The sequence below is a fragment of the Diceros bicornis genome, chromosome 27 (genome assembly GCF_020826845.1).
Source record: "Diceros bicornis minor isolate mBicDic1 chromosome 27, mDicBic1.mat.cur, whole genome shotgun sequence".
Lineage (NCBI taxonomy): Eukaryota > Metazoa > Chordata > Mammalia > Perissodactyla > Rhinocerotidae > Diceros > Diceros bicornis.
Genome location: NC_080766.1, coordinates 2,301,084 through 2,445,262, shown reverse-complemented (window position 1 = coordinate 2,445,262; position 144,179 = coordinate 2,301,084). Strand labels below are relative to the sequence as shown.

Sequence of the window (144,179 nt, the reverse complement as noted above, 5' to 3'; positions counted from 1 at the left end):
CTGATAATCAGACCTGTTTTACCAGAAGACAATTGTAAGTACAGTCTGTTATAACTGATCTATGTTAGCTTTTAAATAGCACAAGTTTTCTTTGACTGTTAAATTTTACTGCCTCCACTAGGAGACTCTATGAAGGGAAAGACATTGTATCATTTGCCACATGATCTCCAGAACATTCTTCAGTTTGGGCTGTATAACTTCTATAAATATTTGTTAATTGTTGGTTTCATGAATGCTATGGACTGAATGTCTATGTAATCCAATTTCATATGTTAAAATCCTAATCTCCGATGTGATGGTATTTGGAAGTGCGGCCTTTGGGAGTTAATTAGCTTAGATGAGGCCATGAGTGTGATGCCCCCATGATGGGATTAGTGCCCTTATAAGGAGATGGAGGGCCAGAGCTCTCTCTGCCAGATAAGGGTAGAGCAAGAAGCTGTCCTTCTGCAAAACAGGAAGAGAGCTCTCACCAAAAGCAAATCAGCTTGAACCTAGATCTTGAACATCCCAGTCTTCAGAACTGTGAAGAATGCACTTCTGTTGTTAAGAGTGCCCAGTCTAGGTATGTCCCAGTGGTGCAGTGGCTAAGTGTGGGTGTTCTGCTTCGTGCCCCCAGGGTTCATAGGTTCAGATCCCGGGCATGCACCAATGCACTGTTTCTCAAACCATGATGTGGCAGCGTCCCATATAAAAAGTAGAGGAAGATGGGCAAAGACGTTAGCCCAGGGCCAATCTTCCTCAGCAAAAAAGAGGAGGATTGGCATCAGATGTTAGCTCAGGGCTGATCTTCCTCACACACACACACACAAAACCCAAAGATGCCCAGTCTAGGGGTCTGCCCCATGGCGTAGTGTTTAAGTTCAATGGGCTCCTCTTCGGTGGCCTGAGTTCGGTTCCTGGACACAGACCTCTACCACTCATCAGCAGCCATGCTGTAGGCGTGACCCACATACAAAATAGAGGAAGACTGGCATGGATGTTAGCTCATGGTGAATCTTCCTCAGAAAAATGTAAATAAATAAAGTGCTCAGTCTATGATTTTTGTTACAGCATCCCATACTGACTAGGACACTGGGTGTGTGAATAAGTTCATTTAGATTGACGATCCTTCTTCTACATGACACGTTATTGTCAATGATTCCTAAATTGGTGTGAGTCAAATTTCCCTTAAGGATCATAAAGATGTTAAGGCCTTTCTCCCTAGTTATGCACATATTGATACACATGACAACATGTTGCACCAAGTCCTTTATTGACACCTTAGTCTCACACTAGATCCTATTGGCCTTCAGCGAACCTCAGTGTTACAGTCAGTGTATTCCCCAAAAGGCAATAAAGGAAAGACCCTGGACTGAAGAGGGGCCGGTATCCATCGTGCAGCTCCTGCCGTCTGCCCAGCCAGCTCCAGGGCAGGGTCAGTTTACAAGATAGGCTTTTGTCCAGGCAGCTCTGTGTTTCTCCCAGCCTGTTCTCATTTAGGATGATCTCACCAGGAGGAATGAGTGGAAATTGGGAGGGAAGAGCTACAGCAGGCATCTCCCAGGGGAAATTCTTTGTGGTTACATGACCTAGAATATGGACACGTGACTGCTCTAAGGTGTCCTGAAAATGGAACCCTTCTCGTGTCTGCAATATCCTTCCATGTCCTCTTTCCCTTCCATCTCTCTGTTCTTGGTGGAAAAATTCCCTTGGCAACGACAATAAAAAAATGAAAGTAGGGAATGGCCCATTTCCAGTCTCAGAATTCTGTGAAATTTTACTGCCTATTGCCAGTCTCCCAGGACTGATACTCTTTTTATTCTTTTAAGATTAGATTACATTTTAATCTCCTTTAATCAGAGTTTTCTCTCATCCTTGTTATGTATATACAGGTTCTAATACATAATATTGAAAACATTATTTTTGGCCCTACAATTCCCAGATTCACTCATAGTTGTTTTCTGATGGATGCATGCCTTTGTACTTATGTTTATAACTCCATTAACTATAGAAATTGACTGAATGATGAGTAGTAATGTACTAATACAGGAAAATGGCCCATTTTTATTCAACATAAAGTTTCATGTTTTCATCAAGACAAATGCATGAATACTTAATTGTTCAGCAAAAACTCTTACTGTGTACAAGTAAGCAATTATAAATCTATTGGAGTTGGTTTACCTTGTCGATTATTCCTTGTTTCCGAATTGTGCATTCAGCATTTCCATGAACCCATTAGAAAGAATCCTGCATCTTTATCCTACCATTTTATTTTTTTGTTATAATTTTTATTTATTTTTTCCCCCAAAGCCCCAGTATATAGTTGTATGTCATAGCTGCACATCCTTCTAGTTGCTGTATGTGGGACTTGGCCTCAGCATAGTCGGAGAAGCGGTGTGTCGGTGCGCGCCTAGGATCCGAACCCGGGCCGTCAGCAACGTAGCTCACGCACTTAACCACTCAGCCACTGGGCCAGCCCTATCCTACCATTTTAAATACTAGGTCATGGACAAAAGTCCACATTACTCATTCAGTTGTGTGCTAGTGGATCCTTTGTAGGGTGTCTTCCCTGTTACGTTTTCAAATGGTCATCGACAAAAGTCCACATTACTTGTTCAGTTGTGTGCTAATGGGTCCTTCGTAGGGTGTTTTCCCGGGTACGTTTTCCAATGTGAACTCCAGCTGATGGCCTTGTGACACTGATATAAATACTGGTGTCTCCACAGATCATGGCGTCAATGATGTGTTTTCCTTTACATAGTCATATATAACCTAATACTTTTCATCCTATTAGTGTAAGGAATGCTATGGAAAGTAGATTGGTGACAACTAATGAAAGATGATTGACTATGAACATGCTGTTAGGGAGAAAAATTGAACCTCTGGGTATAAAAGTTTACTTTTTATGCAATTAATCAGCCACCCTAACAAACCCCCTTTATAGGCAGGTCTATATACATATATATATTAGATTAAGATTATATCATCTATTAGTTTGAATGTGCTTTTGTAAAGTATGCCTTGTTTCTCTTGCCCTTTCGTACTGGGAGAAATATGGAATAGATAGAAACTGACTGGATTACTCTGGTCTGAACTCAGATCACGTAGGGCTTGAATCGCTCAACAAATGAGCGATTAATGGCGGCTACACCACTGGGATCTCTTGATCCAACATCGCAGTCATACACCCTATTGTGGATATGGACTGTAGAATAGGACTGTGCTGTTATCACGAGGGTAACTTGTTCTGTTGATCAATATTTTGGATCGATAAGTGATAAAATATTTTGACTAGCTGGTCTAGATTTTAATCACTCAAAGTTTATTTTATTCTCTGAGGTCACCCCAACCAAAATTGTTAGTCCCTTTAAGTTTTGTTATCCCTTGATTTGGCTGACCTTTGATTTTTTTTTAATTAATTGAAGCTCCATAGGGTCTTCTCGTCTTACTTTGTCATTCCCGCCTCTTCAGGGAAAGGTTAATTTCACTGATTAAAAGTAAGAGAGAGTAAAACTCTCGAGTGGCCATTCATACAAATCCTCATTTAGACAACAAATGATGATGCTGCCTTTGCAGGGTCCAGTCACTGTGGCCTTTACACCGTGTCACTGGGCAAGCAGTGCCTGTAACACCAGAAATGCCAGAGGAGATGCTTTTGGTAAACAGGTGTGGGCTGTGTTTGCCGAGTTTCTCTTACTTTTTTAAATCTTTCCTTGAATGCCTATCTGTGTTCGGTTAACAGTTAATGTAATAAATAATTGTTGGGTTGAATTTATTTTATTGTTAACTTTCGGTGATTATCTGTTCTAAGATTATACAAGGAGAAATAATTCTTGTTCCTCATAATAACTGTAGTACTTTTATGAATTAATAGATTAATGCACTATTAGATTAGGAGTTAGTTTCTGTGATTAAAATTAAGATAAGTATATTGTTGAACCTGAAGGCTTTCTTAATTGGTGGCTGAATTTAGGCCAACTAGGGTATTGTTTGTACTCCCTCTCTAAGGAAGGTTGTATCCTGTATCTAAAAGGCTGTACCTCTTTAGGGCTGGGTCTGGGGGAGGCAGGAGGCTGGACAAGTGTGGAGCTGGCTCTGGCCCAGAGGGATGAGCAAGAGACACAGGGCACCTGCTGCTACACACAGCCACAGCAGACATCACCAATCAGTCACGACATGCTTGGCTGCAGAGCCCAGAGAGCCCCCCAGTCCTCAACAAGTTGCACACGGAAGCCACTCCTGGGCAGAGCAGGGGACTGTGATGAACCCATTTGCCGACCCAGCTCCCCTAAGACGTGCTCCAGACCTCCTCTCCCCACTTACTCCGCCAGCTCCTCACTGTCCTCGGGACTCAGGCCTTCAAGGCCCGCCAGCAGGCTGCTCCAGCACTTCTCCTTCCTTACCATCGCCTCCCCTCTCTGCTCCCACTCTAGTTCCAGGGCAAGTTACCTGTGGCCCCTGAGTGCTGCTCCTTGGCCTGGAAGGTCCTTCATTCACGCCATCCACCCTGTGCACTCCTACTTACCCTTCAAGACTCGACTCCAGTGATGACTCCTCGGGAAGCCCTCCCTGATGCTCCATCTCCCCAGGCCTGCTCTGGGCCACCACTCTGCCTTCTGTCCACATCCGTCACTGCCTGGAACCTTGCTGGGCTCCGTTCTCTGGTCTTCACGTGTACCCCAGCCCCTCAGGTGGGAAGGAAATTCTTAGGCTCAGGGCAATGGAGCAGATTCCTGGACTGTGGTGACACTGCCCACCCCAGGAGAGGTCATTCTTTAGGCCTCTTCCAGCTTTGGCCCATTGCAGCTCAGCTGGAGCCAGGACACAGGGAGGCTGGCTCTGGGCTCAGTAGATCACAGGGTCGGCCTAGGGAAAAGGCACCGGGGGCCACACACAGGGGATCGGGACAAAACTCCAAGTCGACGATACCCTTGCTAAGGGCATCAGGGGCCAAAGGCAGCGGCACAGGCCGCAGGAAGTGCTGGTGAGCCTTTCATCTGCTCAGAGAGTCCCAGGGCCGGATAGAAGGAACTCAGGAGGCCCATCTGAGGTGGAGGTCACCTCGGGGGCATGCAAGCAGAAGCTGAGGGTCCCACAGCAAGTGGAATCTGAAGAGATGACCCTCAAACTCCTTGCGCCTCTAATGTCTCTGAGTTGGAAGTCAGTCCCCTCAGTCACAGCCTCTAGCTGCCCCCTCACAGGGCTGTGCCTCTCAAACACTGCTCCCAAGGAGAGTGGAGGCTGAGGGTGAAGGCAAACTCCTACCCATGAGAACCGCTGTGATCACAGCCTCCCGCAAGGGGCTAAGGATGATGAGCAAGGGACAGAGGGACTGACCCACATGACTTCCCCTCGGATGCTGAACATGCTTGTGATTCACCAGGCCAATCAGTATCTGTCCTTCTCCTCCAATCCTGTCTCCCCAAAAGGACATGTCAGTGTTTACTGTGACATCCACAGACACATCAAGGGCATCTGGGAAGAATCATGTGTACATCTGGAGAGAAGGGAACTGTGAAAACCAGTAATAGCTGCATCCACGTGTGCAGATATCGACATTTACATACAACTGTCACCTTCCTCCAGCAGCCCTGGAATACTCCACAATCTTGCTGGCGGGTTTTGGCACATGGTAGCCAAACCAACTGGTGGTGTCCCCAAGTGCCACCACTGCTGGGGCCTACCTTGAGATTGGGCGGAGGCAGGGTGCCATGCCCCATCTCACAAAAGTCTGGCTGGTGTCCAGGAGGGTCTCACAGCCTTCAACAATCATGCCCTCCATGGCTATGTTTTCCTGGATGCTCTTTGTCTTGTTTACTTCATTGTATGTTATCCTGTAGGGACAGAAAATGTCAGAGACAGGCTGCCCCCACCTCTCAGGGAGAAGGGAATGCCGAACCTCTGGCCAGACCTAGGAAGAAGGCCTGGCACCCAGGATTCTTAGGTGGAGCCTGTGGTCACAAAGGGGAAGAAAGCATGCATATTGAATGACCACTCTGCTGGGCACTCTATGGGCATGATCTCACATCATCCTTCTGATAGCCCAAGGAGACAGGTGTTGGAAATGGAAATGGAGATTAATAGCTAGAAAGCACGTCTGATTTAAAAGTCTGAACCACGTGGAACAGAGATGGCAAAACTGGGAGTACAGGAAACAACCTTTCTTCATTACTCTGCCCCCCACACCACTACTGGCCTTATCTCCATCCATAGAACTCCACCCACCCATCCTTCCTCAGGGCCTTTGCACTTACTTTCTCCACCCCTCCCCCAATGCACGTTATACAGTTGCTTCCTTAATGTTCAGGTCCTGGAATGGCTTAGTTTTGGAGCACCTGGCAATCCAGCTGGCTCACAGAAAGTCTGACTCCAGCAGGCTCCAGCATGTCTGGGGGGAGCAAAACACACCTTGCCCCTTAATCTGAGAATAAGGACAACTCTCCTATTTGTCCTATTATGACTGCCGCAACACCCCTCCTCCAGGAAGTGGCGCCGTTTAACTGCTTTTTAAAAATAGCATTGGTGGTGGGGTCGGCCCCGTGTCTTAGCGGTTAAGTGTGCACGCTCCGCTACTGGTGGCCCTGGTTCGGATCCCGGGCGCGCACCGACACGCTGCTTCTCTGGCCATGCTGAGGCCACGTCCCACATACAGCAACTAGAAGGATGTGCAACTATGACATACAACTATCTACTGGGGCTTTGGGGAAAAAAAGGAGGAGGATTGGCAATAGATGTTAGCTCAGAGCCGGTCTTCCTCAGCAAAAACAAAAAAAAGGATTAGCGTGGATCTTAGCTCAGGGCTGATCTTCCTCACCAAAAAAAAAATAGCATTGGTGGGAAAAGAGGCCTGTGAGTTGCCAATTTTGCTAAGTGCCTTGGTGGGTTTTCAGGAGTCTTAGGAAGATAGTAATTTTGTGGGGAGGAGCATCTGGAGAAAGTACCCCACTTACTCCAAGAAAAGCACAAACCTCTTATTTGTCTGCTGATGCCTCACATTCTACAACCACGACCAGATCACCAAGAGGGCTGCTTAAGGTTCTCTAGTAGACACTGTCCAATTTAACTCTCCCAGCAATGAGAGATGACACTGGTCGAGCTGGATCGGTGATTAATGAACTCAGCGTGATGAGCAAATTACTGGGCCCCTCTGACCATCAGTTTGTTCCCCTGTAGAAGGTCGGAGTGAGGATGGAAGAGAATGCATTTCACGTGCTGACCTCAGCCCCAGCACACGGCAGGTGCTTGAGTAAAGGGCCGTCATCACTGTTGGTAATACCACTGGTTGCAAAGGTGTTATTATCCAACTATTATTACCCGTTGTTTTCTGGTTATCAGACTGTGGTATGGAGACGGGGTCTCTTCCTTAGGATCCTTAGTCCCTCCCTCCCAGCAATGCTCTTCTCAGCAGCCCAGGCCCTAGCCCTCTTCTGGAAGGGATGGGGCACAGGGAGGCACCATTCAAGGATATGCTAGTTCCCTGGATAGGGATTCATTTTTGGAAGTTAACAAAGGTAAGCAGAACCATTTCTTTTGACGAGGGTGGGGATTTTGCTGAGGAGGGCTGTATTTGCTACAAACAAGGGGGCGATCCCAGAGTAGCAACACGAGTTTCACTGTTAGACAAGTGCCAGCTGCAGCTGCTCAGGACTCCTGCCAGCCCCGGCTGGGGTTTGTGCTGAGAGCCACACCGTCCACGCAGCTGGTAAGGAGTTCCCAGGGCCGCAGTCTGCCGGGGAACCTGGGTTACAATGAGCCCAAGAGATGAGGTTCAGGAGAAAAATTGGGACAAAGGCCAGAGGTAGGAGAGAGTCAGCCCCAGGGGAGGAGTGTTTCTGAGCACAGCCAGGGAGGGATTGTTATCTGATGGCTTCCTGCCAGGCTGGGACCTTTCCTCAGTCCCCCAAGGGAGGGAGAGAGGAGGATGAAAGGGCTGCTGTCAGGGCTATAGGAAAACACTCTTCTGTGCCACTAGGGCTGTGTTCAGGCCAGATGCAGGTGATCAGGTGATCAGATGAGTAGGCTTTGGGAAAGGGGATCAGGATCTTAGGATAAATGCCTTGGCACCCATGTGCCTTCCTTGCTACGGCCCACACCGGGACAGGGCATCCCACAGGGATGAGGAGCCTCGTTGGAGTCCAAAGTCTTCTCCTTGGGGAAGGGTGCAGGATTTGGCTCCTTGGGGCATGAGAGGACTGGGGTCTCCACCCCACAATTGTTTTTGTTAGTCTGCAAACACACTCTGATTACATCTGCTCCCTGAATGAACCTCCACTCTGAGGCCTGTGCCCTGCCCTAGTCCAGCCTGGTCCTCCCTCTGCCCAGCTGGGAGATGTGGCCCAACTGCCTGCCTTTTGCTGGACTCAGGAAGCCATTTAGGGCACTGAGTGGTTGGCAGGGCTGGGGACTGGACCTCACCTGCTACAGACTGAGACTCCTTTGCAGCTTCTGGCAGCCCACCATTGAGTATGAGGCTGCTTATCAACTCTTGGCCTCCATAAGGTGCAGACCCCAGGGCTCAGCTCTTGGTACACAACTCGTTCCTGCCTAAACCTACTCCTTTGGTGATCTCACCAGTCTTGTGACTTTAAATACCATCTCTGAGCTGATGGCTCCTGAATGGCTCACTCCCTTACACTTCAGACTCAAACGCCCTCCTCCATCTTGTCCCCTCCACCACTGTTGTCTATCTCAAGCTCAACATGCCCCCAGTCAAGCTCCAGTGAAGCAAGAATGACTCCCCCTCCACACCTGCCCATCCTGCCCGTTTTTCCATCTCGGTTAGCAGCAACTCCAACCTTCTGCTTGCTCAGCCAAAAACTCTTGAATCACTCTTGCCTCCCATCTTCTCTCTCCTCACATCTAATGAATCAGAAACTCCCGTTGGTTCCACCTTCAAAACACACCCCGATTCTGAACCTCCTCCTCACCTCCACTGCCACCACCGGGTTCAGGCCACCGTCAACTGCTGCCTGGGCTGTTGTAGGCCCCTCCTCCCTGGTCCCTCTGCTTCTACCCCGGCAGAGGAAGGATCCCCCTGGGCTTAGGAGACTGAATGAGGGGCAGTGGAGGGGCCTTGACCAGAGGGCTGGGGCCTCTTACACTGGAAAAGTCAGGTGTTTGTCCACCCATGACACTGCCTGTTGTTGACTGCAGCCTTGGGCACATGAAGGCCCATCAGCCAGGACCCCCTCTGGGGCTCCTATACCACAGGTTGTGACACACTGACACTAGAGAAGAGGGGAAGTTGGCAGAGTGCCTGCGAGTCCCTGGGCGGATCCCTGTTCTGGCAGGTGCACCCACGTGAGTGCCCAGGGCCCTTCCTCGAACCCCATCTGTGCCAGGGACAGCACACCACCCACACCATCCCACCAACTGCCCCCTAGCCTTGAGCTGTGATCTCCTCAGATTGCTCCGGTGAACCTGCTTCCAGGTGGGACAGGCTGGGGCACCCCTACACCCACCCCTTATGATCCTAACCTGAACATGAGATTTTAGCATCTGGGGCTCAGGAAATTCCTGCTGGGGAGCATCCTTAGCTCTGGCCTGTCAACTGGTAGGGGCACCCGGGAGCTGGGCTCACTCAGACAGCTCCCCCAGTTTAGCCCTGGCATGGTCCAGTCTGTTGGCTCTATGTGCTCATGAAAAGTGGGCCAGGAGCTCATGAAGTGTCAGAATGTGCCTGGGAATCTGCGGCAGGGAGAGGCAGGGGGATAGGGACAGAGGCAAGGATGGGGAAGGTCAGAGGGACAGGGAGACAGAGGCAAGGAGAGAGACAGTGATGAAGTAAGTCAGAGAGAAAACAGCAATGTAGAGAGGGAGAGAGAGTGATCAAGTGGAGGGAGAATGGTTCTCTCAGCTCCCAGCACTCCCACGAGCAGGGCTGAGGACAGACACCCACAGCACTTCTGATCTCAGACTCTAATGTGGAGGCTCTTCCAGGGTCTTGTCTGGGGCAGGAGCCCAGATCTTGAGGCTCCAAGCCAGCAGGAGAAAGGGCTTAGAGGTGGGCTCAGGACCAGGAGCTCCCCCTCACCTCCCCACACTGCCTGCTCTGTGGAGCTGGACAGCCCTGCGGTCCACTGGGTCAAGGGCTGGCTCTAACCCCATTCTCGAGGCAGCCCAGAGCTGGGTCCTGTTAGGGTCTGGGCTCTCCCGGCTATGGCCCCATGGTGCCCCCAGCTGTGGCTTCCTCCCAGCTGGGGCCCTCACTGCCATGACCCCCCTGAGGGCTCCCAAGGCATGTGCCCTCAAGGACAGGGCTAGATGCCAGCTGGAACATGGGGTCAGTGAGGAAGATCTCCAGAACTCTCTCCTTGCAGTCAGTTTGGCCTCATAGTGCTTCAGCAGCTTGTCCAAGTCACTGTTCTGCTTGCAGTGGGCCAGGATCTGCAGGCTGTACTTGTGGCTGGAGACCAACTCCTGATAGAAATTGACCATGGGCTGCAGGATGTCTAATGGGTCTGCACCAGGAGTGGCTCCACAAGCCCTTGGTCACCCAGTCTCACCCACAGAGGTCAAGACCAAGTTCAGAGCTCCCACCCAGAGACACCTTTGCCTTTGGGGATGACTCTGGCACCACTGCCCTATCCAGGGCCAGATAGGTGGCCCCAGGCATCAGGACAACATCAGAGTCACAGATCTTTATAGAGATGGGGCCCCATCTTGTCTGACACCTGTGTATCGGAAGGTCGGAGAGGGCTGTTGTGGGTGCTGTGGTGTGCCTCGCCACCTGAAGGGTCTGAAGGGCTACCCAGCTCTGGAGTTTTGGGGGTTCAGCTGAGGCCTCTGTGGTCACTGAATTGCAGCTCCACATCCCCCTTGGCCCTGGCTCCCCCAAGAGGCCTCCCACCCAGAGTGCCCCACCAGTGACAGAAGTAACCCATCCGAGGTCATAAGGTGAGTCAGTAGCTGGCCTGGAACCAGGTCTCCTGAGTCCCCCATTCTGGGGCTTCCCTCCACAAGACATGCCCTCCCGAGTCACGTCCCTTCAGCTGTCTGTCCCTTTATCCATGTGTCCCTGTCCTTCCACACCTCCCCAGGTTTAGCAACTTGGGTCTGCTGCTGGCCTGCTCTGTCCCAACTTCTTGGAAACACAATACCCTGACTTCCAGCCCCCGAAAGCCCAGCCAATCTCCCCAAACCTGCCCTTCGGTACTTGATTGGCAGGGATGGGTCCACTGAAACCTCTGCTTATAAACTCCATTAAAGAAAAACATGCCTCCTTTGCGATAAACTCTAAGTGGGAGCTTACACAGGGCATTCCACTACCCAAGGGACGGCACCTTCAACCACGCAACTACAGGAAGTGCAGACCTCGTCTTTCTAGGGCCGCTTCCCATTGTGACCTTGGAGGAAAAGCAGGGCTCTCTGACTTAGAGAAGTGAACAACAAAATGTCACTCAGTGTGGGAGAGGTGTGATGCAGGGGTCCTGCTGTGCAGCCCTCGGGGCCGTCAGGGCGGTGCAGCCCGCTCGGAGAGCAGTGACGCAGGGTGGACGGAGTGGGAGCCTTGACCCTGCTTCTACCCGTTGTTTCAGTCATTCTACTTTTGGAAACCTGTCCCAAGGAGACGTTCTCTCATATGAACATTTCAGATGCAGAGATGAGTGTTTCTAGTAACAAAAATTTGCAACAACTTTAAGAGCCAATGATGGGAGATGGCTGCATGGATGATGGCATGCTCCCAGGTACTGGAGCATCATACAGCCACCAAAAAAGCATACTTTCAGCATGAGAAATCACTTGTGCTATAATGTTAAGTAAAAAAACAAACACATCAAGATTCAAATTCAACATTCATATATGTGACATTACGTAAATAAAGCCGAGGGAAAAAACCCAAGATCTGTGCATAGAAAAAAATTTCAAGAAACTACAACAGTGTTTACAGTGGTTATCTTTGGGAAGCAGAACTATGGTTGATATAGCTTTTAACATTTTCTGCTTCTCTAGATTGTCAAATTTTCTCAAATGGGTTCATATATATAATTTTTAAAAGGGAAAAGTAGATAACGAACTAAAAATATATCGCTTCCTCCTAGAAAAACAGCTTTTGCCGACTTGTCTTTCCTCTTCTGCTCCCTCTGAGGGATTCTGTGTGTTTTTAAGGGGCCGCTGTTACACCTCGGGAGGACGGAAGTGCCGCCAGCCTGGAGGAGTGGGCCCTGGAGAGGGACTTCTCAGGTGGATTTGGGTGCAGGTAGGGCTGAGGACCTCTGCCAGGGCTGCCTGCTCACCCAGATCCCAGAGGGCCAGCTGGAGATGCAGGTCTTCAGGCCTTGGTAAAGATCTGGTGCAAACACACGATGGCCTCACTGACAGAGGAGCCACAGGGTAAGCCCCGGCCACGGAGTTCCTGCCCTTCCAAGGCCTCGCCCAAGTCCAGCAGAGCTGAGGGGACCGGGGAGAGGGCAGGGGCTGCCACCACCGGTGGGACTCGAGCAGCCTTTCTCAAGTGACACCTTATGTGAAAACCCCATCAGCGGGATGGACTATGTAACTTGTGGGGCCCAGTGCAGAGAAAATATGCAGGACTCCTTCTTAAAAAATGACAAAATTTCAAGATGGTGACAGCAGAGCACTAAACCAAACATAGACTTTTCTAAACATGGGTTACATGCCCCAGAAGCTGGCAGAGGATGGGAGCTGCTCTTGCTGCCAGCCTTCCTGGCACCCTCAGTGCCCACCTGCTGCGGTGACCCTAAGGGATCTTAGAGGAACTCAGGGCTCTGGAGAATTCAGAGGAAATGCCACTGATGATGTGAAAAGAGATAGGGCTTGAGACCCACACAAAGCAGGCTCAAATCCACCTTATCCTGCTTCTCAGCTGTGTGACCTCCAGCAAGATGCCTAACATCTCTGATCCTCAGGTTGTTCCTGTAAAATATGAAGGTGAAATGAGGTCACCCTTGTAAGTAATGGGACCATTTGAGTGTCTGGTGCAGAGGAGGTGCTCAGTAAATGCTAGCTCTCCACCACCCCCTTTTGGGGGAGAACTTAGAAAAGCAAAAACACCCAGATTCTCCCAAGCACCTGCCCTGTCACCACCTAGAGAGCCCTGGGGATCATGCCTTCTCACTGGCAGCTTAGCACCAGGTTGGGTAATGGGCCTCTGAGCACCCCTGGCAGCCACATTTTCCGTGGCTCCCCTCCAAGCACCCTCTTTCCAGCCCATGCTCCCCAGCCAGCCAGCTCCAGAACACAGCCCGAGTCTCCTCTCCCAGGATGAGCTGTAAGGATGCCAGAGAGACCTCCTGCAGCCCCCTCCTCTCCCAACTGTTCCTCCTCTGTGCTTCTTCATCACCCTCAGCTCCTACCACCCTGGAGACCTGGGAACCACCCCAATGTGTCTGGGGTTTGAGCTGAACAGCAGAGGGGAAGCCAAAGGGACTCTGTCATGCACCCCATTTGTGGACAGGAAAACAGGCCCAGAGAGAAAGAATGAACCCCCCCAGGAGTCAGGGCAGCCCCAGCCTAGGATCCTGTCCTCATATCCCTGCAGTGGTCTCTGTCTTTCTCTGCCACATCAGATACCCCTCCCTAGTCCCATTCCCGACGTGTGCTCTCTGCTCCCTCCCTCTGTGATGACCCAGCACTTTGGCTGTTGGAGGCCCCTGGTGCTTTCCTCTTCTGTGAGCTGTCACAGGGGGCTGTCTCCTCTCCCAGGAGTTTGTGCCCTGAGGGCAAACCCCCACCCTGGGGTCTCACTCTCTCAGTACAAGAGCAGGGGGTGGAACGTGCTGAGTGGGCACAGAGACACCCTTGAACTGTGTGGCACATGTCCAAAGATAGTAGCTCAGGAAATCACAAACATGCCACAGAGCCAGCTCCTCTCCCTTTCCAGGGCATGTGGCTTTGTCCCTTCAAGGCCACTAGCTGAACCACAGGATGAATGGACTCTGACAATTGAATGAATGGAGCACTTTGAAAGCAAAATGAGACAGTTACCCACTCTCCACTTCCGGGTTGCTAAAACTACCCAAGCCTGTGCTTTAAGAGTGGCTGAAAATATGTAATGGAGAAATATTCAGTGCCAATGCAGACTTTTCTATTTTTTCGATTCTCTGAGAACCTTGGCACATGAAATAATGGCTGTTCTTGGATCTGAACTCTAAAGAGCTAAGGGACTCACACATAGGCTCATGGAGAGCTCAGAGACACGTGGATGCCCAGTCAGCACCCTCACTGCCCTGATGTCATCACCCCCATGCCAGTCTGTTCTCTTTGCCAGTTCTGAGATTTGCACGTGGTATCCTTTTCTCTTTAGGATTGTGTGGTGTGTGGGTGTGTGTGTGTGTGTGGGTAAATGTAGTCTGTATGTAAAATTGATGGTGCTCTTCTCAGCGGCATCTACAGGATATCTACTCCCCAGGGACCAGAGCAAAAACCAGATGCAGTCATGTCAGGCGCTCTACTCCCTGTACAGGCAACGTCGGCAGTCTGGGAGTCTGATTTAAGGATTGGGCTGGGTGGGCACAGCTCTGGAGAGCTGTGAGCCTGGGGACCCTGCAGAAGCCTTAGGCCACAGCCCATCCCTGCTAGGAGCCAATGTCAGGATGGCGGCAGGAGCCCCAGCCCCTCTGAGCTTGCAGAGACAGCCTTTCCCTTATCCTGCAGGTCCCTTCTGAGGATGCATTTGCTTTGGGTCCAGGTTGGCTTGGCTGACGTCCAAGGCCTGCTCAGTTGACCCTTGTCAACGATGATCATGGAGAGTTGGGACTTTGGCTTATTACCACAACTCGCCGGCTAGAGTCCAGCTCTGGCTACCCAACCTGGCTCAATGTCTGGCGTCTCAGCTGAGCCCTCCCCACTTGCCACCCCACAGTCTGGCCTTCTTGGCCCATCAGAGGCAAACCTTCATTTGCCACATTCCTTAGCGGCACTGCTCGTTGGCTCCTGCCCCACCACAGTCCCCTCTCTGGAGACAGTGTCTTTATTCCAGAATGCATTTAGTCAGTGCAGTCATTGATAGAGGAATTAGTCCATGGTTTTCTCTCTTTTGTTAGCAGTCAAGATTTTGCTAAAGATCTCTGTACTTCTTGCTTTTCAAACAGCTGCCACACAACTCAGTTCTCTCTCCTTCCTTCTCCATTCCCTCTGGCCTCTTCCAAGCCTAAGAGATGCCCATCTCTGTCTCCCTTTATGCCAATCTTGTCAGTATGTCCTGATGGAGTCCGTGTGGTGGGCACCATGCTGGGCATGGGTGAGACACCCCCAGAGTTGGATAAGTCAGATCCCTTCACTGGAGGAGCTTCCAGCCTAAGAAGGGGGTCAGAAACCCACAGAGGTAGCTTATACTCCAACAAGGCGAGGCCAGAAGAGAGGGGTGCCCCTACTGCAGTGGGAGGGTCTCATCATGGAATCCACAAGCACTACCCAGAGGTTTTGCAGGACAAAACAGGAGCCCAATTGGGCTGGCCCTGTGGTGTGGCAGTTAAGTGCATGAGCTCCGCTGCTGGCGGCCCAGGATCCGAACTGATGTACCGCTTGTCAGGCCATTCTGTGGTTGTGTCCCATATAAATCTGGAGGAAAATGGGCACAGATATTATCCCAGGGCCAGTCTTCCTCAGCAAAAATTGGAGGATTGGCATGGATGGTAGATCAGGGCTGATCTTCCTCACACACACACAAAAAGGAACCCAACAGGTGTGCTAGAGTATAGAAGGAATTGGAGCAGAGAGGATGATGTGAACAAAGATGCAGAGTACAACAGGGTGTTGAGTGCAGGGCAGCAGGGGTGGGGATGGCAGGAGGAACATGGGAAACAGGACTCAAGGCACAGAGTGGGCCCTGCAGAGGGGCTGCCTGGGGAGGGGTCAAGGTGGCCCTCTCCATGTCAAATTTGGTTTGTAAACCTGATCCCAAGGCTACAGTTTTACCTTAAACCCTGAACTAAAGATCTCTGCAGTTTCTTGCAGAGTCAGCCTTCCAGGATTCTGAGTGCTCCCAAGCCGGGAAAATACCACGACCATCTCTAAACTCCTACCCTGCCCTTTGGGCTGCCTGAGCCGTCCCAACTTACTTCCAATCATAAATGGGAGAAAAATAGCTATTAAAACAATGAAATGGTGCCAAACTGAGGATTCTAGAAGAGGGAAGGATTCTTCTCAGAAGAGGATGTTCCCTTTGTTTTAGATGGTCCTTGGAGCTTTTTAGTTGATGAAGATGAAGCCCAAGAGGGCTGTTTAGATGGGAGAGAAGAGACTGAGCAGAGCTGGACAGTTTTGCTTAATAACTTTGCTTTTGTTTGGGTGTGATCTCCCGTTACCTCTAGGGAGAGATGGCTGCTGGTGGGGGCTCTGAGTGTAGAGGGTATAGAGGGAGTAGAGACAGGGCCAGTGTCCTCGATGTCTGACCTGTGCACAGCCTGCTAAGAAGGGCCTAATGCCTGGTTTAAGGCTTTGCTGTTGTTGCCTTGGAATTCTTAAGAGCCCTGTATTTTCAATTTGCACTGGGCCCAGCAAAGTATTTAGCTGATCCTGAAAAAAGGTGTAGACAAGCGTATATTGGTAAAGGATTAATGACCAGCTCTCTGAAAGAAAAACTCTGACTGGTAGCACTGGCCAATTTCCATGCTGTAAACATTCCTACCTTGGCCCATTTTAAGCTACCAAAGAGTGAATAACAAGCTTGCAAGATTCTTGAAAATTTCACAACCGACTTGCAAGTTGGTGTGAGCCAGCTCCAGCACATCACTGGATGTAAGGCGAGGGTCTTGGCAGATAAAGGGATTATGAACACCCCCACCACCACCAAAATGGCAGCTGGGAGAGTGTGGAGAGAGGCCAGCGTGAGGAGAGGAGGTCAGCAAGAAATCCCTGTAGCAGGAAAGGCTGAGTGACAGAAGGGCAAGGATGTCTTCTATTCAGCTTTCAGCTGTTTTCTGTTTCAGTACTGGAAACCCCCTCGAGTGCATCTAAGCCTTTCAGAAAGTCTGGTCCATACTTGGCTCATGTTGGGGGCTTGGGGAGTGAAGGAAGAGCCAGCTGGGTGTCATTAGGGCTTTCCTGGATACTCTGGTTCTCCTCCTGGGTCAGGGCAGGACTGTACTGCCCAGGGCCCTGAAGTCGGGTGTGGTCATGTGACTCGCTGTGTCCAATAAAACGTGAGCAGAGTTGTCAGGCATCATTTGCCACGTTCCTTCCCCTGCCCTGGGACTGGTGAATTTCCTGATGGTGGGAGCCCCGTCAGCCTGTGTCCCTGACTCTGAGTGTGAATGTTGTGGAGCAGAACACACAATGGACACACAGTGTGAGAGAGAAAGCATTCTTTGTTGTTTTAAGCCTCTGAGACTTGGGGGCTGTTTGTAATTGCAGCAGAATCTAGCTCCACCTGACGGACACATGGAGCCACCACAAGGGGGTAAGGAGCAGTCAAGACTGAGTGGAGACTGGCACTGTGAAAGGTGATACAAGAAGCCAGGAGAGCAGAATTGGAAGCCAGATGTGGCCAGGAAAATGGAAGACCCTGAAAATCCTCAGGAATACGTGGGATGGGGCTTGAGGATGTTTTCTGGCTATCAGGTGGACCATGAGAGCTTGAGGCCATCCAGGTGACACAGTGGTTCCTGAATATGCACATTTTATATGGCCCGTCTCCCCAGCAAGGAAGGAATAACGTGTGTGGCAGGCACAGGCCATGGATCTACAGCCAGGAGACCCAAGGTTAAGCCTGGATTCCAGCACTGGAAGTGACCTTGGAGTGACCTTGGATAAGTCCTTTCCTCTTCTGTGGACCTCTCAGTTCTCAGATCCCTCCCAGCTCTGACGTTCTATGACCCTCTGTCTTTGTCACGGGCGTCACTCATCACTTACTTGGCTCCTCAGCACCTCCTGCCTACCTGATGGCCTACTTCCTGGGAAATGGGCTCTGTTTCACCTTCCTGGAGCCCCTCCAGAACACATAAGTGCCCTCTGCTCTGCAGGGTGTGTGTGTGTGTGTGTGTGTGTGTGTGTGTGAGAGAGAGAGAGAGAGAGTGAGAGTGAGAGAGTGAGGGAGTGAGAGAGAGAGAGACAAAGACTACAGCCAGAAAGGTTTACCAAGCTGATATTGCGAAGTCTTACTTAGGGGCGGCTACATGGCTTAGTGGTTAAGTGCACCCGCTCCGCTACTGGTGGCCCGGGTTCGGATCCCGGGCGCGCACTGACGCACCGTTCGTCCAGCCATGATGAGGCGGCGTCCCACATACGACAACTAGATGGATGTGCAACTGTGATATACACTTATGTACTGGGGCTTTAGGGAGGAAAAGGAGGACTGGCAATATATGTTAGATCATGGCCGGTCTTCCTCAGCAAAAAGAGGAAGATTGGCATGAATGTTAGCTCAGGGCTTATCTTCCTCACACACACACACACAAAAAGTCTTACTTAAAAATATCGTTTTCCCTGGAGAGTAATATACTCAGTTGGAAACGTTGCTCCTAATTCCCACCACAAAGGCCTCTGCTGCCACGCTGACACAAACACACACACACACACTTTCACCAAAACTGACCAGTTTTGTGCTCTCCAGCACCAGAGAGGGCCCTGCCCTTTGCACCCACCCCTTCTCTGGCCTACCAACCCCCGAAAACTTTCAAGGCCATATGCACTATGAACCCATACCTTCTTTGGCCATAAAATGACTCATTTTCTACCTGGGTTCACACTGCAAACTCTATTATGGTTCCAATCACACTCTACCATAATCAGACCTTAAGGCTAGAAGCTTCCATCTCTTTACTGCCTCCCACAGAACCTGATGTCCATTCATTCATCAAGTCCTTACAGAGTACCTACTATGTGCGAGGCAGAAGGGACAGAGTGATAAAGGACACCCCTGCCTTCAAGGAAGTCCCACCAGACCAGGTGAGGGACAGACACCTGAGGAGCTGGGTCTGCCATGGCATTCTGAGGGTGGGAAAGCTGTGGCAGCAGGGGTCATGGAGCACATTCTGGGATGAGAGTCCCCAGGAGGAGACATTTGAGCTTGGTAGGATTCCACCAGGCAGGGAAGCGTGGGGGTGGAAGGGGCACTCCAAACAGAAGCCCCAGCATATGCAAAGGCCAAGGTGTGCACAGCTCATGACCAGGGACACTGGCTGGAGCCCCGAGTGATGGGGTAAGAGGAGCCTGGGGAAGAGGATGAGGCAGTGGTCAGCAGATTTTAGGCAGTTAGTGAACGAGTGAGTGAGTGAATGACACCCTTGATCATGAAGCCACTAACCTGGTACTGGTCCTTAGACCTATTCCTTCGTCCTTAGCAAGGACTCAGCTTGGTTTCAGGGATATGTGTAGGGCTGGGATAGATCTCAGAATGAATTAGATGGTTTAGACACGGGACAAGCCCCGATCCCAGGACCCACAAGTAGAGTGGCAAGACTGGCAAGTAGACACACAGACCTGGGTTCTAGTCCTGGCTCTGCCACCTCCCAGCTGTGTGAGCTTGGTCAGGGGCCTTGAGTTCTCTGAGCCTGCTTCCTCGTTCCAACCTATGAGGATGGTTATGGGGACTGACTAAGAAAGCATCTCTGACAGTGCCTCCTGCAGTGTAGAGGAGGTGTGTGGAATCTGAAACTTTTGTTCAAGCTCAAGTTTCAAGCTGATGTGATCATTAGTTCAGAGCTTGGCAGCGGCACCATAAGGTGGAATTAGCAACTTCAGAGCCTGGAACATTCCAGGCAGAGCTGGCTTCAAGGGCGTGTGATGGGGTCCTGTGCTCAGAAGGCCCCATGCTTGGGGCTTCAAGTTCTGCAGTTGCAACCTTGAAGTTATTATTTCTCTTTGAATTTGTTTTCATGAGAAACATCTGATGGAACAATGGAGCACACCCCAGGGGCTTGGAGCCTCAGCCCTCACGTGTTCCTGCCTCCTGTTGCCTCCCTGGGATGGTTTCTCAGCTGCTTGCTCCCCACATGCCGGCACCCCAGAACCCATGACCTCCTCTATCCTCTGGGAGCAAATGGGTGGAGTCAGCCAGGAAGTCTCACATTCCACAGTGAGTCACCCTCCACCTTCTGCAGGGGCCTTGGGGTAGGTGCAGAAATGGCGGGTGCAGTGAACACCCGATCCTGTCTCAGGACAAGGTAAGGAGACAATGCCAGGGCACTAGGTGGGTGACTCAGCAGGGGCATCTTGGCCACCCCTCATCTAGGTACCAAGTGTATCATGGCACAGAGTTTAGAGGAGGTTGAAGGTTGATATTGGGGGGTCTCCTGTCTGCCATGGGTGGGTTGGTGGGCTGTGAGAAGGGGAGGTCGACTTCCCCGACTCCACCCAGGGCCTTGCATTTTTCCCTTGCATCAGGCCCTAGAAATCATGCAGCCAACCCTGGTTAGAATCTGTTTCCATTTTCCCATCCTCAGCTCAGAGTCCACGGTCCTTATGTGATGTGGCCAAATTGCTCTGAGCATCTGATGCATACTGGTGAGATGAGGGGGGAGAGGCAATCACATCATTTGGCGCTGGGGTAGACAGCTGGTGAGGGGCGTCTAAGAGACAGAGAGCCAAGGCCTCCCAAGCTTTAATGTAAATGGCAATCAACTGGGATGTTGTGAAAGTGCAGATTCTGATTCTGGAGGTCTGGGCAGGGCCTGAGATTCTGCATTTCTAACATGCTCTTGCTTCATGGACCACATTTTGAGTAGTGAAGTTCTAGAAACCTTAACCTAGGAACAGCGTGGCCTCCAGACCGATGCCTGGCGAGCCCCTGTAGGAGCTCTTATGACAGGCAGAGGGAACGACTGCTTAGAACTTAGCCAGCAGCCCACACTATGATGACTCACCAGTAACCCTGTGTCCTCGGACACTTCAGCTGATAATGTGGGAATGCTTAGTCAATGTGGTCATCAGCAGAGTAATTAAAAACTCGCCCATAAATAACCTCCCTCAATCCTCACAACTTTGTAAGGCAAGTATAAAAAGGCTGTTTTATAGATAAAGGAATTGAGGCACAGATGATGGGGGGATGTACTCTAGGTTGCAACCGTCGAGTGGCAGAGGTAGGATCTGAACTCACATCTGGCTAAGGCCCTTCCCACTCTGCCAGCATCACTAAATTTAAGTTTCTAGGCTGGCATAGCTGTGGCTGGAAGCTGGTCCCCGTGCCGGTCATGTGCCCCCCCGATCCTGCAGGAGCCCAGAGTGTGAGTTGTTTGGCCTGTGCCCTGGGCCCCCTGGCCAGCCTCCTCTGCACCCCTAGCCAGCAGTCACCTCTGCCTTCAGCCGCTCGATATTGATCTCCCCATCCTCGATCTGCTGCCGTAGCTGCTTGGCTACTGTCTTCTCGTCTCCACGATCTGCAGCAGGTGCAGGTACTTCTGCATCAGTGCTTCACACTCCCTGGCCAGGGTCTGGTAGATGTGGACAGACAGACGTGGTAAGACACTGCCTTCTTGTCCCCCAAGAGATCCAACCAGAAATGGGGGTCCCCCACTGACTGTGATTAGGAGATGGTCCTGACTCCCAGATATGGTGTGCGGGGCATTGACCTGGCTGCTGTGCTGTTACTGACTGCTCTGGCTCCTTCTCCAAATCCTGTCTCACATTCTGATCTCTGGTCCTCTAACTGATCCTGTTCTCTCCCCTCTCCCTCCGATCCACATCCTAGGGCCTTTGTACAGGCTCACTCTCTTGTTAGACATAATGCATCTGCTGACTTTAAGTTAAAGTCAATGCTCAAATTGAACAACACAGCCTAGATGACAGCACATCTGTTTACAACATGGTTCACTGAATATTTTGAGTTCACTGTTGAGACCTACCACTCAGAGAAAGAGATTCCTTTCAAAATATGACTGCTCACTGGCAAGTGCTGTGGTTCCCATGGAGAGACTGATGCTGGTGTGTGCCCCCCTCCACACATGCACCAAAGTTAGGAAAAGTCTTATGACTCACATAATAGAGGTCTCTGAGGAGAGCAGGGCCAGAATCTGAAGTAGCTCTGAAATGGCTTGAGGGAGCAAGGAAAGGAGCCTGGTCTGGGTTTTTGTTGTGGTTGGAGGTTTTAAAGAAAAATTATTTAATGACACCTGTCAAAGATGGTAAGGCATATTTTATTCAGAACCACTGTGATACGTAGGGACCACCGTGATGGGATTCACAGCAGGGGAGAAATGAGATTGGACTCTACTCTAAATGCAGCATGGGCAAGTGGGAATTCATGGCCAGGCAGCATGGTGGGGGTCACAGGATGGAAAATTACTAAGAGAAAAAACAAGTGTTGGGGTTTCTGGCTAACCTGACCTAACAGGATTCTTACCAAAGAGAGGCCAGAGTGATCAGACACCACCTGAGGGATGGTGGAGGAGGAGGAGGAGCCTGAGCAGATCTCGATGGTGATCAGACATACGGGTGGGTGTTCTGGTTAAACTGACTTAGCAAGGTTCTTGCTAAAACTGGATTTTACAAGGAAGTGCACAGACAGGCCTACAAGAAGGTTCAGGAGCCTGACTAAAGTTTGGTCAAAGCAAGAAATCTTTGCCAGGCGTGAGACCAGGGCAAGAGTTCTGCACACAGACAGGGATTGTGTGGTTGGATCCGAAGCCAGTTCCAGAGAAGGGACTTCTTAATCCTGGCGGGGAAGGAAAAAGCCTCCCAAGAACCATTGCCCCAGCCCCGCCCAGCACGCCCCTCCCCTCCCTGACTCCCTGCTGCCCCTCCTGCCCCAGCAGCCATGGGCTTGTCAGGCCAGCGCCAGAGCACCGAGGGTGGATGGAAAGAGCGTCCAGACCCGCAGGTACCTGGTTCTCAGACGCACCGGTCTCACTATGGGAGCTGCCCCCACCCACTCCACCTGAGGAGCTGCTCCCCCCAACGGCCCCGCCCCAAACCACGCCAGCCAGTCCCAGCGGCTAAGAGTCCAGGCGAGCACAGTCTTCCATGCTGACCGGTGCACGTGCCCCTACCCGCGTCCCTCTCCCCGCTGCCCAGGAGAATGAGCAGAATGTGATGCTCAACCACTGGGGCCAATCCAGGTGAGCAACGTGGGCAGGGCCAGAAGTGTGGGCGGAAGTGCATCGGTCGCCATCTTGGCGTCCGGCGGGGCCCCTCTCGGAGGGCCGGCCACATTGTCCCTCCCCGCTCGGTCTGGGTCATTTGCTATGAACACCACAGCAGTGACCCATCAGGGCAGCGGAACAGACGCGTTTTGGCAGCGCTCCCCCAGGGTGGGTGCATCAGGCGTCAGTTTGCCTAGGCCCACAGATGTGGCCATCTTGCTTTACGGAGGACAGATGGGCACGCGCCGCCATCTTGCCATCCTGCGGGGCGTGGGGACCAGCTCCCACTTGCTGCACATTGTCACTTCGAGCCTTACTCTTGTGGCAGTCCCACTGTGGGGTGGAGAGGAGGGGGCCGGAGCCTGGCAGCATGACAGCCTGAGGCCCGGGATGGTGATCACTGCACTGCCGCAAACTGCTCCCACCACTGGGCAACGAGGAGAAACAGCCATCTCCTTCCACAGGTAACCGGCCATTGCCGCCCAGTCAACCACCCTGGCGGTCCAGCCCGAGGCAGGCAGCACTCTGTGCTTGGGGCCTCGGGGCCGGTCCAGAAGGTGAGTGAGCGCCAGGCGCTATGTGGCCTTGGTCTGTGCCACTGTTTCTACTCTGGGCACCTCGGGCCACTGCGGCCATCCCATGGCCACTGGCACCCACCTTATGGCCTCCACCACACTGTCACCCCCACCCCCCAGCCACTCTGCTCTCCACTGATTCAGGCTGGGGCCAACAATGTCAAGAAACAGGGTATTCTGGAAACGTTCTTTCTTAGGTCACTATCTTCTTGCATTTGCCGTGACTTTTCTGCTCTTTTGATGGCAGGGAGCCTGCCTTGATCTCTGAGATCAGGAATGTGGCTGAGCAAATGCAGCTTCTACCTCCAAATTGACACTCCTCTCAGATGCTCTGTTGCTAGAAGGGTCCTGGCAGTGCAGGGAAAGGTGGCTCTGCACTGGAGGTGAGTCCTGGAGAGGCGTCTGACTCTGCAGACTCTGCATGTGACAGCATCCTGGGTGGAGGAGGTTGCAGCCCACTCCTCACTGGGAGGCTTACCCTGGGGACTCAGGGAAGGGGCTCCTCTCTTCACTTCTTCCTTGGGATCCCACAGCAGGATGAGGGGTTTGCCTTCCCCTTGGCCTGGCTCCCTTCATGAGGGCTTCTGGAATTCATCCAGTTGAGTGAGTCCTTTCTTGCGGACTCTGCAATGGAGGTCCCAGAACAGTGCACTGAAGACATTCTACTTTGAAAACCTCCTGGCAGATCCTTTTGTTTCATGTTGCAGGTTGTTATTGAATTTTTCAAGACCTGAATGCCACTTGTTGTCTTTAGTCTTATTCAAAGTTAACAGTGGTTTGTTTTAAGTCGGGAGTTGTTACAATCTATCCAAAGAACTAGTAATGTGAGCTTGTTTCAGAGATCAGACAACGTGCTTTCTTGACAGTTTCCTTCAGAGCCTGTGTCCCAAAAGTTTTGTTACTGTTTTTGAGAATGATGCAAAACACTGCAGAGAAGGTTGCTCTTGGCATGTGTCATTGTTTAACGTGGTATGGGGGCAAAGGAAGTGGGGGTCCTTTCGTAACTTGTCACAAAGCATTGAGAAATGTTAGAAGGTCATGTTGCTTGGAACTCCCTGAGGACCTAGTATCCACCCGGCCTCATGGGGGTTAGATGAACTCAGGAGGAGAAGAAAGCCTAGAGAGAGACCCCCTTCCTCCCCATGTGCATAGTTTTCTCTAAATAGAGATTTTACCTTAATGAGGAGAAAAGATTATGAAGTGTCTTGGTCAGTACATTTCAGGGGCTGGTTGCTTGGTACAGGAAGCAGCTTTCCTCCTGGTAGTGGAAGGACAGGAGGAACACGGAACTGCAGCTCTTGGGGCTGACCTCCTCTTGGCAGCAGTCCTGCATCCTCAGCTGCTTGAGTAGAGCTGGGGCCAGGCGCCCTGCTGAGTGCCTGGGAGGCTCTGCTGGCCGACACCTGGCCTGGCTTTGAAATAGGGGGACCAACCCTCCCCGTTTTAGCACCCAAAGTCCTGCATCCCAGGGACAGCAGGAGGGTTGGAGAGCCATGAGCTTCTAGGAACTATTTCTGAGGCTTCCTGAAGCCTTTCCTGTTGTCTTGGTGCCATCCTGTGCTCTCTGCCCGAGCATCTTTGTTCCTACAGGGCACTTACCACAGCCTGGGAGGTGGTCTTCACTTTCTTTCCTTCTCTGCCCTACAGATGGTCAGCTCCTTAAGGTAGACAGTGGGTCTTTCATCTTTCTATTCCAGTAATAAGTTGCAAGCAGAAGGTGTTCCTTAAATCTCTACTAAAAGTTTAAATGGGCAAAACTCCTAAGTGTGGGTGTTCCCAAAAACACTTGTTTTGCTTTTATAATTGATTATTTTAGGGGGAGACATTTAATTCTTTTTAATTACTTTTTCATGTATCCTTGCAGGCTCCACATAAAGGACTCAAAAACGTCTTGTCCAGTTGCTAAAAGCTGTTAACAGGGATGACTGGACCCTACTAAGTACTCTTTCGTCTGTAGTGACCATTTCACCAAAAAAAACTCTGGGACAGGCTGGAGAGTCAGTACTATGTGCTCAAGCCCATGGCCTTGCCCTCCATCTTCCACCTGATTGAGAAGGAGGGGCTGAAGGCCGTGGCTGCCCCAGGAGAAATGACACCAAGGTAGCCACCGGGGACAAGAGGAACATGCGAGTAAAGCAGACGGGAAAGGAGCTTCAGGTTCATCCTCATCCTCGAGGGAAAACCTGAGGGCCCAGCCAAGGTCCCACAAGTTGATGCGAGCCCCTCTGCAGGGTGAACCTGCACTCAGTGCCACCCAGGAAGCCACCAGTCAGGAGCGGGCACAGAGTCTCTGGAAGGAACTCCAGGAGACAGTGTGGCCTCCACAGTGTGAGGCAGCCAGGGAGATGCAAACAGGTCTGCTGTAGATGCTGCCGATGAGACCCCCTCTTCCTAGCCAAGGCCTGCTGGATAAGAGTGGCATTTCCGTGGGTGACTTTATCCCTCAGGATCTGAGGCGTGCAGATTTATTGGCTGGCTTCCTTCTTACAGTTTCTCCTCAGCACACACTCAAGAGATGCCATCTGTCCCTCGAGAGGCTGTTGACCGAAAGAGGCTGAAGAGAGATGTGGAGCCCACCTACAGTGGGACCAGCCTTGGGCCTGATGAGAGCTTGGCCCAGAGCCCCCAAGTTCATCATTCACAATGATGCCTCAGAAACCCTCCCAGAGCCCCACACCCTCCAACAGATGTCACCCTGGAGCCAGCCGTGGAAGATGTGCAGGGTGAACACAGCGACACCGGCCCCCGGTCCCTCAGCGGGGTCATCCTGTCAGCACTGGGGCCCAAGAACTCCTCGACTCGCTGCACTCCTACTGCTTCTGCTCCCCGGGGAACAGGAGCACAGGTGCCGCCTGCGGGAGCAGGTGGAGAAGGACAGCAAGCTGAAGAGGGGCAGCTGCCGACAGCCAGGTGCGCACTCTGCAGGAGGAGCTGGACGAGCTGAAGGGAGGGGGCTCCCTGCCTTAGCAGCCTGCTGCCCCCAGCCGAGGTCAGCCCTGGGGCTCGGGGCTCCCCCACTGCCTGCTCCTCATGAGGAGTTTCCTGCTCCACAGCAGAAGGCCTCTGAGCACTTCTGTGTGCAGCATGCCTGCTGCTGTCTTGGGAGAAGGCTCTGCTGGTAGCCGCCCCTCACAGACAGGGAGCCCAGGTTGCAGAGCTCACCCCGTTTGCTCTAGGGCCCTCGAGAGGCAGCGGTAGTTGTCAGAGTTAACCAGGTGGGAAAGGAGGCATTGCAGGTCAGCTGGGAAAGCCAGACCTACCCAATGAATGGTACCTGGATCGTTGGTTTTCCACTTGAACAGGAGAAAATCAGCTTCTGTTGCATCCCTCACACAAATGTAAATTCCAATGAATTTGAATCTAAATGTGAAATAAAATCGACGTAGTAAACTATTGGAAAAGTTATAGGAGACTCTTAAAGTCATGGCGAGGTGTTTTCCATACATGTTTTAATGAATATCCTTGAACTGAAGTCATTTTGAACATTTTAATAATTTCTTTAAAATTTGAAACATCTTTTTGAGTAGAATACATTCTCTTTTGTAAAAATTAAAACATTAGAGAAATACATAAGCTAAGAAGTGGTAAAAACTCCTATTTCTCACCTACCTCCCAACTTTTATTCCTTGTCGGAAGTAAAATTTGGTGTGCAATCTCCTCCACTGTTTCCTGTGCTTTACCTATATATTTCTCCACCTGTGCTAATAGGTTCGATATATTTTTGGTGTGTTTCTTGGCTATGTTTCTGATTTTCCTGCTCTCTTACAGTTTAGTAGTTGTAAACATTGGTTTCTCGATATTCCTTACATATTGAGGGTACCAACTTTTGCCTGTTATACATCCATGGAAAACATTTTCCTACCACATTGTTCATTTAATCTGGATCAGTGCTTGTCTTCCCAGATGTCAGTAACACTTCAAGAGGGAAACGGGTCTATGTGACAGGATGTTCAGGATCTCCGGGACCCCAGGGGCAACAACCAGTAGAACAACCCAAAACAAGAAACAAAACCCATCCCGCGTGTTTCCAGATGCATCCTAGGGGAAGGACAGCTCCAGTTGAGTACCACTGATGTCCTGGTCAGAGTTATCCACTATGTTCTCCTATCACGTTAAAGCTGTTTCTGTAGTTTCTCGTACCTGATGGTACAATTTGGTGCCTTTGTCTGTTCCTCTTGGTGCCTTTGTCTGTTCTTCTTGGTCAGACTGCCCAAGGTTTCTCACTGTTACAGGTCTTTCCAGACAGCCAGCCCTTGACTCCATTGTTCAGGTCTATGTTGTTATTCCTGCCTGGTGAATTCTCCCTTCATTCTGCTGTCATTGGTTTTATTGTGGTGTTGTTCTGGCTTTGGAGGGAAGTGCTCAGCTTCTTCGTGTAGAGTTGATATTCCCTGATACCTGCAGTGGAGGCTGTGTCCCTTCTTCTGTCCCCTTGTCCCCACGCCATGGATTTGCCTCATGCTGCTCTCATTGCTGTTCATTTCTAAAGAGTCTCTCCTGTCTGTCTGGATTCCCTCTTTAACCTGAGAGATTTAGAAGGGTGTGGACAGATTTTCAAGTGGATAGGTTGGGGGAGGGGAGCCAATATTTTGTGATTATTTTTTACTTTTATTGCTTTAAGTTCCAGTAATATGGTCACTTATAGATTTCTGCTTTTTGGACTCTTTAGAGATTTCATTGTGGCGACTGTTTCATTGTGGTTTGAGGAGAATGTTTGCTCTCCACTAGATGCTTACGTTGTCCCTGGGGCTGAGGCTAGATTTAGCTTTTTTGTGTTTGTCAGCAGATCTGTTTCCTAACTTACTGTATCACTTGACCTGTGGCTTTTTAAGAGAGGTAAGGTAGGTTTCCCTGTGGAAAGGGAAGTCACCTCCCTTGGGGTGCCTGTGTCTTCTTGTTTGTCCAGTTTTGCTTTATGTTTCAAGACCATATTGTTAGGTGCATAAGTGTCCCTGACAGTTATCAACACAGAAAACCCCTGTTTGTCCCATTTAAAGTCTTATTTCTTTATCTCCTTATTTTCAACCATATTATATCCTTTTATTTTTTAACAATATTTTAACTCAACTTGAGAGCCTTCATGTTTTTATAGAGCAATTTGATCCATTTACAATTGTGATTATTGATAAATTGGAATGTGAGTCTACCATTTAATTTAATTTTTAATTTGTTAGGTTTTCTCATGATTTTTCTCTTCTTTTAGTGGGTGTCTTTCAGCTTTTAGGAACAACCATTTCTGCCTCTCTTTCTGTAAATGCTTAGAGTTGATCAGTTCCTGTGTTCTACACTCCCAACTCATCACCTTCTGGTCCCCAGCTTGAGAATATCTGATCTTAGTTCTGTGTTCTTATTTTCCCCATCAAGCAACCATGATTGGATGTAAGTATACCTTTTATTGGTTACTTTCTTCACAACTGTTTATTGTATCAAAATTTTTCCTCCTTTGGAAAGATTTGATGCTATTTTGGAACTCATATGACAGTGAAATTTTGAGACGAATCGAGTCTGAGATAGTCCTTAGGTGCTGATGCTGGGGAGCTAGCACCTAACCTCTTAAAGTTGCATCAGTGTGTCAGCAGAGTTGGGATGAGGTCAGAGATATTTAAAACCGTGGAATTGAATGAGGTTTCCTGGAGACACTGTAGCTGTAGAAGGGACCAGGGCCCAGCCTAGGAGCAGGCAGTTTGCAGAGGTGCAGCTGAAGAGGGTCCAGGAAAGGGGCCTGAAATGGTGGAGCATGAAGTTGCAGGAACCATGAGGGGAAAGGGTATTGCAGAAAGGAGGGGTGCTCAGCTGGGTGGGATACAGCTCTGATCAGAATGGAGAGAAGATGGCTGGACTTGGCCACAGGGGATCACTGGTGACCTCAGTCTCCTTGAGAGGGTGGGAATGAAGCTGGGTCTAGATTGAGTGAAGGGGGTCCATGGGAGGGCAGTAGGTATGAGGCACTTTATTTAAGAGGTTTAGCCATGAAGGGGAGTTGGGAAAGTGGACAATAACCAAAAGGGAGCATGGGTCCAAGGGAGAGTTTTGTTTGTAAGGCGGAGATTAGCTAGCAGGTGTCTGTGCTGCAGGTAGGACCAGATGGGGAGGAGGAGTCTGCTGGGCCCTGAGGAGGTGCCGGGCTGGGCTCCTGTTATGAGAGGTTTGGGGATTCGATTGGAGACGTAAAAGAAACTTTCCACTCCAAACAAATGGACTGAAGGTATATTTTATTATAGAGAGGATGGTAAAGGTGATAGTCCGCAAACAGATCTGAATAGGTCAAATAATAAGAGGGAAAAAACACCAGCTCGACTGGAAAGGGAAAACATCCACATCGGCTGAGATAGCAGCACATTTGAATAGGTCATATAATAAGAGGGAAAAACATCAGATCTATCGGATAAGGAAACACCAGATCGACTGAAGTGAAATGACACAAGTCAACCAGAAAGAGAAACACCAGGTTGACTGAAAAGAGAACACATCAGATCAATTACTTCACAATAAATCAATTACTCACAACATCCATGCCCCACTGCTGGGAGAGTCCTGTCAATTGACACTGCTGGGCGGGAATCACACGTCCTGGACAAGGCGTCCCTTCCACAGGTGGAACTCTCACCGGGTCTCAGTCTCCAGCAGTTTATATAAGCAGTTACAGAGTTTACAGAGAAAGCATTCAATGTTCCCCTGCACAAATGGTTATCAGTGGCGTACATGCACTGAGCCCCACCCTCTGGCTATCGTCCCAGCCCAGTAGTTGTGTACGTGCATTGTTTACCCTGCTTATCCTCCCAGCCTAGCTCAGATGGCCAGTGTGCCCCAGGCTGCGGCACCCGAAGGGCCTTGAATTTTTTACACATTGCAACTATCTCCATGGGAGAAGGGCCAGTTCCCACCATGCAGAAAGCAGCTTTTATATTTCTTTTTGTGCTGGTGGCTGTAGGTCAATGGAGCGGCCAAACATGGCTGTACTAATGTCAAGAGAGCTCCGCTGCCTGGCGACGGGCAGAGAGCAAGAGGACAGATGTGTTCGTGGAAAGGGCGCCCTGTGCCTCTGCTCCTGTATTGCTGGAGCGTGAGGTGGGCAGTGGTTGGGAGTGGAGGGGCGATGCAGAAGGTGTTAGGTGAACGGCAGGGGGATGAGGGAGAGGGAGAGAGGACACCGTGGCTTGGTCTTCATGGCTCACATGGAGCTCCCCACTGGGATCTCCGATCACCAACTGTTGACTCTCTTTGATGTTTTCATCAAAATGTCGGCTCTCTTGATTGTTCCCAAGGCTATTATGAATTTGTTGATCAATGAAGGAATCTTTGGGTCATTTTTAAGGGATTCTATGTCAAAGGGGCTCTACATGTGTTTATTCAGTCCATCATCTGTACCCAATCCCTTTGTTTTTGGACAGATTCCACACAACGGAGTAGCCGGGCGAGTGGCCTGCAGGTTCCAGGGTTCGAGAGATTTGCCCTCCAGAAAGCCGATGCTGATTGGCATTCTCACAGGACGTGGTGCTCTGTCCCTGAGCCCGCTCTAATTCTGGGTGTCATGACATTGTAAATCCTGGGGCAGTTCTGTCAGGGCCCATGGTTGGCATTTCTGTGATTAGTGAGGGCAAACATTTTTCTGTGATCATTATCTGTCACTTCCCTGACTGTGCTGTCACCTGCCTTGCTCACTGATCTCTGAACCTTCCTGGTAGAACCAGGACGTTCACTCTCTATCCAGTGTGATTGCATGTTCCCTCAGTGTACTTGCTTCAAAAATATCTGTTTTCTTCACATTCTTTGATTCCTTGTACATATAATCTAGATTTAATCTGGAGCTTTAAAAATGTTTTATTGTGGAAAACCTTGAACATACACAAATTAAATAGAAAAGTGTGATAGCCCCCCATGTCTCTATTACTCAGCTTCAACATTTATTAATATACTGATATTCCTGTTTCGGCCATATTTCTACGCACTCCCTACCTTCCATTGATTATTTTTTAATTAATAGATTGTTTTTTAGGAAAGTTTTAGATGGACAGAGAAATTCAGCAGAGAGTGCAGAGCATTTCTCCCTCCTCCCCCACAGTTTCCCCTACGGTTAACATCTTGCGTGACCACCTGTGTTAGTGCAGTCCATTCCTTACAAGTGAGGAGCTGAGGCTCATACAGCGTTCATAACCAAGTCCGTAGTTTACGTTAAGGTTCATTGTCTTGCTGTCATGTACTTGGATTTTGACAAATGCATAATCTCATGTATCCACCACGACAGTATCCTATGGAAGAGTTGGATTGCCCTAAAATCCCTGTGCTTTACCTCTTCGTCCCTTGCCCCCCAACTCCTGGCAACACTGATCTTTATACTGTTTCTATAGTTTTGCCTTTTCTGGAATGTCGTGTAATTGGAATATATGAAAACTATGGAACAGTGTATATAGCCTTTTCCGGTTGGCTTCTTTCACTTAGCAGTATGTATTTAAGTGTCCACTATGTCTTTTTGTGACTTGATAGCTCATTTCTTTTTTTTTCCTTTTTGTATATTGAGTCAAAATATACATAACAAAAAGTGTTTCATCTTAACCATTTTTAAGTGTATACTTCAATGGCATTAAATACATTTCCACAGTTGTACAGTCATCACCACTATTCATCCCCATAACTCTTGTAAATCTGAAACTCTATACCTATTAAACAATAACTCTCCCTTCTCCCCTTCCCCAGCCCTTGGCAGCCACCATTCTGCTTACTCTCTCTATGATTTGACTACTCTCAGTTCATACAGTATTTGTCTTTTTGTGACTGGCTTATTTCAGTTAGCATAATGTCTCCAAGGTTAATCCATGTATAGCGTATTGGAGAATTTGCTTCCTTTTTAAGACTGAATAATATTCCATTGTATGGATATACTACATTTTGTGTATCCACTCATGTGTCAATAAACACTTGGGTTGCTTCCACGTTTTAGCTATTGTAAATAATACTGCTATGAACATGGGTGTACAAATATCTCTTCAAGGCTCTGCTTTCAAATCTTTTGGGTGTATATGCAGAAGTGGAATTGCTGGATCACATGATAATTCTATGTTCAATTTTTTGGAGGAACATCTACACTGTTTTCCATAGCAGCTGCACCATTTTACGTTCCTATCAACAGTGTACAAGGGTTCCCATTTCACCGCATCTTGGCCAACACTTGCTGTTTTGTCTTTTCGATAGCACTCAACTTAGTGGGTGTGAGGTGGTTTTGTGGTTTTGATGTGCATTTCCCTAATGATTAGTGGTGTTGAGCATCTTTTCATGTGCTTATATGCCATTTCTAAGTCTTCTTTCGCAAAGGAGTCTTCAAATCCATGCCCATTTTTTAATTGGCTTGTTTTTTAGTTGTTTAATTTAGGACTTCTCTGTATAGTCTGGATACCAGTCTCTTGTCAGAAATATGATTTGCGAATAATTTCTCCCACTCTGTGGGTGCCTTTTGATGTACCAACTTATAAAATTTTCATGGAGTCCAATTTTTCCATTGTTTTTCTTTTGTTACCTGTGCCTTTGGTGTCATATCCAAGAAATCATTGCCAAGTCTGGTGTCATGAAGATTTAATCTCATGTTTTCTTCTAAGAATTTTCTTGTTTGAGGTCTTACATTTATGTCCTTGATCCATTTTGAGTTAATTTTTGTATCTAGTGTTGGATGGGGTCCAGCTTCAAGATTTTGCAAGGGGATATCCAGTTTTCCAGCACCATTTGTTGAAAAGAAACCTTTCTCCATTCCATGGTCTTGGCACACTTGTCAAAAATCACTTGACCATATATGTGAGGGTTTGTTTCTGGGCTCGCTATTCTATGCTATTGGTCTCTATGTTTGTCTTTATGACAATACCATACTATTGATTACTGTAGCTTTGTAGTAAGTTTTGAAATCAGGAAGTGTGAGTCCTCCAGTTTTGTTCTTCTTTTGCAAGATTGTTGTTGGCTATTCTGAGTCCCTTGAGATTCCATGTGAATTTTAGGACGGGTTTTTCTATTTCTGCAAAAAATATCATTAGGATTTGGATAGGGAATACATTGAATCTGTAGACTGCTTTGGGTAATACTGACACTTTAACAATAGTAAGCCTTCCAATCCATGAACATGGGATGTGTGTCCATTTATGAATGTCTTCTTTAATTTCTTTCTGAAATGTTTTGTAGTTTTTATGGTGTAAGTCTTTCACCTCCTTGGTTAAGTTAATTCCTAAGCATGTTATTCTTTCTGATACTATTATAAATGAATTGTTTTTGTAATTTCCTTTCCAGAGAGCTCATGGTTCGTGTATGGAAATGCTGCCGATTTTTGTGTGTTGACTTTGTATCCTGCTACTTTTCTGAATTCATTTGTTAGATCAAATGGCTTTTTTGTGGAGTCTTTTGGATTTTCTACATACGACATGATATCATCTTCAAACAGAGACCATTTTACTTATTTCTTTCCAATTTAGATGCCTTTTATTTATTTATTTATTTTTATTGCCTCATGGTTCTGGCTTGAACTTTCAATACTGTGTTGAATAGAAGTGGTGAAAGTGGGCATCCTTGCCTTGTTCCTGATCTTAGAGGAAAAGCTTTCAGTCTTCCATCATTCAGTAATATGTTTGCTGTGTGTTTTTCATATATGGTTTATGTTATGTTGAGGCACTTTCCTTCTATTCCTAGTTTGGTGAGTGTTTTATCATGAAAGGGCGTTGAATTTTGTCAAATGGTTTTTCTGCATCAATTGAGTTGGTCATTTTTTTCCCCTTCATTTTCTGGATGTGGCTTATTACATTGATCGATTTTTGTATATTGAACTCCCCTTGTATACCAGGAATAAATTTCACTTGGTGGTAGTGTATAATTCTTTTAATATGCTATCGAATTCATTTTTAATTTGCTAGTATTTTGTTGAGGATTTTTGCATCTATGTTCATCAGGGATAATGGTCTGTAATTTTATTTTCTTTTAGTGTCCTTGTCTAGTGTTGGTATCAGGGTAATGCTGGCCTCGTAAAGTGAGCTTGGAAGTGTTCCCTCTTTTTCAATATTTGACAGAGTGTAAGAAGTCTTGTTTTTAATACTTCTTTAAATGTTTGGTAGAATTCACCAGTGCAGTCATCTGGTCCTGGGTTTTACTTTGTTGAGAGATTTTTTTTTTAAATTTCTTTAAATATTAGTGACATATAACATATGTAAGTTTTAGGTGTTCAAGATGGTGATTTGTGAAAGGATTACCACAATACCGTGAGTTAACACCTCCATTCCCTCACATAATTAACTTGGTTTTTCTAGTGATCACTTTCAAGATCTACTCTCTTAACAACTTTCAAGTCTATAAGAATATAGTATTGTTAATTATGGTCACCATGCTGTACATTAGATCCCCAAAACTTGTTCATTTTACAGGTAGAAATTTGTGCACTTTGACTCACATCTCCCCATTTACCCTAACCCCGGGACCCTGGGAAACCCATTCTTGTCTCTATTCCTTTGAGTTGGGTTTTTTTCGATTTCACGTATGAGTGAGAATATATAGTATTTGTCTTTCTCCATCTGACTTATATCACTTAGCGCAATGCCTCAAGGTCCATCCATGGTATCTCAAAATGCAGGATTTCATTCTCCTGCATGGCTGAATAATATCCCATTATATATTACATGTATACATAGATCTCACATTTTCTTTATCTATTTATCCATTGATGGACACCTGGATTGTGTCCATGTTCTCTGCGAATAATGTTGAAATGAACATGGGGATGCAGATATCTCTTCAGAATAGTGACTTCATTTCCTTTGGATATACAAGCAGAAGTGGAATTGCTCATTTATATATATTTCTATTTTTATTTTTTTGGAAAAATTCCATATTTTTTCCATAGTGACTGTAGCAATTTACATTCATACCATCAGTGCACAGGGTTCTCTCTTCTATACAGCTTCGCCAATACTTGTTTTCTGTTGTCTCTTTGAGAATAACCATTCTAGCAGGTGTGAGGTGATATCTCATTGTAGTTTTGATTTCATTTCCCTGATGATGAGTGATTACGAGCATCTTTTCATGTACCTGTTGACCATTTTTATGTCTTCTTTGGAAAAGTATCTATTCAGGTCCTTTGACCATTTTCATATTGTTTTGTTGGTTTCTTTGCTGTTGAGTTGTAAGAGTTTCTTATATACTGTGGATATTAACCCCTTTAGTTTGCCGATTGTTTCATTTGCTATGCAGAAGCTTTTTAGATTGATGTCATCCCACTTGTTAAGTTTTGCATTTGTTGCTTGCACTTTTGATATTATATCCAAAAAACTCGTTGTCAAGACCAGTTTCATGGGGCTTTTTTCTCTATATTTTCTTCTAGTTGTTTTATATTTGGTGTCTTACATTTGTCTTTAATTCAATTTGGGATCATTTTTAGAGTGGTGTAAAATAGGGGTCCAATTTCAGTTTTCTGCATGTGGTTATTCAGTTTTCCCAACAGCATTTGTTGTAGAAACTATCCATTCCCCATGGAGTCTTCTTAGCTGACTTGTCAACTGTTAGCAAACTGTATGTGTGTGGTTTTATTTCTGGGTCCTTGATTCTGTTCTATTGGTCTAGGTGTCTCATTTTATACCTGTATCATACTGTTTTTATTACTATAGATTTGTAATAAAGTTTGAAATCAGAAATTGTGATGCCTTCAGCTTTTTCTTTCTCGGGGTTCCTTTGGTTATTGGAGGTCTTTTGTGGATCCACATGAATATTAGGATTATTTGTTCTATTTCTCTGAAAAATGCCATGGGAATTTTAATAGGAATTGCATTGAATCTTGAGATGGCATTGAGTAGCATGAACATTTTAACAATACTAATTCTTCTGATCCATGAGCATAAGATATCTTTTCATTTCTTTGTGTCTTTGATTTCTTTCATCTGTGTCTTATAGTTGTTAGTTTCTAGATCTTTCACCTTCTTGGTTAAATTTATTCATGAGTATTTTACTGTTTTTGATGGCATTGTAAATAGGATTTTTTTCTTTATATCATTTTTTTTTATAATTTTTATTTATTTATTTTTTGCCCCAAAGCCCCAGTAGATAGTTGTATGTCATAGCTCCACGTCCTTCTAGTTGCTGTATGTGGGACTCGGCCTCAGCATGGCCGGAGAAGCGGTGCGTCAGTGCGTGCCCGGGATCCGAACCCCTGCCGCCAGCAGCGGAGCTCGCACACTTAACCGCTAAGCCACGGGGCCGGCCCTTTATATCATTTTTAAATAGTTCATTGTTAGTGTAGAGAAAGGCAAGAGATTTCTATATGTTGATTTTGTCTCCTGCAGCTTGAGTGAATTTGTTTATTAGTCCTAACAGTTTGGGGAGGAGTCTTTAAGTATTTCTCTACATAAAATCATATCTGCAAACAGAGACCACTTTGTTTCTTCATTTCCAATTTAGATGCTTTATATTTCTCTCTCTGGCCAAATGTCTCTGGTTAAGACTTGCAGCAGTATGTTGAAGAGTGGTGTTGAGACTGGGCTCCCTTGTCTTGTTCTTTGTCTTAGCAAGAAAGCTTTCAACCTTTCACTGTTCAATATGATGTTAGCTGTGGGTTTGTCATGTAAACCTTTTATTATGTTCAGGTATGTTCCTTCTGTAACCCTTTCTTGAGAGTTTTTATCAGGAAGGGGCATTGAATTTGTCAAACTGCTTTTTCTGCATTGAGAGATTATTTTAGGATTTTTATCTTTCATTCTATCAATGCAGTGTATCACATTCATTGATTTGCATCATGTTGAACTTGATCATGTTGTTTGATCCTTTTTTTGAGTTTAGATAGTTTTGTTACAATGTCTTGGAGAAGAATGTTTTACTTTGAAATTTTAGGGTGACTGATCAGCTTCAGGACCTTGGATGTCTACATCTCTCCCCAGATTTGGGAAAGTGTCAGCTGCTACTTTTTTAAGTCAACTTTCTTTTTCTTTCTCCCTGTCTTCTCCTCTGGTACTTTAATAATGCTTATCTATTTCTTTTCATGGTATCCCATAATTCACACTGCCTTTCCCCAATCCTATCTGTTCCTTTTTTTCTTTTTGCTCCTTTGACTCGATGATTTCAGATGACACATCTTCTAGTGCACTAATTATTTCTTGTACATGGTTGAATCTGATTTAGAAGGTCTCTATTGAATTCTTCAGTTCAGTCATTGTGTTCTTCAACTCTAGGATTTCTGTTTGTTTTTCCTTAATGATTTCTGTTTCTATGTTGAACTTCTCACTTGTTCATGCACTATTTCCTTATTTCATTTAGTAGTCTATCTGTGTTTCCTTAGAGTTTTATGAATTTCTCAAAGAGCATTGTTCTGAAGTCTTTGTCACATAGTTCCTATATCTCCATTTCTTGGTCGGTCATTGGAGTTTTATTCTTTTTCTTTGGTGGTGTCGTGGATCTTTGATTATTCATGATCCTTGTGACCTTCCATTGGTGTCTGCAAATTTGGGGAAGTAGGCATTTCTTCCACTTATTACAGACTGGCTTTAGTAAACCAAAGCTTTCACATTCAGCCCATCTAGGGGTCCTGGGTAGGCCATCTGGTGGTGTCCAGGGGCAGGCTTGCTGCTGGAGTCCTTGAGCAGCCTGGTACTGGGATGAGTGGAAAGCTTGGGTCCATGGTATTGTGTCTGGCCCTGGGCAAATCTGGGACCCTGAGTTCATGAGTAGCCCCACTGGACCCTGGTTTGGCAGGTCCTCATTGAGAGCCTGTGACCACAGGAGTCATCCAGGGCCATGAGAGTTGGCCAGAGCTGGGATGATCTGAGAGTCTTGGCTCACGGGAGCCTGCCAGAAGCCTGTGCCATGAGACAGTTTGTGCTGTGGTAGGCCAGAAGTCTGGATTCCTGGAAGCCTGGGGCCACAGGAGCTACCTGAGATTGCAGGAGCTAGCAGGCGCTGGGTCAAGATGGAAGACTGGGTTCATGGGAACCTGCCGGTGCCTGGTGCCATGGGAGCTGCCTGGGGCCGCCTGAGTCAGCAAGCACCTGGGTGGGCTGGGGGCTTGGTTCTGTAGAAGCCTGTCGGAAGCCTGGTTCCATGAGAGCTGTCTATGGCTGCTGGAACTGGCAGGTGGTGTGGTGAGTCATGGGCCTGAGTTCCTAGTAGCCCCCGGGGAGCCTGGAGCCATGGAATCTACCTGGGGTAGATCTCTTAGAACTCAATTATAAAAAACAAAGAAGTTTGAAATGAAACTTCATTCAAAGAAATTTGAAATGAAACCATTTTCATTGGTTACCCAATGAAAATGGGTAACTAGCTGCAATGGACATGTCTCCAGGTGAAACACAGATGGCCAATAAGCACTAGATAGATGCTCAGTATCATAAATCATTAGGAAAATGCAAATTCAAAGCATAGTGTGATACTATTTCACACTCAAAATGAAGGCTATACTCCACATAATGGAAAGTATCAAGTGTTAGTAAAGATATGGAGAATGGGAAACCCACATACATTACTGGTGGGAAAGTAATTTGATGCATCCACTGCAGAAAACAGTTTGCCATTTTTAATAATCTTAAACCTAGAATTACCATGGACCAGGAGAGTCACAAGGTTGGTATGTCCAAAAGACCATTGGAAACATATGTTCAAAGAAAAACTTTTCCATGATATTCAAAGCAACATTATTCACAGTGGTCCAAAAGTGGAACAAACCCAAATTTCTATCCAGTTATGACTGCATAAACCAAATGTGCCCTATTCATAATATAGGACATTATGGAGCCATACAAAGGGATAAGCTACTGCTACATGCTCGGCCATGGATGAACCTTGAAACATGTGTGCTCACTGAAGTCGTCCACAAAAGCCACAGATAGCATGATGCCATTTGAATGAACTGTCCAGAATAGGTAAATCAATAGGGGGAGAAAACAAATGAGTTGTTTTCATGGGCTTGGGTTAGGAGAAAATACTCATTGTATGGGTTTGTTCGGGGGTGTTGAAAATGTTCTGGAATTAGTTAGTGGTGATAACCACACGACATAATCATTGTACTAAATGGCACTGAACTGTATACTTCAAATGCTTACAACAGTGTATTCTGTGTTAAGTAGCTTCTCCATAAAAATTTTGAATTTTTTAAATTAATCAGGGTATTGATTAATTTTAATTTAGTTAATTTAAAGTTGGTTGGGATAGTTAATAAGGGTAATTAATAGAGTTATTAGGGATAGGGCACATTGTAGCCAAGAGAGTAAATATCCGATGATGGCTATAGTAACAGATCCTATAATTGTACAAGCAACAGTCTAAAATCCAGTCTGTTTCCATTGTCCCCAACTTGGAAAGACCAACCACGAAAATAGGTCAGTGATCTCGGGGGCCTTGGGTATCTTTTAAAAGATTTAAGTAACATTACGCAATATTTTAACCTCTTGGGCCATCTGGTGGAGGTAGGTTTGAACTTGTGTGTTGATGTACATTCAGCAAGTGGTTCTAAGAAAGGCAAAAACCCCTCCTTCGTTGGTTGGTATAGACAGTCTAGGGCCAGGCCATTCTCTAAAACCATTTAGGCAAGAGACTCATGAGACTGTTCCACAAGGGCTAGGATAGGGTCTTATGGAGTTGTTGTCGATGTTGGGTTAAGGTTTTCGATACTTCTTGGTTGCCTCAGTTACCTGATTTTGCGTGGGTAGGGCCACCGCACCTGTGTCCAGTCCAGTCAGTCAGTCCTAGTAGAACTGAACACCCAGTCCTATAGGACTGACAGTGTCTCTATGGGTTGGTGGTAGCCTGTCAGAGCAGGAATCTCAGGGGACCTGCAACCTGAGGGAAGCAGGCTGAGATAGAGACAATGATGTATTGCAGAATATAGCTTGGAGAAATCTGCTCAGAGGGCTGGGGAAGAGAGAACCTCACTGGGTGAGAGCCTTGTGATATCAGCCTACAGTAAAACCCAAAAGTGGATGTTCCTGGTGTGAAATATTCATTACAGCCTTTGGCAGTAAAACCAGTAATTTGCACCCATTCACTAGTTACCTATGCTATATGATTTCAGGGGGTATGGTTAAAGTGTTTGTGGGCCAAGAGCTGTTTGGGCCTGAGCACAAAATCACCATGGTGGCCTCGAAGGCTACCCCAAAATGACTCCTCAAGGAGCAGTTGGGGCAGAAAGTGGGTGGAGCATTTTGAAGGAAGCCTGGGGCAAAGATGTTGTTGTGCGATTGAGTTGGGTACAACTGAGTGTCTCCGCAGGGTAAGCCCTTCAGCTGGGGTACAATAGGTGATTGGAGGCCAAGTGACAGACCCTGCGACTCCTGATTCCCAGTGCACGGGCCGGCCTCTCAGCCCATTGGACATAAATGGTGGTGGTGTTTGTGAAGCATCTTGATGGCAGTGTGGAATGTATAGGCGACGTGTGGTGGGAGACGTCATGATAGTGTCGGGAGGAGCTGTGTGTGAGATTACGATGTTGAAGGGAAAGGACTGGAGGCAGGTGCAGTGGGTGTGTGACCAACAATGGTCAGTGAAGGGACAGCTGGGGTGTAACTGGGGAAAGCAGGGACCAGCAGAAGTCATGTGTTTAAAACAAGACACCAGGCCCAAATGGAGCCTCTTAGGCTATGCCTCACATAAACAAGTCGAGACTTAATTAGACTTTTGGCCCTCCCAGGAATAGAATCTTAAACCAGTCAATCAGGAATCACCTCATGCGCAGCAGGTAGGTCATCTTCCTGATAGAGCCCTGTCATCCTCTAAAGGAAAGTAACCTTGCAGTAACCAACCCGCTTTTTTATCTAGTGTAACTTCCTTGTTCTTGCTCCCTTCTGCCTATAAAATCCTTCATTTTGTAGAACTCCTTGGAGATCCTTTCTCTCTGCTAGACTGGATGCTGCCTGATTCATGAACTGTTGAATAAAGCCAATAAGATGTTTAAAATTTACTGAATTTTATTTTGTTTTGTACCAGTTTGGTGGCAGCAGTGGGATCCAAAGGAGACGCCTGATGGCTTCGAGGATGAGAAACAGTCATTGGTACCCGCAAAACCTTTGAGTTCTCCATCTTTTTCGCTGTTTCTGAGGGCTGTGGGTAAATTCTTCTTGGATCTGAGATCCACTCTGTTTGCCTTGAGCTCCTGATCTAAGTGGCTTTCCAGTCCAGGGTCAGTGGGTCAGTCTAGACTGACAGGATGCTCTAAGAGAGCATCAGTCTTAGCACTTGGTTAGTCAGCAGTGCCAGGCAAAAGCTTAGTGGTTCAGCTTGAGCTGCCAGATGGTTCTGCCAGGAACCCGAGTCCCTGGCCCTTAGTTAGTCCACAGTCCCCATTTGTTGGGGTCTGCTGAGTGAGTCTGCAGTCTCCATGTGTTAGGGACTGCTGCTTCAGTCCATGGTTCTTGCTAATGGAGAGGAGTGGAAGAAATGTGTGCTCCATGCACATCCAATCTTTGAAAACTTCCTGCGTGCATTTTACATGCATTTTGCCCTCTGTTGACTGTCGATGGGTTCTAAGGAAATGGTGAAGTCTCAGTGAGGAGGAACTGTGGGTTTCTGCACGACTACCTCGAGGAGTGCCGCCCCCTCAACCTGAACAGCCATCCGGCACTATTAGAAATGAAAGACATCCGATCACCGTGGATTGGAAGACTCCTTATTGTGACGGTGTCAACATTATCCTAAGAGATCAACAAATGCAGTGCAGTCCTTATCAAAATCCCAAGGGCGTTTTGTGCTGAAATAGAAAAAAAACCATCCTAAGATTCTTATGGAATCTCAAATAAGCCCAGATACCAAAAATAATCTTGAAAGGAGATACTAAGTTGGAGGACTGATTCTTCCTGATTGAAAACTTACTATAAATCTACAGTATCAAAACAGCATTGTCATGGCATAAAGACAGACATATTGAGCAATGGAAAAAGAATTGAGAGCCCAGAAATTAACCCTCACCCATGTGATCAAATGATGTTTGACAAGGGTGCCAAGATTATTAAATGGGGAAAAGTCTTTTCAACAAGTTGTGCTGGAAATAGTGGATATCTACATGCAAAGGAATCAACTTGGACATTTACCTAACACTGTATACATAACTTGATTCCCAGTGAATCAAATACCTAAGTGTAAGAGCTAATACTATAATACCCTTAGAAGGAAACATAAGGCAAAACTTGACAAGATAGGATTTGGTAATGATTTCATGGTTCTGACACCCAAGAGCAGCCAATAAAATAGGAAAATACATATGCTGGACTTCATGGATATTAAAAAGTTTTGTGCCTCAAAAGTCATTATCAACAGAGTAAAAGCACAACCCATAGGATGGGCGACCATATTTGCAAACCATGTATTTGACAAAGGCTCAATATCCAGAATAGATAGAGAACTCCTAAATTCAACAACAAAAAACAAACAACTCAAATCAAAATTGAACAATGTATATAAGTAGACATTTGCTTAAAGAAGATCTGCAAATAACCAATAAGCATATGAAAAGATGCTCATCATCAGTAATCATTAGGGACATGCAAATCAGAAACACAGTGAGAGACCACTTCACATTCATTAGGATGGCATCTATCAAAAAAAAAAAAAAAAAGAAGAAAAAGAATAGAACAACTGTTGGCCAAGATGTGGAGAAGTTGGAACCCTTGTGTACTGTGGTGGGAATATATTGTTGCTGTATAAATCAGTATAACAATTCTTAAAAAAAATTAAAAATATAATTATATAGGACCCAGCAATTCCTTTTCTGGGTGTATACCCCACCAAGGAGTTGAAAGCATGTTCTCAAAGACATATTTCAACACCCATGTTCATGGCATCATTATTCATAATAGCTAAAACATAGAAGCCACCCAAGTATTGTAATCAAGGAAGGGCTCACAGCCCAATGCACCCATTAGCCAAACAGGATACCCGCTCTTGTAGAAGGGGAAAAAGCTTCATTACGAGCTTGGCCAGCAAAGAGACGAAGGTTAAATCTTTCTCCCCAATGGGCTGTTGAAAAGGGCTTGAAAAGGGCAAAGGAGCGGGTACAGTAAGTTTGGGAACAGTCCTAGGCATTTTGTGCAAGCACAGATTTTCATGTTCTGTCACACATCCCACGTTCAAAAGACGGTGTCTTAACATGATTGGCAGGGGAGTTCTTGGTCCCCCAGTTCATCCTCCAGTCACTTATGCAGTTGCAGTTTGAGTCTTGCAAGCCGTCTTGTTGTCACATTGGTTCAAAGTAGTTGAAACTTGCTTAAGGAAGAGAAATGGAGTTTCTGAAAAGCAACTCTCGGCCCAAGATTAGATCCTTAGTAAATATCATATGGGATATGGCTTAAAAAAGTAGTCTCCAGGGTACTGTTGAGAAAAATCTGGCTGGGGCCCCATTTTATTTTGGGCTTGGTTGTGGGCCTTGCTATGGTATCTGTCCAGGGATGTATGGATGAGCAAAATGTGCTATATACATACAATGGCATATTATTCATCCTTGAAAAAGGAAGGAAAGTCTAATATACGGCACACCATGGATGAACCTTCAAGATATTACTCTAAATGAAATAAGCTAGTCACAAAAATACAACCTTGTGTGATTTCCCTTCTAGAGCTTCCTGAAATCACCAGATTCAGAGAGACAGAAAGTAGAATGGTGTTTGCCAGTGGGTGGGAGGAGGGGGAATGGGGGATTATTCATGAATGGGTATAGAGTTTCAGTTTTGTAAGATGAGAAGTGTTCTGAAGATGGATCGTGGTGATGATTGCACAGCAATATTAATGTCTTCAATACACTTAAAACATACTTAATGTATCTATGGGGCCTGATGACTTGTCCTGGCCGAGCACAAGCTTGTGCTGTTGCACATCTTACCCCTCACTGTACAGTTGGGAAACTGGCCTAGAAAGAGGCAGGTACTGTCCCAGACCACAGGAGGTCGTCAGAGTCCTGAAGACTAGAGAGAGCTCCAGCTTACTTGGCTAAGGCTCCACCGCTTCCCTCAGGTTTCCTTTGGCAATGAGTGGCGTTAAGATCCTAGAGGATTGCTGCCCACCCCTCTCCATATGGGGTCATTTTCCTCTCCTCATCATCACACCTGCACAGGCACACTCCCTCACACTTGACTTCTCATATGGAGAACACTGAGGTGCAGTCAAGAAAGAGCTGACACCGGGGAAGTGACAAGAGGCAGGAGGGAGAGAGGTTGGAGGCAGCTCTCCCACGGGGCAGTAGCATCCGTTCTCCTAGATTCGTGCACAGGGGCCCAGAGATGGGAAGAGGAATCCCTAAGGTTCCTAGGTGTCTACCTGTTCCAGATCCATCCCTGGCCCAGCCTGGGGATCACAGGACTGGGGTCCTGCAGTCCACCTCTGTGGGCACCCAGAACTGTGATGAGCCCATCCTCCCTTTGTGTAGGCATTGGGAACAGGAGAGAAGATCTCAGTGAGGGTCCTCCTGTATAAAGTGGAGTGCATCCAGCGAGTGACTCCAAGTGTTCCATGCACTCACAACATGTCTGTTGGACTAGGTTCTCTGTTGATGACCTACTGTGCTCTGAAACCCTGAGAAAATGATTTCCAGCCCCTGGAGATCCTTTAGAACTGAGGAGGCTAGGGGGCTTGGGTGGATGAGAACTGAGGATAAGGAAGAAGATGGCAGAGCACTGGACACCAAGTCCAGAGTCCAGGGAGAAGACTAATCCTTGTTGGACCCTTGCGGTCCTCATCTGGAAGTAGGGGCAATCATTGTCATGGCTGCAGTTAGGATGCCTTAGGAGTGAAGAGGACACCTGGTGGGGAACAGCAAGAGAGGGGCACGGTAGGCTCCCGAGATTCCTCCCACTCCCTCGAAGCTGACAGGTCCTGCTGCTTTACCCTTGGGACCCTGGAGAGCCTCTGCCTTGAGGACACCTAAAGAAAGATTCCTTTCTGTTTGGAGTTCCTGCCTGGGCAGCAGTGCTAGTTCTGGCCATGAGGGGGCGGGCAGCCTCTTGTGTCAGTGGTGGCCAGTGAGTTTTTGCTTTTATTTTTTTTCAGTTGTATTGAGATATACTTGATATACAGCACTAAGTTAACATTGCTGTGTGGTATATTTGAAACTTGCTAAGAGAGTAGATCCTAAAACGTCTCATCATCAGGAAACAATCTTTTTTTTCTGTTTGGTGATTGATGTTAACTAAACTTATTTTGGTAACCATTACATAATATATATATATCAAGTCATTCTGCTGTAATCCTGGAATTTACTTGGTGTCCACTGAACTTTTCTTGAGCTCCTGGTGCAGCGAAGATTCAACCAGAGGTCTTTCTGGCTGTCCCCCTGCCTCAGAAACAACTTGTACCTCCTATTACTAGTGTTCATCTCCACAATGAAAGTTGGTCAAAAGCAGGGGGCGGGGTGCAAGATCTACCCATGTACTCATTCAGCAGCTGTGCCCTGAGCACTCACCTTGTGCCAGGTGCCCTGGTGGGCTGAAGTGCAGGATGAAAATGACCAAGTGGTTCCTGCCTGCCAGGAGATCACAGTCCAGAGGGGAAATGGACAAAAGCAAAGACATGAGAAAGAAAAGAGCAAGTGCTGTAGAGAAACACATCAGGGGGCTGTGAGGGAGGGCTGAGCGTCACTGGGTAGGAGGGTCTGAAAGAACTCTCTAGGGTGACATTTTCTGGGACCAGAACGACAAGAGGGAGTCAGCCTTGCACAAGTCTGGGAGCAGTGTGTCAGGGAGATGGCACCACTGGTCCTGAGTCTCACAGGCAGAAGTGAGTTTGGCCACAGGAGGTTAGAAAGGTGGCCAATGCAACTGGAGGGAGGCTGGGAGAAGAGAACAGGAGCTAGGGTGGAAGGTAGGGCCAGGGCCTGGTAGGATGTGTTCGTTACCTTTCCCTCTCTGACTTCATTGCCCCTAACCTTGCATTTCAAAACAACAAATGTTGACAATCTCACAATTTTTGTGGATCAGCAATCAGGCATGTTTTAGCTGGGTGCCTCTGTCTCAGTGAGTTTAACAGACTGGGGCTGTGGCTTCAACTGAGGCTCGACTAGGGGAGGACTGGCCCACAAGTTCACTCTCAGCCTTCAGGATTCATTTTGGATTGAGAGCCTGAGTTCCTTTCTGTCTGTTGGCCTAGGCACTCTCTTGCTTCTCTCCTCAATGTGCCTCCACATTGGGCAGCCCCAATACACTGGTATTTGATTCCTCACTTCCAGGGATTTGACAGAGTGAGAGAGAGATGGCACATGAGAGAGGGAGTAAGAGAAAGTGAGAGACCTTTTTAGTTGAAGTTTAGAAAAGACATCCCATCACTTTGGCTCTTATTCTGTTCAGAAGCCAGTTACTAACCACTTTGTGGTTCCACGGGGATGTGTATAACATGGGTGGGGCTTACTGGGTACCACTGTGGAGGCTGCCCACCTCATAGGCCAAGATGAGGCACTTCGGTCTCATTCTCCATAAAACAGGAAACAATTGAATGGTTTTATGCCACAGGATGGCAATATCTGAATTTCCATTAGTTGCAACCCCCTCATGGTGTTGACCTGAAAATGAGGCCAAGTTGGAAGTGACTGTCCCAATATCACATTCTTGGAGCCCAGGCCTGTTTTGAGTGGTGTTCTGTACTACATCCCACCCCTCCTTGTTATTCTTCCATCTCTAAGTTTGTGCCTTAGGTACATGTGACACCAGCCCACAGGGGTAATACATATTATCTCATATACACCGGGTGATGTCCCTAGGAAGTAGATTCTAGCCTGATTCCCATGGTACAGGGTTAGAGACTTTGGAGGACCTGAGAGGCACAGGGACTATCCCAGGGTGAAGAAATAGTAAGGAAAAGGAGGTCTGCATTCATCTCTGTCTCCTCAAAGCTAGGTCCCTAGTTAGGTTTCCAGGGAGCTGTGGGTAGGGCTATGTGGGCTCATTGTGTACAGTTCAAGAGATGACGTGGGGTCATAGACCTCAACAGATCTTAGAACTCTGGTAACCAGGCACCCACAGCCCCCCATCCAGCTCACTTGATTGGAGACAGTCAACAGGCAAAGATGTTTTGTTGTTGTTTCCCAACTTTTGGAGGATCTGGGCTCAAAAAATCCCAGAAAGAGAATCTTTTTGGTAGTTGGCGATGTTGGCTCAGCCTTAATTCTTGACGCCTCTGGGCATCTGGCAGGAGGCAGTGAAAGGTAACACGGGGCAGCCCAGGAGAGGCTAGTGCAGGCCAGGGCACAGCTGTGATCCCACCTGATCAGCCCCACACCCCTTGCCCCTCTTTGTGTGTGTGTGTGTGTGTGTGTGCATGTGTCTGTGAGGAGGGAAGAAGGCAGGACATAAGGGGCGGGTCATTCCTGAGCAGGAGCTGGTTGTTAGGTGTCGGAAACCTAACACCTAGGTCATGTTCATACCTCAGGCCATGCCTGGAAGCATGAGAATGTGAGCTCCTCTACTCATATTGTTACCGAGCACTAGAGGATTCATCTCCTTCCCTCCCTGACCAGAGTTCTTTGCAGGGATGCCCCTCTGTGCCTGAACTGAGGAACAGATATTCTCTTGGCGATTGGCCCCAGTGGCAGTGTGCAGGCAGCCCCTGATTCCTTCTGGCCCAGTTCCCAGGCAGTCTTTGCAGAACTCCACTCAAGAGGTTGTCGAGTAGCTGCCCAATGGTTTCAAATCCACCAACTCACTAGACAAGGGGCAGGTACATGAGGCCATCCACACTTTCCAGTGCTGCTCTGAGATGAGAGCAGGAGCAGAGGGTCTCCACACTCAGGAGCTTGAGATGACGGGGTTGGACTAGAACTAGGGAGAGACCAGACTCGGGCTGTCCCTTTTTTAAGCTAAAGGGGATGTACATGAATGTCACCTTGCCTGGTTAGGAGATGAGCTGCCGTGACCCTCTTACCCTTGTCCGGTGTGAGCTTCTGGAGGCCACTGAGGCAGAGCCAGATGGTAAGGGGGACTGCAGGCTGGGTATTCCTAGAAGGGAGTGGGGTCTTTCCTGTGTTTAGAAGGACACATGGAAAGTCAGCTATGTGGGTGAATCTTTCTTTTTATCCCACTCCAGCGTCAGCTGCAGAGCTCCAGCCAGCGGCAGAAGAAGAGTAGTGGGCAGTGGTGGAGGTAGAGCTGGCTCCAGCTCTGTTGACACCACCCCCTCTAGCACTGGAGCCAGTGTCCCCTCCACCAGCAGTGTTGGAGGTGGAGCAAGGGCCAACATGGGCTCCAGCAGGAGTGGGAGCTGCTTAGCTGGAGTCACCTGGACCATCATTTCTAGTGAGAAGTCCATCTCCACCTGTGGCTCTTAAGGAGCGTGAGAAGCTTAATCTCACGGCCTTCCTTCCTAAGCTGGTGGTGGAGCAGTTGACCATGATGGATGCGGTGAGCAGCTGGGCTTTCAGGGTGGTGTGGGGCAGGCCTTCCCTCTGCTATCGTTGCCCCAGACCTGATCCAGACTCCTATGATCTGGGCCCAAATCCAGGCTCCACCCTTTACCAACCATAAGACCTGGGCAACTTTCTGAACACCCAAGACTTTGCTGTCCACCTGCAGACCGTGGAGGTGGACATTAAGAGGATCTGCTACACAGAGTGACTGTGCCAACTCCATGAGGTAAAAGAGATGGAAAGCTGGGTGGGCCCTGGCCCATCTGTGCAGGGAAGGGCTCACTGTGTACAGCCTGGACCCTGGTGGCCCAACCGTCTGCTCAGGAGGCTCAACAGCCTCAGGACTTATTAGACGCCTGATGTGTACTCCACTACAAGGGAGACAGACAAGTCCTGTGGGTGTAGTTGCCACGCGGGGATTTGCATCAGAATGTGGAGTGGGACCAGACGGGGGATCAGGGTATTGGAAGATGCCCCCTTGGGATGAGCCAAGTTGAGCCACCATCTGGAGCTTGGAGTTAGCCAGGACAGGCTGGGTTCAAATGCCCCTCTCCCTTCCCTGCCAGTATTGGGTCCTGGGTCATCCTGTGCTGGGTGTCCTCGGGGGACAGAGAAGAAAAGCCAGGGACTCTCACAAGGCTCAGGCCACATCCTGAGCTTTCTGAGCTCCAGCTCTAAACTGTGACTCCTGTGTGGGACTTTGGGGGCTGTAGACACAGACCTGGGGTGTGGCAGGGCTCGGTGACACTCCCCCTGTTCTCCAGGAGCTCTTCCAGAAGGTGGTGCCCTCTCCTTGCCTGGGCTCCACCTGGGGCAAGAGGAACAAGCCGGGCAATGAGCACCAGACACCCAACATCCAGGCCACCGTCGACCAAGTCAGAAGGGTGGCCAGCTTCGTCATCACGCCCTGCCTCGGGGACCCGAGCATGACAGCCCAGGACAGGGTGAGGGTGGTGGAGCGCTGGATCCAGGTGGCCCAGGTGTGCTGTGGGAGGCCCAGTGGAGCCCCTCTCTGAAGCCTTGGGAACTGCCTCTCCACCTTTATCAGCTCCCAGGATTGCAGTATGTGGTCTAAGCCCCTGCACAGTCCCTAGGCCCTTCCTGCCAGGGGCCCGCTGACTTTAACTCCAGGTCCCAGTGAGAGGATGCTCACTTCCTACCTGGCTCCTTCCCTGGGTTGAGCTAAAATCCTGCTCCCTGTGAGTGTTACTCTTTGGGTCCTAAATGTGCCCTTCTGCGACTCCCTGAGCATCTGTCTCATCCAGGAGGGGAGATTTAAATAGAAGGGTACTGAAGCTAGAGCAAGCTGGGCTACAGTGCCCCACCTCACAGCTCATTCTCTTCCCTTCCCCAGGAGTGCAAGATCCTGAAGAACTTCTCCTCGCCCTGCACTGTAATCTCTGCTCTGCAGAAAACCTCCACAAGCCACCTGAAGAACACACGGGGGAAGTTTCCCGGTGGGTAGGCCTCTCTCCATAGGAGGACCAGGGTGGATGGGGGATCTCTTGTATGTCTGCCATTGGCCCCTCAGTCAGCTGGGAACTCCTGGGAGGCAGCAAATGCTGGGGACAGGGCCTGGGCCTCGGCAGGGGGTCTCTAAGCCTCCCGGGGTCCTTAGTGCACCAGTTCTGCTTCAGAACTTGGTTTCCTTGAGTGTCAGGTAGTAAGTTGAGCCAAATTGGAGATTTTCAAGTGTTTATAGCAACAGAACTCTATGCCCAGTTGAAACTCAAAGCAGTCAAAACAGAGCTGCTCTGTAGAGCTGGGGAGTGGAGACTCCAGTGACCAACAGGAGAGCCCCCTCCCAGTACCATGAGACCTTAGCGCTCAGAGGAGCCCAGTGAGAACATTCCTTCAGGCCTTTTGAATCTCTTGGGTTTGCAAAGAAAAGGGATTTGCATTCAGACCCCTCACATTATTCCTAAATTTATCCCTCGTTCTTTCCCCTCCCCTGAGAGACAGCCCTGAAAATCTTAAGGAACTCAATAGTCAAGACAAGTCCTTGAGCAGAGACCTGATGATCAAGGTAGAGTGGAGGCTGGGGGTCTGGAAAGAGAGGAGGGGTGCGGAGGAGGGACACTGGGCAGGCTGTGGTTTTGATAGTTTCTCCCTTGAACTTTCTCTGAAACATTCCCGTCTATCTCATCCAGATTAACAAGCAGAGGGATCTGTTCTGCCCATGGGCAGGTGGGGTGCCATTTGTGGGCGGGAGGCCCTGGTCATGGGACACAATGGTGTTGGCTGGCCTGTTCCAGGAGGAGTTGCCGAGCTGGCGCCATCAACAGGTCTCTGGCTTCCATGTATGTCCATCCTGCTGGATGTAGCTTCTTCCAGGTTGTTGGGTGGTTGGGGTGGGTTTAGCCCTCAGCCTAAACCTATCCTCAGGAAGCCAGGACCCTGCTGCTCCTTCTATCTTCACCACATCTCCAAGGGGCTGCACCCTGCCTGCCCCAGGGATGTGCGTGGCAGAGGATTCCGATGGCCCAGGTGGAAAAACAGGCTGCTCATTTTCAGGTGAGAGATGTGTGTGCATTCTGGGACTCCCCACTGGACCCCTAGAGCAGTCACTTCACTTGAGTCAACCACAGGAGTCTAACCTGAGTGCCTGGTTGGCAATGACATATGCCCCCGGTGGCTTATGAGAAGCGTCTAGGCAACTGATGGATTCTTAGTGGATCCTGCTGAAAGGACCTTAGGAGCTTCATGTAAACGGGGAATCAAAATGTCCTGTCATCCCCTTCTCTGTTGATCAGAGGTGGCACCTTGGGGGTCCAGTTCCTGAGTGGATAAAGAAAGAGTTCAGGGGCCGTCCCTGTGGCTCAAGCGGTTAAGTGCGCGCACTCCGCTGCGGCAGCTCAGGGTTTCCCGGTTCGGATCCCGGGTGCGCACCGACGCACCGCTTGTCGACCTATGATGTGGCAACGTCCCATATAAAGTGGAGGAAGATGGGCATGGATGTTAGCCCAGGGTCAGTCTTCCTCAGCAAAAAAAGAGGAGGATTGGCAGATGTTAGCACAAGGCTGATCTCCTCACAAAAAAAAAAAAATTCAGTGCAGGGGAATGTCCTGAGGGGTTCCTTGGGGAGGAGAAGGCTTTGGCATGTTCTCTGGCCCAGCCTGGGAGCCAGACACTCCACATGACTGGGCCAGGCAGGAGGCACTCAACCAGACTCCCAAGACACCCCTTCCTCTCCATCCATGACTCAGCCCAGGACCAAGCTTTGAGAGCTCAGGGGACAGGACTCTTGTCAGTGGTGGGGCTGGGGTTTAGGCGAGGATGTTGGAACAGGGCCTCTGGCTGAGAGGGGCAAGCGGCCTCTCCTCTGTGGGCTCCTGAGCAACACACTGCCCGTGTTTGGGCCTCTGTCTCCTCATCAGGGAAATGGAGGGATGGTGATTGTGTGGAGCAGGCCTCACAGGGTGCTGTAGAGGTAAGAGGGAGGAAAGGAATGTGGGAGATTTCTGCCTACTCCACCTGGAGGGGTGAGGGCCAGAACAATGATGACAGTCTTGTGACACTGAGTCCTCATGAGAACCTGTGTGGTAGCCGGAGTTCTCACACTTTCCAGATGAGGAAACAGGCTCAAGGAGGCCAGGCCACAAGCCCAAGCTCACACCCAGAGTGAGAGTTGGAGCTGGTCTTGTTCTGGAATCACAAGACCTTAGAGGATGGAATGGCATTGGTACCAGTTGACTCAAGTCAGATGTCCAGTGTCGGAGGCCAGTGGTGCTGGAGAGAAATGGGTTGAGGGGAGTATGGCCTCACTGACACTGTCCTCGACCCTGACAAGAGGGGCCCTCCACGTTTGCTCCCCCAGAGAGCAACCCCCAGAGAGTGCAGGAGAAACAGCAGCAGCAGCAGGTAAGTGTGCCTGTGGGGGAGGGTCTCTGTGCTCCCAGCTGGAGGTCTCAAATCAAGAGAGGAGGGCCCTTCCTCTTGGTGCCACAGTGTCTGAATCCCCCAGTAGAAGTGACCAAGAGGAGGGCCTGGAAGAGCTGGTGCAGGATGAGTTTGTTGTGGGGAGGGCAAGGGACTGCACACCCTGTGATTTGCCAGAAGCCGGCCCTGGGAGGTGAGGAGGAGGAGTGTGGTGTTCTTGGGGTGTGAAGGGAATAGGAATTGAGGGGAGGCTGCTGAGGGTCCTAGGCTGCTCCTCGTAGGAACCCTGGGGTGGGCCAGGTAGCTGAGGGTGGGGACTTTTCAGGAGAGGGTCTACATGGGGTCGACTTGAGAGCAAACGTTCATCCCACCCACACCCCGATGTCACAGGGTGTTGTCCCCTATCTTGGCACTCTGCTCAGTGACCTGCTGATGCTGCACCTGGCGATGGGTGACTATTTCGAGGTGGGTACACCTGAGGACTAGGCAGGAAGGACCAGGATTCTGAGCCTTGGGATGCGGGAGCCCCCGAACTGAGCTCTGAGTTCTCAGTACTTGGCACATCTCCTCTCATGAGAGCCTCGCAGCCACCCCTGGGAGCTGGGGCATCAGGCCTATCTTAGTGATGAGTGAACAGAGTTTCTGCCAGAGAAACCCATTCCGGTTCCTCAGGCTGGGGAAGCTCAGAGTTGCCTGATGGCAGAGCTGCGTGAGGTTTTATCTGAGCTGGACTCAGCCTGTAACTCCCATGTTGCCCATGAAGGGAGAAAGAAGTCGGGCCCCCCCAAGTCAGGCAGCACATAAGTGCCTGAGCAGTCCCCTCTGCCTGAGGCCTCAGCCTCCAAGTCTGTCATCAGAGAGAGTTGTGCTGCCAGCTCCCTCAGTTACATCCCCATGTCCTCCTACTCTGGAGCCCAGAGCCAAGCCTAGGTCCAAGTCCTCTTTTCTCTGCATGCCCGGCCCCCTCTGGGGACCTGGCAGTAGTGCAACATGAGAAGGGGTGGGCATAGGGGGCTAGTCAGGCTAGGGGTCTTTGTCTGATGGACTCTGGCTGTCTACCTTCCAGGGGAATGGGATCAACCTTGAGAAGAGGACTGAGGAGCAGCAGTGGCACTCCCTGCAGGGGAGAAGAAAGAGGTGGAAATCAGAGACCTTCTGGGCAGAACAGTCCTTGGCTCCACCCGCTGTATCTTACATTGAATGGAAGAGTTTGATACCAGAGAAGTGGGAGACCCATCCAATTGGCGGGTGGGTTGAGGGGAGGATGGCATCAAGGAAATCTTCCTGGAGGAGGGGCTGATTATTCCCATTCTGAGAACTGGTAGATCCTGGATGGAACTGGAGGGAAAGAGGGTTTCCAGGACTGGTCCCCGGCCCCGCTCCTCACCTCCAACAAGACCCCTGCAGCATCCCCCACCCAGGCCCTGTCTGCATCTTCTCCTTCCCTCTGGTCCCAGGAATACCGAGTCATGAATAAGATCTTGCTGCTCCAGGAGGCTGCAAAGAATTACAACCTAGAGCCCGAGGGAGCGATTTGGGGCCTCGTTCCAGGACATGGAGTTGCTCAACGAGAATGAGAGGTGAGGCTGGGCAGGAGTTGGGTGAGGGCAGGGGTGGACTCTCCCTGTTGGCCAGTCCAGAGAGCCTGTCTCCATGGTCCCCCACTCATCCCCCGGCCTTATTACATGGCGACCTCTGGGACACCCAGACTCCAGCTGCTGGGCAGGCAGTGGGGGGACACCTGAGGTGTGGTTCCTGGTAGGCTCACAGGTGCATCTCTGTCCTGTAGCTACAACCTGTCCTGCCAGCCAGATCCCTAGACCTAGTTGGCCTGCAGAATATGCAAGGCCAAGAAGAACCGGCCATCATCAAGGTCAGGGGTGAGTGAGTATCTGGGCCAGAGTGACTGACTCCTGGGGGTTCAGTAAGGCTTCGGGCTAAGCGTGGCTTTGGCGAGTCGGATAGCTGGCACTGGGATCCCAGCTCCACTATTGACCAGTCCTGCGACTGGAGTGACTCTCTTCAGCTTCCTGAGACTCTGTTTCCTGCTCTGTGAAATAGGTGATACTAAATGATCGCTCACGTGGCAGGGAAAAATGGGGTACTGGTGACTGACAGCACTGAGCACAGGGTCTGAAGCACCCAGTGCAGTGGGGACAGGGTGGGGGGCCATGATTCTGAGGGAGGCCATGCAAGATAACCCGACTCTTCTACTCAGCCCCCAGGCCCCAACCCCAAACCCCGTACCAGTGGCCGATCACAGCGCCATCCTCAGCAGCGGGGACACAGCTGGGATGCTTGCGATGCACAGGGCCAGCTCCTCCCACTTGATGGGAAGGGGAGCATTGTAAGCTGATTCCTGGGGTCCCCTGAAGCCCAAGAGAGAAGGGACGACCCCATCCCAGCTCCCTGACATCTCTACCTCAGCACCTACTCACCCATTGGGGAGGGTCAGTGGTTATTTGTTGTAAATAATAAATGACATATTTGAATATTATATTCAAGTCCTGTTCCCTTTACAGCTTGGGAGTTGTGGTGTGGTTCTGTCGCTTTCTGTAGGCATGTGAGTGAGACACAGAATCTCACATTTCTCCTTGAATCAAGAACTCTTCTGAGTCATCAACTTATTGCATGTTGGAGAAGGGAGAAGGGCCAGCACCTTTTTTGGCTAGTGACGTCACTCTCAATTCCCCCTAACTCCGAGGACAAGTTCATTTCAGTATCATTCAGGTGCTCCAGGGGCGGACACGCTCCCTGGCCCGTTCTCTTGGGATTTAAAAGTTGATGGTGCTTTCACAGGCAAAGCAACAACCACTGAAATGTGGGTGTCTTTAAAACAGCACTACCCAGGACCAGGTCGTGCCATAGGCTGGGGCTGCCTTCCTAATTCTGGAGGAAGAGGGAATGTTTTCTGCTTCTCTTGTTGAGGTTTCTTTTGACCAAATTTTAGGAACTTGTAGTTTTCTAGTTCAATCTCTGGAATTGCATCAGCTTTAAGTGGGGAAAACAATGTAAAAAGATCAAAACATGCAAGTGGAGAGGACAAGGCCCGAAAAGGTGATTTGCAAATGGACTAAAGGCAGACAGGACTTTCCCTCCTGAGACCTCTCTAGTGCCTCCATGTTCACCACTGACCTAGAATTGAATCCTGCTGGGATCCTTGTCCAGGACTCTGAATTCTGTTTCCTGCTGTTTTGTATCCAATGGGAAAGATTTGTGATGCAGCTTTAAGGCTACCACTGGGCCTCATTCCATAAACACGACCGCTCTCTGTGAACCAGGATTTCCAGCACCTCTGCCTTCCTTATGCCATTCACTTTAGGGCAGAAATTCCCTAGAAGGCCCCCAGCCTCCTCCCTGGCTTGGCCTGATGGATCCCGGGTGAGCTCTACTTTCCCAGGAAAAGGGACCATAATCCTGACCAGTGAGTGACCCCACACTGTCCCTTGCTGTCCAAGGTGACTTCTGAGGCGTGTCATTCTGAGGTCCATGGTCTTGGACAGTCCTCCAGTTTACACACTCAGTGTTGATGTTGCCAACTTGTCCAAATGGGGAAATTGGGCCCAAGACATTAAAGTGTGTCACCCCTGGGTGGTTGTGTTTTTTTCCCCAGTCTTGTGCTGTGGTTACATTACAACCACCTGATGGGGTGTGAACCTTGTTTGGAGCTTTGAAAGATGAGGCATGACAGGGGTGTGGGGTCGTCCAGCAGGAAATGCCACGGAACTGATGATCCATGGTCGTGCATGAACACAGCCTTAGCAATTAAAATACTGAAATGCTTCCCATCTGGTGGTGAATAGACACTGCTCTGAGCTCACACCGAGAACCCACCCCACGACCAGGAGCTTTCAAAGGGTTACCAAGTGGCGTTTTGAATCTCATCCCTTGGAAACACCCTGTAAGACAAGGGCCAGATAAATCACTTGGCACTTGTGAGTTATCGCCTTCTATCTGATGGCTGCAAGTGTCACCCAGACACACAGGCTGGACTCTGCCAGGGAAGCCTTCTCAGGACAGCTAGAAAGCTGAGGATGAATCCTGGTTCCCAGCATCCCAGGCCCTTCCTGACATGGCACAGCCACCCAGGAAACTGGTTTGGTAATGGAAAGACTGGGAAGGCGATACTTTGCCTCCAAAGAGAAAGAGAAGTGCCAATAGCGAAAGCTTGATCCTTCAAATACTCAATTAAATCTCAACAAGCAGTGAGTTCTTGTCAGATTACTGATGCCGAAATGGTCTCTTTTGATAGTAGTATGATCCCCCAGCTGCCATGTCCATCTTCATGAATCAAATTTCCAACACATATGGATCTAAAAAACTGAGTGAAATCTGGTATTTCCTTAGATGCAACTCTGAAGTAGCATGCAAGAAGGAACACAAAAATGGAGACCAAAAGTAAATATCTAATTTGAGAACATAGACATCGAGGTGCTTTTGAAATAATACTTTGGAATCTATTGGAATATTACACAAAAAGAATAATCCACTTTAAGTAGGTTTTACTGTGACTGTGAGGGGAATAACTGAATCATCTCGTGACGTTGATAACTCGCTGCTGACTTGAAAGTACAAATAAATAACATACATAGTAAAGGAAAATGAGAGAACAGCATGAAAAAGGAAGATCTTTCACTCCTCACCTGAAACTCAACCTCTCACCTCAGAAAGAAACCACTGTCTATATTTTCTGTCATGCAGCAGAGTTTAATAAAAGAAACGTATTGTTATATTTCAAAGTTTCAAGAGCTCAAAGCACAAAAACATTAGGGACGCTGCCAAGAGACCTCACTGAGGTGCCTGCTCCATTTCATCTGCAGTCAAGACGGCCTTCTTGGCCCCTCACTTTCTCTGCCTCACTAGCAAGTCTGTCCACCATCAGTGCTATCACCAGTCTCTCTCCTGTGCTCTTCACTGCCCTTTCCTCCTTCCTGATACCTTCCTCAGTTGCCAGAAATTGTTGGCAGTGGAACTGTGGAATGCCCAGATCAGCTCCTGGAATCATCTCTGCCAAATCTGAAGACCGGCAGGAGTGGGCATGGGACCTGAAGTGCAGACCACCTGCGAGCACACCTGGCAGGGATTCACCTGTGTGACTAGGTGCAAGTTTTTCCAACGCTTTGGCAAACTTGAAAGGATTTACTAATTGTCCTGCACTGCTGCAGGCCTGGAGTCCTTGTGGTCTCTCGGGCCAGCAGACCTGGTGGGGCTGGTCCAACGTGTCCTCCCAGAGACCCTTCATTGCCAGGATGGGTTGGAATTCTAGTAACCGGCCTCTTGAATATGTCACTAGACATCCTCAAAGGGATGGAGATGTTTAAACCAGGCTTTGGTTTGGACTGGTTCCCCCAGTTATGCTGCTTCCTCTGTGAAGACGTGGCTATCATCCTTCTTTTCCTCTTACCCTACAAAAATAAATTATGAAATTGGGTCAAATGATAAAGGAAGCCTGCCTTTTTAGGACAATTATCCTGGCTGTTTTGTACTTCCACCCTCCCTCTATCCTCTGGGGATCTGACCTGTGTCCTGGGATGTCATCAGGCAAATTTGCATCAAGAACAGAAAGCTCAAGGTCAAAACTCAAGGCTACTCCAGATCATTTCTCCCCCTCCATCCTGTTAACACACCCTCCTTATTTAAGTGTTTTCTATTCTTTTCTTGTCCTTGTCACTCTCAACCTCATAAGTCCTGGCATTCCCTCTCAGGACAGTCGGTCCCCAGTCCTTTACTAGTTCCCAAATCCTAACATTTCTGTGTTTTCTGACTACTCATTTGCTTAGTCCATTGACCACTTGGTGTTCATAGAAGTTAAATCAATAGTGACATTATCAACCACCCCTTTGTTAATGACTTACTCCCATATCCCAGATGTTCACATAATCCAAATGCTTATGTTCAAAAGTAAATAATTCAGAAAACATATTCACCCACGACAAATTCCTGATCTCTAATATCTTTTTTTATTGATGTTTTAATGGTTTATAACATTGTGAAATTTTTGGGTTGTACATTTTTGTTTGTCCATCACCATATATATGACTCCCTTCACCCCTTGTGCCCACTCCCCACCCCCACTGCCCCTGATAACCACAGTCCAGTTTTCTCTGTCCATGTGTTGGTTTATATTCCACATATGAGTGAGATCACACAGTGTTTGTCTTTCTCTTTCTGGTTTATTTCACTTAACATAATGCGCTCCAGGCCCATCCATGTTGTTGCAAATGGGACGATTTTCTCTTTTTTTATGGCTGAGTGGTATTCCATTGTATATATATACCACATTTTCCTAATCCATTCGTCAGTCGAGGGACACTTAGGTTGCTTCCACTTCTTGGCTATGGTGAATAATGCTGCAATGAACATAGGGGTGCATAAGCCTCTTTGGATTGTTGATTTCAGGTTCGTTGGATAGATTCCCAGTAGTGGGATGGCTGGATCATAGGGCATCTCTATTTTTAATTCTTTGAGGAATCTCCATACCGTGTTCCATAGAGGCTGCACCAATTTGCATTCCCACCAGCTGTGTGTGAGGGTTCCTCCACATCCTCTCCAACATTTGTTGTTTTTTGTCTTGGTGATTATAGCCATTCTAACAGGTGTGAGGTGGTATCTTAGTGTTGTTTTGATTTGCATTTCCCTGATGATTAGTGATGTTGAACATCTTTTCATGTGCCTATTGGCCATCTGTATATCTTCCTTGGAGAAGTGTCTCTTCATTTCCTCTGCCCATTTTTTGATCGGGTTGTTTTTTTGTTGTTCAGTTGTGTGAGTTCTTTATATATTATGGAGATCAACCCCTTGTCAGATGTATGTTTTGCAAATATTCTCTCCCAGCTGGTTGGTTGTCTGTTCATCTTGATTCTGGTTTCATTAGTCTTATAAAACCTCTTTAATCTGATAAAGTCCCACTTGTTTATTTTTTCTTTAGTTTCCCTAGTCTGGGTAGGCATGTCATCCGAAAAGATTCCTTTAAAACCAATGTCAAATAGTGTGTTGCCTATATTTTCTTCTATGAGTTTTATAGTTTCAGGTCTCACCTTCAGGTCTTTGATCCATTTTGAGTTAATTTTTGTGAATGGCGATAGCACATGGTCCACTTTCATTCTTTTGCATGTGGCTGTCCAGTTTTCCCAACACCATTTATTGAAGAGACTTTCCTTTCTCCATTGCATGTTCTTAGCACCTTTGTCGAAAATTAGCTGTCCGTACATGTGTGGTTTTATTTCTGGGCTTTCAATTCTGTTCCATTGCTGATCTCTAATATTTTTATTCAAACACTCATACAGTAGATACCTGTGCCTCATGATCAGAAGTAATGCTAGATCACCGATCCTCACCTTAATTTCCTCCTACATCTATCAATCCTGAATTCCATGGACTATGATCTCAATAATTTCCTTGGAATAATAAAAAATTCATTACCACTCATTTATGTTGTAAACCTCCAAACCCAGACGATCCCGATTATCTGCCATGCCGCAGCTACTGCTGGTCTTATAACAAGCTGAAGAAAAAGCATGAAACATGATCTTTTGGTACCACTGTAAATACAAAACCATCTGCATCAACTGGGAAGCATCCATAATGCCTGGAAATTTTGTTCTCTTGTTTTGTGTTGGCTCAATAAAAAGAAGACAAATCAATTTGAAAAATGGGTAAGGGACCAGAGTAGACTTTTTCTAATGAAGACATACAAGTGGCCAACAGGTGTATGAAAAGGTGTTCAGCATCACTAATCATCAGGGAATGCAAATCAAAACCACAATGAGCTATCACTTCACACCTGTTAAGATGGCCATTATCAAAAAAACTAAAGATGGCAAATGTTGGTGAGGATGTGGAGAAAAGGAACCCTTGTGGGAATGTAAACTAGTACAACCATTATGGAAAACAGTATGGAGCTTACTCCAAAAATGAAAACTAGCATATGATCCAGCAATCCCACTTCTGGTATATGCCCACAGGATTGAACTCAGGGTCTCAAAGAAATACCTGCACTCTAATGTTCATTGTAGCTAATTCACGATAGCCAAGATATGGAAGTAACCTAAATGTCACTGATGGATGAATGGATAAAGAAATGCAATATTAGTCAACCTTGAAAAAAGAAGGAGTTCCTGCCATTTTTGACAACATGGATGGACCTAGAAGACATTATGCTAAGCGAAATAAGGCAGACAGAGAAAGGCAAATACTCACTTATATGTGGAATCTTAAATAGTCAAACTCATACAAGCAGAGGTTAGAATGGTGGTTACCAGGGGTTGAGGGGATGGAGAAATGGGGAGCTGATGGTCAAAGGATACAGAGTTTCAGTAATCAAGATAAATAAGTTCTGGAGATCTAGGATATGGCATAGTGCTTACAGCTAACAAGACTGTCTTGCATTCATCACATTTGCTAATAGTGTAGATATTAAGAGTTCTTACCACAGAATAATAGTAATAAAGGAGGTGAGAGAAAACTTTGGGAGGTGATGGATATGTTTGTGGCCTTGATGGTGGTGACAGTCTCAAGGGTGTACGCTTATGTTCAAATTCATCAAGCTGTGTATGGAAAAGTATGACATCATCATTGATTCTTCTGCACCTTGAAATATGCCATGTCCTCATCATAAGAGAAAAAAATTTGTAACTATGTATGGGGACAGATGTTAACTGGACTTATTGTGGTGATCATTTCAACATTTATACAAACATTGAATCATTATGTTGTACCGCTGAAACTAATTTAATGTTGTATGTTAACATTACCTCAATAAAAAGAAAAGCACACAACAGAAAAAACCATTTGAATATTGTAAATGAGTTCAGTGAATCCATGAAACTGCCCCATTCCCATATGAGAGTTACAGGAAGCAGTGAGGATGAAGTAAGATGGAAGAAAGTTGTACAAAACAGTATTCAAATTAAAATCATTTAAGTTGATATCAGCTCCTTGTCGCAAAGTTCTGTGAGCACCGATCTTCTTTCACATTTTTCCTGGAAAAGCATACCTTCAGATCCAACCCATAATAGTTTCCTCATTTGCTCTAATAAGAAAATTTTAACTTAATAAATAAAACCAAAAGCATCCCTTATGTATGAATAAAGTTAGTGAACTTTACAGAGAAAAGAGCATATTTGCACAGTCTCAATAAAGGAAACAGAAGAGCGGAATGATGATGAAGTCTCATTCAAGCTTATCTTTGAAAGCCAGTAAAACCAGGTTATCTTTTCAAGAATGTGTGTAAAGCTGTCAACCTTGGAAAATAGAAATAGTGGCCGCCTCTGCAGCAAAGGGCAGGCTTGCTTACTGCCCAGTATAATAAAAATAACACCCCTCCCCAGGCAAAGGTCAGCAGGCTTCCTGCCTGTTATCAAAGATTTGAGTTCCTTAAGCTCTGAGTTCTTGCAACCCTCTGCATGTCTCCTGGCCCACTGTGTATCATCCTGTAGGAAGTGGGATTTAGTGAACCAGTGCAAATGTTGATACTCTGGCCACTGCCATTGCTGTGTCATTAAGTCCTGTGTCTCTGACCCATGGGTCTCCTGTCTTTTGCCAGCATCTGTAAGACCATTGTAGGCTAACTTATTGGCTTGCAGGTAAGGTAAAATATCAGACCATTCACAGTTCCTGACAAGCCCTTAAAGTAACTAGTAGTCCTAGGAACAGAGAGTTACCCAGAAAAATATGCATGGATGGTCTTCATAGAAGACTTCATGCAACCAAAACTTTAATATGTCTCTCTGACCTCTTTTATTTCTACCTCAATTAGAAGGAGAGGCACCAAGCTTTATAGACCTAGGGTTTGTGCAAGCCACCTGGAGACCCAGTGACCAGAAACTTCCCATGGGGAGCAAAGACAGATGGGTATATTTCCAAAATAGACCCATATGCCTCCCGATCATCCAAAAGACAGTACATTATCTTAATTTATGATGATTTGATTCATTAAAATCTTGTGATGGGCCAAAGATACACTTCTAAGAGAAATGAGGCACATGGCAGTTGTAAGCAGATTAACACATTTGGTGAATATCAAACTCTGAACTAACTTTAGTGTTCTAATCAATCAAAAGGTACAACAAATTTAATTAGGTAGATTAAGTGATATTTAATGGTATGCCTGATTATTACTCTGCAATAATGAACAAGCAGCTTATGTAAATAACTACAATTGGTCTTTAAAATATGATAGTCAAGACTGTTTGAGATAAGCTGGAGAGAAGGAAGGGGAGAAATAGATAAAAGCTAGCTGCTCTGACGCCACTCTCAAGACCCCTGGATCTACATGTAACCCAGGAGATCGAGGCAGATGGCTGTGTGCCTAGATCCTCCTGCACTGTGGTTCTCAGGGATGTCACAGGGCTGAAGCAGCTTCCTGAATCGTGTTTACATGTCCATGTGTACAATACCTTTGACCATGGGGATGAACCACCATTCAATCATCCCTTATACCCCTCTAATTAAAAATTAGATTTCAGAATCATTGTACCATTACATGATAATTTAATCCTCAAACCTGTAGGATGGCGAGCTAAAAGAAAATCAAATTTCAATGGCTTCTTTTCTTTGAAGGACCAAGATGTTCTTTCACACTTAGAATCTGGATTAGAGGATAAATCCATTAAGTCAATAGAAAGAAGAAATGGACAGAGGGATATTTCATTCATATATACACAGTTTGCACTGTGGCAAAAATAGAGTTATATTTTAAAAAATTAGAATTTTTTGAAATTTTATAGATATTACAGACTTTGTTCTGCTTATACTCCCTTTGGTTTACCAAATCAAACTCACTCTTTAATGGGCATTTCTAGCATTGAGTGCTAATAACAGCAGCTTTTTTAAATTCTTATTTTTCCCAGGTCAAAGACCAAGGGAAGAGGTCGTCAAGAGGTCAAATCTAATCTACCTATGGATGTGGCAGCCTTAACTATGGATGTTCAAACCAAACATTGCCAGCAGAACCACATCTCTTCACCCATAGGTGAGTTTTTACTAGTAATCACAGAGACTTGAGGATATCAAAGGAAATTCTTTATTAAGAACCAAAGTTATAGATTCCTATCTTGGGTTCATTACTTTGAATTTTTGACCCAAATCATATGCATTTATTGGACCATGTTCAATTCTATGATCTTTAGAAGATGCAGCCTACAGCTGAAGAGAGACAGATACGACACCAATATCTTACCCTCTCTGAAGACCAACTGAGAGCCCCTGGAGTCAGAAGTTTTCAAGACAAGAAAAAGTCATTCTTCTTCTGAACAGAGAGAGTAGAGGCTATTCAAACATTCAACTTTAAATTGTTAACATGACTTGTTAGATTGTGATGGAGCAAGCCTCATACCTTCTAAGTTTCATGATTTTTCTCCAGAATACTGAGAGGGATGACCTTAAAGTCCAGTTTCCCCATAAACGTCTTTATTCAGTGATAAAATTAAATTCCCTATAAAATAATTCCCATAGGGCTGGCCCCGTGGCTTAGTGGTTAAGTGTTCTGCTACTGGTGGCCCGGGTTCAGATCCGACATGCACTAACACGCCGCTTCTCCGGCCATGCTGAGGCCACATCCCACATACAGCAACTAGAAGGATGTGCACCTATGATGTACAACTATTTACTGGGGCTTTGGGGGAAAAAAAGAAGAAGGATTGGCAACAGATGTTAACTCAGAGCCGGTCTGCCTAGGCAAAAAGAGGAGTATTGGCATGGATGTTATCTCAGGGCTGATCTTCCTCACACACACACAAAAATAATAATAATAATAATAATAATAATAATAATAATACCCATAAAATTGTTAAAAATATAGTCTCTGACCAAGAGGAAACAAGGAAAATTGAGCAGTTGAATAGCAGTGTAATAAACTCCATACAAGGATCTTACTGCAGCATTATGTATAATTGTGAAACTGGACATAATCCCATCTCTATCAAAGAAGAGATAAACAGATCATGGTATTCCTGTTCTTTGGAGTACCTCTAAAACTTCTAAAAAGCTAAGTTAGTGTGGCAAGCACTGATAAGGAGAGACAGCTATGATATATGGTTTGGGAAACAGCAAATTGCAAAATGATGTAGTTATGTCATTTATGTTAAAAAAAACTTTATGTGTATTTATAAATTCATAGGAAATGTCCAGAACAATAAGCTGCAACCTCTTAACTATAGTTCCTTCTGAGTAGGGGAGTGAGTTTGCAGGGAAAGGGATGGATGGGGGAGGTTTCACTTTACTCTACATAGATCTGGGTAATTTGACTTTTTTTATAGTATGTAATTCTTTCATAATTAGAAAAATGAGTGATGTGACCATTTGGTGCAGGACAACAGTATTATGTTCTCCAGTCTCTGTACTGTATGTTACTGCACAGCGCAGAATGCAGAAGAAAGCCCAGAGGAGCAATGAAGACAAAGAAGACATGACACCTGCAAAAAGTCAGTGAAGTATTTCTACATAACCAACCTTCCAGGTGAGTGTCGGTCAGTATTTTCTACTGCTCCAGCTCTCGCAATAAACCTAGAACCTGCCCAGGGTAAGCTGGAGGACCACACCTGACTAGTCCACTCCCTGCATGGGGCCGGTTTGTGCAGGGTGACTGCCATCAAGCAGGAAAATGGACTCAGGATGGGGCATGTGCCTTTGGAGGGGATGGCAGAGAGGCACAAATTGGAACGCCAGCTAAGTGCACACACCTGAGAGGCGGAGTTCCAAGTGGAGACTCAAAATGTACCAAGAAACTGTGTGAAGTGAAGGAAGCTACTCGACCTCTCTGAGCCTCAGTGTCCCCCCCTGTAAAATGGGGATCACAGGCCTACTTCACAGAGCTGTTGAGGAAGATACATAAAAGTGCCTGTGACAGTCAGTGTCACATTATTAACAAAGTCGTCTCCGACTTCAGAAAATCAATGAAAAGAATAATGTTGATGAGACCAAAGACGAGATGCCCAGCTTCGTTAGCAGCCCCAGCAGCATGAGAATGAGAGGAGCTCCGAGTAAGCAGGGTTCTTCACAGCTCCACTGGAGACGATGAACATGGGTTACACCACGATAAGGGGCTGTTGTACAGTGACACGTGTAGTGAGAGTGGGTCCCTAAAGACACTGTGAAATAGAGTTACACACAGTGGCTCCTAGGAAACAACTACAAAGCAATGAACGCAGCAGATAGGAGTGAGAATGGGGCAAGCAGAGGAGGGTCAGAGCTACAAAATCTGACGGAAGACACTGAACCAAGACGAGTGCCCAGCTCTGTCAACAGCTGCTGTGGTTGCACCAGGAGATCAAACATTTGAGACAGCTATTGTGGGGACTGCTGGGAGCACAGTTGTCACTGCGGCCACACTTCAACAGCAGTGCATCGGAGCACACACACCCGGAGACTTTCCTCTCCATTAATCCTTGTTTTAAGATGATGAATATCCTCATGTTACAATGTTTCCTTCCAACACTTGTGGACAAGTGTCATCAGAACCCCCTGAAGAGGGCACAGGCCAGAGTAGGATGGAACACTGGGGGCTGGGGGAGCGGCGCTGCACCTGACTACATGGACTATCACCTGGGCCTATTGAACACAAGAGAAGAACCCGAGGATGTGGTCTAATGAGACTTCCCTGTCTTGCCACATTCAGGGACACTACACACTTTCTCATCCTTTCTTTACAAAAATGTTAAAGAATTCTTGTGTCATTAATTTATACAGAGGCAAATTCTTGACAAAGTGACAGGGTCCAGTTTCCATGACCAGGTTTTTCAGTTGTTTTGATAATATCCCACATTCAGGAATCGGAAATGTAACCTATTGGGACATGTAATATAAACAGGGACTTTTTTTCCTGTAGGTCAACGCCCAGGTTTTTAGGGACGACATAAATCATGAAAGCTGCACAGGTTTTAATAAGACTTTTAAGTTAATTTACCAATCTCAGGAAAAGAGAATTTGGCAATTCAAGTTTTTTGTTTCTGCATTCAAACGTACAGTACAGCCAAGAGAATGAGCAGAAAAAAATTAACAGGAAGGTCTTGCTTGCATTTTATCTTTTGCAAATAAGCAGGATATTTTATGTTCTATTCCTTTCACCACTCTAATCAATTTTTAAAGAATATGGTACCTCTGACTATCCCTAGGCATGTTTATCCGGGAACCTTGTCAGAATCCAAAGCAGAGATGTTAAAGCTGACGGGTTTCAAGTGCTGTCTACCTTGAACGTCCCTCTCCCAAAGCTGGACGACTGGTCTCTTACTGAATGATCAGAGTCACCACCTGTGTCCCTGAGAGACTGGCCACTCATGCCTGAGCTGAGATTAGGTGATCAATCTAAAGGGCAAAATGCTTAAGCTATTCTCGTCTTAAGGTTGCTGTTTTGGAGGCCACTGCACTGGAATGCGTTGGTGAAAACGGCCTACTAGATACTTGCCTGGGAATTGGGTTGTTCTCCTCTGCTCTTAGCGGATCCTGGGGAAACCAATGATTAACCTCACAGATGCCTCAACTTCCACATCTGCAAAAAAAGCAAGCAACAGCCAATGTTACCACTCTGCAAAGCTCTTAAGTTGTACTTGCAAGAGCGGCCACAAGAGCGAATCTCTCTCAAAAGCTGATGAAAGGATGGCACTTTGGCTGGAGAAGGCAGAGGGCATCAGGCAAAGTGGAAAGTTTGTGGGATGTCAAACCAGTTCCCATAAGCAGTTTAGAGAAGCACCTGGCCCTGGACTTGGTAGGAGGCAGTGGAAAGACCCACAGGCACGCAGGTGGGAGGAGGAATCAAGCAATGGAGGGAGGCGGTGTGGAAGAGGCACAAGTCCGACTTCTATTTTGGACAAAACCAGTTGCACGCTGCAGGCCCTGGGCTGCCCATGCAGCTGCCACATCCTCCTAACTCCCTGGTCCCACTCCTCCCGTCACATCCCTCCGGGACTCAGCCTACATGCAGCAGGTGCAGGACCAGAGTCCTGAGTCAAGGGCGGTTTGGCCCTCGGCCAAGCGCACACCGCCCTGCTCCTCCCTCCAGGGTTAGGCACAGCCCCATGCCCACAGCCTCCTGGGATTTGTAGTCCTGCGGTCCTGCAAGCTCCCAGCTGGGAGCGGTTAAGAGACAAAAGTTCCCAGCATACACAGCTAGGGGCCCCAACTCCCACCTTGTCCCCCCGCCCCTGGTCCCCATCCCTCTGCTTCTCCACCCCACCCTCTACCCCGCCTCTTCTCTATACCATGACCACTCTCTATGCCCTGCCCACCCCCCAGAGTATGCGCAGTGTGGTTGGGCTGCATCCCTTGAGGCCGGCACTCAGGTAGGGGTGGGGCTCACCAGCCTGGCTATTGCTGAGGATGCTTGCAGCCCTCGTGGAAGCTCCCTGGCTAGTATTTGAAGGGTAAATTCTATATCTAAAATGGAAATACTGGGTGCCTGGGATTCTGGAATTTGCCTTTTCAAGGCCACCTGTCCTACCATCCCCTCCATCCCTCCAGGTTGCCATGATCCTCCCTCTGGCTCCCGTGGTCAATGTCGCTGCAGAGATCCTTCCCTTGGACCTCGCCCACCTGAAGGGCCCATACCCATCATAAAAACTCAAAGCCATGCCACTTGCCAAATTGAGCCAAAAATGGAAAGATCCAGGGGGCCACGCAAGGGCGAGGGCATTAATAGATACTTGGAAGTATTAAAATCCATCTGATGATGCCATGAGTGAACGTGTTCCACTTTAAAATAAAACACTGCTGTTATTCTGAGATATTGAGTTAGGATCTTTGTGCAAATATGCAGGATTTAAAATGTTTATTGATGTATAACATGCGTACAGAAACATATACAGAAGTCATCCATGTAAACCTCAAAGAATTTTTACAAAGTGAACACACTTGTGTGACCAAGAACTAGCACCAGCTTAAGTCAGGCGCTGACAATCCCTTTCTCCCTCCTTCCTCCCAAAAGGTAACCGATATCTTACCAGCAAACACTGTATATCGAGTTTGTCTTCTTATACGAGCGTTTTATTACAGAACAATTTAAACAATATACAAAATAAACAAAATAGCATAGTAGGCCCATCACCCAGGTTCAACAACTGCTAATTGTCTGCCAATTTTGTTTCATCCACATTCCATCCCATTCCCACCTCACTTTATTATTCTTTTAGTCCTTTGTGTGTGAGGATGTAAGATGTACGCACACTGAAAGGCACAACTCTCAACTGTACAGTTTTGGCAAATAAACATGTCCATATAACCTTCACCCCTTTAAGAATAGAATAGTTCCATCACCCCCAGAAAACTCCTTCCTGTTCCTTCCCAGGCAATTTTTTCTTTCCCCCGAGGCAACCACTGTTCTGGTTTTTTCATCATAGGTTCATCTTGGCTGAAATCATCCCACGTGTTTTGTTTTCTGTCCAGCTTGCCTCCCTCGGCACGAGGTTGATGAGACTCAACCAGCAAGTGTGTGTCAGCGTTTGCTCCTTGGCAGGGCTGAGGGCGTTCTGCTCTGTGGTTGCCCTACAGTGTGCTCGTCTTTCTCCTGGGGACGTGCAGGTCATCTCCTGTGAACATTCTTGTACAAACCCTTTTTTTTGCTGCTTAATTCCTTTATTAGCATTTAAGTGACACACCTTTGCATTTTATAGTGGTTGGTCCAGATTACAATATGCATCTTTAACATATCACAGCCTACCTAGACTTAATAGTGCACCAGTTTAACCAATGTAAAATATGGGAGCCTTGCTACAGAATAGTTCCATTTACCTATGTCTGTCCCTTATGTTATTGTTGTCATAAATTTTACATCTACCCATGTTATAAATCCCACAGTACAGTGTTATAATTTTTGCTTTAAATAGTCATAGGTCTTTTAAAGAAATTAAGAGAAAAAATTTAAGTATTTGGAGGGAGATGCTTTGAGGCTCTGCAAATGTACTGTTTCTTCTTTAAGTTTCACCCACAGTTTTTGTATTCATCAGTCACTCTTGCTCATGGTAATTTTTTTTTTTTTTTTGGTGAGGGAGATCAGCCCTGAGATAACATCCGTGCTAATCCTCCTCTTTTTGCTGAGGAAGACCGGCTCTGAGCTAACATCTATTGCCAATCCTTCTCCTTTATTTTTTGCCCCAAAGCCCCAGTAGATAGATGTATGTCATAGTTGCACATCCTTCTAGTTGCTGTATGTGGGACGAGGCCTCAGCATGGCCAGAGAAGTGGTGCGTCAGTGTGCGCCAGGATCCAAACCCGGGCCGCCAGTAGCGGAGTGCGCGCACTTAACCGCTAAGCTACCAGGCCGGCCCTTGCTCACAGTAATTATTACTGTGGTGTTTTAGTGGCGATTTTCTATTTCATGCTATCCAGCCACGTTTATTATTTGGAATTCTGTAAGGAAGATTCTGCTCCTCCTTCTCCCTTCCTTCTTCCTCTCTTTCTCTCTTTCTCTCATTCTTTTTTTTTCTCTTTCTTTCTTCCTTTCTTATTTAATCTATTTTATATCAGTATAGACTCATGGATATTTATTTTATTCTCTGGGTAATAATCCAATGCTACCATTATTTATTTTGTTGCTCACAATTTTCCAGCTTGAGCCATTGGGAAGTCTTTCAGATTGATTCCTTTTGACACATCATCATTTTCTGTGTTTTGTTAAAGCACTTTCCTACTTTCTGGCACTACAAGATGTTCCAGGTTCATCTTGTATTTTCCATCTCCAGCCCTAGAATTAGCCACTTCTCCAAGAAAACCTGCTTCTTTTAATTGGAGAATGATATAAACCCAGATCTGGGAGCTAGGTGTGCTCATTGATACTAGAGTGTCACTGATTCTAGACCCACTGAGCAGAGCTTGGAAATGTATGTATAAATAGAAACTCAGGTATACACATCTATCTATTGATCTATCAATCTATCTATCAATCTAACTATCTATCTGAATAGATATATTTAAAGAGATATGGATTCATACTGATACTTCCAACTCCAATCCAGCACCACAGAGTTTATTCTAGCATTCTCCTTTTGTTTATATGTAACTTCTTTTACCAACAGTGAGAAACTTAACTCCAGTTATCTACAATATATTTACTAATGTGTCAACTAGTTTCAGAATTGCTAATCCATACCCTTATGAAAAACACATTTATCACCTAGTGTACAGTGTTTGTGTCCAGTACTTTAGTTTTACAGTATCCCATCAAAGCACTGTCTTCCCAAGTTACTTAGGTCAGGACTTTTTATCCCTACCCCTTCTGTGTGGTTATGTCACATGCTTGTAATACAGTGAGATTCATTTGTCACTGCATTCCATCTGAGTTCCCCAGCATCCTGATTGATTTTTAAAATTTGCAGAGTAAAATTCACTCTTTGCGGTGTACACTTCTATGGGTTTTGACAACTTTATGGTCGTGTATCCACCTCCACAGTACCATACAGAGCTGTTTTTCACCCCTAAAATTCTCTCATACTGTCTCTTTGTAGTCAACCACTTCCCCCACTCCATCCCTTGGCAACCACTGATCACTTTCCATCCCTGTAATTCTGCCTTTTCTAGAAAGTCATATAAATGGAATTATATACCATATAGCCTTTTGAATCTGGCTTCCTTCACTTAGAGAAATGCATCCAAGATTCATCCATCTTGTTGTGTGAATCAAGAGTTTATCCTTTTTATTGTCAAGTACTATTCTAATGTCTCGATGCACCACAGTTTCTTTCTCCATTCACCTGATGAAGGACATTCAGTTTATTTCCAGCTTTTGGCAATTATGAATAAAATGGCTATAAAGATTCACACAAAGGTTTTTGTTTAAACATGAGTTTTCAATTTGTGTCAGTAAATCTCTAGGAGTGGGATATCTGAGTCATATAATAAGTGTATGTTTAACTTTATAAGAACCTGCTCAACTGTTTTCCGAATGCAACTATCATGTTGCATTCCCAGTTCTAGTTGCTCCTAGTCCTCACCAGCACTTGGTATTTGCAATTTTATTTTTTATTTTAACCACTAATAGGTGTGTGGTATTTTATTGTGGCTTCTGCTTCCTTTATGAAAGTGAGTTCTGCTAAATATAGAATCCTGTGTTGACTTTTGGGTTTTCTTTCTGCACTTGAAAGATGTTATTTTGTTATTGATTTGTCTCTTTTGTTTTTGATAATGTATCATCCATCATTCACACTATTTCTCCCTGTATGTAATGTCTTCCCCTGTATATATCTATTTCCCTGACTGCTTTCAAGATTTCCCTTTTATCTTTGGATTTTAGCAGCTTGACTATCACGTGCCTAGGTATGGTTTTAACTGTATTTTATTTTGTGTGTTTCCTGACTTTCTTGGATCTAAAATTTAAGATTTTCCACCAAATTTTGGAAATTATGTTATTACTTATTGAGTTGCCTTTCTGCCTCATTTAATTTTTCTGTCTCTCCCCTCTCTGCTGGGGACTCAATCATCTCACAGGTTGTAAGGCTCTCTTCATTTTTCTTCAAAATTTTTACATTCTTTTCTTCAGACTGGATAATTTCTATTGCCCTGTCTTCATGTTTTTTCTACTGTTTCTAATCTAATGGTAAACTCAAAGGTATTTTTTTTATTTCATCTTCCTATTTGGTTCTCTTTTGTAATTTCCATTTCTCTGCTGAGTTTCCACATCTGTTCATTCATTATGAGAATATTTTTGTTTATCACCATGATCATCTTTATAATAGCTACTTTCTTATGCTTGTTTGCTAATTGCAACACCTTGAGGATAGCTTATACTGCCTGCTTTTGCTCATATATGGATTACAATTTCCTATTTCTTGAAATCTCATGATTTTTTAAATTGTGTACTGGAAACCATGAATGATAGTTAAAGAGCCTCTGGAGTCTATTGTATTCCTTTGAAGAGTGTTGTTGTTTTTCTAGCAGGGAGTTAACTTGGCTGGACTGAAACTCCAATCCTATCTCTTTTACAGTGAGCATAGCTGAAATCCTCATTCAGTTCTTTCATCTTCCAACTGTTTTTACACTACACCCTCTAGGGCCTACCCTGCATATGTATTGTTCAAAGATCTACTGATTTGGTGTGTGTAGGGGGGAGACTTTCATACATATTTTGAGATTTTCCTCTTTGTGGGTCCCTCTCTTCCTGAATTTCTCCCCTAACTTTCCAGCTACTCTGCCAGCCCCAAAATACATCCTCTAACGTTACAAGTAAGACTGTAGTTTCTCCCCTGTCTGGGTCATGTACAGATTTTGGAATGCTTTGAGGCAAAAGACACAACCTTGCAAATATCTCCTGGTGCAATTCCCATCATTTAAGGGAAGACTCCCTCTCAGTTCTGCTTGCTTTGGAAGAGATTTATACATACACACATATTCACATCTATTATATGTGTATTACATATATCTATATCATGTATAGAATACATGATTCTCTATAAATATATATAATATTTTATGCAGATTTTATCATTGTTATCTGTGAGAGTGTTAGTTCAACGTGCTACTCCACCATTACTGGAAGCCAGACCTCAGTTTTGTTTCTTTTTTGGATTTTATATATGTGGAATTATAAAATATATGGCCTTTTGAATATAATTTCTTTTATGCCACATTATGGTTTTGATGTTTATCCATGCTAGTGCGTGTAGCTATTGTTTGTTTATTTGTTGAAAATAATTAATTTTTTTAAATGGTCATAAAATATGCATAACATAAAATTGACCATTTTAACCATTTTTAAGTGTACAGTTCAGTGACATTCAGTACATTCACATTATTGTGTAGTTATAACCTCCAACCATCCACAGATCTATTTTCACATTACACTGAAACTTTGTGCCCATTAAGCAACAACTCCCTGTTCTCCCTCCCTCTTGCCCATGGGAACCAACATTCTCCTTTCTATTCCTATGAATTTGACTACTCTAAGTGCCTTATATGAGTGGAATCATACAGTATTTTTCCTTTTGTGGCTGGCTTTATTTCACTTAGCATAAAGTCCTTAAGGTTCACCCATGTCATAGCTTGTGTCAGAATTCCTTCCTTTTTAAGGGTGAATGGTATTCCACTGTCTGTATCCACCACATTTTTTTTGTCAACTCATCCGTTGATGGACACCTGGCTTGCTTCCAGCTTCTGGCTATTTTGAATAACACTGTTAATGACAGGGGTGTATGTATATGTCTGTATACCTCTGCATTGAGATCTTTTGGTTGTATACCTAAAAATGATATTCTGAGATTCATTTTCTCCCATGTGGGAGGGTTCCCCACACCTCCAACAAGCAATTCTTGGGATGTCAGCTGGTCGTCAGATAATTCAACTCAATTTGATGCTGTCAACCCAGAGATACATCCGATTCCACAGGTTGAGTGCTCAGTCCTATAAGACTGCACACCCACCCAACCTCACCTCAACTTCAGATGCCAGTTAGAAGCCCAGGCTGTTACCTGTACTTCTGACTGACTGGCTATAAACCAGAGGTTCCCACAACCTCCTTCTTGGGTTTGATTAATTTTCTAGAGTGGCTCACAATACTCAGAGAAACATTTACTAGATCACTAGTTTATTATAAAAGGATATAACTCAAGAACAGCCTGATAGAAGTGGCTCATAGGGAAAGGTATGTGAGAAAGGGCACAGAGCTTTTATGCCATCTCCAGGTGCACCACTCTCCAGGCACTCCTTGTCATTGGCAACCTGGAAGCTCTCTGAACCTCCTTCTATTGGGATTTTTATGGAGGATCCCACATGTAGGCATGATCAATTATTAACTCAGTGTCCAACCCCTCTCCCCTCTCTGGAGGATAAGGAGTAAAGCTAAATATTCCAAGCTTCTAATCAGGGCTTGGTCTGTCTGGTGACCAGCCCCCATCCAGGAGCCATCCAGGAGCCTACCCATAGTTGCCTCAATAGAACAAAAGATTCTCCTAGTGTTCTTATCACTTAGGAAATTACAAGTGTTTTAGGAGCTCTGTGTCAGAGATGGAGTCAAAGACAAATATTAGAACAAGAGATGCTCCTAGTGTTCTTATCATTTAGGAAATTACAAGGGTTTTAGGAGTTCTGTGCCAGGAACTGGAGGCAGAAACCAATAAATATATTTTCTATTATTTCAGAACCCATAAGTGGAATTGCTAGATCATATGGTAATTCTATTTTTAATTTTTGAAGGAACTACCATACTGTTTTCCACAGTTTTATATTCTCACCATCAGAGTACAAGGGTTCCAATTTCTCAACATTCTTGCCAACATGTTATTTTCTGATTTTGTGATAGTAACTATCCTAATGGGTGTGAAGATGTATCTCATTGTGGTTTTATTTTGCATTTTCCTGATACTTAGTGACGTTGAGCATCTTTTCATGTGTGTACTGGCCATTTTATATCTTCTTTGGAGAAATGTCTTTTCAAGTCCTTTGTGCAATTTTAAATTGGGTTGTTATTTTATTGTTGAGTTTTCGGAGTTCTTTATATATTCTAGATATTAATCCCTTATCAGATATGTGATTTGCAAATATTCTCAACCATTCTGTGGGTGGCCTTTTTACTCTGTTGATAGTATCATGTGATACAGAAAACTTTTGCATTTTGATGAAGTCCAATTTGTTATTTTTTTTGTTGCTTATGTCTTTGGTGTCATATTAAAGAAATCACTGTTGGCAATGGCATTTGGACACAATGACACACAGATTTTACCCTGTGTTCTCTTCTAAGGATTTTATAGCTTCAACTCTAACATTCAAATCTTTGATCTATTTTGACTTAATTTTTGTATATGGTGTAAGGTAAGCATCCAACCTCATTCTTTTGCATGTGGGTATCCAGTTTTCCCAGCACCATTTGTTGAAAAACTTATCCTTTCTCCAATGAATGGTCTTTGTACCCTTGTCAAAAATCATTTGACCATATATGCAAAGGTTTATTTCTGGGCTCTCTATACTATTTCATTAGTATATTGTGTGTATTTATGCCAGTACTACACTGTTTTGATTACTTTGTAGTAAGATTTGAAATCAGGAAGTATGAGTTCTCTAACTTTCTTCTTCTTTTTCTAGATTGTTTTGGCTATTCAGGGTCCCTTGAGAGTCCATAGGCATCTTAGGACAGATTTTTCTATTTTTGCAAAATCATCATTGGAACTTTTACCTTTTTGAATAAGTGGATTCTTAAGTATTTTACTCTTTTTGATGATATTGTAAATAAAATTGTAAAGTTTGTAGATTTTTTTTTCAGGTTACATATTATTAATGTATAGAAGAACAACTAATTTTTGCATGTTGATTTTGTATCCCACTACTCTACAGAATTTATTAGTTCTAACAATTTTTTTGTGTGGAATTTTTAGGGGTTTCAACATATAAGATAATATTTGTAAACAAATATAATATTACTTCTTCCTTTCCAATTTGGATGCTATTTCTTTCTTTTTCTTGCCTAATTGCTTTGTCTGGAACTTCTAATACCATGTTGAATAGAAGTGGTGAATGTGGGCCTTCTTGCCATGTTCCTGATCTTAGAGGAAAAGCTTTCAGTCTTTCACCCTTGAATATGATGTTCTGTGTGAATTTCTATATATGGCTTTTATTATGTTGAAGTAGCTTCCTTTAACCCTGAGGTATTTTTAGTGTTTTAACATGAAAGCATGTTTAGTTTTGTCAAACGCTTTTTCTGCATCCATCGAGATGATCTTTTTACTTTTTCCTTCATTTTGTTAATGTGGTTTATTACATTGATTCATTTTCATATATTGAAACATCCTTGCATTCCAGGAATAAATCTCACCTAAAAATGATGTATAATCCTTTTAATATGCTGCTGAATTTGGTTTGTTACTATTTTATTGAGGATTTTTGTATCAATATTCATCAAAGATATTGTAGTTTTCTACAATAGAAATTGTACTTTTCTCTTCTATTGTATTCTATTGCAGTTTTCCATTTCTGTAGTTTCAAAGATGTGTCATTTTATTTTCTCTTAGCGTCTTTGGCTCTGATATCAGGATAGTGCTAAGCCCACAGGATGACTTTAGAAGTAGTCTCTCCTCTTCAACTTTTTGAAAGAGTTTTAAAAGAATTGGTGTTATTTAATTAAAAAAAAATGCTTTGTGCCCAGGAATAAATTCAGCATAAAATAAATACAAATAAATATTTTTTAAAAATGTGAAAAAGTTGTTTTCCTAAAATAAATTAAAAATTAAGCAAGTACATCATTTACCACTTTATTTCTTAAAAAAATTTTTAACCTAGTAATAGGCATGACCAAATTGTTAGAATTAAAATTACTCAAGTGTTAATTTTCTTCATTGCAAATTTTCTGACAGAAGTATATGATGCCATCATGTATGACATCTTTTATGAAAAAATGGTCATTTTTTGTAGTATTTGAGAACATTATGAATTTTCCCAGTGGCCTCTGATATGCAAAGTTATCTTTTCAACATATATGTCTTATCATCATCCTTACCAAATTAACAAACTCTGTCAGGTGCTAATTAATCAACTACTTTTCATATGATTCAGGTTCTCCACCATTAATTTCCCTAACCATCAGGAAATTCTACAACTTCTCAAGATTAAGAATTTTACCTTACACTGTATTTCTCTCATGTGGTTTAAAACATCCAAAAATCATTGATAAACTGACCCTGCCCAAACTAAAGCATGGTGAATTATAAAAGATGGTCTCCTTTAAGTGGCGAGGGATTTCAGGTTGAACTTAATTTTATGAGTCTTCAATTTATTACAGTGTATTGTTCTCTTATGTATTTCAATTCTTTTTTTAAAAAAGTGATAGTTGAGGGCACTTAGACAATAAAAAGTTGAGAAAATAAGGAACTGATATACTTTGTATTCTTCAAATGTTTTCAAGCATAAGATACAATAAGAACTAAAACTAAGAAATGGCAGAGGAAATAGAGATAAGAGGATTAAATTGCAAAACTGAATCTATAATAATATCTCAATGGCTAGCGTTGTGGTGCCAAGAAGGTGGTGAAGTCAAAGTATTCGTAAAGATGATAATAAACAGACTGCAAAGAAAAAAGATTGAAATTTTTATAGAGAGAATTTTTACAGCGATATTACAGATCGAGAACAGGGAAGAGAAGTTGGAGTGAGAGACTATCTGCTTCTTAAATTACTCCCACTGTAGAGAACAAAAAACCAATTTGCTGAAATCTTTGTTTCCCTCTATGACCATATCTTTATCTGCAAAATGTCAGCTCTGAATCAAAGTTACAATCCAGCTTTTCCATCGCTGAGGAACAGAGCATTTAAGCTCATCTGAAACCTCATCTGCCCAGCCTGTGAAAGAAGGCTGGTCATCCATTCTCACAGAGGAGCCAACTGGAGGTAGGATTTTTGGTTCTGAATTCAGCTAAACATCTTCAAAGAATTGTATCTGGCCTTCCTCATCCAAGGCTATCAGTGAAGGGCTGGCTGGCTTTCAGAGAAGACCAATTCACAGTCAGCTGAGACATTTTCTGTTGAGCTTTCTAGAGAAGGCTGTGGGGCTTGTCAGTAAGAGTTGATTTCTGTACAGGTTATATTTTTTAAATTTTATTCAGAGATTTATAAAGAAATTTATATGGTATTACTTATTATCAAGAAAAAATGTTGTCTATTCTCTGGTCATTTAAGAAAAATCCTCCTCTCAGGGCCCACCCATGGACAAAGCCCAGATTTAATCTCCAAGCATCTGCCAGGCACACTGTGGTCAGTGGGAAGGTCTCAAGTTGGGAATCTGTTCTCTTGTGTCCTGTGCTGGTACTTAATCTTCCATCTCTTCAGTGTACAACTAGACAGAGGCTCAAAGGACTTGATATTGGAGAAATGTAATTTTCATTGTCTTTAGAGTTCCACACTTTTCAAAAAGACTCTCAGCATTTCCAGTAATTGTGTAGCAGTTTACCCAACACTAAGGTTCTTACTTTAAAAATTAAAATAAATAAACTTTGAAAAGGAAAAAAATGATTTCTGCAATTTTGTACAGAATCTATATAATGGGTGTATCCTTATAAATGGAGGAAAGATAAAAAAATTTAACTCTTTTGGTTAGTTAACACAGAATTATATTTTATATATTACCAATTTTGAGATTATTTGTATTTAAAAATACTGCTTCAAACTTCTAAATCATTGTAAGTGGTAGAGTCTGCCATCTGCTTTGGCTGAACAATTATATACAATAAGTCAGCCAAAACTCTTCCATTCCTGTATAATCTTATATGTGGGTGGTAATGGTTGGTTCTTATAGATTGTTTGAACACGTGCATATCACAAAATACAAGTGGTCATTAAAAATTAAAATGTTCACCAAATATAAGATTATCTGATTCCTAGAAAAAGAAAACAATACTGTAACATTAAGGCTAAAACTGTCAAAAAGGAAGCCAAGATACACTCAAGTCAAGCTTTTGCTGAAAAGTTAATTGGCTCATCTTTGAAACTTTGTCATGGTTCTTGTGTAAGCAAGATACTTTCAGAGCCGAGAATATAGAAAGTGCTTATTGGTAAGTTAACATTGTGATCATTTATTTTGTAAATGTTAATATGAGAGATGTAATTCATTTTCTACTATATTCAGATTTTGAAGTTCTGCTACATCTAAGGCCACATTACTGGCAAGTTGGGATACCTCTAGACATCTGAAAAACATGAGTCCTACACAGAAGCATATAAATTCTCTATTCATCAGGTTCTAAATTCTAAAACATTCTAAGGTTTTGGAACAAACCAATGGCATTCCAAATTGACAGTAGGGCTGCATGTGCAATACATGATCCTATAGGAAGAGAAATCCAGATTTTAAATAAAAGAGATTGTGAACAAAAAATAAAGTATATTTTCACGTCTGAAAGGGGATTTCAAGAAAGAAGGGACTCTCAGAACATGTGGTAAGTGGTAAATAAGTTACCAAAGGGTCTCTAAAAGAGAACACATTGTGGAAAAAAGAGCTTAAACGCAGAGAGCTCAAATGGCATCTCTGGAATCCTTATGATGAAACAGACGCTGAACTACTTTTTCCTAAAATTTAAAATGCATCTTATCCTCTAAACAAATACCACCTCCCTGCCAGGCAGCTTACCTGGGCACGGTGACGTGTTGGAATCATTTCTTTAATTCCCTGGCTCTTAAACTTGATGGGCACCAGAAGCACCTGGAGGCCTTGTTGAAACCCAGATTGCCGGGCCCCACTGCAGAGTTTCCAGTTCAGCAGGTCTGTGGCGGCACCGCAGAATTTGCATTTCTACCCAGCTCCCAGGTGATGCTGATGCTGCTGGTCCAGGGACCCCACTTTGAGAACCACAGCCTAACTTGCACCATATATATGGTTACCAAATCCATTATTTCATCCTTTGGCTGCTACTTTTCCTTTATCACATCAGCACCTTAGATCCGAATCTCCTCACCTAACAATGGGAATACTTGGAGAGTTTAACAGCCAGTCCTCCTTTCCAGCTCAGTTCTCCCTCTTCCTCTCAAAACTAAATTTTCTTGCCAGATAATTGTTCCTTAAACATCAGTTCATCATAGATCTTCCTTGCTCAAAAACTCATGGATCTTATGCTGAGCACAAGACATTTTAAATTCTCTACTTGGCTCATAAGGTTTGTAATAGCCTGTAGAATGTGGACACCCTGTTCCCTACCCTGCCTACTATAAAGAAGTACGTGAGGATTACATAAGATACAGTCAGTTCTCGTTATGCACAGTGTGACATTCTATAAAGTCGCTGTGAACACTGAATCGGTGAATATGACCCACTGCTACTACAGGAAATGCAGGGTTAGGTTGCTGCAAGCCTTAGTCACAATTTCTTCAACTGATCAATACATAACCTTGTTCTCTGTGTGTTTCTCTTTAAAGTCACCTTATTTAAGATATATTGTTGATATATTAACATTGAACTCACACCAACAGCACTGTACCTCGTCTGAAAGAAGATTGTCCAACACACATACTTTCTCTGTAAAGGTACGTCACAGCCTCCTGCCCTGAGGAACACCAGGCAGCATTGCAGCACTACACATGGGGGACATATTAAACAGCAAAATCACCAACACAACGCACAAAAAGATAAGAAATGAGGCACTAAATAGACTGCAAGAAGGACACTTGTTTACAGTATGGGCTGAAACGAGGGCAGAACGTCACCTGGTTCCCCCTCAGCTGGGAACATGCACGTCGAGTGAATCAAATTTTTCACCACTTTGTGCTTATCTGCAAATGGACATGAAAGCCCTGTCAGTGTTGATTTGGGGGCTGTCAGTACATTTTAGCTAGTGGGCAAGTGTGCAAACACGGAATCCACAAATAATGAGGATCAACTATATTATGAAAGCATCTTTTCAAAACCAGAGTATTGCTCAGATATAAGAGCAATAAGGATAACTTAAGGTAGCTAACATTTTAGTGCCTACTATGTTCCAGGAGCTCTTCTAAGTACTTTACATAAGTTAATGTATTTAAATCTCACTAAAACACTATGAGATGAGTTATCAGTAGCCGCATTTTGTAGATGAGGAAACTAAGGCTCAGAGAGTAAATACTTTGCACCTGTTCCCCAGTTAAAAGTAGAATAACCGGGATTGGTGCCCAGACAAACTGGTCCAAAGCCCACAGCCTCAACCACTATGGTAGGAATGTGAGCGGATTTTCTACCACTCCCTGAAAAGCCCCTTCTGCTCCAGTCAGTGTGGTCTCCCACATACTTATTCACTCATCAAACATTTTCTGAGTGCCCCAAAGGTGTCAGGTACTGTGTTCAGATACTGGAAGGACTAATAGGATGTCGACGCAAATAATCCAACCAATCTATAAATCAAAATTGGGTTGAGTTTATGATGAGCCAACCTTTGAAGGCCATAAAGCCCAGGAGAGTCCTTTCACAAAGAAATGGAGGCCCAAAGAAGTGAGGTGTACAGAGTGGTTATATACCATCAAAGACCATGTATCACATGTGATTGCAATGTCCCTTTTACAGTATTCATGACGTCGACCTGTCAGCACGTCAATTGATGGACACAGTGGGTATCACGTCTGCTGTCTCCATGTGCGTGGCTGTTGTCTCGAGTTGGGTGGTCACAGGATGAGCATAGCAATCAAATCCTAGCCTAGGGAGAAATGCTTATCCTTAAGGAAATGCCAATGTGGGGGAAGTTGCATTTACATCTTAAGGACATTGCTTTTGTCTTTGGGACATATTAATTGCTTAAAGCGGATGTACAATGGATGAACAGAGGCTACAGGCCCCTTTTGGGAAAAAAAAAAAAAAACAAGTTCAGGCCCAATTAGTTTTACACCAAATGGCTTCCTCATGTGCTCCAATATATCCTATTGCTTGCCATTTATTCATCAAGAAGAAGGATAGTCTCAGCTTTAAGGAGCTCACTGTCTATGAGACATGAATAAAACTACAGTTATGGAAATGTAGATAAGTACAGGGTCCCAGAGTGGGGACATCGAAAGTGGTCTCTAGATGGAGACCTCTCAGGAAAAGTGTCCAAGAGGAAGGAACAATTGACATGAGTTTAGATTAAGAAATAGGAATTAAGTTGATCAAAAAAGGGAGTAGGAGGACAGAAGAAACACATATAAAAAGACAGATGTAAAGGATGCTAAAGCTTTCAGAAAATGGTATTTTTAAGGCTGGAACAAAGTGAACATGTAGGAGACAGTCAATGATGAGGCTAAAGATGAGGACAGCAAGGCAAAGCCTGCGTGTCCAGCTCAGGAGTCTGAATGATCTCACGGATGCTCTAAGCAGTCATTGAAAGAGTCTAAGCAGATGTCAGATTTAAGCAAATTTGGATTCCAGAAGGTAACTTTGGAGGCATTGGGGAGGAAAGATTAGAAGAAATTAAGACTGGAAGTAAAGGGACCTGTTGGGAGACTAGGCAGTGATCCAGATAAGATAGGCCTTGGCTCAGGCAGGGGGTCTGCAGGTGGAGGAGGCCAGGAGGTGGGAAGCAGTGCTGGGCTCCTGGAGGAGGAAACTGAGCCACCTCTCAGTCATGGGAAGACTGTGCCTGTCATGGCTTCCTCACCTCATGCCAAAATGCCATGTTCCTTTCTACGTCTGTACTTTCCCCTCTTCCCCCATCTGAAATCCACTCTTTCTTCCCTCCATTGTCCAACAGTGGTCCCTTTGAGGACTTGATCTAGTTCACCTCTCCTAAGAGGCTGTCCTTAATTACAATTTCTCAATAACATTTCCATTTTTTTAAGTTCTGTAATACAACATACACTAAATACCTTGGCAGAATCTAAATACATCTTGCAAACCATTTCATGTATGTGGAGGAGCTTGGAACCTTATAATTCTTTGTATTTCCTTCAATACCTACCACAAATACCTTGGACATATAGGTCAATGGATGTCCCGTAAAATTCAATAAAGAAGAAACACCTTTCATTAGCTAAGAACTTTTATGAGCTCAGTTATTCCTTTAGATCAGCTGCTTGAACCATTTGTGTTTCTCCACAGGTCAACAGTGTTGCCCAGCACCAATGAATTTTACATCTTCTCAAACTCAATAGAGCAAAGATGGAACTTCATTCCCTCTGCAAGCCTTGCTGCCCTACAGAAAAGCAAAAACAACGTGTGACATCTAATTCTTTCTCCACATTCTCATCCTAAATTGCAACTGTTTTCCAGATGCTAACCGGTTTTCATTCTTAAAACTGACAGAAAATTTTCTCATTATTTCCTTTTCTTTCTTTTTTTGTGAGGAAGATCAGCCCTGAGCTAACTTCCGATGTCAATCTTCCTCTTTTTGCTGAGGAAGATTGGCCCTGGATTAACATCTGTGCCTATCTTCCCCTACTTTATATGGGATGCTACCACAGCATGGTTTGACAAGCAGTGCATCGGTGCGCGCCAGGATCCGAACCTGTGAACCCGGGGCCGCCGCAGCGGAGCATGTGCATTTAACCGCTGTGCCACAGGGCTGGCCCCTCTCTTTATTTCTAAAGCTGAAATGTCTAAATTGTTCTCTGGGCTAGTTGGAGTTTCCATAAAATGAAAACGCACATTCCAGAAAAATCCTTAACTTTCCAGGATAATACTTAATATATTATGGTAAACACTTTGACAAAATGTCACTGATTTTCAATGTCAGTGCCTCCACAAGGATATCCTCGCATTGTGTCCCCTCCCAACCACCTCTCACTTTGCCCCTCCCCAGGCTCATGGGCTCAAAGTGTTTACTGAGCACTAAGAATGATCAGACTCTGAGGGAGACTTCAAGGATGACTAAGCCATGTTTTCTGACCCCAACCAGCTCTCTCCATCTCTCCTTTAACCTCTATTTTTCTTATTCTGGTTTCTAATTTAGTTGTTTACTTGTCTTGTGAATTGTTGCTTTGTGTTTTATAATTACCATGTAAATTCATATTACTTTTTGCCTTAGAGTTTAGAAAGAACTTACATTAAACAAGATTTTTTTCCCAGCCCCTTGATGTGTCTAATATCTTCCAATGCAATTCAAGTGGCTTCTTGTTTTTACGTCTCCATCATTATTCCTTCAGAATTACGTTCACCCCACACTTTTGATCTGACCAATGCTGCTTTACTCTTTAAACTTTTCTATGCCAAGATTCACGTGAGGAATCCCTCAAGCACCAACAGCTAGGCGACCCCACATTCCTCACATGTGTTTCCTTGATTTGTTCCTAAATAAAGATGTTACTTTTTTTGTTTTCTTTTGTGAGGAAGATCAGCCCTGAGCTAACATCCATGCGAATCCTCCTCTTTTTGCTGAGGAAGACCGGCTCTGAGCTAACATCTATTGCCAATCCTCCTCCTTTTTTTTTCCCCAAAGCACCAATAGATAGTTGTATGTCATAATTGCACATCCTTCTAGGTGCTGTATGTGGGACACGGCCTCAGAATGGCCAGAGAAGCGGTGCATCAGTGCGCACCCGGGATCCAAACCTAGGCTGCCAGTAGCGGAGAGCGCGCACTTAACTGCTAAGCCACAAGGCCAGCCCAAGGTGTTTCTGAAACTAATAATAAATTGTACCAACTAGTCATTGTATAAAAAGTACTATCACAGATACCTTCAAGAGAACAAATGGAAGAGAATATTCAATTCCTCAGATAGGTTTGCAACCAAATGAGACATTGAGGGGACCTGGGGTCACTGATAAGAGCAGTGATCCTAAGAGAAAAGTTTTAAGTCAATTTCAAATGAGGTTAATACTGGAATGAGATAGTATTTTACCAGTTATCTGAAATCAGAAGCATTTTTCTGACCTTTGAGAGTTTATTTGCATATAAACGGTACATGTGTGTTAAGAGAGTGCTGATACTGTTCAATTTCTTGTTATTATTCAGCACTTTGTAATAGATGTGGCTATTCACAATTAATAAATATCATAATGTGGAGAGACCCAACATTCAACTGCCTGATATTATCAATTCTTACACAAAGCTAGAGTTTTAAAGATCAAATTTCATTCTAGTTACCTCTCAACTAGTCCATTTATCAGAAAGATGCTGAGTTTTAGGAAAATACTTCAAAACACAAATTTTATATGTAATTTCAAAAGCAAAAACTTAGTTAAAAACTGGGTGGTAACCAGTTTTGCTACCATATATTAATCTTTAACATGGGAGCAAACATTTTTTGAGACTATAATTGAAATTTGCCTATTTGTATATTGTAGAATGTTAAAGGATTTACAGTTTTAATAGTATTTCAAATACCAGAGAATAAAAAACAGAATTGTTTCAGTTTTATGAAATAGTTTTTTAGACATAGCAGATTTTCACAGCATATTACTTGAAAATAAAATAATCAGTTAGTGAGGTTTAAGCAATGTGGTTTTATTTTAAACTTGCTCATTGCATAGGAGCATCAATAAAAGCCTTCCAGAGGTAGCTGATGCTCTTTCCCTCCACATGAGCACCAGCTGCGTTTGCTTTAAGCATCAGACTCTCGGGCAACACCATAGCCCTCAACTCCATTTAGTTGAGAAAAGGCTTTATGAGTCGTGTGTTTTTTTCTAGGGGTATGGAGCTCCCAGACTTATTAACTACAGGGAGAGAGTAAGAGTCAGAACACATTCAATAAACTCCAGTGTGCTCAGGTGAGAAGATAGGTGCCTGAACTCACATCTGAAGAAGAACTTAGAGGATGCTTTCTGACTCTGCTTCGTGCTTTTGACTAAGTAGTCCTGGACATCCCCCTTAGGCCACGGAATAACACAAGCAACCTTGATGGACCAGAAATCCTCCTATGTCCATCATTTGTACAGAGCAAACTGGCTTAAGACCTCTCGTTTCCTGCTGCAGTGGTAATTTACAGACATACAGAACTGCCCTCTAGTGACTAAGAAGAGAGCAGCAAGGTGTTTTACATGGAAAATGAAACTGTGAGTTTTTTAAAAAAGTACAGTGAAGCACTAAAGTTGGTAAAGTTGACACAATGTGACACATGAATGTTATAGTAAAACTGAAAAATGTGTAGGTGAGCTAATCAGTTGTTCTCTCTGTCTCTAAAACATGTCTTGACATCTGACTCATAAATAGTTAGTTTAAATATAATAGAATAACTTTGGAAATAAAGTTCTCATCTCATCTCATCCAATGATGCTGACAGGAACTGGTATTAAATAGCCAGATGGTGAGTACCCATGTTGAAGTACCATTTTTATCACAGTGGAGAGAATAGAGGCATAAACCCAACAGACTGATGTTCAGATCTTCCCTCTCACCCTTGATCAATTTTGTGAACATGGTCTTATTTTATTTGTGAGGAATATCAGCCCTGTGCTAACATCTGCCAATCCTCATCATTTTTTGCTGAGGAAGACTGGCCCTGGGGTAACATCATGCCCATCTTCCTTCACTTTATACGGGACGCCACCACAGCATGCCTTGCCAAGCGGTGCGTCGGCGCGTGCCCAGGATCCGAACCGGTGAACCCCAGGAAGGCGCGGCGGACTGCGCACACTTAACCGCTTGCGCCACCGAGCAGGCCACTAAACATGGTTTTCTTTATCAGCTAAATATGAATTATAATAGTTACTTTAAAGGATTACTGTAAGAATTGCATGAGGTAATACAGTAAAGGAACCGGTGTAGAGTGATAGTTAATTCTCCTGCCCTGTCTTTCTTCTGTGAAACATACACAAATCATCTAAGAAGAGAACTCGTCTATACAATAAACATATGACAAAGAGTCAATGGCTCCAGAAGTAAGGGCCACCATCGTTGAGGGCTTAACCTCAACTGCTTCCAAATACTGTTAACTCTCAATTAATTTTGTGTCTTCCAGACACTTCACTGGCTAGAAGGAAAGAAGGTGTGAAATGTTAATTGATGTATTTCACCCTTGAATGGCCAAGCTGTAACATCAGGTGTTTTAAATCACCTAGTTCATCAGGTTTTCTGCTTATTATTATATATTTTACCATGGTTCACAGCCCGAGAAAAATAGAAAATTATAATTTTACACACATGAATATATATCTTGACTATTACAGCTGGAATCTTAATGTATAGAGCAATGTTGTACATGTTTTGTCCTTGTTGATAGTACAGAATACTTTTGTCCAGGTTTTCTTTGGCATTATCATATTTAATGAAGAACTCAGTAATATATGCCCTGGAGATAAGGATTTAGAAAAATCTAACATACTATCCTAGTCATGCCTTAAAAAAAAAATGCTATAAAAATAATGATAGGATATTTTGAAGGCGATATTTTTCTTAATTATTTCCAACTTTATGTCCCTTTACCTGTTTTTAATCATTCTGCATCCTGTTCGCTATTGGCTAATCATCTCAAGGTAATTAAATAACCCTCAGCTGAGTCCACATGCCTCTTCAAGTGCCCCAGCCTGATGTTGGTTTCAGCTCTGACAAAAAGAAGCTGGGAAAACCTGTTTTGTGGCACTGTTCTTAAGGATATCTTTACTCTTACAATAATAGCTATATTTTTGAAAGGCACCAGTGGATTATAAAATCAAGTACTCAACCCATGTTGTATCCTCATTTTCCCTCCAGGGGGAGCACAGCTTTCATGTGTAATGCAAGGCTGCTGCTTTATTGTTTCCTTTCAAGATATTTTATTACTTGTAAAACATGTCGATGTAAATAATCCGTAATCAATCTATAAATCAAAATTGGGGTGAGTTTATTATGAAGTAACTTTTGAGGACCATGGCCCTGGGCCTTACTTCCGTAAGGAAAGAAGGGCACTGAAGTAGTGGAGTGTACAGAGCGGTTATATACCATCAAAGAGCATGTATCACATGAGATTGTAATGTCCCTTTCACAATAGCCACAAGATCGCCCTGCCAGGTTGCCCTGCCAGAACAGCTATTGATGGACACAGTGGGGAGCAGGTCCGCTGTCTCGATGGGCATGGCTGGTGTCAGGTCTGTTGTCTAGAGCTGGGTGGTCACAGGATGACTGCAGCAGTCACATCCTAGCCTAGGGAGAAATGCTTATCCTTAAGGAAATGCCAAGGAAGGGGAAGTTGCATCTTTATCTTAAGGGCATTTACTCTTCTCTTTGGGACATGGCAAAGCAGATACACAATGCAGGCGACAGGCCCTTCTGGAAAGACAAACACAGGCCGAATTAGTTTTACCCCAAACGGCTTCCTCATAGGCTCCAATATATCCTATTGCTTGCCGTTTATTTATCATTTTCCCCTTTTTGATCTATAATATTTTGATAGAAAGCATTGATGATCAAAATATTGTCTGTCAGCCCCAGGGTGGTTGCTGCCAGCCCTGGGTCCCTCATGTCCCTCGGTGCCAGGCTTTTATCTCATTTATTTGCCCAGTTGTCCCCGTTGGGGGGAATTAATTGGATATAGTGGACAAGCAAAGAGGGATACATATATTAATAGAGGAAGCATTTCATGGGTTTTGGATTAATTTTAGGTTGTTGCACAAGCATTGCATATGTGCTTTTTATGACTCCTTGTATTGACGCTATTCACAATTATAGAACAAGTACAGTAACAATGATAATCATTTAACATCTTTGAAAAGATTATTTTAAAATGAGTTCTTAGGCGTAGTCCTTATCAAAAAAGGAAGTTTGTCCAAGGCTATAAGATCAATCGACCACCTCAAGTTTCATTACTCCAGCTTACATGACAGTCTTACAGCACTGAGTAAAGAAAACAGCAATTAGTTTAAATATTATGACTAGTACAAGAATTCCAGGAAGTAATAGAAATAGGAATTGCAATCCAGATCAAAAAAGGGAACCAATACCAGAAGGGAGCCAGCCAAACAACTCAAGACTGGGTGCAGGATCGCTTAAGGCATTCACCTGTTTTTTCATGGGCTTTAGCAGAGACGACACATTGGAAGACTCGTCAGGTATGAAAACACAGCATTCAGTTTGAATGATTGTACATGTACCACCTTGGGATGTAGTTAAAATATCTAAGGCCATTCTATTTTGAAGGACAGTCTTTTTATTAAAGACGTTTTAATATTTAATAAAGCAATTCCTGCTTGACTGTCACTAAGGGCTTCTGTATGTGATGTGACATCCTTTAGCCCTAAAAAAGGAACAAATATAGCTAGCTGCTCGGTGGTCATACCAGGGAAACACTGAATGAGCCCATCTGGCCTTAAGCAGAGGCAGGTTGGCAGCAGTTGTGACTGTGAAGCCTTCCCTGCATTTAAGGGAAGATCGGGTGCAGTGTTTTACACATCAGGCCCGTAGTCAAGGTCAGAGATTTGTTCTATATAACCATTAAGTTATATTAGGAGCCACCTGATAAATGCCTGGACTTTAAGACCACTCTGTTCCAAATCAAGCACCTTCCTTAAGTATTCTGAAAATGATAGTATTCTGAAAATCTTAAATGTAACAATTATAAATTAGGTATACAGTTTAAGCATAACAAAGGTTTAAATGAGTGGATTTAAGGTTGGGAATACAGTCCTGGTCTGGAGTCTTGGGACAGCTGTCTACAAGTGATGTTGTCTTCTTCTCATCCTGTTTTGGAGATATTCGTATTGGCCAGTTGAAGTCAGGTTTCAGAAATAGGAACTGTAACGCACTCAGATGCAAAAGCCTCTTTTTAAAACAAGAAATGTGAATCCATGAGTCTATGTCTTTTGATTCTGCAGTGCAGGAACTGGTTAAAAGTACCTGGTATGTTCCTTTCCAATAGGGCTGTAGAGTCTTTTACTTGATGTCTCTTCTGATAAATAAATTTTCTAGGTTATCATCCTTAAGGTCTGGGAGGGCTCTGTAAAAAGAATCGGCTACCGACTTCTCATATATATGTATTTTTAAGTGTCTCAATGAGACCTTGGCAGTAATTAAGATATTTTCTTTACGCGAAGTTGATTCATACATTTCTTTATCTAATTGCATAGGCTATCCAGTTATTATCTCAAAAGGAGACAGCCGATGTTTAGCAAAGGGCGTGGATCTAAGATTGAGGAACAGTAGTGGAAGAGCTTTCAGCCATGAGATGAAATGTTCCTGAAAGCTTTGCCAGTTGAGTTTTGATTGTGCCGTTAGTTCTTTCCACCAATCCTGAGGATTGGGAATGTTAAGCGCAGTGGAAATGCTGTATCATTGGCCCAATATTACAAATAGACTAATTATTTGTCCAGTGAAATGAGTTCCCTGGTCACTATGTAACTCAGCAGGAATTCCCCAAACAGGAATTATTCTCTCTAATAGTAATTTGCCTACTATTAGAGCCATTGCTCTTCTGCAAGGAAAGGCCTCAACCCAATGTGAGAACATGCAGTCATTACAAGATGTATTTATCCTTGAGATGGTGGCATATGGACACAGTCCAATTGCTATACCTCAAAGGGTCCCTTAGTAAAGGCAAAGTGGCCTTGTGATTCATGTAGTAGTTTCCCTAGATGATATTTTGGGCATATAACACAATCAGTATAGCTTTATGAGCCGCTGTGGGAGAAGGTTTTTTAAAGCATTGCTCTTCCCACAAAATTATCTTTTCAGGGGCCCAATGGGTTAATTGGTGTATATGCTGGAGCAGTGGCAATTGTGCTCCAATAGATACTATGGGTTTTTTTACTGGGTGCAACCACATCTGTGAGGGGGTGTCAAAAACTCCCCCTTTTGACTGCTATATCTGTTTCTCTTCTTTGGTGGCGATTTCTTTCAAGCCTGTGGAAAGAAGTCTTTTATAGGGTTAGCAGATATAATAGGAATTAGCAGGTGTGGGAGATCAAGATTTGGCCACCCTGAAATATATCTCTTTACCTCGATTGTTTTCTCTGACGGACATTTGACCTCCCCCACTAACTGCCTAAACAATTTGACATAGTAACTCTTTCCTGCAACAGATCTTCTATCTGATGGCTGTAATATAATGTAAAATAGATGTTACAATAGGAAAGACACCAACAAGCCCATCTTATCAGAAGTTCTGTCTCTCTGGCCACATTATCTGGATGGCCCTGCCAAGGAGTTGCCAGACAAACATTTACATTTATAAGGGAAATCTCCATTTGTAAAGGTATCTCTCTCTCTGTATTGGGAAGGGGGTAATGATCTCATTTCTAGAAACTTATCAATGTGGAAGGTGAGGCCTTAAATCTGCATAATAACCTTACTCTTGTTTACAGAGCTTTAGTGATGATCTGCTGTAACTGACACCCCCCACCCCCAACATCCTCCTCTGTCTTTATGTAAAGACGGTATTTAAGATCAGAATTTCTGCTACTGTGTTGAGGAACGCATTGTCCCTGGTTTCTCCCATGTGTACATGTTATTATATTTGGTATTATTTTCTCCTGCTAACCTGTCTTGTTAATTATTTGGCCAGCTATAAGAACCTTAAGGGAAAGGGCAGAGGGGGATTCTCCCTCTTCCCCCACACAGGCATTCTCGGGGCTGGACAGCATATCCAGCTTGGTAATATCTTGCTTATCACTTAAGTAAGACCCATCTGTAAACCAAATTAAATAGAATGCAGTCGTGGTCCTTCCTCTTGTAATGTTGGAAACAAGATAGCAGGGTTAAAATAGTGAGTAATATTTACCTACGCAGTATAACCTAAGAAGTTTTCTCATTTACTTGACAATGTTGCCCGTGCAATTTAGCATACTTAACAAGTCTAATTAGTTTAGTATCTCCCTCTTTATAGGAAGAGATAAAATTTGCTTGAGAATTGCCAGGGCCCTTTGAAAATTCTCAAAGAAAAAAGTTATTAGACAGACTTTATTTAGGATATGAATTTTGGGGAGATTTTCAAAAATATAGAAGGGTTTTAAACACTTGGTCAGACAAGATCAAGGAGTTGCTGCTCTTGTCGCAGTGAAATCATGCTTACTTAACAAACAGCAATTAAACAGTCAAAAAGACCTTAATAGAGAAACCTCAGTCTTTTGAACATAGGAAATTACCTTAACAAAACAGATTTCTGTTCTTTAGATAAACTTAACTCAAAGGTGAAGAAAAATCTTTTTATGTAATAACCTCTATCAAGAGTAGATTAAGAGTAGAATAGGGCCGGCCCTGTGGCTTAGCGGTTGAGTGCGCACGCTCCACTGCTGGCGGCCCTGGTTCTGATCCCAGACGCGCACCGACGCACTGCTTCTCCAGCCATTTTGAGGCCACGTCCCACATACAGCAACTAGAAGGATGTGCAACTCTGACGTACAAGTATATACTGGGGCTTTGGGGGAAGAAAAAAAAGAGTAGAATAAAATTATCCTTTTAAAAGGAAGAAGACCAAATTTGAATTTTGTACCAGCTTACTTTTGATATTAAAAATCATTTACTTAATCGGATTTAGTTTAATCTTAGCCAACTTGACCGTGTATAAAACTCCTCAGGGTTTCTCTTCAACAAACCTTCTATAACTTTTTGTTTACATTCAGAATTTGTGCCATGTGCTCTTTTTTTTTTCCTTCTAGTACTTTTCAGGGCAAATTTATCTTTCCTAACCAAACAAAAATATTTCCATTTTTCATATCTTCTTAATGAAAACACACATCTTACTCTCCTTGAATACAAACATATTTTTCTTAATTTTTTAGTAGCTTAATCACATATTAGAAATTTTTAACCCTTAGAAACATTAATTTTTAAGTAAAAACTAAGTAAGCAATTATAAAATTTCTTTTACTTTAGCATTTTGTGGCTTGACAAATTTATATGGACACTTTTTATAATTTTGCGAAACATGTTACCTTATAGTACAATCTTCTAAATAAAACACAAGACATGTTTACCAATAGACCCAAAACACCTTTTAGTTTTTCTGTAATAAGCCAAAAGTAGATAAACCTATATTTAGCAATCAATGTCCAATATTTTATCTTATTTGGAAATGACCTAGATACCTAATGAATTTTTTTTTTTCTGAGGAAGATCAGCCCTCAGCTAACTTCCATGCTAATCTTCCTGTTTTTGCTGACGAAGACTGGCCCTGGGCTAACATCTGTGCCCATCTTCCCCCACTTTATATGGGACGCCGCCACAGCATGGCCTGACAAGTGGTGCATCGGTGCGCACCCGGGATCTGAACCCGAGCCACCAGCAGCGGAGCGCGCGCACTTAACCGCCAAGCCACGGGGCGGCCCCTCAATAATTATTTAGATTGCCTACAAGACTTTATGAGACATTAGATAATATTAGCCATCATTTACTATTTTTGAGACCAGTTTTGTAATAGAAATAACATCAATTTATTTGACGAATAAAGGCTGCATATCTGCATCATATCCAGTGCTGAAAACTAACAAGCTTAAATAAGCTTTTATTTACCAAAGATTATTTCATATCACGTTAACTGGAAAAATATTTGGATTTAGAAACAACTTTTGTAAGTGCTTACTTCAAGTTAATTGAATAGACCTCTGGATTTTGACCATAACCTCCGGAGGTAAGATATCACACACATACAACATACATGTAGAGACACACACATAAAGAACAGACAAATGCAACAAAGATTTTATAGCCGTTGTTTTAGAAAATTTATTAGCTTCTATCTGCAGAAATCTTCTTAACCTTTTTTTTTTCTTTCAGTCTTAGTCCCCCTGCTGTCTTAGCACTTGGGCAAGTCTCCTGGGTTCAGAGGCCAGGCTGCCCAGCCGGGAACTGTCCAGCAAACTCAATTTCCCGCTTTTCTTTTCTTTTATTTTACTACAAAGTCTGAACAATTTCTAGGGACTGTGTAGTGGGTCAAGAGTGTACTGCTTGTGAGTGTTGCTCGCTAAAGAAAGGTCGTAATCACTCTCTTACGTGCCTCAGTTTCTTCCGCCCGCAGTCTAGGTACTGCCATGGGGGTGTGGAGCCCGGGTGACCAACCCTCCTGTGTGCGTCCCTGGACGAACCTGTGATTAATTAACATGAATGATAGTGGAGCTCCCTATAGGAAGAACCGTTACACGTCGTGGTGTTCGCCTCTGACACCCCCGTTGAGATTCTCAGTTGCCTGAGAATTCATGAAAGGTCGGGAGGAACAATGTCCCTTTTCTTCGGAGCTGAACAGATTCAGTCTCTCATTTCTCTATCAAGCAGTTTTGTTCATACTTTATAAACATAATTCTTCCCAATTTTAAGCCATATTAATAAGTCACCCTGCCCCATTCACTCCAAAAGTTCCCCCTAGGCTCCCCAGGCCTATGAAATTCCCTTTACATTTCTCTTTCCTAGGAATTCCTCCCTAGGTTCCTCTGACCTAGAGAATGTACCAGCACCCCCTTAAGACTGTGGGAGATCAAGATTTGGCCATCCTAAAATATATCTCTTTACCTTGATTGTTTTCTCTGAGGGACATTTGACCTCCCCCACTAACTGCCTAAAGAATTTGACATGGTGGCTCCTTCCTGGAACAGATCTATCATGACGGCTGTAAGGATAATGTAGGATAGAGGTTATAATAAGAAAGGCACCAAGCCTCTTTTATCAAAAACTTTGTCTCTCCCTGACCACATTATCTATAGATGACCCTGAAAAGAATTGTCCTCCTGCCCTCTGAAGTTCGAGGCCACTACCCACCCCCAACACGTTCCTCGCCTTTAGCTCAATAGTTAAGCAAGCAGCTTAGACAGAGGGGCGAGTTGCTCATTTCTGAGTTTCTCCCATGTATACATGTTATTAAACTTGGTATTATTTTCTCCTGCTAACCTGTCTTTTTAATTATTTGGCAAGCCATAAGAACCTTAGGGAAAAGGGCAGAAGGAGATTCTCCCTTTTCCCCCGACAAGACACCTAGTCTTAAGCCTTGAAAACAGCTCGAATAAACTCTGGACTGTCGACTTAAAATAAAGAGGTCCAAGTTTCAGGAGAACTCACTGGGGTCACCTGAAGAATGCAGTAATCTGGAGGACACAATGGGTCCCTATTGGTACCCAATGCCAGTTCAGTGTAGATTCCAGGTGGTCTCTGGTGGGTTTCTCTGAAATCCTGCCATGACTACACCAAGAAATGTCTACGTCAATAATCTGTAACCAATGTATAAATCAAAATTGGGGTGAATTTATTATGAGCCAACTTTTGAGGACCATGGCCCTGGACCTTCCTTCCATAAGGAAGGAAGGGCACTGAAGAAGTGGGATGTATAGAGTGGTTATGTATCGTCAAAGAGCATGTATCACATAGGATTGTAATGTACCTTTTACAATAGCCACAAGATCACCATGCCAGGTTGCCCTGCCAGAATAGCTATTGATGGACACAACAGGGAGCAGGTCTGCTGTCTTGATGGGTTTGGCTGGTGTCAGGTCTGTTGTCTCAAACTGGGTGGTCACAGGATGAGTGCAGCAGTATAATCCCAGCTTAGGGAGAAATGCTTATCCTTAAGGCAATGCCAATGAGGGGAAAGCTGCATCCTTACCTTAAAGGAATTTACTCTTCTCTTTGAGACATGGCAAAGCAGATACACAATGCAGGTGGCAGGCCCTTTTGGAAAAACAAACTCAGGCTGAATTAGATTTACCTCAAATGGCTTCCTCATATGCTCCAATATATCCTATTGCTTGCAATTTATTTATCAAGCTCAGGGCGTGTCTTTCAAACAGAAATAATCGAGAATAGCATGAAGTAGTCACTTACCAACAGATGTCACTGTGGCAACAGAATATTAACAAGTGGCCATCAAATATAACCATTTTCCCAAATATTGTATTTCATTGAGTTAATCAAAAAGGGATTCTTCTTTCTTATACTCACAAATCTCAACTCTGAACTTAACACTAGAGGTAGCCAATTTTGAATAAAGACCTTTAACATCAAAGCCAGCCAATAGATCTTGTTAAAGCAAATCCAAACTTGGGAACACTTTGTTTTCAGTCACATGCAAATCCTCTCAAACTCAAGATAAGGTCCCGGCTTTGTGCAGATTGAGAAAAGCTTCTCTTCCTCTTTTTCTATTCAGATAGTGCAGGGAAGAGCCCAAAAGATCTCCTGGTGGAACACGAACAGTTCTTTACATTAGAAATGCAGGCAGTGTTTCCTAGCTTCTTTTCTATAGGCCAAGCGAGACCTGCTGACCTGCCCAGAGGAGCAAACTTCTGGGCTCCAACAGTAAATAAGACTGTGTGCAGTTTACCACACCAATGAACTACAAAGATGTATCAAGAAATATTTTGAACACCCACACCTAAGCTCTCAGTTTCCCTCTGTCTAATTCCATGGCTACCTGAACTGAATTCATTCTCCATCCCCATTCCTTTCGTGATAGTTTTTGTCTCCTTGAATCACCATGTTATAACATCTAAGAGAAATTTATCAAAACACTTTCTTCAAAATAGCTAGCTGAAATATAAAAGTTGTAGAGGGTCAAGATTTTAAGATGAACGTGATGTACAGAGTAACTGTACTACAAAGTAAAAAGAAAATGAATGAGAACAATAAGAGAAGGAAGAAAAAATTGATAAGGAGAAGGAATATAATAGAGAGTAAAAGTAAGAAAGAGAGAAAAAATAAGAAAGAAGGTGTAGGAAAGAGAAAGAGTTAGGAGAAGCATGAGAAATGGCAAAAAGGGGCACGAGCAGACGGAAGACACCATGCTCAGAGCGAATGACAAGTCAACTGGCTTCTGAGCCGAGCTCAGGTCTAGAGTCACTGGGCTGCATTTGAGCACTCCACTCAGTTCTAACATCCACAGAATGACCACGCCTCATCCAACTCTGACGACACTGATTACCAGTGCTGTCCTCTCCCGGGACCTGCTGGAGCTTTGGGAACTGCCTCTGTCAGCAGCTCTGGGACTGACAGAGTCCCCATTAAATATTCATCAACTAGGATGGTGGTTTTTGTTCTGAATTACTTTTTTTAATTTCATTTATTTATTTTTTCCCCCAAAGCCCCAGTAGATATTTGTATGTCATAGCTGCACGTCCTTCTAGTTGCTGTATGTGGGATGCAGCCTCAGCATGGCCAGAGAAGCCGTGCGTCGGTGCAGGCCAGGGATCTGAGCCCTGATATTTTAAAAAGAATAGGGCCGGCCCCATGGCTTGGCGGTTGGGTGCACGCGCTCCGCTGCAGGCAGCCCGGGTTCGGATCCCAGGGGCGCCCCTACGACTGCTTTTCCAGCCATGCTGGGGCGGTGTCCCACTTGCAGCAACAGGAAGGATGTGCAGCTGTGACATACAATTATCTACTGGGGCTTTGGGGGAAAAATAAATAAATAAAAATTAAAAAATAAAAAAAAAATGAATAGACACAGAAGTAAATGAAAAAACATGGAAAGTCCACACATAGACCTCTGAAAATACAGACAAATTGATCTTGGTCAAGACAATAAATGCACTCCAACATAAAAAATAATAGTCTTTTAGGTCTTTAGTTTTTTAGTCTCTAGTCATCATCAACCATGGTGATGATACAAAAGGACTACCCTATGGAAATAAATGAACAAAGACACCAACTTTGCACCTTAGACATAAATTTACTCAAAATCACTCATCAACTTAAATATAAAATGCAAAACTGTAAAAATCATACTGGGAAACAGGAGAAAACCTTCATGATTTATAGTTTGATGATTAGTTTTCATATACAAGACAAAAAGCACAATCCATGAAGAAAATAGTTGATCATGTGGACTTGGTTAAATTTAAACTCTCCAATCTGGGAAAGACAGCATTCACAGAGTGGAAATGCAAACTCCTGACTAGGATAATACATTTGTAAAACACATATCTGCAGAAAGACCTGCATGCAAAATATTCAAAGAACCAATCAAATACTGCAACAAGAAAACAAACTCCCCAAATTAAAATAAATAGACCAAAATATGAATAGACAAGTTACCAAAAATATATATATACATGGCAAATAAGCAAATATAAATTGCTCAACAACAAGGAATTATTGGAAAATAAAATCCATTGTGCATCAAGAAAAAGCAAATTAAAACACCAATGAAATACTCTACTCTTCTAGTAGAATAGCTAAAAACCAAAAACTAACAATACCAATTACTGGTGAGGATGTAGGACAATAGGAAATCTCATTCACTGCTGATGGGAATACACACAGTACAACCTCTTAAGAAGACATCTTGCTAATTCTTGTAAAGCTAAATATAGTGTCACTATACGGTGCACCAATTGTGCAGCAATGTATTTCTCCAACTACTGCGAAAATATACATCCACACACAGACCCCTAAGAACATCTAAAAAGCAGCTTTATTCACAGTGGCCAAAACCTAGAAGGAACCAAGATGTCCTTTAACAAGTGAATGACACCCAAGCGTGAGACCTTGAGTGAAGACACTTGAGGCACACATGGGTTGCAGGCACAGGGTAAGGAAACACACGAGTTCAGACAGGGGCTAGAGGAACAGTAAATGAAAACACTGGTTGTCTAGATGGGCTGGAGGCACAGAGAATGTAGACAAACACGAGCTGGCATGGGCTGAAGCACAGCGGACAGGCACACTCAGGGATGGAAAGGGATGCAGACACATGGAATGAGAGAGACATGTGAGGTCTGGTATAAAATGTGGGCACAGGAGATAGAGACACTCGAGGAAAATATACGTGCTGCAGGTAAGTGAGAGAATGACATTAGTTGTCTGACATGGGTTTTAGAGAGAGGGGATGGAGACTCATATGGGTTGGCAAGGGCTACAGGAACAAGGAATGGAGACTTTTGAGAGGTGGTATGGACAGAGGGAAGAGAAAATCTTGACAAAACAAAAGGGCAGACATGGGCTGCAGTCATATGAGATGGTGACACTCGACACAAGATATGAGCTTCAGGTAGAGGGACGGAGACACACAAAGGCTGGCATGGTTGCAGATCATGGGCTGGAGACACTATGGGGCAGACATGGCTTGCAGCACAGAGTTTAGAAATACACTAGGGAAGACAAGAGATACCAGCTACATCAGTGTGTACCCTTAAATGAATGTATGAGTATGGAAGAAAGACAGGAAATCCACAATCTCAGCTTCTGTCTCAAGAATTAAAAGAGAATAACACTGGAAAAAATACAGATAGGAAACAATAATAAAGATAAGAATCAATGAAATAGAAAAATACTAAAGAAATAAATCAGGCTAAAAGTAGTTATTTTTAAAATATTAATAATGTTAATAAACCACTAGCAAAACTGATTAAGGAAAAGAAAAAGAAATGAAACACAAATGACCAGTATCAGAAATCAAATAAGAAGTATTCTCTACAGAGTGCTTAGATCTTAACGAGATACACCATTTTGTGAAATACTTAACACTATGAATTAGACAGCAAAGGTCAAAATTCACTTTATAAAAAATCCATATACTGAAACTGACACACACAAAAAAACATAAAATAGGAAAACTGACATATCTACTAAATAAATTGAATTGTTAGATGGTCAAACCAACTAACCAACAAGAACAAGAAACACTTTCCACAAGCAAAACTCTAAGTCTGGGATTATTAACTATTCCAGACAATAGAGGGAGGGAGGAAGAAAGGTTCAGATTCCAGATTAGACTGAACACAAAACTAATATAGATTTTATTCACATTGAATACAGTACAAAGATGATTCTTTACCACACAGGGCCTCTGAAGTCATCTTTCCACTATACTACCCAATAAATTGAACCTAGAGAAGAACTGGAGAAAAAAAGAACAACACTTATTAAATATTTATATATATTTTTTATAATTTTATTTATTTATTTTTTCCCCCAAAGCCCCAGTAGATAGTTGTATGTCATAGCTGCACATCCTTCTAGTTGCTGTATGTGGGACGAGGCCTCAGCATGGCCGGAGAAGCTGTGCGTCGGTGCGTGCCCGGGATCCGAACCCGGGCCACCAGCAGCGGAGCACACGCACTTAACCGCTAAGCCATGGGGTCGGCCTTATTAAATATTTTTAATACAGTAAAGAAACTGAGGTGATCTAAACAGAAGAGGAAAATGCTAATAGGTGACAATTACCATCTTCAATGTATGAGGAAGTCCAGAGAAGGCTAAATTTAAAAAGTGGATATAAAGTGAAAATTATTTAAATAACACACAAAAAAATTTTATTATATGGCAAAGTAATATAGCAGACAATCAATCAATCAATAAAAAACCAATTAATTAATGTATATCATTGATTAGAGATATCAGAACTGATTTCTGGAGGTTGTGGAGTTTTCGTCCCTGGAAACTTCTCAGAAACCAACATTAAGCCATTTGTCCTGGATAGACTTTAGACCTTCTCCTGCTGGGGCTCAAGACCCCTTCAAGTTTCTTCTTTAATTTTAATCTACTGCTAAATTAAATGAGAGAAGGCATGGTGAAGTCAAATATAATTGTGGTCTGGGGGGTTCATTAGAGGAGTGGTAGAGAAACAGTAAACACACCTGGGATGCCGTAGGGTTCTGAGAAGCAGAGCAATAAGTCTGTAAAGGGCTTGAGACATATTAGGTCCTCAATAAATAACCATTGTTATCACTAATAATTCGTTTCCAATAGTGTAGATAAAAGAAAGTTGGCTATTCTGTCAAAGAAATCTTCCTCAAAAATGTCTGAATTGACTGAAGATTAAATAATCAAAGCTGGCTTTGTTTTTAATATTCTTTCCCAGCCAAGTAGGGGTCGAGGGAAGCAAGCAAAGGAATTGGGCAACACTTAGGAGAGTCATAAACCTTGAACTCAGAGTAATCTTTGCTTTAGCCCCTGAAAATTCAGGAGCCTCTAGATCCAAATGCCAACTCATTGAAGTTGTTTGTGAATCTTGATTAAGATTTTGATAGTTTTGGCTGTCTGTTCAAGCAAAGCATCCTTTGAAACTTAAGGTTTCTAAGCCGGTGGTTCTCAATGTGTAGCTGGTCAGCAGTATCACCTGGGAAATGATCAGAGATGTAAATTCTTGTGTCCGCCATCCTACTGGATCACAAATTGTGGGATGGGCTCAGCATTCTGTGTTGTAGGGAACCTCCCCACAGTTCTAATGCACACTGGAGTTCGAGAACCACTGTCTTAGGAGAAGCCAGTCCTAGGTACAACATAGGGTTAGCAAGGATTCCTCTCTCACGAGGGCTTCTCCTGAGGCCCCATGGACAAAATAAGGATTCTTTTTTATGGCCATAGGAAGAACTATCCGCTCAACTCCAGGCAGCCTTCTTCAGGAATTTTTCCAACACAACCAGGAGCTCTGAAATTTGGTTTCGAAAAAGAAAAAAAATATAAAAAATTGGTTCAACGTCCAAGAAATTTTCCTGCTTCAGATTGAGGGTGGAGAAGTAGCTGAAATAGAGAAAATTTTCCCAGAACACTGATCTATCATTTCTTGATGGAAACCACTGAGTTCCTTCAGTGGAACTAAACAGTGACCAGGAAGGTTATGGTTAGTCTGATGTGTTAGAGGAGAAAGAAACACAAAGATAAAGAAAAAAAAAAAATTAGGAGAAAGGAAGAGTAAGGAAGGGAGATAGAAACAGCGACCATCAGTCAGAGGTGGTGAGAGGAGGGGGAGGGAATAGAAGATGCAGAGGGAGAGAAGCAGGTGCCGCTCGGTAAGAAACATACCTGTTGACACTGTGCACGTGTGGCTTTCATAGAAAGGTGTAAGGTTTCTAAAAAGCAAAGAAAATAAAAACAAATCCATCCAATATAGTAACTTGTCCTAAACATTAATTGATCAGCTCTGATCACGCTGATGTCTTCCTTCTCCTTTATTTCATTCCTGTCTCAAATTCTATGTCCTGCCCTTGTCTAAGGCTTCAGAAACACACCACAATTCAAACTGTCACAAGGTGAACTTTTTAAATCATTTCAACTTCTTCTTCCTTGCCCTTCTGCACAAAATAGATGCCCTACAGTGTTAGCTCACCTTTCGGTGCCTTTCAAAAAATCTTTAAACACTTTATTCTTAACAATACTGTTTTAGATTCACAGAGAATTGAACAGATAGCATGTCGGGGGAGGGAGAGAGTCTCCCTCTGCCCTTTTCCTTAAGGTTCTTATGGCTGGCCAAATAATTAACAAGACAAGTTAGCAGGAGAAAATAATACCAAGTTTAATAACGTGTATACATGGGAGAAACTCAGAAATGAGCAACTCGTCCCTCTGTCTAAGCTGCTTGCTTAAATATCGCAGCTAAAGGCGAGGAGCGTGTTGGGGGCGGGTAGTGGCTTGGGACTTCAGAGGGCAGGAAAACAATTCTTTTCAGGGTCATCTATAGATAATGTGGTCAGGGAGACACAGAGTTTTTGATAAAGGAGGCTTGGTGCCTTTCCTATTGTAACCTCTATCCTACATTATCTTTACAGCCATCATGATAGAAGATCTGTTCCAGGAAGGAGCCACCATGTCAAATTCTTTAGGCAGTTAGTGGGGGAGGTCAAATGTCCCTCAGAGAAAACAATCAAGGTAAAGAGATATATTTCAGGGTGGCCAAATCTTGATCTCCCACAGTACATAGAGCTCCATACACCCACCGTACTGCCTCTCCCTTCTCTCCCAAGCGCCATCTCCCCTGTTATTAACACCTTGCATTAGTGTGATACGTTTGTTACAATGAATGAACAATATTGAAACGTTGTTATTGTTGGGGAAGTGAGAGAGAATCTCCCTCTGCCCTTTTCCTTAAGGTTCTTATGGCTGCCCAAATAATTAACAAGACAGGTTAGCAGGAGAAAATAATACCAAGTTTAATAACATGTATACATAGGAGAAAGCAGGGACACTGCGTTTCTCAACACAATAGCAGAAATTCTCGTCTTAAATACCATGTTCAGCTAATGACAAAGGAGGATGTTGGGGGTGAGGGGAATCAGTTACAGGAGATTACCACTAAAGCACAGTAAACAAGAGTAAGGTTATTATGCAGATTTAAGGGCTCATTTTTCACATTGATAAGTTTCTAGGAATGAGGTCATCCCCCCTCTTCCCAAATACAGAGAGGGAGATACCTTTACAAATGGAGATTTCCCTTATAAATGTAAATGTCTATCTGGCAACTCCTTACAGGACCATCCAAAGAATGTGGCCAGAGACAGAACTTCTGAGAAGATGGGCTTGTTGGTGTCTTTTCTATTGTAACATCTGTTATACATTATATTACAACCATCAGACAGAAGATCTGTTCCAGGAAGGAGTTAGTATGTCAAATTCTTTAGGCAGTTAGTGGGGGAGGTCAAATGTCCTCAGAGAAAACAACCAAGGTAAAGAGATAGATTTCAGGGTGGCCAAATCTTGATCTCCCACATTATGAACTACAGTCCCTAGATTAAAGGTCACTCTTTGTGTTGTACAGTTACATGAGTTTTGACACACATATAGCGACATGTAGCCACCATTATGTACAGAACAATCTCACCACCCTAATAATCCTCTGAGCATCAGGTTATCTCTTAGTGGCTTTTTAAAATATTAACAGTTGTCAGAATGACATAAATTTTTACGACGAAAAATGTTCCACAGGTGCTAAGTTTTGTTAGTCTCACTATTATGATCACTATGAGAAATAATGAAAAAAATGAACCCCTATGTAAATAGCAAAAATCACAGAATTTTAAAGATAAAAAAGATCTGGAAGATTAGGAAATCCTACATTCTTCAAGACCCTGCCCTCTAGTCTCTCAGCTTTCTGTGTCATTTATCTGCCGACTCCACTGAGGAGAAAGAAAGAAATCGATAAAGAAAAACAAAGCAAAAAACAAATTTTGGTTCTAAGTAGTCCTCTTGAGCCCGAGTTAATCAAGCATGGATTCTTTTTTACTGCCTATTTGCATCAGGAACATAATTACTAGCTAGAGCCTTATTTGAGAATATACATTAGAAATGAAAGATGTCATATCTAAGAACAGAATGGAATTCACTGAGGCTTTATTCTTGGGATATTTGTAGGATTAAGTCAGGACATGCTGTGAGAGTGATAAATAAGTTCTATATATTTTTCTTCTCCAAGACCATGGATTTCAGCCACACTTTATACCCATGTACTTTGCAACAATGAAAAACAATTAAACAATGACCTTGAATATTTTGCCCTCAGATACATTAGTCTTTAAAATATAAATTGAGCAATTTTAATCTAGATGAGTGAAAGACTATGGACACTTCTAGAATGTCACGTTAGGTCATTTAGAAGTGAAGAATTGACTTTATAAAGCATTTCTATTCCTTCTCGTACCTTGACAATAGTGCTACTGTGACTTTGTTTTAAAGAGGATAATGGCGGGCTTTACTTTGATTTGCACCTTTTTGTTTTTTAAGTACATTTACTTAATATTTCTCAGTCTCTTGAAAACTTTTATCATTAAGCTCAACCTTCATTTAAATCATCAGACCTATTTGATGAAGGCGACGTGAATATTTACTTGTAAACTCCTCAGAAAATTACTAATTTAACCTTACTTCAGATGATCCATTGTAGAACTCAAACTGGATTTCCCAGGCCCCTCAGAACGGCTCATAACTGTGTGTTTGTACATTTATCTGGGAAGATATTATCCAAGGGTAATTGTTCTTCCCAAATGCTTTCTTTACCTCAAACAGCAATACTTCCAAAGTTTTAATGAAAATGTGGCCAATTTGGTGAAAACCAAGTGACTTGTTCGTTTTAGCATGCCAATGAGATTAAGAAAATAAGTATTTTAACTATTGTTATTGATTATAAAAATCAGAAATTAAGAAAACAAACTTCTTTGTCCAAAGACATTTCTGCAAGTGAAATCGTCAGAAAAACTGACAGCTAGCCTCCCATTTTAACCACTCAACCATGAGAAATGTAATATGGTGGGCAAACATGTGAGTGTTGTCACCTGCACGAGTCCCCAACGCTGTGGCCCCATCACGGCCACAGATCAGAGGAAGGAGCCGGCAGAGGGGAGACAGCTGTGCCCTCAGCGTCCTTCCTTCCTAGATCAGAACTCAGTCCCAGCTGCTCGCTGTCTAGTCTTCTGGGGAAGCAGAGAATTCTTCTGGGGACACGACACATCAGGTGTTAAGGATGTCATTGTTCTTTTTTAAACAAATGTTAGATCATGTAACGTGCTGCTCAGGACAGGAGGAGCCGCCTCAATGGAAGGCAGATTTTCTCCAGGAGCTGCTGGTCATCCAGGGAGAGCAGAGTCAAGGCCTGCAGAGTGCCAGCCAGCTCCCGCTCTCCCTCTCAGGTACACCTTGGTCCCCGCACCCCCATCCCCCTCCGGGTGCTCCCCAGCGTCTCCCATTGTATTCTTGGAGGCCCGCGCATGCGCAGGACTGGCTCTCAGAGCGGCAGAGGGGTTGGCGAGCTGGAGAGCCCCGGGGCGTGTGCACTGGAGGCGGGGCCCCAGGTGCACAGGTGGCTGTCTCTGAGGTTTGTGTAGGGGGATTGGCGGTTTCTGGATCCTTCCTCCATGATTTTCAGCACAGGGGAGCTCTCCTTTCTGCAGTGTGGAGGAGCGCTGGGCAGGAGGCGGCGCTGAGGTAGGCGGTGGGCGGTGGGCTCAGCGTGGAGATCTCCGCCGCAGATGGCGGGAGCGCGGTGGGGGGGGTCGGCGGATGGGGTCGGGGGACGGGGCTGCTGGCGGGCTGCCCCAGGCGGGAGCCCAACTCTGTCCCTTTGAGGAGCAGAGGAGCGCCGCCTGGCCGGCGGGTCCCTCTGCCTTGGCGGGGCCCCACCCTGGCGGGGCCTCCTGCCCACCCAGCGGAGGTGCAGGGGGCGGCAAGGAGTCGCCAGCCCTCTGCGCGAGCCCTTGAGTTCATGCTCCCCGGGGCCCGTCTAGGCCAGGTCTCGACATCCTGGGGTGAACACTTTCCTTCAGAAGATGGACTGTGGTCAGCGCTCCTCTGTCTGACTCCGCGCAGGCTATTGGGCTCCTCATTGCGTTCTTGAAACAAATAAGCGTTCCTACTTCCTTGGGACCACCTTTATAGAAAAGCCTAATCCCATTAATGGTTTCTGATAATTGACTCTATATTTGCAAGGGGAACTTTGAAGCCTGTGAATGGTTGTAAACTGCATTTAATGAAAGGAGCTTTAAACAGTCTTTGGTGCAAATTATGTAGCTTCCTAATAATAACTCACATTCTGTTAACATAGACTGATGACTGATCAATTGATGATTGACATAATGTGTATGGAATTTTGTTTTCAGTGGAAAGGTTTTTCTTGGCAGTTGGTGCTAAAATTAAAATCGGATAAGGAGGAGGTTTTTAGAAGTAGTATGTAGTGTGTGTTTTGTCTCCATACTCATTTAGAATTGTAAGAATTTAGATTTGGAAAGCTCATAGAGCAAGAATTTTCGAATTCTGATTTGACTGTGTCGGGGGAACAGGTGGGATCTCCCTCTGCCCTTTTCCTTAAGGTTCTTATGGCTGGCCAAATAATTAACAAGACAGGTTAGCAGGAGAAAATAATACCAAGTTTAATAACATGTATACATGGGAGAAAGCAGGGACACTGTTTCTCAACACAATAGCAGAAATTCTCGTCTTAAATACCATGTTCAGCCAACAACAAAGGAGGATGTTGGGGGTGGGGGAGTCAGTTACAGGAGATTACCACTAAAGCAGAGTAAACAAGAGTAAGGTTATTATGCAGATTTAAGGCCTCACTTTTCACATTGATAAGCCTCTAGAAATGAGGCCATCCCCCCCTCTTCCCAAAACAGAGAGGGAGATACCTTTACAAATGGAGATTTCCCTTATAAATGTAAATGATTGTCTGGCAACTTCTCGCAGGGCCATCCAGAGAAGGTGGCCAGAGAGACAGAACTTCCGATAAGATGGGCTTGTTGGTGCCTTTCCTATTGTAACATTTATCCTACATTATCTTTACAGCCATCATGATAGATCTGTGCCAGGAAGGAGTTACTATGTCAAATTCTTTAGGCAGTTAGTGGGGGAGGTCAAATGTCCCTAGAGAAAACAACCAAGGTAAAGAGATAGATTTCAGGGTGGCCAAATCTTGATCTCCCACAACTGAGAGGGTGAAATGTTAAAAGGCCAAATACGGTAGGGTTTCATTTATATGATATTCTTGAAAAGATAAACCATAGGGAAAGACAACAGATCGTTAGTTGCCATTAGTTTTAATATTTAGTTAATCATTTAGTTTAATAGTTTAATTATTAGTTTTAATATTTCTGATGAAAAAATACCTTTTATTGATAGCATCCTAATTATACTTTTGGATGATACCAGAATTTAACAACCTATGAAATTCTGCAGGAGGAACAAATGACATGTTGGTTATTGGTGTCTTTGAAGTGTAAGTATTGTTGGTAATGAATCTAAATAAGCATTTTTGGATTGTGAACTACTGATTTTTTTACTAGATCGTGTTGGACATGGCATATTACAAGTTTCAAAATGCCCTTTAAATTACTGTAGCAGGCTGAAGCTATTAAATTGTAATGTAAGATCTTTATAGATGAAACAGGCAAAAATACAAAAAGCCATTTGTCTTTTTATCTTTGTTAAAAAATGAAGTAAATCTTACCATATACATGAATGACTTCTGGCTAGACAGACCTGAACTTGACAAGACGGACTCACTAGTATGGTGAATTTGTTTTGGAATGTTAAAGTGGGAGAGGACATATGTTTTTCCTGAGGGTGACCTAAGTCAATATGGTAGGTTTCGCTGTTTATATGCTCTTTCTGAGTTACGATCTTGATTAAACAGCTTGTGATAGACGTACCAAGAAATTTGGGCCATTTTATGTATCAATATTTTTTTTTTAATAATTTTATTTATTTTTCCCCCAAAGCCCCAGTAGATAGTTGTATGTCATAGCTGCACATCCTTCTATTTGCTGTATGTGGGACACGGCCTCAAGTATGGCCAGAGAAGCGATGCGTCAGTGCGCGCCCGGGATCCGAACCCAGGCCGCCAGCAGCAGAGTGCGCGCACTTAACCGCTAAGCCACGGGGCCGGCCCTATGTATCAATATTTTAAGATATCCTATTTCCCTGATAGTTTCTAATTTCAGAGTGTCTGGGAAAAACAGTTTCTGAACATAAGTACTTTGGAATATAATTTTTGATTGTTGACTTATTGAAGCATAGAATAGTGGAGTTGGAAATAATTTTAGTGGTTGTAGAACCTAACCTCTTCATTTTCCAGTAAATGAAAAGTGAGGTTTCTCAAGTTAAGTCATCCATAGTCTGACTGCTACTTAGTGGCAGAGTTGGAACTATATGCTCAGATGCTTGTCTCCAGATTCCTAGTACAGTGTTGTCTGTGCTACGTACTATTAAGTAGACAAACCAGTGATTTACCTTCCCAGATCATATATGTAGCCAGCAGGGTTGATTCTTTCCCATATGCATTTTTTCCTTTCTTTTTTAAATAACTACTAACCACAATTAATTCATTCCCATACCATGTTTAATAACTATACTTGTGTGTGTCTCCTTGAGCACATGTGGATTCCCTAGAATGGACACCTGCCTGTGAGTGGATTGCTGGGCCAGAGGCTGATGTGCATCTGCAACTTGATGAGCTGCAGCCAAATCATCCTCTGAAGTTTTAACAATTTCCATTCTCGCCAACAGTGTCTGAGTCATCCTTTCCCTGGGAATTGTCAGGTCAGCATTGTCAGATTTTTAAAGTTTTGCCAATCTGATGACTGAGAAATGATGTATTTGTTTTCCTCTTTGTACAACTGTTTTGACAAATGCATAGAGCTGTGCCACTACCAAAATTGAGATACAGAAAAGTTCCAGCACCCAGAACTCCCTTCAGCTGCTCTTTTGTAGTCCACTCTTCCCCCACCCTTAACTCCTGGCAACTAATGATCTGTTGTCTTTCCCTATGGTTTGTCTTTTCTAGAATATCATATAAATGGAATCCTACAGTATTTGGCCTTTTGAGTCTGGATTCTTTCATGCAGCACAATACATTCACTTTAGTGTTCATCCATGTTGTTCCCTCTATCAGCAGTTCCTTCTGTTTTATTGGTGAATGTAGTATCTATTGTGTGAATGTACCACAGTTTATCCATCCAGCAGTTGAAGGACATTTGAGTTATTTTCAGTTTTGTCTTTTTTGACTATGAATAAAGCTGCTATAAATCTTTGCAAACAAGTTTTTGTGTGAACGTTAGTCTTCTTCTCTTGGGTAAGCACCTGGAAGTGGAATTGCTGGGTCACATGGTATGTGTATGTTTAACTTTATTTTAAAAACTGTTTGTGGTAGCAAAGTCATGGCCCACAAAGATGTCCTAATCCCTGGAACCTGGGAATACATTAGTTTACTTGGCAAAGGTGAATTAAGTTTGCAGATGGAATTTAAGTTGCTAATCAACTGACTTTAAAATAGGGAGATGAGCCTGGATTATCCAGGTGGGCCCAGTGCATCACAAAGACCCTTAAAAGGGAAAGAACAGCAGGCGAGTAGAAAAAAGTGCAACAAGGGAAGCAGGGCCAGAGAGATGCCCAGTTCTTGCTCTTGAGGGTGGAGGAGGGGGGCCATAGGCTAAGGAATGTGGTTATCTCTAGAAGCTTGAAAAGGCTAGGAAATGGATTAACCTTTAGAGTCCCCCCAAGAGAACGTAGCTCTGCCAACATTTTGATTTTAGTCCAAGGAGACCCGTGTCAGACTGTTAACCTACAGAACTGTAAAACAAATCTGAGCTGTTTTAAGCCATGAAATTTGTGCTAATTTGTTACAGCAGCATAACAAACTCCACTTGAAAGCTGTTTTACAAAGAGGCTGAACCACTTTGTGTTCCTACCAGCAATGTAGGAGTGTTCCAGTGACTTTCCATCCTCATTAACACTTGGTATGGTCAACATCTTTAATTTTAGACATTCTAATATGTACATAGCAGTATCTCAATGTGGTTTTCATGTGCATTTTTCTCATGATTAATGACGTTGAACATCTTTTCATGTGCTTATTTGCCATCTGTTTATCTTCTTTGGTGAAGTGTCCAATTCTGTGCCCATTTTAAACTTGGATTTTTTTATTGCTGAGTTTTGAGAGTTCTTTATAGTCCTGTCAGATATGTGATTTGCAAAGGTCTTCTCCCAGTCTGTGGCTTGCCTTCTCCATCCTCTCACCAGTGTCTTTGGAAGGTCTGTGTAACATAACTCGAGAGGCTCCACGTGACCTTGTCTTCCTTCGTTGGGAAACAGTGAGGTTGGAGCACCTGAGTCCTATCAGATGTTGATCAGACTTGGGGCTGGGTCTCACTTTTAGTAAACCCAGCCCTTCCGCTTTCCCCCTGTTCCTGTTTGCTCTGCTCCCCTCCCCCGCACAGGCGTCTGGTTCTAAGTCTGGTAGATCTCTGTCTCCTCGGGTTTGGGAGCCCACAGAAAATACAGCTACGCCCTTCAGACATTTCAGTACAGCTCTGCAGCCTCCTACCTTACATCGCTTCACAATATGGCAAATTCCCTGAAGGTCAGACTAGCAGTATGTTTGACTTAGGCCACTTCCACCACTTCTGGAGGTTTCACTTTGCTTTATGGAAGCTTTTGGCCTAGTTCCCCAGATTCCTGTGTGGCACCAAAACTTAGCACAGGTGCTGTGAGGAAGAGCAGTTGTGTGTCTGAAAGCCCTCAGGTTTCCTCTGCCACACCAGTCCTGCAGAATCACTACAAATTTGGCTAGTTTCTCTTTTCCCTAGCCGAGACTCGGGCTGAGCAAGCCAGATCCTCGGCAAGCACCCTGAATCAGAAAATGCCTGCAGGAGAAAGAAAGATAAAAATCCTTGCTCACATAAAAGTGTTTTTCTTCTTTCTGGAATTTTAGTTGGTTGGTTCTGAAGCTCTCTGATGCTCTAAAAATATATCTATAATTTATCTGGCTGTGTCCAGTTTTGCAGCAAGTGTGCTTTCCTGTCTTAGTCTACTCTAAAACAGAAGTTCCCTTGTCATTAGTTTTTAACTCCATTAGTTATACACTGTCAATATTATTATTGTTTGGTAAAGTCATGCTTTCAATGATTTATTCAGATGTTTACCCTTTTTTATCCTGATGATCCATTTTTACATCTTAGCATTTCTTCTATCAATTTTTTGTTAAAGTACATTCATTTTACTTTTTATTTTTTTTCCTTGAGTAATATTAGCTCTGTGCTAACATCTGTGCCAATCTTCCTCTATTTTGATGTGTGTCACCACCGTGGCATGGCTGATGTGTGGTGTAGGTCCACGCCTAGGCTCTGAACCCATGAACCCAGGCCTTGGAAGCAGAGCGTGCTGAACTTAAACCTCTACACTGGGTGGCTGGCCCCCTTAAAGTACATTCATTAGAAGATCCTTAATGAGCATTTGTTGGTGGTAATACTCTTAGTAAATGTTTGCATAAAAATATCTTTAATTCACCCCAGTTCTTGAGATATGGTTTGATTGGGTATACACTGAAAGTTATTTTCTCTCTGTACCTTGAAGATTTAATCCAACTCTCTCTTGCCTTCCATTGTTAAGAAATGTATCATAGGTCTAAATGTAAGTCTCTGTAAGTGTTCTGTCCCTCTGTGGGGCTTTGAATATCTTCTTTTGTATTTGGTGTTCTTTGGTTTCCCTGGATGGATCTGACTCTAGATTTTTTTTTTAAACTATGCTTGAGATGTGTTCACCTGCCTGAATCTAGAATAGAAGTCTTTTATTAATTCTGGAAATTTCTTTTTTGTGTGTGTGAGGAAGATTAGCCCTGAGCTAACATCCATGCTAATCTTCCTCTTTTTGCTGAGGAAGACTGGCTCTGAGCTAACACCTATTGCCAATCCTCCTCCTTTTTTTGTTTCCCCCAAAGCCCCAGTAGATAGTTGTATTTCATAGTTGCACATCCTTCTAGTTGCTGTATGTGGGACACCACCTCAGCATGGCCAGAGAAGCAGTGCATTGGTGCTCACCTGAGATCCGAACCCGGGCCATCAGCAGTGGAGCGCGCGCACCTAACTGCTAAGCCCCGGAGCTGGCCCTGGAAATTTCTATTATGTCTGAATATTCCTTTAAATCATATATATATTTATATTATTTGTGAATAGCTTCTGTTGGACTACGAATGTCCTTTTTGTTGTGTCTTAGAGGAGGAGAGTTCAGTAGGGGAAGCTCACTCCGCCATGATGTTGATGTCACTCTCTTCTATATATTTATATTATTTAATTCAAGTATATGTACATATACTTATTTATACACATTCAATATATATTCATTATATATATAATATTTAATTCAATATATTATATTATTCAATATAATGATTTATATTATCCAAAAAATGTACATATCTTATTTCTATATATGATCCTGTACTTGACCAAACTCAAGCCAGGCTCCATTGAGCCCTCTTCTTGACTAGGCCTCAATCTTGTCCTATAATAACTACAGCCTCTCAGCACAAATGGTTTCACACCCCCACACGCATTATAAGACTTAAACACTGACACAGTTTCTAACAGCTCAAATCCACATCCCTAGGATGACCCCTGCCCCCTTAAAGAGTGTCGGCCTGAGAAAGCTCAAGGCAGCCAAAAGAATTGACTGTTTGTTCTGGCCAACACTCAATCATTGGCCTCTGACATCCCTTTCTTAGAGAATTTACCCAAAAGTGCTTACAACTGTGAATATTTCCTCTGTCCTTTTGAGTTGTATGTGTCTCTAATAACCAAGGAATGCATTTCTCAAGGTCCTGAGAGCCATTACTTGAGATGAGGACAGGGTGTCTGTCTCCCAGACTCTGTGAGAGGAGAAAAGTGAAACTTTGATCATTTCCAACCAGCAGACACAACTGGCCAGATTACACTGCACTGACCAACACTCTGTAACTTTTCCCTCCCTGACTCTACTGAGCCCCTGCTCACCCCTCTGCCTGCTCCCTCATTCTCCCTTTCAAATGCCCAGTCACCTCTGTACAAATCAAACTGAGTTCAGTTCATCCTGTTCCCTCTTCCCTATTGCAGTGGTATATTACTGATTAAAATCTGTCCTGACCACTTTCACTAGAGCCTGGTTTTGCATATATTCTACATTTAACACACGTATAGATAATCTCAGGCATATGCATATATATGCATATACCAACATAACCATGGGCGCTCCAGGACCAGTTCAACTGACCCCATCTTATCAACAGATTAGTTAAGAGTTTTCTTTCAGGAACTGAGACCCCTAGTCCAGTTCAGGCCAGTTGACACCACCAACCCATCAGCTACACCTGCGCAAATGCTCGATAAATGACATTTTTGACATCAAGGAGCTAAAAGCTCCATCTTCAGATCATTGTAACACTGCCAATTTCTGAACACACATCCGATGAAGAGCCACAAAGCTTGACTTTGCTTGTGCAGATCATCAATTACCTCACTTCTCCTTACTTCCAATCATGTACCTCCACATGTCAGACCGCCCTGCCCTTCATCCCATAAATTGTGCCCCAAGCCCTGGATCGGGGAGACAGATCTGAGACAGACACATGGCCCCTGTCTCCTTGCAGATAAATCTCACAAAAATAAAGCTACAATTCTTTTCCCAAAAGCTGATGCCAGAATAACTGGTTTTTTAAATGTGCATTGGGCAAGAGAACCCCAATATTGTGCAGTAACATCAATACATATATATATACACTTAATGGATGTTTTATCTTCTTTTTTTTTTTCCTTTGCTGAGGAGGATTCACCCTGAGCTAACATCTGTGCCAGTCTTCCTCTATTTTGTATGTGAGTTGCCACCACAGCCTGGCCACTGATGAGTGGTGTAGGTCCACACCCAGGAATGGAGCCTGGGCTGCTGAAGTAGAGTTCTCTGAGCTTAACCACCAGGCCATGGGACCGGCCCATGTCTAATTGTTTTGAAGATGTTACTATATATGCAATTGAAGTTTCACTATGATCTCTGCATTTCTTTGCTACTCCTTTAGTCCTTCACTTCAGTGTATGTGTTTCTTGCTCCATTTTTCATGCTAGAGGATTTTCTCAAATATCAAGTGGTCCTTGGCTACCTGTTCATATTTCTGTGATGGGAAGAAAACAGCTGAGTAGGATCTCTGTGGGCCTGATGGGGCCTGTGAATGTCTGGACTCAATGTTTCTTCAGGGGTGTTGAGTGTTGAACTAGTAACAGGCAAACAGTGTTAGTGCCCATGCTGATCTGTAACAACATACTTATTCCACACATTCCCACAATGACAGACATCCTCTGAACACATGGAAATGCTGACAACACAGCCACACACACATACACACTATTTGTAAATGACCATCAGCATTCAGACTGTAAACTACACCTGATAATGCACACTAATACTCAGAACATACACACAAACTCACACACTTACACACCACTCACTGTCTCAGAGCCCACAGTGACTTGAACTCTCTAAACAAACACAGACATCAACAAAACACACTTTCACATAGATGCCATAATAGCCGTGCACCCTGTGACCACACAGAATTGCTGAACACACACACATCCATACAACAAGGAGCATGGCTGTGCATGTGTGGGCTTGATCAGGAAGTTTTTCACACCTCAGCATCAACATGGACACCCCAGGGCGAGAGGGAGAGGCAGAGGGCACAGGGACAAAATGTGAGGAGCAGTCAGGAGGCACTTGCATAAAGCAAATATGATACCTGCAAAGCTGGTTGCTAAATGACATATGACTCAAGGGTAGGAGGACCCAAGAGGATCTGAAATGGTACAAAAGAAGTGACTGATACAAACCCATCCCAAGATATTTAAATGTAAGGAACAGTGATATTTTAAAAGGCACTGAGGAGAGTGCATCAAAGCTTAGATATAATTCCAAACAATGAATGACATGGAATTCTGGCCAAAGAACAGCCATTATTGCTGTTAAAATTCCTATTTAAATGTTTCTTATAAAATTATAGAAATACTCATTGAAAAATGACAAATGCTCTTTGGTTTAAAACATTTCAGGGTAAAATTACTGCAGCTTCCACTTTTATTGAGTAGCTTTCCTGGGGCAGCTAGAAAAGCTGTACAGTGTACACAGAACAGCTGTATGAAGGGTCTTAGAACATCCCGTGCAGAAAGGACTTGGGGGTCTACAATCTCTGAGATGTGGGAAGCAGAAGATTGTGAGCACCAGCTCCACGTGGCTTCTCTCTTAAGGCATTTGCTATTTCAACAGTGAGAGAAGAGATTCTGAGCAGAAAGAGGAGGAAAAATGAACTGAAATTTCATTCCAGCCAAGTCCAGTAACTTCTGCTTCCAGTTAGATGTGGTAAAGACAGAGCAACAATTAAACGTTGATTTAATAAATACTGTAAGTTTGAAAACACCAAAGGGATGTGGAAGCAAACAGGACTAGATGAAATAAAATTTCAAAAAGGAAAGTGCCTTTTTAGGTGAGACTGCCACACATGCCCTCACCCAGGGGAATTTGCTTAATCTGGACTCTGATAATCAGACCTGTCTTACCAGAAAACAATTGTAAATACAATCTGTCATAATTGATCTATGTTAGCTTTTTAATATCACAAGCTTTGTTTGGCTGTTAATTTTTATTGCCTCCACTAGAAGATTCTGTAAAGGGAAAGACATTGTATCATTTGCCACATGATCTCCAGAACATTCTTCAGTTGGGGCTGTATGACTTTTATAAATATGTGTTAATTGTTGGTTTCATGAATGCTATGGACTGAATGTCTACGTAATCCAATTTCATACGTTAAAATCTTAATCCCCGAAATGATTGTATTTGGAAGTGGGGCCTTTGGGAGTTAATTAGCTTAGATGAGGCCATGAGTGTGAAGCCCCCATGATGGGATTAGTGCCCTTATAGGGAGATGGAAGGCCAGAGCTCTCTCTGCTAGATGAGGGTAGAGCAAGATGCTGTCCTGCAAAACAGGAAGAGAGCTCTCACCAAAAACAAATCAGCTTGAACCTAGATCTTGAACATCCCAATCTTCAGAACTGTGAGGAATGCACTTCTGTTGTTAAAAGTGCCCAGTCTACAGATGGCCCGGTGGTGCAGTGGCTAAGTGTGGGTGCTCCGCTATGGTGGCCCAAGGGTTTGCAGGTTCAGATCCTGGGCACACACTGATGCACAGCTTGTCAAGCCATGCTCTGGCTGCGTCCCATATAAAAAGTAGAGGAAGATGGGCACAGATGTTAGCCCAGGGCCAATCTTCCTCAGCAAAAAAGAGGAGGATTAGCATCAGATGTTAGCTCAGGGCTGATGTTCCTCACACACACAAAAGGAACCCCAAAAGTGCCCGGTCTAGGGGCCTGCCCACAGCCTACTGGTTAAGTTCAGTGAGCTCCTCTTGGTAGCATGGGTTCAGTTCCTGGACACAGACCTATACCACTCATCAGCAGCCATGCTGTGGGGGTGACCCACACACAAAATAAAGGAAGACAGGCATGGATGTTAGCTCATGGTGAATCTTCCTCAGCAAAAAAAATAAATAAAGTACCCAGTCTATGGTATTTTCGTTACGACATCCCATACAGACTAGGACACTAAGTGTGTGAATAAGTTCGTTTAGATTGACGATCCTTCTTCTACATGACACATTATTGCCAATGATCCCTAAATTGGTGTGAGTCAAATTCCCCTTAAGGATCATAAAGACGTTAGGGCCCTTCTCCCTAGTTGTGCACATATTGCTACACATGAAAACATGTTGCATCATGTGTTTTATCGACACCTTAGTCTTACACCTCATCCCATTGGCCTTCAGCGAACTTCAGTGTTACAGCCAGTGCTTTGGGCAATAAAAGAAAGTCCCTGGACTGAAGAGGGGTCGGCATCCATCGTGCAGCTCCTGTCCTCTGCCCAGTCAGCTCCAGGGCAGGGTCAATTTACAAGATGGGCTTTCCTCCAGGCAGCTCTGTGTTTCTCCCAGCCTGTTCTCATTTAGGATGATCTCACCAGGAGCAATGAGTGTAAATTTGGAGGGAAGAGCTACAGAAGGCATCTGCCAGGGGAAATTCTTTGTGGTTACATGGTCTAGAATATGGACACCTGGCTGCTCTAAGGTGTCCTGAAAATGGAAACCTTCTCACGTCTGTAATATCCTTCCTTGTCCTCTTTCCCCTCCATCTCTCTGTTCTTGGTGGAAAAATTCCCTTGGCAACGACAATAAAAAAATGAAAGTAGGGAATGGCCCATATCCAGTCTCAGAATTCTGTGAAATTTTACTGCCTATCCCCAGTCTCCCAGGACTGACACCCTTTTTACTCTTTTAAGATTAGATTACATTTTAATCTCCTTTAATCAAAGTTTTCTCTCATCCTTGTTATGCATATACATGTTCTAATACATAATATTGAAAACATTATTTTTGGCCCTACAATTTCCAGATTCATTCATAGTTGTTTTCTGATGGATGCATGACTTTGTAATTATGTTTATAACTCCATTAACTATAGAAATTGACTAAATGATGAGTAGTAATGTACTAATACAGGAAAATGGCCCATTTTTATTCAACATAAAGTTTCATGTTTTCATCAAGACAAATACACGAATACTTAATTGTTCAGCAAAAACTCTTCCTGTGTACATGTAAGCAATTATAAATCTATTGAAGTTGGTTTACCTTGTCGATTATTCCTTATCTCTGAGTTGTGCATTCAGCATTTCCATGAACACTTTAGAGTCCTGCATCTTTATCCTACTATTTTAAATACTAGGTCATTGACAAAAGTCCACATTACTTGTTCTGTTGTGTGCTAATTGGTCCTTTGTAGGCTGTTTTCCTGGGTACGTGTTCCAGTGTGAACTCCAACTGATGGCCTGGTGACACTGATGTAAATACTGTTGTCTCCACAGATCATGGGGCCAATGATGTGTGGTCCTTTACGGAGCCATATATAACCTAATACTTTTCATTCAATTAGTGTAAGGCATGTTATGGAAAGTAGATTGGGGACAATTAATAAAAGATGATTGATTATGAACATGCTGTTAGGGAGAAAAATTGAACCTCTGGCTATACAGGTTTACGTTTCATTCAATTAATCAGCCAGCCTAACAAACCCCGTTCATTGCCAGGGCTATATACATACATATATTAGATTAAGATTATATCATCTATTAGTTTAAATGTGCTTTTGTAACGTACTCCTTGTTTCTCTTGCCCTTTCTTACTGGGAGAAATACGGAATAGATAGAAACTGCCTGGATTACTCTGGTCTGAACTCAGATCACATAGGACTTGAATCATTCAACAAATGAGACATTAACAGTGGCTACACCACTGGGATTTCCTGATCCAACATCGCAGTCATACACCTTATTGTGGATATGGACTCTAGAATAGGATTGTGCTGTTATCCCGAGGCTAATTTGTTCTGTTGATCAATAGTTTGGATCAATAAGTGATGAAATATTTTGACTAGTTGGTCTCATCACTCAGAGGTTATTTTCTTCTCTGAGGTCACCCTAACCAAAATTGTTAGTCCATTTAAGATTTGTTATCCCTTGATTTGGCTTACCTTTTTTTTTTTTTTGAATTAATTGAAGCTCCACAGGGTCTTCTCATCTTATTTTGTCATTCTCGCCTCTTCAGGGAAAGGTCAATTTCACTGATTAAAAGTAAAAGAGAGTAAAACCCTCGAGTGACCGTTCATACAAGTCCTCATTTAGACAACAAATGATGATGCTGCCTTTGCAGGGTCCAGTCACTGCAGCCTTTACACCGTGTCACTGGGCAAGCAGTGCCTGTAACACCAGAAATGCCAGAGGAGATGCTTTTGGTAAACAGGTGGGGGTTGTGTTTGCCGAGTTTCTTTTACTTTTTTAAATCTTTCCTTGAATGCCTACCTGTGTTGGGTTAACAATTAATGTAATAAATAATTATTGGGTTGAATTTATTTTATTGTTAACTTTTGGTGATTATCTGTTGTGATATAAGATTATGCAAGGAGAAATAATTCTTGTTGCTTATAGTAACAGTACTACTTCTATGAATTAATAGATTAATGGCAGTATTAGATTAGGAGTTAGTTTCTGTGATTGAAATTAAGATAAGTATATTGTTGAACCTGAAGTCTTTCTTAATTGGTGTCTGAATTTAGGCCAACTAAGGTATTGTTTGTACTCCCCCTCTAAGGATGGTTGTAGCCTGTATCTAAAAGGCTGTACCTCTTTAGGGCTGGGTCTGGAGGAGGGAGGAGTCTGGACAAGTGTGGGGCTGGCTCTGGCCCAGAGGGATGAGCAAGAGACACAGGGCACCTGCTGCCACACACAGCCGCAGCAGACATCACCAATCAGTCACGACATGCTTGGCTGCAGAGCCCAGAGAGCCCCCAGTCCTCAACAAGTTGCACACGGAAGCCACTCCTGGGCAGAGCAGGGGACTGTGATGAACCCATTTGCCGACCCAGCTCCCCTAAGACGTGCTCCAGGCCTCCTTTCCCCACTTACTCCGCCAGCTCCTCACAGTCCTCGGGACTCAGGCTTTCAAGGCCCGCCAGCAGGCTGCTCCAGCACTTCTCCTTCCTTACCATCGCCTCCCCTCTCTGCTCCCACTCTAGTTCCAGGGCAAGTTACCTGTGGCTCCTGAGTGCTGCTCCTTGGCCTGGAAGGGCCTTCATTCACCCCATCCACCCTGTGCACTCCTACTTATCCTTCAAGACTCGACTCCAGTGATGCCTCCTCGGGAAGCCCTCCCTGACGCTCCTTCTCCCCAGGCCTGCTCTGGGCCACCACTCTGCCTCCTGCCCACATCCATCACTGTCGAGAACCTTTCTGGGCCCCCTTGTCTGGTCTCCACATCCAGCCCAGCCCCTCAGGATGGGAGGAAATGCTTGGGCTCAGGACAATGGAGCAGATTCCTGGACTGTGGTGACACTGCCCACCCCAGGAGAGGTCATTCTTTGGGGCACTTCCAACTTGGACCCAATGCAGCTCAGGGGGAGCCAGGACACAGGGAGGCTGGCTCTGGGCCCAGCAGGTCACAGGGTCAGCCTAGGGAAAAGGCACAGGTGCCACACAGAGGGGCTCAGGACAAAACTCCAAGTCGACGATACCCTTGTTAAGGGCAGCAGGGTCCAAAGGCAGCTCCACAGGCCACAGGAGGTGCTGGCGAGCTTTTCCTCTGCTCAGAGAGTCCCAGGGCTGGATAGAAGGAACTCAGGAGGCCCATCTGAGGTGGAGGTCACCTCGAGGGCATGCAAGCAGAAGCTGAGGGTCCCAAACAAGTGGAATCTGAAGAGGTGACCCTCAAACTCCTTGCGGCTCTAACGTCTCCGAGTTGGAAGTCAGTCCCCTCAGTCACAGCCTCTAGCTGCCCCCTCACAGGGCTGTGCCTCTCAAACACGGCTCCCAAGGCGAGTGGAGGCTGAGGGTGAAGGCAACCTCCTACCCATGAGAACCGCTGTGATCACGGCCTCCCGCAAGGGGCCAAGGATGATGAGCAAGGGACAGAGGGACTGACTCACACGACTTCCCCTCAGATGAAGAACATGCTTGTGATTCACCAGGCCAATCAGTATCTGTCCTCATTCTCCAGTCCTCTCTCCCCAAATGGACCTGTCACTGTTTACTATGACATCCACAGACACAGCAAGGGCATCTGGGAAGAACCATGTGTACATCTGGAGAGAAGGGAACTGTGAAAACCAGTAATATCTGCATCTATTTGTGCAGATACCAACATCTACATACAGCTGTCATGTTCCTCCAGCAGCCCTAGAATACTCCGCAATCACACGTGCCGGTTTTTGGCACAAGGTAGACAAACCAACTGGTGGTGTCCTCGAATGCCACCACTGCTGGGGCCTACCTTGAGGTTGGGGGGAGGCAGAGTGCCATGCCCCATCTCACAAAATTCTGGCTGGTGTCCAGGTGGGTCTCATAGCCTTTGATGATCACCCACTCCATGGCTATGTTTTCCTGGATGCTCTCTGTCTCGTTTACTTCATTGTTCATTATCCTGTGGGGACAGAAAATAAGTCAGAGACAGGCTGCCCCCACCTCTCAGGGAGAAGGGAATGCCAGGCCTCTGGCCAGACCTAGGAAGAAGGCCTGGCACCCAGGATGCTCAGGTGGAGACTGTGGTCACGGATGGGGAAAGAGCATGCCTATTGAATACCTGCTGTGCTGGGCACTCTATGGGCATGCGCTCACATCACCCTTCTGACAGCCCAAGGAGACAGGTGTTCTTATTTCAGAGAGAAGGAAATAGAGATTAATAGCTAGAAAGCAGGTCTGATCTAAAAGTCTGGACCACGTGGAACAGAGACGGCAAAACTGAGAGGAGGACGGGAGTACAGGAAAAAACTTTTCTTCATTACTCTGTCCCCCACACCACTACTGGTCTTATCTCCATCCATCGAACTCTACCCACCCATCCTGCCTCAGGGCCTTTGCAGTTACTCTTTCCACCCCTCCCCCAATGCACTTTATACAGTTGCTTCCTTAATGTTCAGGCCCTGGAATGTCGTAGTTTTGGAGCACCTGGCAATCGTGCTGGCTCATGGAAAGACTGACTCCCGTAGGCTTCAGCACGTCTGGGGGGGAGCAGAACACACCTTGCCCCTTAATCTGAGAATAAGGACAACTTTCCTATTTGTCCTGTTCTGGCTGCCGCAACACTCCTCCTCCAGGTGGTGGCGCCATTTAACTGCTTTTTAAAAATAGCATTGGTGGGAAAAGAGGCCTGTGAGTTGCCAACTTTGCTAAGAGCCTTGGTGGGTTTTCAGGAGTCTTAGGATGTTAGTAATTTTGTGGGGAGGAGCGTCTGGAAAAAGTACCCCACCTACTCCAAGAAAAGCACAAAACCTCTTATTTGTCTGCTGATGCCTCAAATTCTACAACCACGACCAGATCACCAAGAGGGCTGGTTAATGTGTGTGGTAGTAGACATTGTCCAATTTAACCCTCCCAGCAATGAGAGATGACACTGGTCGAGCTGGATCCGTGATTAATGAACTCAGCATGACGAGCAATTACTAGACCCCTCTGACCCTCAGTTTGCTTACCTGTAGAAGGTCATAGTGAGGATGGAAGAGAACGCTGATGGTGCTCAGGGCAAGCTACCCCAGGAAGCACCACTCTGGTATGCGGATTATTTCGAGCTGAAGACAATAAGGACTCAGAGAACTCAGGAAGAATATTTGAGTTTCCCCTCCCAAACTGCCTAAAGAATTTAAAACAAAACATCTGTTTCAGGAAGGAGTTATTATCATGACTGCTATAAAGATAATGTAGGATAGAGGTTACAATAGAAAAGGCACCAACAAGCCCATCTTATCGTAAGTTCTGTCTCTCTGGCCACATTCTCTGGATGGCCCTGCGAGGAGTTGCCAGACAATCATTTACAAGGGAAGTCTCCATTTGTAAAGGTATCTCCCTCTCTGTATTGGGAAGAGGGGGGATGACATCATTTCTAGAAACTTATCAATGTGGAAGGTGAGGCCTTAAAACTGCATAATAAACCTTACTCTTTTTACAGTGCTTTAGTGATAATCTCCTGTAACTGACACCCCCACCCCCAACATCCTCCTTGTCTTTGGTTGAACATGGTATTTAAGACAAGAATTTCTGCTATTGTGTTGAGAAACGCAGTGTCCCTGTTTTCTCCCATGTATACATGTTATTAAACTTGGTATTATTTTCTCCTGCTAACCTGTCTTGTTAATTATTTGGCCAGCCTTAAGAACCTTAAGGAAAAGGGCAGAGGGAGATTCTCCCTCTTCCCCCGACAACGCATTTCACGTGCTGACCTCAGGCCCAGCACACACGGCAGGTGCTTGAATAAAGGGCAGTGATCACTGTTGCTATTATCACTGGTTTCCAAGTTGTTATTATAAAACTATTATCATCCGTTGTTTTCTGGTTATCAGATTGGGGCATGGAGATGGGGTCTCTTCCTTAGGAGCCTCAGTCCGTCCCTCCCAGCAATGCTCTCAGCAACCCAGGCCCTAGCCCTCTTCTTGGGAGGCACCTTTCAAAGATATGCTAGTTCCCTGGATATGGACTCATATTTGGAAGTTAGCAAAAGTAAGCAGAGCCATTTCTTTTGAAGAGGGTGGGGATTTTGCTGAGGAGGGCTGTATTTGCTACAAACAAGGGGGCGATCCCAGAGTAGCAACACTAGTTTCACTGTTAGACAAGTGCCAGCTGCAGCTGCTCAGGACTCCTGCCAGCCCCGGCTGGGCTTTGTGCTGAGAGCCACACCGTCCACGCAGCTAGGGAGGAGTTCCCTGGGCCGCAGGCTCCCAGGGGAACTGGAAGTGACGACCTGGATTACATTGAGCCCAAGAGATGAGGTTCAGGAGAAAAAGCGGGACAAAGGCCAGAGGTAGGAGAGAGCCAGCTCCAGGGGAGGAGTGTTTCTGAGCACAGCCAGGGAGGGTTTGTTATCTGATGGCTTCCTGCTGGGCTGGGAGCTTTCCTCAGTCCCCGGAGGGAGAGAGGAGGATGAAAGGGCTGCTGTCAGGCCGATAGGAAAACTCTCTTCTGTGCCAGTAGGGCTGTGTTCAGGCCAGGTACAGGTGATCAGGTGGGACAAAGGACGAGTAGGCTTCGGGAAATGGGATCAGGATCTTAGAATAAATGCCTTGGCACCCATGTGCCTTCCTCACCCCTGCCCGCACCAGGACAGGGCATCCCGCAGGGATGAGGAGCCTCCCTGGTGTCCCAAGTCTTCTCCTTGGGGAAGTGTGCAGGATTTGGCTACTTGCGGCACTAGAGGACTTGGGTCCCCACCCCACAATGGTTTCTGTTAGTCTACAATCACGCTCTGATTACATCTGCTCCCTGAATGAACCTCCACTCCGGGGCCTGTGCCCTGCCCTGGTCCAGCCTGGTCCTCCCTCTGCCCAGCTGGGATCCGTGGCCCTACTGGCTGCCTCTTGCTGGACTCGGGAAGCCATTTAGGGCACTGAGTGGTTGGCAGAGCTGGGGACAGCACCTCACACGCTGCAGACCGACCGTCCTTTGCAGCTTCTGGCAGCCCATCACTGAGTACAAGGCTGCTCATCATCTCTTGGCCTCCATATGGTGCAGAGCCCAGGGCCTAGCTCCTGGTGCGCATCTCCTTCCTGCCTAAACTCACTCCTCTGGTTATCTCACCAGTCTTGTGACTATAATACCATCTCCGAGCTGATGGCTCCCGAATGGCTCGCTCCCTTACACTCCAGACTCAAATGCCCTCCTCCCTTCTTGTCCTCTCCATCACTGTTGTCCATCTTAAGTTCAACACGCCCCCAGTTAAGCTCCAATGAAACAAGAAAGATTCCCCCTCCACACCTGCCCCTCCTGCACCTTTCTCCATCCTGGTTAGCAGCAACTCTAACCTTCTGCTTGCTCAGCCAAAAACTCTGGAATCGCCCTTGACTCCCATCTTCTCTCTCCCCACATCTAATGCATCAAAAACTCCTGTTGGTTCCATCTTCAAAACACACCGCGAATCTGAACCTCCTCCTCACCTCCACTGCCACCACCTGGTGCAGGCCACCGTCAACTGCTGCCTGGGCTGTTGTAGGCGCCTCCTCCCTGGTCCCCCTGCTTCTGCCCCCACAGAGGAAGGTTTCCCCCTGGGCTTTGGAGACTGAAAGAGGGGCAGCGGAGGTGTCTTGACCAGAGGGCTGGGTCCTCTGACACTGGACAAGTCACGGGCTTGTCCACTCGTGACACTGCCTGCTGTTGACTGCAGTCTTGGACTCATGAAGGCCCATCACCCAGGCTCCCCTCTGGGGCTCCTATACCACAGGTTGTGAGACACTGACACTGGAGAACAGAGGAAGATGGCAGAGTGCCTGTGAGTCCCTGGGCCGATCCCCATCCTGGCAGATGGGCCCACGTGAGTGCCCAGGGCCCTTCCTCGAACCACAACTGTGCCAGGGACAGCACACCACCCACACCATCCCACCAACTGCCCCCTGGGCTTCAGCTGTGAACTCAGATTGCTCCTGGGACCCTGCTTCCAGGTGGGGCAGGCTGGGGGGTCCCCCAAACACCACCTCCTGGGATCCTAAACTGAACATGAGATTTACCATCTGGGGCTCAGCAAACTCCCGCTGGGGAGCATCCTCAGCCCTGGCCTGTCCACTGGCGGGGGCACCCGGGAGGCGAGCTCACCCAGACAACCCCCCCAGTTTAGCCCTGGCGTCGTCCAGGCTGTTGGCTGGATGTGCATGTGAAAAGTGGGCCAGGAGCTCGTGCAGTGTCAGAATGCGCCTGGGAATCTGCAGGAGGGAGAGGCAGGGGGAGAGGGACAGAGGCAAGGATGAGGAAGGAGAGAGACTGTGATGAAGCAAGTCAGAGAAAGCAGCAATGTAGAGAGGGAGAGAGAAAGCAGATGGAGGATGGTTCTCTGAACTCTCAGCACTCCCATGAGCAGGGCTGAGGACGGACACCCACAGCACTTCTGATCTCAGACTCTAATGTGGAGACTTTTCCAGGGTCTTGTCTAGGGCAAGAGCCCAGAGCTTGAGGCTCTAAGCCAGCAAGAGGAAGGACCTGGAGGTGGGCTCAGGACCAGGAGCTCCCCCTCGCCTTCCCACACTGCCTGCTCTGTGGAGCTGGACAGGCCTGCGGTCCGCTAGGTCAGGGGCTGGCTCTAACCCCATTCTCCAGGCAGCCCAGAGCTGGGGCCTGTTAGGGCTTGGGCTCTCCCGGCCATGGCCCCCTGGTGCCCCCAGGTGTGGCTTCCTCCCAGATGTGGCCCTCACTGTCATGGCCCCCAGTGGGCTCCCCATGCATTTGCCCTCAAGGACAGGGCTAAATGCCAGCTGGAACATGGGGTCAGTGAGGAAGGTCTCCAAAACTCTCTCCTTGCAGTCAGTTTGGCCTCATAGTGCTTCAGCAGCTTGTCAGTCACTGTTCTGCTTGCAGTTGGCCAGGGTCTGCAGGCTGTACTGCTGGCTGGATACTAGCTCCTGATAGAAATTGAACAGGGGCAGCAGGATGGCCAACAGGTCTGCTCGGTGAGATGCCCCACAAACCCTCGGTCACCCAGCCCCACCCACGGAGGTCAAGGCCAGGCTCAGACCTCCCACCCAGAGACCCCCTTGCCTTTGGGGATGACTCTGGCACCACTGCCCTATCCAGGGCCAGATAGGTGGCCCCAGGCATTGGGACCACATCAGAGTCACAGATCTTTATAGAGATGGGGCTCCGTCTACTCTGACACCTGTGTATTGGAAGGCCGGAGAGGGCTGTTGTGGGTGCTGTGGTGTGCCCCACTGCCTGAAGGGTCTGAAGGGCCACCCAGCTCCGGAATTTTGGGGGTTCAGCTGAGGCCTCTGTGGTAACTGAATTGCAGCTCCACATCCCCCTCAGCCCTGGCTCCCCCAAGAGGCCTCCCAGAGTGCCCCACCAGTGACAGAAGTGACCCATCCGTGGTCATAAGGTGAATCAGTAGCTGGCCTGGAACCAGCTCTCTTGAGTCCCCCATTCCAGGGCTTCTCCCCACATGACATGCCCTCTCGGGTCATGTCCCCTCAGCTCTCTGTCCCTTTATCTGTGTGTCCCTGTCCTTCCATGCCTCCCCAGGTTCAGCAAGGTGGGTCTGTTGCTGGCCCGCTCTGTCCCAACCTCCTGGATACACAATACCCTGCCTTCCAGCCCCTGAAAGCCCAGCCAATCTCCCCAAACCTGCCCTTCAATACTTGATTGGCAGGGATGAACCCACTGAAACCTCTGCTTATAAACTCCATTAAAAAAGAAATACGTGCTTCCTTTGCAATAAACTCTTAAGTAGGAGCTCTTACACTACCCAAGGGACAGCACCTTCAATGACGCAACTACAGGAAGTGCAGACCTTTTCCTTCTAGGGAGTCTTCTCATTGTGACCTTGGGGAAAAGCGGGGCTCTCTGACTTAGGAAAGTGAACAATAAAAGGGTCACACTCAGTGTGGGAGAGGAGCGATGCAGGGGTCCTGCTGTGCAGCCCTCGGGGCCATCAGGATGGTGCAGCCAGCTCGGAGAGCAGTGACGCAGGGTGGACGGAGTGGGAGCCTTGACCGTGCTTTTACCTTTTCTTTGTCATTCTACTTTTGGAAACCTGTCCCAAGGAGACGCTCTCTCATATGAACATTTCAGATGCAGAGATGAGTGTTTCTAGTGGTTGCGACAACTGTAAGAGCCAATGATGGGAGATGGCTGCATGGATGAGGGCATGCTCACAGGTACTGAAGCATCATACAGCCATCAAAAAGCATGTGCTAATCTTAAGTAAAAAAAAAAACACATCAATATTCAAATTCAATATTCATATGTGTGACATTATATAAATCAAATGGGGGGGGAATCCCAAGATCTGTGTATAGAAAAAAGTTTGAGGAAACACATCAATGTGTTTACAGTGGTTATCTTTGAGAAGGAGAACTATGGTTGATATAGCTTTTAACATTTTCTGCTTTTCTAGATAGTCGAATTTTCTCAAATGTGTTCATATATATTATTTTTAAAAGGGAAAATAGATAAGAAACTAAAAATATCTCTTCCTAGAAAAACAGCTTTTGCCAACTTGTCTTTCCTCTTCTGCTCCATCTGAGGGATTATGTGAGTTTTTAAGGGGCTACTGTTACAGTCGGGGAGGATGGAAGTGCCGCCAGCCTGCAGGAGTGGGCCTTGGAGAGGGACTTCTCAGGTGGTGGCTGGGGAACTCTGCCAGGGCTGGCTGCTCACCCAGGCCCCAGTGGGCCAGCTGGAGATGCAGGTCTTCAGGCCTTGGTAAAGATGTGGTGCAAACACACGATGGCCTCACTGACAGAGGAAGCACAGTGTAAGCTCCGGCCATGGAGTTCCTGCCCCTCAAAGGGCCTCTGCCCCCAAGTCCCAGCAGAGCTGAGGGGCCCAGGGAGAGGGCAGGGGCTGCCACCGTCCGTGGGACTCTAGCAGCAAACACCTTTCTCAAGTGACACCTTATGTGAAAACCTCATCAGAAGGATAGACTATGTAACTTGTGGGGCCCAGTGCAGAGCAAATATGCAGGATCCCTTCTTTAAAAAATGACAAAATTTCAAGATGGTGACAGCAGAGCTCTACACCAAACACAGGCTTTTCTAAATATGGGTCACACTCCCCAGAAGCCGGCAGAGGATGGGAGCTGCTCTCGCTGCCAGCCTTCCTGGAACCCTCAGTGCCCACCTGCTGGGGTGACCCTAAAGGATCTTAGAGGAACTCAGGGCTCTAGAGAATTCAGAGGAAATGCCACTGATGATGTGAAAAAGAGCTAAGGCTTGAGACCCACTCAGAGCAGGCTCAAATCCGCCTTATGCTGCTTCTCAGCTGTGTGACCTCCAGCAAGATGCCTAACATCTCTTAACTTCAGGTCTTTCCTGGAGAATCTGAAGGTGAAATGAGGTCACTCCTGCAAGTAATGGGACAATTTGAGGGCCTGATGCAGAGAAGGTGCTCAGTAAATGCTAGCTCTCCACAACCCCATTTTGAGGGAAAACAGAAAAGCAAAAACACCCAGATTTTCCCATGCAAGTGACCTGTCACCACCTAAAGAGCACTGGGGAACATGCCTTCTCACTAGCAGCTTAGCACCAGGCTGAGTAATGGCCTTCTGAACACCCCTGGCAGCCACATTTGCTGTGGCTCCCCTCCCAGCATCCTCCTCCCCACCCATGCTCCCCAGCCAGCCAGCTCCAGAACACAGCCTGAGTCTCCTCTCCAGGGTGAGCTGTAAGGATGCCAGAGAGACTTCTGCTACTTCCTGCAGCCCCCTGCCCTCCCAACTGTTCCTCCTCTGCCTCTGCTCATCACCCCCATCTCCTACCACCCTGGAGAACTGAGAACTTCCCCAGTGTGTCTGGGGTTTGAGCTGAACAGCAGAGGGGATGCCATAGGGACTCTGTCATACACCCCATTTGTGGACAGGAAAACAGGCCCAGATAGAAAGTGTGAAGCCCCCCGGGAGCCAGGGCAGCCCCAGCCTAGGAGCCTGTCCTCATCTCCCTGCCGTGGTCTCTGTCTTTCTCTGCCACATCAGATGCCCCTCCCTGGTCCCATTGTCCACGTGTGCTCTCTGCTCCCTCCTCTGTGATGACCCAGCACTTTGGCTGTTGGAGGCCCCTGGTGTTGTCCTCCTCGGGGATGTGTCACAGGGGGCTGTCCCCTCTCCCAGCAGTGTGTTGCCTGAGGGCAAACCCCCACCCTGGGGTCTCACTCCCTCAGTACAACAAGAGCAGGAGTGGAAGGTGCTGAATGGGTGCAGAGACATCCCTGAGCTGTGTGGCAGACGTTCAAAGATAGTAGCTAAGGAAATCACAAACACGCCACAGAGCCAGCTCTGCTCCCTTTTCAGGGCACGTGGCTTTGTCCCCTCAAGGCCACTTGCTGAACCGCAGGATGAATGGGCTCTGACAATTGAGTGAATGGAGCACTTTGAAAGCAAAATGGGACAGTTACCCGCTCTCCACTTCTGGGTTGCTAAAACTGCCCCGGCCTGTGCTTGAAGAGCGGCTGAAAATATCTAATGGAGAAATATGCATTGCTGATGCAGGCTTTTCTATTTTTTCGATTCTCTGAGACCCTTGGCACATGCAAAAATGGCTGTTCTTGGATCTGAACTCTAAAGAGCTAAGGGACTCACACACAGGCTCGTGGAGAGCTCAGAGACACGTGAATACCCAGTCAGCACCCTAACTGTCCTGATGTCAGCACCCTTACTGTCCTGATGTCATCACCCTAATGCCAGTCTGCTGTCTTTGCCAGTTCTGGTATCTGCACGTGGTATCCTTTTCTCTTTAGGCTAGAGGGATGTGTGTGTGTGTGTGTGTGTGTGTGTGTGTGTGTGTGTGTAAGACTAGTCTGTATGTAAAACTGATGGCGCCCTTCTCAGATACGTCTACAAGACATCTACTCCCCAGGGACAAGAGCAAAAACCAGATGCCATCAGGTCAGGCACTCTGCTCCCTGCATAGGCAACACTGGCAGTCTGGGAATCTGATTTAAGGATCGGGCCAGGTTGGCAAAGCTCTGGAAAGCTGTGAGCCTGGGGACCCTGCAGAAGCCTTGGACCATGGCCCAACCCTGCTACAAACCAGTGTCAGGATGGTGGCAGGAGCCCCAGCCCCACTGAGATCGCAGAGGCCTCCTTTCCCTTATCCTGCAGGTCCCTTCTGGGGATGCATTTGCTTTGGATCTGGGTTTGCTTGGTTGACATCAGGGCCTGCTCAGCTGACCCTTCTCAACGATGTCCATGGAGAGTTTGGAATTTGGCTTACACCCCAACTCGCCAGCTAGAGTCCAGCTCTGTCTGCCCAACTGGGTCAATGCCTGGTGTCTCAGCTGAGCCCTGCCCACTTTCCACCCCACAGTCTGACCTTCTTGGCCCATCAGAGGCAAACCCTCATTTGTCACACTCCTTAGCAGCACTGCTCATCGGCTCCTGCCACACCCCAGTCCCCTCTCTGGAGACAGTGTCTTTAATCCAGAATGCATTTAGTCAGTGCAGTCATTGGTGGAGGAATTAGTCCTGGGTTTTCTCTCTTTTGTTAGCAAAGTTTTGCTAAAGATCTTTGTACTTCTTGCTTTTCAAACAGCTGCCACACAACTCAGTTCTCTCTCCTTCCTCCATTCCCTCTGGCCTCTTGCAAGCCTAAGAGATGCCCATCTCTGTCTCCCTTTGTGCCAATGCTGTCAGCATGTCCTGATGGAGTCTCTGTGGTGGGCACCATGCTGGGCACGGGTGAGACACAGCCAAAGGTGGATAAGTCAGATCCCTTCCCTGGAGGAGCTTCCAGCCTAAGAAGAGGGTCAGATACCCACAGAGGTAACTGATACTCCAACAAGGTGCACAACTCCTGCAGTGGGAGGGTCTCACCATGGAAGCCACAAGCGCTACCCAGAGGTTTTGCAGGACAAAACAGGAGCCCAACTGCGCTGGCCCCGTGGTGTAGCAGTTAAGTGCACGAGCTCCGCTGCTGGCGGCCCGGGTTCGGATCCCGGGCCTGCACCGATGCACCTCATGTCAGGCCATGTTGTGGTGTCATCCCATATAAAAGTGGAGGAACATGGGCACAGATGTTAACCCAGGGCCAGTCTTCCTCAGCAAAAAGAGGAGGATTGGCATGGATTTTAGCTCAGGGCTTATCTTCCTCACAAAGAAAAAAAGGAGCCCAGCAAGTGTGTTATAGAATGGAAGGAATTGGAGCAGAGGGGATGGTGTGAACAAAGATGCAGAGTATGACAGGGTGTTGAGTGCAGGACAGCAGGGTTGGGGATGGCAGGAGGAACATGGGAAATAGGATTCAAGGCACAGAGTGGGCCCTGCAGAGGGGCTGACTGGGGAGGGGTCAAGGCGGCCCTCTCCATGTCAAAGTTGGTTTGCAAACCTGATTCCATGGCTACAGTTTTACCTTAAACCCTGAACTAAAGATCTCTGCAGTTACTTGCAGAGTCAGGCTTGCAGGATTCTGAGTGCTACCAAGTCAGTAAAATATCACCACCATCTCTAAACTCCTACCCTGCCCTTTAGAGCTGCCTGAGCCATCCAAACTTACTTCCAATCATAAATGGGAGAAAAATAACTATTAAAACAATGAAATGGTGCCAAACTGAAGATTCTAGAGGAGGGGAGGATTCTTCTCAGAGGAGGATGCTCCCTTTGTTTTAGATGGTCCTTGGAGCTTTTTGGTTACAAAAGATAAGGCCCAAGAGGGCTGTTTAGATGGAAAAGAAGAGACTAAGCAGAGCTGGATAGTTTTGCTTAATAAATTTTGTGCAGACTTTTGTTTGAGTATGCTCTCCCGTTACCTCTAGGGAGACATGGCTGTGGGGGGGGTTTCCAGGGATGGAGAGTATACATGGAGTAGAGACAGGGCCAATGTCCTTGATGTGTGACCTGTCCACAGCCCGCTTAGAAGGGCCTAATGCCTGGTTTCAGGCTCTGTTGTTGTTGCCTTGAAATTCTTAAGAGCCTTGCATTTTCATTTTGCACTGGACCCAGCAAAGTATTTAGCTGGTCCTGAAGAAAGTGTAGACAAGGGTATATTGGTAAAGGATTAATGACCAGCTCTCTAAAAAAAAAACTCTGACTGGTAGCACTGGCTGATTTCCATGGTGTAAACATTCCAACCTTGGCCCATTTTAAGCTACCAAAGGGCGAATAACAAGCTTGAAAGAGTCTTGAAAATTTCACAACAAACTTGCAAATTGGTATAAGCCAGCTCCAACACATCACTGGACGGGGGCGAGGGTCTTGGCAGATAAAGAGATTATGAACACCCCCACCACCAACAAAATGGCGTTGGAAACATGTGGAGAGAGGCCAGTGTGAGGAGAGGAGGTCAGCAAGAAATCCGTGTAGCAGGAAAGGCTGAGTGACAGAAGGGCAAGGATGTCTTCTATTCACCTTTAAGCCATTTTCTGTTTCAGTACTGCAAACACCTTCTACTGTATCTAAGCCTTTCAGAAAGTCTGGTCTATACTTGGCTGGTGTCAGGGGCTTGGGGACTGAAAGAGGAGCCAGTTGGGTGTCATTAGGTCTTTCCTGGATACTCTGGTTGTCCTGCTGGGACAGGGCAGGACTGTACTTCCCAAGCCCCTGAAGTTGAGTGTGTTCAAGTGACTCACTTTGTCCAATGAAATGTGAGCAGTGCTGTCAGGCACCATTTGCCACGTTGCTTCCCCTACCATGGGACTGGTGAATTTCCTGATTGTGGGAGACCCATCAGCCTGTGACCCTGACTCTGAGTGAGAATGTTGTGGAGCGGAACCCACAATGGACACACAGTGTGAGAGAAAAAGCAATCTTTGTTGTTTTAAGCCACTGAGACTTGGAGGCTGTTTGTAATTGCAGCAGAATCTAGCTCCACCTGATGGACACAAGGAGTGCCCATACGGGGGTAAGGAGCAGTCAAGACCGAGTGAAGACAGCCACTGTGAGAAGTGATACAAGAAGCCAGGAGAGCAGAATTAGAAGCCAGACGTGGCCATGAAAATGGAAGACCCTGAAAATCCTCAGGAATAAGTGGGATGGGGCTTGAGGAATTTTTCTGGCTATCAGGTGGACCATGAGAGCTTGAGGTCATCCAGGTGACACAGTGGTTCCCGAACATGCACCTTTTATCTGGCCCGTCTCCCCAGCAAGGAAGGAATAAGTTGTGGGGCAGGCACAGGCCAAGCATCTACAGCCAGGAGACCCAAGGTTAAGCCTGGATTCTAGCACTGGAAGTGACCTTGGAGTGACCTTGGATAAGTCCTCCCTCTTCTGTGGACCTCTGAGTTCTCAGATCCCTCCCAGCTCTGACTTTCTAAGACACTCTGTCTTTGTCACGGGCGTCACTCATCACTTACTTGGCTTCTCAGTGCCTCCTGCCTACCTGATGGCCTACTTCCTGGGAAATGGGCTCTGTTTCACCCTCCTAAAGCCCCTCCAGAGCACACAGGTGTCCTCTGCCCTGCAGGATGTGGATGTGTGTGTGTGAGTGAGAGTGAGTGAGAGTAAGAGAGAGTGAGAGACAGTGAGAGAGAGAGACTACAGCCAGAAGGCTTTACCAAGCTGATCTTTCAGTCTTCTTAAAGAAATCCTTTGCCCTGGAGAGTAATGCACTCAGTTGAAAACGTTGCTCCAAATTCCCACCAAACAGGCCTCTGCTGCCACACTGACAAACACACACACACACACACACACACACTCACACACACACTTTCACTCAAAACTGACCAGTTTTGTGCTCCCCAGCACCAGAGAGGGCCCTGCCTTTTGCACCCACCCCTTCTCTGGCCTACCAACCCCTGAAACCTTTCAAGGCCATATGCGACATGAACCCACACCTTCTTTGGCCATAAAATGACTCATTTTCTAGCTGGGTTCACACCACAAACTCTATTATGGCACCAATCACACTCTACCCCAATCAGACCTTAAGGGTAGAATCTTCCATCTCTTTACTGCGTGCCACAGAGCCTGATGCCCATTCATTCATCAAGCCCTTACAGAGTACCTACTATGTGTGAGGCAGAAGGGACAGAGTGATAAAGGACACCCCTGCTTTCAAGGAGGTCTCACCAGACCGGGTTGGGGACAGACACCCAAGGACCTGGCTCTGACATGGCATGCTGAGGGTGGGAAAGCCGTGGGAGCAGGGGGCAAGGAGAACATTCTGGGATGAGAGTCCCCAGGAGGAGGCATTCGAGCTTGGTAGGATCCCACCAGGCAGGGAAGCGTGGGGGTGGCAGGGGCACTCCAAACAGAAGCCCCAGCATGTGCAAAGGCCAAGATGTGCACAGCTCATGACCGGGGACACTGGCTGGATCCCCAAGTGATGAGGGAAGAGGAGCCTGGGGAAGAGGATGAGGCAGTGGTCAGCTGATCTTAGGCAGTTAGTGAATGAGTGAGTGAGTGAATGAATGACACCCGACACCCTTGATCATGAAGCCACTAACCTGATGCTGGTCCCTAGACCTATTCCCTGGTCCCTAACAAGGACTCAGCTTGGTTTCAGGGATATGTGTAGGGCTAGGATAGATCTCAGAGTGAACCAGATGGTTTAGACTCGGGACAAGCCCCCATCCCAGGAGTGACATGGGAAGAGGCTATGAGTAGAGTGGCAAGACTAGCAAGTAGACAAGGAGACGTGGGTTCTAGTGCTGGCTCTGCCACCTCCCAGCTGTGTGAGCTTGGGCAGATGACTTGAGTTCTCTTAGCCCCCTTCCTCATTCAATCCTATGATTATAGCTATGGGAACTGACTAAGGAAGCATGTCTGACAGTGCCTGGTGCAGGGTAGAGGAGGTGTGTGGAATCTGAAACTTTTGTTCAACCTCAAGTTCCGAGCTGACGTGACCATCAGTTCAGAGCTTGGCAGCGGCACCATAAGGTGGAATTGGCAACTTCAGATCTTTGAACATTCCAGGCAGAGCTGGCTTCAAAGTCATGTGATGGGGTCCTATGCTCAGAAGGCCCCATGCTTGGGGCTTCAAGTTCCGCAGTTGCAACCTTGTAGTTCTTAACCATTTCTCTTTTAATTTGTTTTCATGAGTAACATCTGATGGAACAATGGGGCACACCCCAGGGGCTTGGAGCCTCAGCCCCCATGTGTTCCTGCCTCCTGCTGCCTCACTGGGGTGGTCTCTCAGCTGCTTGCTCCACACACGTTGGCACCCCAGAACCCATGACCTCCTCTACCCTCTCTCTGGGAGCAAATGGGTCTAGTCAGCAAGGAAAACTCACATCCCTCCGTGAGTCACCCTCAACCCTCTTCAGGAGCCTCGGTGTAGGTGCAGTAAGAGTGGGTGCAGTGCAATCCCGATGGTGTCTCAGGGCAGGGTGAGGGACAATGCCTGGGCACTAGGTGGGTGACTCAGCAGGGACATCTTGCCCACCCCTCATCTAGGTACCAAGTGTATCATGGCACAGAGGTTAGAGGAGGTTGGAGGTTGAAATTGGGGGGGCGCCTGTCTGCCATGGGTGGGTTGGTGGGCTGTGAGAAGGGGAGGTCGACTTCCCCGACTCCACCCAGGGCCTTGCATTTTTCCCTTGCCTCAGACCCTACAAATCATGCAGCCGACCCTCGTTAGAATCTATGTTTCCATTTTCCCGTCCTCAGCTCAGAGTCCACGGTCCTCGTGTGACGTGGCCAAATGGCTCTGAGCATCTGGTGAACATGCTTGGATCTCTGGGGGACAAGAAGGCAGTGTCCTTCTTGAGGGGGGAGAGGCAATCAGATCATTCGGCGCTGGGGTAGACAGCTGGTGAGGGGCGTCTAAGGGACAGAGAGCCAGCGCCTCCCAAGCTTTAATGTAAATGGCAATCAACTGGGATGTTGTGAAAGTGCAGATTCTGATTCTGGAGGTCTGGGCAGGGCCTGAGATTCTGAATTCCTAACATGCTCTTGCTTCATGGACCACATTTTGAGTAGTGAAGTTCTAGAAGGCTTAACCTAGCAACAGCATGGCCTCCAGACCAATGAGCCTGGAGCCGGTGAGCCCCTGTAGGAGCTCTTATGACAGGCAGAGAGAACGACTGCTTGGAACTGAGCCAGGAGCCCACACTATGATGACCTACCAGGGACTCTGTGTCCCCGGACTCTTCAGCTGATAATGTGGGGATGCTTACTCAATGTGGTCATCAGCAGAGTAAATAAAAACTCGCCCATAAATAACCTCACTCAATCCTCACACCCTTGTCAGGCAAGTATAAAAAGGCTGTTTTATAGATGAAGGAATGGACGCATAGAGGATGGGGGGGGCGCACTCCAAGTTGCAACTGTCAAGTGGTAGATCTGAACTCAGATCTGACTAAGGCCCTTCCCACTCTGCCAGCATCACTAAATTTACTTTTGGAGACTGGCTTAGCTGTGGCTGGAAGCTGGTCCCCGCTGCCGGTCATGTGCCCCCCCGATCCTCCTGAAGCCTGGAGTGTGGGGTGTTGGGCCTGTGCCCTGGGCACCCTGGCCACCCTCTTCTGCACCCCTCGTCAGCAGTCACCTCTGCCTTCAGCCACTCGATATTGATCTCCCCATTCTCGATCTGCTGCCGTAGCTGCTTGGCCACTGTCTTCTCGTCTCCACGATCTGCAGCAGGTGCAGGTACTTCTGCATCAGCGCTTCGTGCTCCCTGGCCAGGGTCTGGGAGCTGTGGACAGACAGACGTGGTAAGACACTGCCTTCTTGTCCCCCAGAGATCCAAGCAGAAGTGGGGCTCCCCCACTGACTGCAATTGGAAGATCCTGACTCCCAGACATGTTGCACAGGGACTTGACCTGGCTGCTGTGCTGTTACCGACTGCTCTGGCCCCTTCTCCAACTCCTCTCTCACACTCTGACCTCTGGTTCCTCTAACTGATCCTGTTCTCTCCCCTCCCCCTCCAATCCACCCCCCCGGGCCTTTGTATAGGCTCGCTCTCTTGTTAGGGGTAATGCATCCAGTGACTTTAACTTAGAGTCAATGCTCAAATGGAACAACAAAGCCTGGATGACAGCACATCTGTTTAGTACATCGTTCACTGAATATTTTGAACTCATTGTTGAGACCTACTGCCCAGAGAAAGAGATTCCTTTCAAAATATGACTGCTCACTGGTAAGTGCTATGGTTGCCATGGAGAGACTGATGCTGGTGTGTGTCCCCCTCCACACACACACAGAAGTTAGCAAAAGTCTTATGACTCACATAATAGACGTCTCTGAGGAGAGCAGGGCCAAAATCACAAGCAGCTCTGAAATGGCTTGAGGGAGCAAGGAAAGAAACCAGGCCTGGGTTTTTATCGTGGTTGGAGGTTTTAAAGAAAAAATATTCAATGACACTTGTCAAAAATAGTAAGGCATATTTTATTCAGAACCACTGCAATATGTAGAGACCACTGTGATGGGATTCACAGTTGGGGAGAAATGAGATTGGGCTCGACTTTGAATGCAGCATGGGCAAGTGAGCATTCACGGCCAGGCAGCATGGTGGGGGTCAGGAGATGGAAAATTACTAAGAGAAAAAACAAGTGTTGGGGTTTCTAGCTAACCTGACCTAACAGGATTATTACCGAAGCCAGGCCAGAGTTATCAGACGCCACCTGAGGGATGGTGGGGGACGTGGAGGAGCCCAAGCAGATCTCGAGGGTGATCAGATCTACGGGTGTGGGTTCTGCTTAAACTGACTTAGCAAGGTTCTTACTAAAACTGGATTTTACAAGGAAGTGCACAGACAAACCTAGGAAAAGGTTCAGGATCCTGACTAAAGTTTGGTCAAAGCAAGAAATCTTTGCCAGGGTTGAGACCAGGGCGAGAGTTCTGCACACATACAGGGGCTTGTGTGGTTGGATCCGAAGCCAATGCCAGAGAAGGGAGACTCTGGACTTGCTCTTCAGCTTGTCCAGGTGTGGACATGAGGGGAAGAGGGAGAGGAGAGGCGTAAGCTGTCAGCACACATCAAAAAGTGCGGAGTCTGACTGCTCATTACAAGGACAAACATGCAAAGAAAAGCATGCATTCGCAATGGCTTATTTTTATATAAAGAAACACTAACAGAAGCTCAAGAACGATCAGAACTGTGCACTGGGGGTGGCTGGAGTAAGTGCTGCCATCTTGCTGTCCTGTAGGCCACGGGGACCAGTTCCACATCCCATAGAGTGTTGCCCAGAGCTCTACCCTCGTGGTGGTCCCACTCAGGGGTGGTGAGGAGGGGAACGGAGCCTGGCGGTGCAACAGCCTGAGGCCTGAGATGGTGTTCGCTGCGCGGCCACGATCTGCTCCCATTGGCCAGGCAACGAGGAGAAACCACCGTCTCCTTCCACAGGTAACTGGCCGCCACTGCCCAGTCAGCCCCCCATGAGGTCCAGCCCGAGGTGGGCAGCACTTTGTGCTCAGGGCCTGTCCAGCAGGTGAGTCAGCGCTGGGTGCTGTGTAGCTGTGGTCTGCGCCACCGTCTCTGCTCAGGGCACCTCGGGCCACCATGGCCACCCCACAGCCACCAGCGCCCACCTTATGGCCTCCACCACCCTCTCACCCCCACCCTGCAGCCACCCTGCTCTCCACTGATTTGGGCTAGTGCCAACAATGTCAAGTAACAGGATAGTCTGGAAACGCTCTTCCTTAGGTCACTATCTTCTTGGATTTGCTGTGACTTTTCTGCTCTTTTGATGGCAGGGAGCCTGCCTTGATCTCTGCAATCAGGAATGTGGCTGAGCAAATGCAGCTTGTACCTGCTGGATGGATACACCTCCCAGATGCTCTGTTGCTAGAAGGTTCCTGGCAGTGCAGGGAAAGGTGGCTCTGCAGGTGGAGGTGAGTGCTGGAGAGGTGTCTGACAGCATCCTGGGCAGAGCAGGTCAAGGCCCACTCCTCATGGGAAGGCTGACCCTGTGGACTTGGACTCAGACAGCATCCTGGGAGGAGCAGGGTTCAGCCCACTCCTCAAGGGGAGACTTACACTTGGGACTCTGCATCTGACAGCATCCTAGGTGGAGCAGGGCGAGGCCCACTCCTCACGGGGAGGCTGACCCTGCAGACTGGGCATCTGACAGCATCCTGGGGGAGCAGGGCACAGTCCACTCCTCATAGGGAGGCTGACCATGTGGACTTGGATTCTGCATCTGACAGCATCCTGGGTGGAGGAGGGCACGGCCCACTCCTCACAGGGAGGCTTACCTCGGGGACTCGGTGAAGGGGCTCCTCTCTACACATCGTCCTTGGGCTCCTACAGCAGGGTGAGGGGTTTGCTTTCCCCCTGGCCTGGCTCCCTTCATGAGGGCTTCTGGAATTCAGCTAGTTCAATGAGTCCTTACCTGCGGACTCCACACTGGAGGTCCCAGAACAGTGCGCTGAAGACATTCTACTTTGAAAACCTCCTGGCAGATCATTTTGTTTCATGTTGCAGGTTGTTATTGAATTTTGAAAGACCTGAATGCCACTTGTTGTCTGTAGTCTTATTGAAGGTTTACAGTGGTTTGTTCTAATTCGGAAGTTGTTACAATCTACCCAAAGAACTAGTAACATGAGCTTGTTTCAGAGGTCAGACACCCTACTTTCTTGACGGTTTCCTGCAGAGCCTGTGTCCCAAAAGTTTTGTTACTGTTTTTGAGAATGAGGCAAAGCCCTGCAGAGAAGGTGGCTCTTGGCATGTGTCATGGTCTAATGTGGTCTGGGGGCAAATGAGGTAGGGGTCCTTTGGTAAATAGTCACAAAGCATTGAGAAAGGTTAGAAAGTCATGTTGCTTGGAACTCCCTGAGGACCTAGTATCCAACTGGTCTGGTCCACAGTGGCCTCAGGGGGGTTAGATGACCTCAAGTGGAACAGAAAGCCCTCGGGACAGACCCCCCCAACCCCCCACGTGCAGTTTGGTCTAAATAGAGATTTTACCTTAATGAGGAGAAGAGATTATGAAGTGTCTTGGTCAGTACCTTGCAGGGGCTGGTTGATTTGTACAGGAAGCAGCTTTCCTCCTTGTAGTGGGAGGACAGGAGTAATACAGATCCACAGCTCTTGGGGCTGACCTCCCCTTGGCGGTGGTCTCGCATCCACAGCTGCTTGAGCAGAGCTGGGGCCAGGCGCCCTGCTGGGTGCCTGGGAGGCTCTGCTGGCCAACACCTGGCCTGGCTTTGAAATAGGGGGGCCAACCCTCCCCGTTTTAGCACCCAAAGTCTTGTATCCTAGGGACAGCAGGAGGATTGGGCAGCCATGAGCTTCTAAGAACTATTTCTGAGGCTTCTTGAAGCCTTTCCTGTTGTCTTGATGCCATCCCGTGTTATCTGCCAGAACGTCTGTGTCCCTACAGGGCACTTACCACAACCTGGGAGGAGGTCCTCACCTTCCTTCCTTCTCTGCCCTACAGACGGTCACCTCCTTAAGTTAGACAATGGGTCTTTCATGTTTCTATTCCAGTAATAAGTTGCAAGCAAGTGTTCCTTAAATCTTTACTAAAGGTTTAAATGGGCAAAGTGGCTACAGGTGTGGGTGTTCCCAAAAACACTTGTTTTGCTTTTATAGCTGATTATTTTAGGGGGAAACATTTAATTCTTTCTTTCTAATTACTCTTTCATTTATCCTTGCAGGCTCCACAAAATTGGCTCAAAACATCTGGTCCAGTGGTTAAAAGCTGTTCACAGGGGTGACTGGACCCCACTAAGCATTCTTTCGTCTGTAGTGAATATTTCACCAAAAACAGCTCTAGGAAAGGCTGGAGGATCAGTACTATGTGCTCAAGCCATGGCCACGCCCTCCATCTTCCACCTGACCGAGAAGTGGGGACTGAAGGCCACGGCCGCCCCAGGAGAAAGGACACTAGGAAGGCCACCGGGGGCCTGAGGAACATGGCGTGAAGCAGATGAGAAAGGAGTTTCAGGTTCATTGTGGTCCTTGAGGGAAAAGCTGAGGGCCCAGCTGTCGTCCCGCAAGTGGAAGTAACCCGTTCTGCAGGGTGAACACGCACCCAGTGCCACCCAGGAAGCTGCCAGTCAGGATTGGGCGCAGTCTCTGGATGGAACTCCAGGAGACAGTGTGGCCTCCACAGCATTAGGCAGCCAAGGAGATGCAAACACGTCTGCTGTAGATGCTGGCGATGAGACCCCCTCTTCCCAGCCAGGGCCTGCTGGGTAAGAGTGGCATTTCCGTGGGTGACTTTATCCCTCAGGATCGGGGCGTGCAGATTTATTGGCTGGCTTCCTTCTTACAGTTTCTTCTCAGAGCACACTCAAGAGAGGCCATCTGTCCCTTGAGAGGCTGTTGACCAAAAGAGGCTGAAGAAGCATGTGGAGCCTAGCTGCAGCGGGACCAGCCTGGGGCCTGATGAGAGCTTGGCCCAGAACCCCCAAGTTCATCATTCACAATGATGCCTCAGAAACCCTCCCAGAGCCCCTCCACCCTCCGACGGATGTCACCCTGAAGCCAGCCACAGAAGGTGTGCGGGGCGAGCACAGCAACACCGGCCCCTCGTCCCTCAGCTGAGTCATCCTGTCAGCACTGGGGGCCCAAGATCTCCTCGACTGCTGCACTCCTACTGCTTCTGCTCCCGGGGGAACAGGAGCACGGGTGCCGCCTGCGGGAGCAGGTGGAGAAGGACAGCGAGCTGAAGAGGGGCAGCTGCTGACAGCCAGGTGCACACGTTGCAGGAGGAGCTGGACGAGCTGAAGGGAGGGGCTCCCTGCCTTAGCAGCCTGCTGCCCCCAGCCAGGGTCAGTCCCAGGGCTCGGGGCTCCCCCACTGCCTGCTCATCATGAGGGGTTTCCTGCTCCGCAGCAGATGGCCCCTGATCACCTCTGTGTGCAGCATGCCTGCTGCTGTCTTGGGAGAAGGCTCTGCTGGTAGCTGCCCCTTTTAGACAGGGAGCCCAGGCTGCAGAGCTCACCCCGCTCGCTCTAGGGTGCTCGAGAGGCAGCGGTAGTTGTCAGGGTTTAGCAGGTGGGGAAGGAGGCATTGCAGGTCTGCTGGGAAAGCCAGACCTACGCAATGAATGGTTCCTGGATGGTTGGTTTTCCACTTGAACAGGAGAAAATCAGCTTCTGTTGCATCCCTCAAACAAATGTAAATTCCAATGAGTTAGGATCTAAATGTGAAATAAAATCGACATAGTAACTATTAGAATAGTTACAGGAGACTCTTAAAGTCATGGGGGGGTTCTTTCCCTTCATGTTTTAATGAATATCCTTGAACTGAAGTCATTTTGAACATTTTAATAATTTCTTTAAAATTTGAAACATCTTTTTGAGTAGAATACATTCTCTTTTGTAAAAATTAAAACACTCTAGAAATATACAAGGTAACAAGTGGTAAAAACTCCTATTTCTCACATACCTTCCAACTTTTATTCCTTGTTGCTAGTAAAATTTGGTGTGTAATCTCCTAGACTATTTCCTGTGCTTTACATACATATTTCTCTACCTGTACAAATAGGTTGGAATATTGTTGGTGTGTTTATTGGCTACATTTCTGATTTTCCTGCTCTTTTACAGTTTAGTCCTTGTAAACATTGGTTTCTCAATATTCCTTATGTATTGAGGGTACCATCTTTTGCCTGTTATACACCCATGGAGAACATTTCCCTACCACATTGTTCATTTAATCTGGATCAGTGCTTGTCTTCCCAGATGTCAGTAACACTTCAGGAGGGAAACGGCTCTATATGACAGGCTGTTCAGGACCTCCCGGACCCCCAGGGCAACAACCATTAAGAAAACACAAAGCAAGAAACAAAACCCATCCTGCGTGTTTCCAGATGCATCCCGGGGGAAGGACAGCTCCAGTTGAGGACCGCTGATGTCCTGGTCAGAGTTATCCCCTATGTTCTCCTATCACGTTAAAGCTGTTTCTGTAGTTTCTTGTACCTGATGGTACAGTTTGGTGCCTTTGTCTGTTCCTCTTGGTCAGATTGCGCAAGGTTTCTCACTGGTGCAGGTCTTTCCAGACAGTCAGCCCTTGACTCCATTGCTCAGGTCTACATCGTTGTTCCTGTCTTGTGAATCCTCACTTCATTCTGCTGATGTTGGTTTTATTGTGGTGTTGTTCTGGCTCCTGGAGGGAAGTGCTCAGCTTCTTCGTGTACAGTTGATATTCCCTGATACCTGCAGTGGAGGCTGTGTCCCTTCTTCTGTTCCTTTGTCCCCACGCCATAGATTTGTCTCATGCTCCTCTCATTGCTATTCATTTCTAAAGAGGTTGTCCTGTCTGTCTGGATTCCCTCTTTAACCTGAGAGATTTAGAAGGGTTTGGATAGATTTTCAAGTGGATAGGTTGGGGGAGGGGAGCCAGTATTTTGTGATTACTTTTTACTTTTATTGTTTTAAGGTCCGGTAATATGGTCACATAGATTTCTGCTTTTTGGACTCTTTAGAGATTTCACTGTGGCTTAGCACACAGTCCATTGTGGTGACTGTTTCATTGTGGTTTGAGAAGAATGTTTCCTCTCCACTAGTTGCTTATGTTGTTGTCCCTTGGGCTGAGTCTAGATCTAGCTTTTTTGTGTTCATCATCAGATCTGTTTCCTAACTTACTGTATCACTTGACTTGTGGATTTCTAAGAGAGGTAAGGTAGGTTTCCCTGTGATTCTTGAGGTGCCTGTGTCTTCTTGTTTGTCCAGTTTTGCTTTATGTTTCAAGACCATATTGTTAGGTGTATAAGTGTTCCTGACAGTTATCAACACAGAGAACCCCTTTTTGTCCCATTTAAAGTCTTATTTCTTTATCTCCTTATTTTCAACCATATTATATACCTTTATTTTATAACTATATTTTAACTCAACTTGAGAGCCTTCATCTTTTTATAGAGCAATTTGATCCATTTACAATTGTGATTATCAATAAATTGGAATTTGAGTCTACCATTTAATTTAATTTTTAATTTGTTAGGCTTTCTCATGATTTTTCTATTCTTCTAGTGGGTGTCTTTCAGCTTTTAGGAACAACGATTTCTGCCTCTCTTTCTGTAAATGCTTAGAATCGATCCGTTCCTGTGTTCTACACTCCCAACTCATCACCTTCCACTCCCCAGCTCGAGACTGTCTGATCTTACTTAGTTCTATGTTCTTATTTTCCCCATCTAGCAACGATGGTTATATGCAAGTAGACGTTTTATTGGTTACTTTGTTCACTACTATTTATTGTTGCCAAATTTTTCCTCCTTTTTGGAAATATTTGATGCTATTTTGGAACTCATATGACAGTAAAATTTTGAAAGGAATCGAGTCTGAAATACTTCTTAGGTGCTGACACTGGGGAGCCAGCACCTATCTTCTTAAAGTTGCATCAGTGTGTCTGCAGAGTCAGGATGAGGTCAGAGATGTTTAAAACCATGGAATTGAATGAGGTCTCCTGGAGACACTGCAGCTGTAGAAGAGAGGAGGG

At 45.5% G+C, this 144,179-nt stretch overlaps 1 protein-coding gene, 1 long non-coding RNA gene and 1 pseudogene across 5 annotated transcripts; all 3 read left to right on the top strand.

Moving 5' to 3' along the window:
- Positions 1-25,423: 25,423 nt before the first annotated feature.
- LOC131423074 (peroxynitrite isomerase THAP4-like) lies at positions 25,424-139,353 on the top strand (annotated as a pseudogene).
- On the top strand, positions 50,691-54,200 carry LOC131423080 (ral guanine nucleotide dissociation stimulator-like 3). Of its 3 annotated transcripts, XR_009224212.1 has the most exons (4): positions 50,691-50,868; positions 52,411-52,703; positions 53,112-53,186; positions 53,788-54,099. XR_009224212.1 is itself a non-coding variant. In XM_058570649.1 (3 exons), exons 1-3 carry the CDS (start codon positions 53,103-53,105, stop codon positions 54,192-54,194), a joined length of 282 nt encoding a protein of 93 aa, XP_058426632.1. In that variant the 5' UTR covers positions 53,043-53,102; the 3' UTR covers positions 54,195-54,200. The 3 variants fall into 3 exon arrangements, 1 of the variants encoding a protein (XP_058426632.1); XR_009224211.1 differs by lacking the exon at positions 53,112-53,186 and having other exon boundaries at positions 50,692-50,868; positions 53,788-54,096; XM_058570649.1 differs by lacking the exons at positions 50,691-50,868; positions 52,411-52,703 and adding an exon at positions 54,179-54,200 and having other exon boundaries at positions 53,043-53,186; positions 53,788-53,969.
- LOC131423085 (uncharacterized) lies at positions 54,197-69,123 on the top strand. Of its 2 annotated transcripts, none has more exons than XR_009224218.1 (3): positions 54,197-54,301; positions 54,511-54,601; positions 69,050-69,123. It is a non-coding gene; the product is annotated as an uncharacterized LOC131423085 (long non-coding RNA). The 2 variants fall into 2 exon arrangements; XR_009224219.1 differs by lacking the exon at positions 69,050-69,123 and adding an exon at positions 54,940-55,213.
- Positions 139,354-144,179: the final 4,826 nt, after the last annotated feature.

Excerpts from the sequence above, each read along its gene's own strand:
- LOC131423080 (XM_058570649.1), top strand. The coding sequence starts at position 53,103 with ATGTCACAGGGTGTTGTCCCCTATCTTGGCACTCTGCTCAGTGACCTG. Across the intron at positions 53,187-53,787 it reads CGATGGGTGACTATTTCGAG|GGGAATGGGATCAACCTTGA; the intron begins GTGGGTACACCT and ends TCTACCTTCCAG.